This window comes from Alligator mississippiensis, chromosome 16, assembly GCF_030867095.1.
Source record: "Alligator mississippiensis isolate rAllMis1 chromosome 16, rAllMis1, whole genome shotgun sequence".
NCBI classification, from domain to species: Eukaryota; Metazoa; Chordata; order Crocodylia; family Alligatoridae; genus Alligator; species Alligator mississippiensis.
The window spans coordinates 25,629,039-25,757,015 of NC_081839.1; the positions used below are offsets into that span (position 1 = coordinate 25,629,039).

Here is a 127,977-nt window from a genome sequence, read left to right on the forward strand (position 1 = left end):
AGACCTATGGTAGTTCTTGCTGACAAGCTGTCCAGCTCCTTGGCCAGCGGAACAGGGCATGTGCTTTATGTGCACTTACAGAATAGTAAACTGTTATTAGAAGTGGAAAAAAGAACCCCAGCCTGATTTACTTGTGGTTTTGCCTGCTCTGCTGTATTAGCAAAGAACAGCTCCATGCACGGACAGCTTTGTCTGGGAGGACAGAGACTGTGCATGGAAAACTACAGCGCAGCTCTCCGTGGAACGGCTTGACCTCTTAAAGGAACATCCAGACACCGAACAACAACAGACACTCACGGAGGACATGAAAACAAAACCCAGAGATGGGCTCAAGACAAAAGTGTATGATGCTTTCAAACACCCCAAAGTGCAGTGGGCCCTGGTTCACGCCCTTTAAAGGTTATGGGGCATCTGCAAGCTTTTGAGTTGGATTTGGGTAGGGATAAGTTGCCTCTCCAGGCTCTGAGGTGCTCAGATCCAGGGCTTGGCTTTAGGTTCATTCGCATGTGAATCCGAACATGAAGGCAGGGCTCCGTTAGCAGCTAATGTCAGTACCCCGCTGAGCAGGTGAGCCCGGTATCCCATATTGGTAGGCACTGGCAGCACTCAAGAAGCAAGGCCATCAGGCAGGGGAGTAGGCATGTGCCTCCTGTTACTAAACAATCAGAGAAGCATGGACGGGCTTCCAAAGGTTTCCTAGGCTGAAGAAAAGATAGAAGGTGGACCCTGATCCCTCTGGCTTACGTTCACGGGGGAATAGGGCTGTAAAACAGGAAGGACTTCCAAGGCCCCATATAGGATATGGGAGAAATAAATGTACAACGGGTTCCAGGAAACCTGACTCGACGGTTCTCCCTGCCTTGACTGCAGTCAAATGCATCCCTGCCACCACCATCCACGTTACAGCTCATTCATTCTGCTTGATCATTCACGGAGCTCCCCATACACGCAGCAGCTTGGACCTCACGTTCCTGTTACCTGCTGGAGTCAACCCTGAGATGCACCTCACATGTGGGAACAGTTAGTTTTGTATGGCGCTCAGAACATATTACCGTCACGGTTTGTGCCTTGAGGAGCCTGTCAGCCGTCCCATTCTGGGCTGTGTTTTTTTCAAGCTGTACATATGTCATACCAATTCATTCTGGACAGGAACTTGGCATCTGCAATATCAGCCTGCATGCCAATATTTTAGAAAACATCAAAATGATAATCTATTACGGTAGTTCAGCTAATACGGAAAAAAGAACTTTGTTTTCAAGTTGCAGTTCTTGGCAACTAATCCAAAATCCACTTTGCTTTGGAAATCTAGAACTTGATTGGAGTCATCTGAGCCATTCGCTACCCAGAATGCACCTATATTTACCATGTAAGATCCCTGGGGTAGAGGTGGTGCTCCATGGTGTATCTTGGGAAGTCCAGGGCACATTAGGTATAATGAGTGTGGTGGGTCTCAGCCCAAATCCCAATGGACATGTGCCACCTTCACTGAAAAAGCACCACAAATACTGGCACTATTTACACTTTAGAGGGGTGGGGAGCACGTCCTGAAGACCATGCACGTGCAGTTTGCAGTGCCTCAAAGCAGTTTGAGGCACCGCAAACCACATGCGGTGCGTGTGCACCTGTTCACCACGCTGCTAATTTGTAGTACAGTGGGTGTTTTTGACACTGGGAGATCCCAATGTTAAAAAAAAAATGCCGCTAAAAAAGCCGTGCAGAGCACATGGCAGCAGTGTTTGCCACCAGAAACCAGAGCCTGGTGGGCAGAGCCACTTGGCCAGGCTCCGAGTGGCTGGCTCGGTGCTGCTGCTGTCCCGGGAGGCCCCCAGGACCCCAGGCAAGGCTGCTGGGACCACCCGGCTCACTTTGCTGTGTGTGAATATGTGTCACTGCTATTTCTACTGTGCAAAATGTGCATTTATTGGGAGGTGCCCAAGGGGGCCAACCTGTGGCATGGCTGACATAAGCAGCACAGGAAGGTGACAAACTGGGAGGGGGACAAGCAGCACAGTGATAGATGGGACAGGGTGCAGGAAGCAGAGCAGCAGATCAGGGAAGGGAAAGGGATTGGAGTGGCACTCAGGGAGGGTGTGGGGATAATTTATGGCTCACCTGCCAAAAAGGTTGGCCCTCACCGTGGACCTACAAAGACTGGCTTACTCACCGATTCAGCAACGGGGTACTTTTAAGTTGGGTTGTCCGTCAGAGCAGCAGCATGGAGAAACTCGCACTGTAGCTGATGCCTTTGCTGTAACCTGGTCTGTAAAAGAAAATCAGTCCTGAGGGCTGCATCAATCTTTCACCACCAATAAATTCACCAGATATACATATATCTTTAAATCTACATTGGCTATATCTTTAATTGCACATTCACGCCACTGAGCCAACATCACACATTTTATGACTTGTGTATTATAGCCACGGTTGGAGGGAATTTGCTCAGGAAGGGATTATTAAAACCATTAAAAAATCTGCCATAAGCAAGCTGCTGAGTAACCCTCAAGCCTTTTGAAGGAGGAAGCAAAGATGGTCAGCAGCCACCCAGCACCGTCACTTGGCATTGAAGTAACTCCCAACGCAATGGTGCTCAAGCTTTTTCAATTCAAGACACCCCTTGGAAAATGCCAGCTCTTAGTTTCCATTTGTCTTTTGACTACAAAAAAAATAATAGAGCAATTCTTCTGTTGCAAAGAATTGAGAAAGACCCCAGCAGGTCAGAATGCTTTTAACACCAGGGATCTCTATTTGAAATCTCTGGGTTTATCTTGTGAATCATGTTTGCATACTTTGCAGTGGCAACATTGCATTTGATAGCCCCCTTGAAAGGATCTCAGGGCACCCGGCACCATGGGTGAGAATCACTGTGCGAGAGGCTGCAGCTAAAGTTGCTAATTCATGCACACAGCAAGAGGAAGGTGGTAAGTTCTTCAGAACAGGGACTGGGTGGACAGGACAGATGCAAGTGGGCAGGACAACTGAGGCAGAGAAGTGAAGAGACAGGACTGGAACTTGGGAAGCCCAGTTCACTGTCCCACCCACCGAGCCCCATTGCCTCTCAGCAAAAGCATTTCAAGCTTGCCCCAAAAGCGTGCTAGAAGCAGAGATCTTTTAGGGTTTTGCACAAGCAAATGAGTCAGGACCCGCCAAAGGTGGCGGGATGTTTTGTGCTCAGGGTCAGATGTACTCAGACTGCTCATCCATTTTGGCTTTGATGCCCCTCCGGTCCCTGCAGCATCCCACCTTCGAGACAATAGGGGAGAAGAAATACCGCAACCAAAACGTCAATGTGCTTAAGGTAAAATTCAGCCCTGAGCAAGACTCACAACAGCAAGGATGCCCTTTCAGCGTGTGTAGAGCACCCTTCATCCAACGATCTCAAAGTATAGTGCATTTTCTTCCTTTTGCTGATAGAGGAACTGAGCCAGGGACTAAGGATATGATTTGACCTATGTATCATGGCAAATCAGAGTTGGGAGCAGAATTCATTCGGGCTTCTTGATTCCAAGTCTGAGGTTTTTATCATTTAACCAAAAACCAGTATCAGACAAAATGGAACCGAACCAAGCAGCCAAGAAGGGAAGTCTACGATGCAGGGCTCCACAGGGTCAGGTAAAGCAGCAAAGTCCTCCCTAAAAGGCATGGCTGCACACAAGTCAGGAGGCACCAGGGATTACAGGAGGGGAAGGGAAGGAGGTTAATTGCTGTTTATTTCTCAAGCGATTTAGGTTGGCTGAGATGACTCCAGAGTGGAACATCTCACCGGTAATTGAGCTAATGAAACACCTCTGGAGATGCAAGAGCACAAGTTAAATTCAGTCTTGGCTCAGCAGAGGCCTGACAATCATCACTCAGAAGGTTACCCAGAGAGGCAGCCGCTGTGTTTAAGGTGTGTGTGCGGGGGAGAAGGAGAGCTGCAAAGCCAAGGCTTGAACTGGTTTGACTTGAAGGAGCAGGGACCTGGTTTCTTTCCATCATGGCTGTTGGACTGGGGTAATTAGGTAGATTGCTTCGCTATTGACAATCTCCCAGGGCAGGAATTGAATCTCCTGTAACACAGCAATGAAGTTTGCTAAACCTAGCAGAAAATCTCTTCCTTTGCCCTGCTACTAGGCTAATGACTGAGCCATGAAAAACAGAAGTTAATCACCCAAGGCTAGCAGGCAAGCAGACTGTTTCAAGGCTGTGCCAAGGGAAATGCAACTGGTTTGCTTGAAAGGGGGTTATGAATACTTGGTCTGCCGGATGCATTTTTCAGCGCGCTGAATCTCAGCTTTCAAGGAAAAAAGAAAGACAGAAATAAAAAGATTTCTAGCCTTTGTGGTCATGAAGAAAACCTTCCAAATGCGAACAGAAGTCAGCAATGAAGTGTTGCCTTCCTGAGTCTGCTGATAGCTTCCAACTGAGCTGCTCAGAAAACAGGATTTTTTTTTTCCCCTCTGCGAGGAATTTTGACATTTTAGGATCAGTTTCTGTTCCAAATCGGATCAAAAAGTTGAAATTTCAAAAAAATTCCCTGGAATGAAAAGCTGTGGAGAATTTCAATTGGGAAATGACAGAACGAAAAAAAAAAATTGGCATTTCTGACTGAACCAAAAGAATTCAGCATTTCAAGCTGAACATTAAGCCAAAAGAACACGAAAGCTGTTGTTTCATTTTGAAATGTTAGTTTGAAAGAAAATTTTATTTTGGGGGAAAAATCACAATTCTTAATGTTCCTGTGAAAAATGTTAGTTTCCCAAAAAAGCGATATTTTGGGGCAATTTTGCACCTGAACGAGCTGCAGTTAACATCTCTGGACTGCAAACTCTGAAGCCCAACACTGACACTAATGAAAGGCTTTTTGGTGTAACTTAAAAACAAATCAAATCCATTAGGGTGAGGACTGGAAGGTGGTTCAAGGAAGGGAAGGCAGAGGGCAGGACACAGGAAAGACAAAAGCAGGGGAAAAAGGAGAGGAGCAGAAAGAAGCAGTGGGTCTCAAGGGGGGAATGGTTTTCTCACAGTGAGAGACAAAAATGAACTGAATAAATGATTAACATTTTCTATCCCCAATCTCTCTACAACCTCCCACTGACCTTTGTGAGAGAGCCAGCATATGTCTCCAGAGGAAAGGGAGCATTTCCAGCCCTAACATTATGGCACAGACATGGTATATATAATAGAAGTGCTGGCCGAGGCTCCATACTTAAGTCGAATAAAGCAGCAATTCTTTCTCTTTGTTATGGATCAAACAGATGGGGTGTCCTTTCTTCCTCCCTAATGACAATGCTTCTTCCTTGGCCACAGAATGAATTTTCTGAGCACTCTTAAAGAAACCACTTAGTTGGATTAAAAATGGGTCTTTTCAGAAATTAGGGATCTGCCTTTTTCTTTTTTGCCTCCAGGAATGGGGGGAAAAAAAATCTAATGTATCTTCATAGATCTAATAGACATTAGGGCTGGAAGGGACTTTGGGAGATCATAAAGTCCAGCCCCCTGCCCCAGGGGCAGGAAGTCAGCTGGGGTCAAAGGATCCCAGCAAGATAAGCGTCCAAACGCTTCTTAAAGGAGTCCAGAGTAGGTGCTTGCACCACCTCTGGTGGCAGTCTAATCCAGGCCTTGGGGGCTTGGACAGTAAAGAAGTTTTTCCTTATGTTCAGCCTAAATCGGTCTTGGAGGAGTTTGTGACCATTGGTCCTTGTCATCCCTTGGGGCGCTCTGGTGAACAGACGTTCCCCCAGATCCTGATGCACACCCCTTATGTACTTATAGGCTGCCACCAGGTCACCCCTGAGCCTGCGCTTTTCCAGGCTGAAGAGTCCCACGGCTCACAGCCTCTCTTCATAAGGCCTGTCCTATTGCCCTCTGATCATGTGCGTGGCTCTCCTCTCTTCAAAATTCAGTATAATCTGATCTGGAGCTACAAGGCTCATTAGGGATTAATTTGAATCGGGCAGTTATTTCCCAGGCCCCTGCCATAATTTACAATAGCGGTGTGATCGGGATCTGAGGAATTTTATGCCCCATTCCCAAAACCTCCTGTCCTGTGCCAGACATGTATGGCAGGACAAGTGATCCAATTGTATCACTGTGGGGCTGCCTCCAGTCCAAACCTGCAGATCGGGCAGGGGGCAGCTCTGTCCAGAACACCAGGGTTGCCCTGTGCTCAGTCCCAAAGCTCAGATGAGTATTGGGACTGGGCATCTCTAGATCCTGGAGACTGGACTGGGGGCAGGGGCTGAGTGTCTAGGTAGCCCCAAACCAATGCCAACAGTCAGGTGATTGCACTGGCCCAATCATTGTTGACACTAGCCCAGGATACCAGGACTGTCCAGGTCCAATGATGACAATCAACTGGCACAGGTGAGCAGCCCCATTCTGGAATACAAGACATGCCACATATTCCACTTCAGGCACCTTACAAACTGTCCACAAAGATATTCTATATTATATGTGGAACATCATTGTGGCTGGTTTGCCATTTTATGACACCGTAAATTGGCTGAACACGTATACGCTATAATTTATGGCACAATTAACATGTGAATCGTGCCATAAATGCAACACTTGCCAGGGGCCCTACTGTCACCACAAGGCAGAGTTAAGAGTGCATGGATGCCTTAAATATGCACTGCTCTTATTTAACATGTTTTAGATTTCTTTAATGTTAGACCTTGTTGCTGAATTTTCCAAGTTTGTGAAGTAATTGTTATGGGGATAATTACAACACTGCAGTGATATTGTTTCTCTAAATTATTCATAGATACTCTTAATCTGAACTCCACTTTAACTGCTCTCTTGAAAGGTACATTTGACAGCCCTAATTTTAAAGTAGCTCATACATAGTCATAGAAATACAAATCAATATGCATTGCTCCCAATCCTTAAATGCATCAGAACTGTTTTTGGCCGCCCTAATAATGCAAGAGAGCACTACAGTGATTTAAATGGTCAAAGGAGGATCATCCTGTGTTGAGATCTGGCATGGGGCTATGTGGCTTATCTGACTGGTGATCTTGTGGTACCCAAGATACCTGTTAGTTCAGCTCTCCTGGGGACTGAGACAAGGGAGCTGCTGGGGAAGATGGTGGCTCACATAGCTTAGAAGCTGGCTTCAAGCCACACCAGTAGATTTGAGTGTCTCTCAGCACGTCCGAATCAGAGGCACTCTTCAGAAAAAAACAGGAAAAGGATTTCCAAGGATGAGCAAACTCACCTTGAGCACAAGAATTCAGGCCAGGATCCTCCTGGTATCATCAAGCGACACGGTCTTCGTCAGCCAAATTCTGCTCTCGTTGCGCAGGTGGCTGAATTCAGTGAGGTTGAACCACTGTAATTGGACTGGCCAACCGTTCTCCCACTGAGACTTGAGACAATGGAAACCAGTTCCCTCTCCCAGAGCTGAACCAGCCTTGTGGTGCTGACAGTATAACAAGCAGCAGCAAAAAGCTGCTTATTAAAGCCACGGCAGTGAACAGCAAGGACTTTGAATACCAGCAGGACAGATCTGCTCAATTGAGCTAAATGGCTACAATGAGAAGAACCACATTTTAGAGGAAACCTGTATCTGAATACAATCACGTATAATACGAGCCATGTATTATTCAAGCAGCTGGAGCTTTCCACTTTGTATTAATTGTCCCTGCTCCCACTGTATGTGTTTCTACCTAATCCACTGATTCTTTATTTGTCCCTCCCCCACAGAGCAATGCATCACCCTTTAAAGGGTTACATGAAGCTACAGGGAAGGGTTTCTGTTTTGTGTTAACTTGGCTGCACCAGACTTTAATAAAGCACCCGTCACAGCTCCTAGCCATGCTGTAGATCAAACTCCTATCATTCTTTTTAAGTCTCCATAGAGAAAAGTGAAGTAAAACGTAAAACTTGACCTTCCAATACTTTATTTCTCAACCCAAGAAATGCTGGAGTCCAAGTGAACTTGCAGTTTTTCCCATCCCAGTAAGAATTCACTGTGATAGGTTAAAGCGTGTGGGAAAGCGCAGGGTAACAGCAAGGGCTGAACGTTTTCATGTTACTCAGTAGCACCGAAGAGCTGCTGTCTGAGCTGCTCAAGACTGGGGCTGATCTAGAGAAACAACATCAGTGACTACTTGCAACTCTCAGCCTATGGAGAGTCTGTAGCTCAGACAGGTTTCACTCCCCTGCAGCCAGGGTATTGCTGGTGGGTGAACCCACCTTCAACACTTCGCCGTAAGGACTACAGAAAGCAACATATGGGTGGATCCCCTTGCCTGGCCCTGATGTATGTAAAACTGGCCACAGCTCTGGATTCTGCAGTTTTTCTTGGTGCTTTGCATATCCGGCCTGTCTCTGAAGCATAGGGAAGCACTTGCTAGGGAAGGATTCGCTGGTGTGGGATGCAGTCCTAGTTGTCTCTCCCCTGCTGTGAGCAGCTAGAGAGGCACCAGTCAGAAGCAGAAAGAAAACAGACAGAGAACAAGCAACCATGGGCTTTTTTTCTATCCCCCAACTCATCCTAAATGTGAGGAATTCCTCAAGTCTATACAGAATGGGTCTTGGGGAGAAAGGTAGCAGCAGTAGGATTTACTGGATGCAGAAAGATCCATCGTCACAAAGCCATGGTCTGGCATTGCTCTGCTACGTTTGCCTGGTGAGGGTACACCGAACCTCAGTGATACTCACACATGCCTGCACAATGCCCTTAGATATGGCTCCAAAACACGCGAGAAGGATGTTGGGCAGTGGCTGCGTTCGGCCTCAGAGCACAGGAAGTCTGCGGTTACACGCCATGCTGCACAACGTAGCAAGTTCAGTACAGCCAGGACTGGGTTTTTGCCATTATAGCCAACAAAATGAGGAACTCTCTTGTGCTCTCTTTATTTGAATGCATTCTCTATTCAAATAGCGATTTGGGGATAGGAAACATTCCTCTCAGAGATATCGAATGATCACCACGCAGCGTACAACAGCCTTGCTGACTTGATTTCCATTAAAGAAAAAGAATCGAGTTTGCCAGATGGTAAACAAAGGGAAACCCACAGAGACACATCATCAGATGGTGCAGATCAGCATGGCTCCACTGAAGTCATCTACTGAAGATCTGGTCTCTGTATGCTAAATAATTATTAAAAGAGGTTTAACCTTTCTTTTAGTAAAAGAAATCAAAATAAAATTAAACTTAAATTACACAGCTGTTCCTTTTCAGACAGAAACCATTGAATCTCTTGGAACAGGGTTGTCCAACTGGTGGGCACAAGGGGTTAATGGGGTCCCTGGGCTCCTAGCCAGCTGCTGCTCCCTGTTTCTCTGGATGATGCTGCAGCCTGGGTCTCCTGCTCCAGGGGCAGCGCAGCCCAGAGCACCAGGGGAGCACATGGCACAGTGCAGTGGGGAGCTGAAGTGGGGGTTGTATGTGTGTGTGTGTGCACGTGTAGGGGCGAGCAGCACGTGTGCACAGGAGGGGGGTGCTACCTGCTCTGTGCAGCGGGGGCGAGCGGGTCCAGCCCGGGGGACTGTGGCTCACGTAGTGCGGCCCATGGGGCCATGGAGAAGCTGGACAGCCTGCCTTGGAGCACAGTAAACAAGAGCTTGCCTTAACACAAATGAAGTTTTTAAGAGCAGCACACTTTATCCAACTGTTTATCAAATCAGCTTTTTCATCCCAGACTCACGTTAAATTTGGAGAAGGTCAACCTGTGCTTTTTTATTATTATGATTATTATTAATTTGAAACATGACAAGTTCCCCAAATGGCTCCTCTTTTTGTTTGGCTTTTTCTTTGACTGTATTAATTTCCATTCAATCAACTGCAAAGTTACATAACAGTTGTTTATAACTGCTGTCACGTCAGCCCTGAGACCGATCACTATAGCTCTGAAGTTACATAAAGATTGGTTGCTCTTTTTTCAAATTGCAGGAAAGATTAAGTCCAAACTTGGAGGGATGTTTTTGTTTTTTAAACCTCTGCTGTCTATTATATAGTGCCTCAATGCCATTTTTCTGTGGAGTCATATTTTACACAGTACATGGATCTGTTTACACACAAGACCTCACCAATAATATAATTCCATGAACCCCTTTAAAAGCTCAAACTTCAAGGGTACTTGAACACACTGCACTCAAATAAAAGCAAGTCAGGGAAGATACTGGCAACAATAAGCCCCAATTCAGCAAAGCTCTTCAGGATGTATAGTGGGCTCCAGTGAGTGCACAATCCCTTGGCCTCCCAAAAGCACTAAGTTTACCAGAACTCAACGTGAATAATGCTAATTGCCTGCACGCACAACCCACTAAGCCTTTTGCACCTTATTGGTACTCAGCACTTCACTTCTCAAAATCTTGAGCCTCGAACAGCAGCCTAAATTTTCGACAGGACCCAGTCAGCTTGCTTTAGAAACCTTGGACTTGCCAGCCTCAAACCAGTTTCACTGATTAGACAGTTAAAGGGATTACAATTACAACAGTGGGATCAAGATTCCCCGATGCACTTAACTCATACACAGGTGACCAACATTTGTTTGAAGATAAGGTACAGGCAGTAGGTGCCACATTAGGCGGTAAAGTAAGTTACGTGCTTTTCTGATCTGCATTTTCTGGGCCAGGACGAGATACAAGAACAAAGAGAAAGATGTTCCCAATTGCAATCCTCTGCCTTACTTTCCCAGGGAGCCAACCCAATGGCATGAAACCCCCCTGCTTTCTGTGGGGAACATCTTTTCTTAGAACTGTCCCTGCTGAAGGTAGATGTAGGTGTGTGGTCCCTCTCCCCCAGCAGAAAAGCTTGTTATAGAATATAGGCAGAGAGCCTTGCTGGAGACAAATTTGTGCCTCAACTGAACTCACTTTCTCTTGCCAAGCTTAGGAAAAGTTCCTAAAGAGGAGGAGGGGGGAATCAAAGTAATAATAGTAAGGGCAAGGTATTGCATAGATACTTCAGCCTCTGGAAAGCTCTTTATTAACTCTTTTCATGATGACTAGAATCAATGCAACAGCAACACCACCTGTTTCTTTCAAGAACATTTTCTTTGGCAAGGGAAGATTTAGACAATTCCACACAGTTTGTAAATCATTCATATTCCTAATGAATGCACATTTGCAGATTCTCTGGGTGAACCTGTATTGAGGGTGGAGTGTAGCTTGTTGAGAGAAGGAGCTGTTCTGATTTCTTTACTAGGTCTTTGATTTCAAATAATGTAGGCAAGAATGTAGGTCTTCCAAAAGAGAACATATGCACCTGGTTGCATAAAATGGGACAGCCGGCTTAACTGGGCTAGCAAAATTAATTCGCCAATATACTTTCACCACTCATACAGGTAGCATTAGCATTATAGGAAGAACAGTTAAATTCAACTTAGGCAGCTCTACACTTAATAGTACTGGACACTAACCACTGAATCAAGCATAGAAATAGAGTGAATGGCTAAGTGACAGCTTTTGCTGTAAATTCATTAACCTTGCACGTCTAAAGAGAGTTCACATTTTTTGTTAGACCAGAAGCAAACAAGTTGCCATGGAGCCCCATTAATAAGTGAACTATGATGACCTGTAGTTTTTGCTCAAAAGGTAGCCGGGGCTGGTGTTATGCAGGGCAGGGTTGATGTCTTGAGCTGTTTAGTGCAAGGGGGTAACAATAAAGCTGAGAAGAAGGAATTCCCCAGGTTGTAACCCTAGCTGTGATAAAGACACCCACACCCTTGTGCCAGTCACTTGCTTATTGAATACCAGCAGCAAAAGGAAAATGCTTAGTTGTCATGAATTGACACTCACAGCAAATAACGGTATCATTATGGTCAATGCTCAGAAGACATATAGTGCTCACTTCACTCTGCCTGTGTGCACTAGGACTGGCCTAAGCAAGCACCCTTTAGCTAATTCACCTACTTCAGCCTTGTTATCCCACGGAGAAGAGAGGTCCAGCGGTAGTTAGGGAGCTAGCCAGGGACTTGGAATATCTCACTTTGCAACATACTTCCTTTGTGACCTTGGTCTTCATCTCTGACTCAGTTTCTCATTGGTGTAAAGGAGATTATCCTCCCCTATCCCGCTGGGGAATAGAAGGATGCTCAGACCATCGGATGAGGGGTGCATACAAGTACCTACACTCGTGAGTACATTGATAGGAGACTATTACAGAAATTTAGGCATACACTGGGAGTGTGGACAGTAGTGATACATTTGGATTCTGAGAACAGGCAAATTCAGCACGTTAGCTCTGTGACAGGAGTGTTTGTACACGGTATTGTATTGGTTTGGGGCACGTGACACTTTGTTCGGGATCACTGCACTGTCCCCCTGCCACACGAATGACTTCGCAGGCTCTAAAGTTCTCCCTTACTCAGGAAGCAAGACCAGAAACATTTCAAAGTCGCCAACTCAGAAAGTTAGTCTGAGCAAAACCTGTACGAAAAACTTCCCATCTCAATTACTGTTGCAATAAAATACAACAAAGATTTAGGTAAGGTCTTCTAAAAGGAAAGTAAGAGCATGGAATATGTAGAACCCAAACCACTTAATCATCCAATCTGAGGCTCAACATGGCTGCTTACCCTGACTCTGGAATCTCACTGGCTTTTCCATTTACTTTTCTAATTCAATTTTCAGATGCTGAACACATCAAGGATTGGATTGCTAGGTTATTCATATTTGGCAATCACACCAGCCTATAACAGGAATGGCAAATATACAGGTTTATGGGTAGAGTTTTAAACATTTCAGCCAAGCAATTACAAAACTACTGCCTTGTCACTTGTTTCCAGTTCCATACAAACCCTGCCAGGGTCTCAGCTCAGCCAGGGAAAGGTGGATCTGCTGGAGGCAGCCCGATTTAAATGCAAAAGTTGACAGAGATGGTAGAGACATAGTTCATGTCCCCTATCTTTAAGTCTCCCTCATAGATAAACTGAGCTCCAATAAGAGACACTGCACTGTTGTTTTAAACATCTGTTTTGACTAATCTGGATATGCTGGTTTCCACTGGCTTTCCATTAGACCAAGCCAATTCAAAAGGGAGCTCCCACCTCCTTTGGCAGAACACAAGCCAGAAGAAAGCAAGAGCCATTAACTAAGGGAAACGTTACACATATTGGAAAGTCAAAGGGTGTCAGGTACTTTATTCTTAATGCTCTTTACTCATGCAACCTGTAAAATCACCCACTATTACTTTGTTTAAATGTACCGTCTGTCTAGAAAGAACTTGGACACACTGGGCACGTCTACACAAGACATTTACTGTGGAGTTGCCCAAGGCTGGAGTAAATTAATAAACTTCACAGCAGGTTAGTACTTGTAAATACAAATACTATTCTGAAGTGGAGTTTTTTTTTTTTTTTACTATACAGCAACACACGGGTAGATAGTGAAGGGGCTGGCTGGGGTATGAGGGTGCTTCAGTTTGAGGGCTGCCTGCCAGCTAGGTCCGCACTGAAGCACTCTCGTGTCCCAGCCAGCCTCTCCGCAGCATGCTGAGCTGGGTCGGAACAGCCCTGGGCTGGCAGGCTGACCCCCTGGACCCCTTGCCAGCTGGGGCTACTCCGACCCAGCTCAATGCGTTGTGGACAGAGGTGCACATTCAAACGTGGTGCCCAGGAGCAATACACACTGGCACAATACGCACGAGTTTATTGCTTCAAATCAATTGCATCGGTAGACGTGCCCAGAGAGCTCCTACCTTACTTAATTTCTTTGAGCCAAAGCCAGCCCTAACGTCAGAGCCTGCAACTGCACTGCGGGAATTGCACCAGTCCACAACACAGCTGAATCTGGTTGTCTGTCTGTACTGCAAGACATACCGGTAGGGTTAAAAAATGACACAGAGCAAGTATGTACTCCATAAAACATTAATATTTTAATGAAAAATCTTAGCTTCATGTTTCTATCCAAAGACACTCAAAACTAGTTTTTCTCCCCACTTATTTTTGACCTATAATGTGACCAATTTGGAGATTTTTTTGTATTTTAAAACAGTTTTTTTTTTAAAGATTAAACAACCAGGCTAGCAAAAAGGTACCCAATACATACTTTTCTTATATCAAACAAGCTAGTATTTCAGTACAATATAACTATACAGAATATATACATTACACATATGATCACAAAGCAAACACTACAGGCTCAGAACAGATTTGAAAAAACATGATATTCACATTGATTACAATAACTCTAAAAATGATTGTAACGTTGAAACGGCACTTAGTTTACAAAAAAGATCACAAAAATATATATAGCCACCAAGAACTATGGTTCCTGAAAAATACTAATAGCCAGATAGTATTATATAAAATGTGAAGTGTATTTAAACATCGTATACATTAAAAAACAAAACCAAAACCAAAAAACAATTCTGTTAAGTCAATAAACATGCCAAGTAATCTAGCTGTGGCCAGCATCAACAAGAGAAGCTGTACTGTGTATGAGATGACAACTGGATATACGGCTGGTGACTGGAGACTGGCACAGTTAAGGGGGTTGCACTGTTACTAAAATGCACAAAGAAGCCCAACGATAATTTAATTCACATTTTTCCTCCATCTTTTACCCTCTCCCCTTCCAAGAGTTCCACCAAAGGCCAGTGCCCAGAGTCAAGGCACTGCAAAAGGAGGGTAAAGAAGCCACCCAGGACTTTTTTGTAGCCAGGGCTATAGTCAGAATATCAACAGCATGCATCAGTGAAACAAAATGGTCAGTCAAAAATCACTCCTCTGGGGATTTTAGCAACCCTCAGGAAGACTGGTTACAGTGTCCACACAGGCTGGCAGCACCAGAAACTGATTCAATTTTCTCTTTAGTGTAATCAGATCTGCAGGTGAGCCCTGTGGGGTACTGAATTACTATGGTAACACATACTGAGTTAACAAAAACCCAGAGCTTCATTTGAACAACTGTCATTGCATTACAAAAATTCACATTTGTTTTATGGTATAGTCCCTATGGAAATTCTGCACCAACTCTATTTGCTGGTGATGTGTGATGTGGCTGATGCACAGCCTGACTTTGATCATCTTCTCTGTGAATAAGATGCTATGGAGCTGACTATGCCTATAACGAGCTGAGAATCCTCCAAAACTGGGATTTCCTTTGTAAGAAAAATACAAAGTGAACTTATTTGAATGGAGTTTGATATTCTTTATGCTGATGGGGTGAGAGTAGCACTTTCTGCTGCCTGCCACGGACCTAGGACCAGAGGTTGCTCCTAAGCAAATCTACACAGGTTGCACAAAGCCACAGCTCTCCCAATGCATGTAAGATGCTACAGGACATTCAGCATATGTCCTAAAAAGAGGCTGGCAATAGTCTTATGCTCTAATGTCCTGGGGCTGGACTGGAAAACAAGCAACCAAGTAGTGATTGAAGCCCTCATAAAAGAACTTAAAACCACATCTTAAAAACGATAATATTTATCCCGTGAGGAACACAGGGATTATAGTTTTATAAAATATATTTTTACTGCACTGGCAGCTATTACTTTTTATTTTAAAAAGCTGTAATTCACACCTTCTAGACTCAAGATACACATGAACCCAGAACCATATTAAAAGACCTAGTCAAACTAATCTCTCAGTATGAGAGACTCAACCATTTCATCTGCCAGTCAGACAACCCAAGTCAAACCATAGTGAGAAAGCCAAGCCATTGGGAATATGATGCTTTTTAACCAGGTGATAAGGAAAACGATGCATTTGTTGCAGGGAATTGACACTCCATACAATACCTGCAGGAAGTTTAAGCTTCTCAGTGAGAAAGTAGCACCTTGGATATCAATGGAAGCTGTGTGTGCATGTATGCATCCTAACAGACCCGGATGCTCTCCTGGCACAGCTGAAACAGCCACCCCTGGCTCCTTCTCCTCTGTGTGTGAAAGGGACAGTCTGTCTGTCCCTTCCCCAAAATCTCCCATTTGGTAGGGTGCTCAGACAAAATATTTTTCTCCTCCCCTCCCCTAACAGAACTGTCCTACACAATACGAAGAGGATAAAGATCCAGTACAGTTCCCAGAATTTCACAGAAAGGGACCTCACGAGAGACCATCTAGTCCAACCAGGGATTGAACCTAGGACCTTGGTGTCATTAGCACCACACTCAAGCAACCGAGCCAATCCTTCTTGCCCCCAAGCAGCAGAACCGTTTGCTCTGTGGCAGCTGAGACCCTGCATTTGCAAGGTAGCAGCAGAGGAAAAGTTCTCTCTCTAAATGTGCAGAGTACTGCTGGACACAAGAAATAGATGCAAAAGCAAAAGGCGGTCAAACTACTTTGTGAATACATCTAGAGAATATGCACTGTTTTAAAAGCTGCTGCAACGGATTCTACTGCTTTCAGGAAACAAAATTTCCCTCTCTTGGAAAGATATTAAATAACTTACTCGTCAATGAAAATACAAATGCATTCCTAAGAAAAAAATTTATGGGAAAAACAGTACAGGAATCAAATGTTGGCATTCACGTGTTGAATGGAATTTATGTATTAGGCTTAATCCCTTGTGTTGTCTAAGGCACACTTCTTTTAGCTTACTTAGGCATTTAGCTTGTTCAGTCTGGAATCTAAATATCCAGCAGTAAAGCCTGATTTAAAATGCTCTAATATTTTACCTCTCCTGTGAGAGGCATTAGCACTCCAAAGAACTATGCATTTCCAGAATGTCAAAAAACAGAAAAATGAAACAAGATTTACATTTCACTTGTATTCAATTCTTTGGAGAAGTGACACAAACTAACAGGAAACAATTACAAATGCCAAAAACACCAAAAATATTTATTGCTCTGACTAAGCGTGAACTGTACTGTTCCCTCAATTGACTCAGAGATTTAAAATAGTGAAAAAATTAAGCTTTCACACCAACATTAGGGGTTTTGGTATGACAACGTAAAATACACTGCAGTGAACAGTGGGCCAGTGACTCACCTGGCACCGAGGCACTGACAATAACTATACTCCTGTCTTTCTCTGGAAGAACAGGTTAGAGCTATAATAGTCCTTGTAGTAGGTTTTCATGCATTCTCTATAGTATTCAGAAAGTAGTTTATCTTCTGATACAAAATTTATCTAAGGTGCATTTATTTTGCATTTGCACATCTCGCAATCATTAATTATGTGCTGTGACACATTTTTTACTGGGTGGAAACCATCTGTTTGTGGCAGAAGGAATAGGTCCAGTCATGTTTGAGGCGATAAACAATTCATTACACATTATACTCATGGGACATCTGGAAAATCTGAGTGTGCATATCTACCTAACTGTTTTTTGTATTATGACTAAATAAAAATTCCCACGTATGGGGACGAAAGACACCACACACATGAATTCAGTACCACCATACCACTAACAGTCAAGATAAAGTAGGAAATGGGGAGAGAGGAATTTTAGCATGTATTTTTTTTGTGTGTGTTCATGGTTTTTTTTAATACAGAAACTGGAAGCGGAAGAGAGGTGGCCTTTTGATTCGTCCCTTTCAACAGATACTGGGCTATTTCTTAGTACAGTACCTTGAAAAAAATTATTATTTTCCTTCCAACCTCTTTACAAAAGACTTAGAGTTAGATACACAAGATGAACTGCAGCCGAGAAATTCTCTGCAGCACGTTTCCTAAAAAGCCTTCAGATCTGACAGATAAAACTTAGCTTTGTAAGGTGGAAAAAGCAGAATCTCAAATGTATGTGTTTTGCTTAACATAAAAGAGAAAACTTGTTAAAAGTCTGTTAACACTGAAGCCTTTTAAGATCATACCAGAATGCAGTAAGCTAAATCTTGATAAATGTGGAGTTTGACATCACTGTACATTTTACAGAGCTATAGAAACATTAGAGCTGCCTACCTCCCCATGCAAATCAATCTTGTGATCTAACCTTTGCACCTCCTCACTGGTTCTTCAATATCAACCTTTAGGCTTCTTATTCAGTTTGATGTTTGTGTGAGAGGGACTTAATACCAAGAGCATCTGACCCATGCCCTTGGAGTAGCAGGGTCAGGTAATGCTTATTCTGAGCATGCCATGAGTTGTAAGGACAGCTCTTTGTGCATCAAACCAGAATTAATTAAATCAGCAGCCAAAAAAAAAATCTTAAAACAATTCCTAATCTAAATTTCTAAGTTTACTATAGCCCAAACTGCCTGCAACAAAATGATAATCACTGCTTTGAGAATCCCATGGTCTAAATTTATCGTCTTTTCTAAATCAGGAAAAATGAAATTGCAAATCTTTCAATTTATTGCTTGCTTGAGCTGTGCATGTAGCTGGAGTAATGGCCTTTAATAAACCAACTTGGCAAGGGTTTAAAATGTTTTGGAACAGGAACAATTTATCATTGCTATATAGGCTTTTTGTAAACAACCCCCCTGTTGGGTTAGAAAGTTGGCCTCTAAAGTGAATAAATTGCTTGTTTTGTCCAAAATAGGCTAATAAAAGTCCCAGAAAGTATACATGCATATGTATAAACATAAAAGTGTACAATAATACACAGAAGATCTCATTTTTTTCCCTTCTGTAAACTCTCTCTAACCAGCTTTTGGAGATTAGTGAAAAAGAAACATAGTAAATGCAATAAAGGAACGTGACTAAGGCTGCAACAGTCTAGGTAAGGTTTAAGAATTTTAGTTGGGAAAACTTCCATTTTTTCAAACGTGGTTCCCTTTATCAGAAGATACAGTGATGAGATATTTGTCAGGTCTGAATGGATTTATACCTTTCAATCACCTCCAATTCATTATGCATCATTAGATGTTTCCTGACAGAATATTTCTATGCCTTACCCCATATAAGCAAATTTGGGTAGGTTGTTTGAATGAGCAGTTTCTAAAAAAAGTGGAATATCAGAAGTAGGAGTACCTGGCTTGACAGAACTGAATTTGTCAAAACTGATTCATCAGAGATTGTAACAGGGACAATGTATTTTTAATAGGGTGGTACTGGGACTTTCAGAAATGCTTACCATACCCCCAAAAAGGGGGTTACAGTAAGTGCTTTGAAAAACAGCAGGCACAAAGATAGGAAGTGTCAGATTATAAAATGAGGATTAAAATGTCCACTCAAAACTTAGTCAAAAGTGATTAGCAACTGATTTCCAATGCGTCCTTGTGTTTGCCATTTTAAAACAATGTCCTCTGTTTTGTTTTTTTTTCCTTTTTACCAGAGGGTCTGCAGAAGCATGAGAAACGTAATGAGCTGTACTGACTGCGGAAAAAGAAACGATTAAAAGTGATTCAAATTGGTTGGTTCTTCTTTAGAAGTGTATCACAGTTTCTATGAAGTTCAGTCGGGATCTTTTTGTGCATTCAGTCTTAAGTATTTTCACAGAAGTGATCATTCAGTCATGAAAAATAATGTAACATCTGTTGCAGTTTTCTGTTTAAAGTGTAGCTTACAAAGTAAAAAGGGAAAATCTCCCCACTTTCATTTTAAAAAATTAAATTAAAATGTACAGGACCAAACACAGGCACTTTCCAAAGAACAAATATGTAACCAAACCATGAATTATTCAATAGTAATCGATGACAGCTCCGATTTCGGGGGGTCACCTGGGGCTGCCTCAGCACTGGCATTAGTCTTTGGCTGCTCTGGCACGTCTTCCTCCTTCTCTGCCAACCCACCCAGAGACCCCAAGGGGAAAGTGCTTTCACAATTCTGAGTCGACGAGACCTGCGAAATGACAGGCATTTGGACTGAGGAGTTGCTTTCAAAACCATGCTCTCCTAGCTCATACTGCCCAAGGGTCTCTTCTTGTTCCTGGTTTAAGTAGTCCGGTACTAGGAAATCACTAGAGAGGGGCAAAGGACAGAAGAGAATGTTATTTTTTTTTCAAAGAAACACCAGATACAGTTTTGCTCCCCACTGCATTGCACAGGGAAAAAAGTAACTAGTATCACACCGTGCCAACACGTTAATAAGGACATGCTTCAGTAAGTGTTGTTAACTTAGTTCTCATTTACGTTTACAGAGAAGCTATGCTAGGATACCTACAATTTTGCACTGCTTTTACAGCCATACTTCCTGCAAGGCAACTTCATACCTAGGTTTGATCCCCCTGATAAGGATGGGAGTTCACGGATACTGAGGTTCTGCTTTTAGTGCTGGGGAAGGTGAGAGTCTATCCAATCTCTGCAGTGGGAGGTGGGAATACCACTGAGTTCTCAACAGCCTTCCCTTTTAGGGGAGACAGGCTATCAACAAAAGTAAAGAAGGATAAGGAAGGAGCTCTTGGGCTGGGACTAGGGGACAACAGTGGAACAACAGTATGCCAACAGCAAGCAACAAGCAGAGAATAACCCCGAGTGACACCCACTGCGCCAAGTCGAGCTGAATGTCCAACAGCCCTGGAGACTGAAATCAGTGGAACGCAGCACTGACAACAGGTCAAACTTTCCCCATGCTGCCTTAACAGTAATTCGGGAGGACTGTTCTGGGGACACTGAAGCTAGTTCTGCTTCTGTGGTTAACCTGGTAAACTACAACTACAGATGACAGCTGTGAAGGTGTTTTTCATACCACTGACACCTATCCTGTTACTAAACAGAGGACCGAACTTCATTTTCTCCCCAGAGTCATCCATTCATGGTCTGTTTTGGCACAATAGCTCTATAGATAATTGTCAGCAGCAGGGTGCTGAAATGTGCTCGGAAGAAATCTATTGAAAACCCATTACCAACATTTTCAGAGCGCAGGCCGAGAGCATGATGAAAATTTTTTCTGTGGATGTTTGACATCAGATATATTTATGCGTGAAGCCCCTGACTACAGCCAAAGAAGCAGAGGCACGCTTGAGTTTTAACGTGCAGTCCACTGCAAAAGGAGTGGATGCTACATCAATGGTATCTGAGATCCAATACCCTTTTTTACTTCTGCATGAGAGGATGCGCATTCCAAATCTAACAGGCAACAGGATAATAACCTATCCTACCACATCAATTTGCATTTTCAAACTAAAAAGAACAATACATTGCTAAAAGGAACATGTTTTAGTCTATTCAACAACAAAAGAATATACCGAACACCACATCGTCTAGCACAAGTGGCACCCTCCCAGAACTGTACACTCCAGCAGGTATTGAACCTTTGGACTTTTCAGATATGTATATTTTAGGGGAAAAGAGCCAACAAGCAAATATTTCCTGATTGCTGTTTATTTTGAGTTCTTTGGTTCTTCATCACTTGGATAATAACCAAATGTAACAAAGTATTGAAACCTTATGTATGACAAAAAGATAACATCTAGAAAATGCCTCATCTCATCACTGGGGAACTTTAGTTGCTACAATATTATGAATAAATTTACAATGGGTTTCTTTAAAAACCTCAATAAAAAGCCAACTTCATACATACACTATCCCTTGTGAAGGATTTTTTTAAAGTGTAATTTTGTTCCCAAGCTTTATCATTTGATGGTACTGAGGTCTCTCCCTACCCTGAGTTCTCTTCATTCACTTGCATTTTTAACCCTCTATTTAAAAAAAAAAAAAAAAGTCTTTTTAACAAAGATTTATCCTATGTCATTGTGATATGACTGTCAGCTTGAGCCCACAAAATGCACCCAGAGGCCTTTTTAAGTACTTTAAGTTACACGTTTGTCTGGTAAACCAATTTTGTTCTACCTAAACAACAAGAAATGTGCAGTAGGTCTACATGATCAACAGGACAGACATCTTAAAATGTGATTTTTTACTGGTTAATAATCCTAGAAGGAAGAACAGTGAAGATTATATATATGACCACCTAGAGTCACGCAGTCTCACACCAGAATATCCTCCCCTCGATAAAAATTACTAAAATAAAATCAGTGAACGTCTCGCATAATGGACAAGCCAAACTTTTTCATATATTGTCATCAAATTATTTATAAAATCCCACAAACATTAGTACACACTTAGCACCATAAACTTCCTTATGATTACTACAGGAAAAGGAAGGAAGGAGCCTAGTCACCACAAAGAAATCTGTACATAAAACTGGATACTTCAATGCCTTAGAATATAGGTTACACACACACACTAAAAAAGCAGATCAGAGATAACAGATAGTGGTGCAAGAGTGAATGTGACAGCAATTAGCTGGCAACCTGATGAGAGGCGCAGCAGGCTGCCCTGAAAGCAGGAAGAGATGGTTTAGAAAAAGCAAGTTTCCCCTGTTAGATTTTTGTTGTGCACCTCACCTGCTCTGGAAGTAGTTTGCTAGCTCTGATGCTTCATGGTTCAGACTCCGCAGGTGAACGATTAAATTTCCAGAGTTGGTGAACATGGCGCCACATGTTTTGCACTCGTAAATCCGAGGCTTGCGGATAATATGCCGGGAAACCCGCATGTGGTGTTTATATTCCCCGAAGGAAGTGAAAGTGGCACTACATATCTGGCACCGGAAACAGCGTTTACCTTCGTGCTTCAGGCGATGCATCTTTAACGAGTAAGCTCGGGTGAACTTTTTCCCACAACGGTCACACTGAAATGGTTTAATGCCTGCAGGAAGAGAGGGGAAAATATGTGCTTTGAGAACCTGGAGGTCAGACTGGGCAACGTCCTTTACACTCCCTAATGACCAGAAGGACAGCAGCCACAGCCGGGCAGATGAAATTCTGATTTTAGAGAGAACAAACTGGTTAACCATTGAAAGACAGAAGTGATTAGCATAAAGTTGCAATTTCTCTGAATCAGCCCAGAAATCCTTATAATGAATAGGTCCTTCTTAGTTCTTATGCAGTCCTTCTTCCTTATAATTTAAACGAGTTGAAGCTTCTGTAGCTCAGAAACTCAAATAAAAGCCAAAGCGTGTGGTGCAGTAGTAGCCTTAAACCACTTATTGCCCATATTCTTCCAAGCTCAAAAAAATGCATATTTAAGCTACCCTTGGTTAGCGCCTGCCAGTGGCTCCAGTGAGCTGGTCTGGAATTAGGGGATTGCCTGAACATAGAGATGTCCCAATTCAGCACAGAAGGCATCAGAGAAGTAGTATACAGCAGGTCCACACCATCTGAGAAAACCTCTCTATAATACAGTGATCTTGTGAAGGCCAGGAAAGGAAGCCTTGGCATGCTTTGCAGAGCTAAAGGTGCTCAAGAGTTGCCCTGCAAGCTGAGGATCTGGCCCTTAGTGTTCCACCTATGTTCCACATATCCAGTGTTGAAGTCTTGGCTCCTACCTCTCTTGTCATTTACAGAAAATATGCATTTCCAAGTGAAGATATGGTACTGACAGAAACATTTGCTCACTAAGTAATCACATCATAGCCAGGATTACTACAATACAAAAGGTTAAACCACAAGAAGGTCCCAATAAAAGGTCTGAAACACAGAAATTATGGAAATTCAGAATTCAAGCCAATAATCTGGAAGTCAGATCTCAAATTCATACTAGGTTCAAAAGAAAATATAAATATTCAAAGGGCCTGAATTAGGGATGAAGCATCACAGACCAGGCTAACTTTACTCATCTATACCTCTGCTTTCCTTATGTGAAAGTGAAACCCTTGAATTTTGGCTTCCAAAATAGCAAATGCTATAGTTAAGGTTACACTGAGGCTTTTTATAAACCTGCTTTCACATGGTTAACATATGAAAGTGCTGCCCCTTGAGACAGAAACTTTCCATGGTTGCTTTCTGCCTCAAAGCATCTATTTTCTTGGAAAGTATGAGAAATACATCTCTTTAGTCATTTCAGTTAAGTTAAAATACTTTCAGTATTTAAAATGTTTAAGTTGTTTTTCCACACAAACAGCTAGTAAAAACATCTCTCTAATTCTGCATTTGAGACTTACTGTGGGACTGCTGGTTAGTGGACCAACCTAAAATACTTCATACGTGCTTGACTGATACTGGTTAGGACTCCCTACACCTAGCTGGGACAATTTAATAAGCAGTATGCACAAATAGCCTGTTTTATTAAACGTGAAGTACTGAAAAACTAGATTAATGGGTCATTACTTCATATCTAAAATCACAAAATGGCCATTTTGGTTAAGAGCAGTAGCAGCTCTTGGTCCGGTCACTTGCCTTCGAGAAGATAAAATGACAAGGAAAAAACTGGGGATCACAATCGATGTAAAGAGATAGCACTGGCACAAGTCTTGTTGCACTGCACTGCACTGACTGAAATCACTTAGTTTATTAGGAAACAGGTTTCGACTTCCTACTCTGTAAGAGTTAGGAGGCACAGGAGGATATAACTTTATCTAAATCAGGCAAGCATGATTAACACTGTTTCTGGTCAGTATTGTTTTGAATGTGAGTTTTCAGAAACATCAGCAGACAGCTGTGACATCCCAAGGACTCCCCGTCTAGGCAACTGATTTAGTATAATAAAAAAAGCCAAATGTAACAGAACGTCTGAAAACCTTCACATTAAAAGGCATCTTGGGTGTGCCTCAAACCTCTTGTTTTATTCCAATAACTAATTCAATTAAATCAATTATTTTTAAAATCCACACACAGTTCAAGCATTCTGTGACAGACACAGCTGGCATTATCAGATCTCATTGAGCAAAAACAGTATGCAGACAACTAGCTAATCTCAGATTTTGGAGACTTCTTTCCCCCCCAGAAGGGGGATGTAAAAAAGACTCCTTCATGTGTGCACACAGAACATCAATTAAAAACATGAGTTCCACACCTGCTGCACAACCAGCAAGCTCCCTTGGATGTACGTCCTACTTATTCATGGAAACAGTGACGTTTCTTACCTGAGTGGATGAGCATGTGCTGTTTTAAGTTCTGAATGCGGGTGAATCGGACCCCACAGGTCGGACACTGAAAAGGTCTATCTGGGCCATTTGGGCTGGGTCTCTCTGTGCTGCTGGTAGAAGGAGCAATGTAGAGTTGATAGGGATACTGAACGTTCTCCAAACTAAAAGGAAAAAATTCACTCATTTACAAGCAAGCTGGAGAAAAGTGGAGGTGGCTTGTCCAAAACAGCTTGAACTTCAAATCTGTTTGTACAACAAGAAAACATGATTGTCCTGTTTAAAGCAACAAATATTGTTTCCATTTATATTAAGTTGTATAGATGCTGAAAGCATCTTCCTGAAAAACTACTGATCTGCGCCGCCCTGGAAGTTTCATGTTCACTGGCTTGCCACTATAGCTAGAAATGGAAACGGGCCTCTGATTTGTTTTATTAGAAATGGTTTCTGAATATCAGTTGCACAACCTACTTTACTTTTGAGGTACGCATCCTCTTCCAAAGGTATGTAACTAATTGCAACTGGAAAGTATACCCATAAGAATTCTTCTTCTTCTGGCAAGCTAGGGAAGCAAACAGCAATTTATTTTGTAGTTTCAGTGACATTTAAAAAAAGGAAACTGAGGCAGACAGCCATTTTTAGCTCAGGTCAGATGTTATGATCAATGCAATCATTTGCAAATGTTATGTGGTACGTATACACAAGCTCAACCTATTAGTCTGCCAGCAGGCAGTAAGATAATAAACGTCATTATTTCATACTGGCTATTTGGTTGATCCAGTCCTTTGCATGACAGGAGTTGTGTTAGGAATTTAAAAACTGGCAAACTGGTTACTAGGTTGGTAAGTAAAAAGGAAAGGAATATTTTATCTTCAAAGAAATAAGTTACGTGAAATGGACTACATACTTTCATCCATTCAGACTATTAAAACTGGGGAGAGAGAGGAACGGGACTATAATGTTATAATCTGGCCTTCAACTTAATATTTTCTTCCTTGTAGACAGGACTTAGTCATTTAACTATAATAGGAAAATGTATTTGCATTTCCCTGAAAATTTCCTTTTTTCAAGCAAATGAGGCCCGTAAATATGTCAGCCTGCTCACAGTTTGGGACAGAACCTAACCATCACTGGGATGCCCTGTGCTGTGAAATCCTCTCCAACTGAGACAGCTTCCACAGCCAGGATAATTCAATTTTACTTTTCTAAATTGCACTGTATTAAATAAACCCTGAGGAAAAAGCACGGCAAGTTTTCCTATTACAGAACATAAAAAATTCTTCCAAGAAAAAGAAATATAAATTTTTGGATGCCGATTTCAACTCGTGTTCTACATGACTGCTGGTTTACAGGCTGGACTGGACCAGTGGACCGTAAAAGTCATAGAAAGGAAATCTTCATATAAACACAGATATTTTCCTAGTCTTCATGATACAAAGCTCCACAGATTAATGAAATAGAATCAGAACACCAAAATAAGGTACACCCTTTCCATCTTCTCTTGAAAAGATGATTGCCAAACAAACAACACTGGCTAAAGCCTGGGTGACTAATGCACATCATTTTGGTGAATTGATGTAGTGACAGCTTGGTGGCTGACCAGCAGGTCACAACACATGATCTGACTTCTCAGTCATAAGATCATCAGCATTCTGACACATTTGAGTTGAACGTTTAACAAAAGAAAGACTATTTCTTGAATTTACTTTAAGAGATGAATGTTAGGTCTACTGCAAAGAATACTGGTCTGAATTCCAGGGACAACACTGGATCTCATTTGGGAATGGTAACTATCAGGAGGTTTTCTTTAACGTAGTATAGCAAGTATAACACTTTTCCACGAGAGCTCAAACAGGCTTGTGTTTTAAGGAGCACAAGGAGGTTTTGAGGTCATGCTCCATGATCTGAGAGAGAGAACTGGAATAGTGAAGTATTTCATTCTGCAATTTGTACAAAACTCCTTTTAAACATCCTAATGACTTTCTACTAGACAGCTGCCCTTTTTCCTTGGACACACTTCTAAAAGCTCTCCTAGAATTCAAGGCTACATTCAACTTTAATATGGTTGTTAAATTACAGACTTTGTATTAACCAGCAGAACATGCATCACTTCATTGAAGTATCCATTTTGTATTCAGGTTGGCCCTAAATGGATGGATTTCTGCAGTAACAGAATTTATCTGTAGGAGATCGACAATCCAGTGCTAGTCAGACAACCAGGTTCATTGCCACTCTTCTCATCTTTTGTACGGTCCCAGAGAACAGCAGGAAAGATGGCAAGATAACAGAGGTACCGAGTCGCCTTTGGGAGAGGTAATTTGCCACCTTATCTCAGGTCCCGACACAGAAGCCACAGGATATTTCACTGCTGTTTCCACATGTAAAACAGCTTGGGGGGTTTGTTTCTCCCCCACACACAATGAACGAGGCTCTTCCTGGTTGCTGGATCCACTGTTTATTCAAAGTGCTGCCAAGAAAGCTTTGGTACCCATGCCCCCTTGCTAGACAGTGCCCCCAAAAGATAAAGAGATTTTACTGAACCCAAGACAGAAGACCTTAATTTTTCTTTTTGATATCATCCTGTTTTCAAGTTTATTTATGAAAATCCCCTCATGTTGACTTCCACAGCCACAAGAAATTTGTCATCCACATTAGAAGCAAAAGTCATTTTGTTCCAGGTAGTTGATGCTGCGCTCCACTTCTACTGGTAAATACCTATTTCTTGGATTGAACTGAGCACCAGATGAGCCTGCTCTGTTACCCCAGGCTTGAATGAGTCAGGATTGCTCAATCTAATTCACTGATAAGATCCCTTCAAAAAGACCCACCCAAAAAACTGATCCCTTCCCAGCAATTGAGGGAACTGAAAATTTACAGTGGGTTTGTAATCTCTGTAAATGGACATCATAGGGTGAAATGGAGAGGATAAATAGGGATTATTGGATAAATTTCATGAACTCGTTAAGCACTAATGCATGCCTGTTTAAGAGATCAGTATTTCTTACATGCTCCAAGAACTGTATTTTTGCCTCCATGACATCAGTTATCTTTATTTATGACCACCTTAATCTTCTGTTAACATTCTTCTAAGAGGAAAACTTGTACCTGATAGTATTTATCCTCAGCCCAAACTCATTTCTCTGGCTCTCTGGCTTCTTTATATTATTACTCTTATTACTTTATATTATGGCTCCCTGGCTTCTTTGTATTATAACTCTTAGATGCACCAAAGTCTTAACACTATTTTCTCTTTGCACAGAGACCTGAATGCAAATACTATCCAGAAAGAGATAAATGAATCCAGTTCTTTCTTTGCGGTTTCCATGGTTCGTTGTTTTTGTTGGGGGTTTTTTTTTTTTTGTCAGCAATTCTGTTGATGCTGGGGTTTTTTAGTTAATGAGAAACTGCGTTATGATTGTTGTTCAGTACCATGAGATTTACTGTGGGCTATGGTGCTTTATGAACATTATTGTACTTTATATTACAACCAAATATTAATGCTACCCTGATGCTGGAAGAAACCCTGAAGCATTGTAAAAATCAACTGGTATTAAGCAAAGTAGGAAAAAGAAAATGCTGCCATTCATGTGCAAGCTGGCCTGCGATTCAAAGCTGGGGCTCAAAGATTAGTTCCCCAGAAGCTCTCCCTCTCTTTCCACTAAATAAAGCCTATGTGACCCAAATAGGTGCATTTGTCCTGGAAGCCTAACCTAGGATATCAGCAGGGAATCCCTATGAGGCCTGTTACAATAGAGCCATATATTCCATTTCTGGCAGCATCTAAGAGGTATCCAGTGGTCTCTATCAGCAGCACAGTAGCAGAAAAGATGAGAAGGTTGCTCTGAAGTCGGAGGCTCAGTTGCTTGTGCAGACTGTAGGGATTCTGATTCAATCTTTCACCTGCCGTGCTGTCATTTTGGCATTATTCCCTTCATGGTCTTGGCTGGAAGAGGGCAGAATTCAGTCTTCCCCTGGAACCAGCAGGGCTCCCCAATGAAACACTTGAAAAGGAGGGAAAAGCAGACGGCACCACCAGACGAGTGGAAATGTAAGTTTCTCAAGGGACAAGTAGCAGCGGCACATCTTGTGATGCTGCTACTTGTCCTCAGGGAATGACAGTGCTATGCATGCTCTGGCATGTGGCAGGTTACCCCAGGTGGGGTAAAGGGAGGCTGGGGCCAGCCAGCAGCCTTGCCTGGAGTCCTGGGGGCCTCCAGGAGCTGCAGGCACAGTGCTCCTGCAGCAGGGTGCAGGGAATATGGCTTTGGCCAGCCAGGCTCTGGTTTTGAGCAGTGCACACTGCTGCCATATGTGCTGCCCCATTTTTTGGGGGGTGTGGGGTTTTTTTTGACCCCAGAATCTGCCTGCATGTGCAGCATGTGGCACTGCAGATGGGTGTGCAGCGCCACATACTACATATCCATGCTCGTCTGGATGTGGTTCCTCTTTTCTTTTGCCTCTGCTCTTCTTGGCCTAGCTCACTCCCTGAAGCCTGTTGTGGTGCCAGGCTCTGCAAATGCCTTCAAAAGGGAAGAAGAGCTGACAGCACAATCTCCCCAGAAGACATGCCACCTTGGGATATGACTGGAAATACCCTGGTACCTTGACCCATATTATCTGTAAGACAGCTGACCTTAAGTTTAGGATTTTACTCAAACAGTGCTGTAGCTAGATGGGCTGAATGAGCCACCAAATTCCTGCTAATGAGGCAGGTAAGACCGGGAGCAGGAAATTCTCCTGCTGCTGGTGACAGAGAGGTCTTGGTCTGTTCCCAAACTGAAGCACCGATTTGTAACGGATCTATGGACTTGTCCGCAACAAACGCATTCAGTTTAAAAATAATACTTGATCTCACCCTAATTCTTTACTTCTATGCACTTCTTAACCATTTCAAGCTGTGAGAAATGGCTGTACCATCAGATAAAATGGGATAACACTGAAATGCAACAGATAAAAAGTGTCCAAAAATGTTTTGTAACAGTCACATAAAATAAAAGCAGCAATTTAAATAGCCCCCACCCCCAATACATTTGGGAAATGAATAAGAGTATGGGAAATGTTCCAATCGTCTCAGTCAAGAAACAAATTGTATTAATTGTAGCTAAGAGTTTCACAACCTAAGATCTCAAATTCTATCAGCAATTTTTCCTGCTTTTGACAGTCTACAAATGCACGTTCAAGCATGAAAAACTAAATCCCAACAAACGTAAATATCAATATTCTAAGTTTATTTAAAAATGTCCTGTTTGTAAAGCGGAAAACAAACATTTTGAACAAATCAAGACACTTATTATGATTAGACCTTACAAGCCTTAAAATATTTTAGTGTTAGTAATCTACTTCATAACTCCTTCATAACTGGCATAAAGACCAGTAAAGCTAAACCAGTCATACAGTCATATTATATATCCACATTATAGAATTTTATTACAATCCAGTAACAAATCAGCAGAAGAAAAAATACTACAGAAATCAATTCAGTGACAGCAGATGAAATACATAACAATCACATGTGCCCCATTATACTGCAAGTAATAAACCATGTGACCTGCCTGAAACAAGACCCATTTAATCGTGTTAAATAATTATCATGGAAAAAGATATTTTACATGACAACATATTTTACATTGGAAGATAAAACTTTCACTGATTACACAGTTTTATTTTACATTTAGGCGGACAGGTCTTTTTGCTTGTACTTGAAGTAGAAAGGAAGCACACATTCAAGCGTGTCTGGAGAACTGGAGTTTTGAAAACCTGCATTAATAAAGCAACCTCCAATTTACTTTTAAACTAATGATCCACAGAGAAAAAAGCCAATAAGGAAAAATAACTGCACATATATCAATTTGTTAAACAAGTATGCTTGAGAGCGATTCGGTCACAAACTCTACTTGGTGACGAAAGCAGAACACAAAGCCCTCATGCTTCTTTCAGACAGCCAAAAAATCCTTCTGTTCCTGAGAACCTGGAGGAAGTCTGAACTCTGTTTGGAGGTGCAGCACTTTTAGAGTAAGCCCAGGATATTCTAGGTAATGCTTCTCTTGAGAGGAAACATTTAGACTATTTTTTGTTGAAGTGGAGAGTGTCTAAGATAGGGGTTTTACTGTACTCAGAACATGATATCCATTTCATTTCTAGAATACATCTAGATGCCACATTGTGAATTGAAAATAGCCAGCTTACTGTCCTGTGGATAAAATCAGGACCCCTTATAAATACACACACTCAGAAGGAGAGAAAACAGAGTGTGCACCTCAGGAAATTAAAATAGAAGTTATATAGCTCAAGATGATTTTTGTTGACTGCAAATTATTGAACACAGCAGAGCCAGAAGGTAGCAATAGTAGATATACCCAAATATATATCTTGATTGAGAATCAAGTTGGGGCATACATAAAACAACTCTTCCTACTACATCAGGTTAAGGATAAACTACTTGAGACTTAGAAGTTCTACCTTAAACATTTAGCTTATTATTTATAGGGCATGCAAAAGCATATATGCTGTATTTGAACTTATAAAGTATATTATTTACTTTAAAAAGCTTTAGTTTTGGAATGCAGAGTTTTGCTCCTAATAAACCTACACAGCAAACGATATGCAACACAGAAAATCCTATTGCATTTTATGGAGGGGCTTATTAAATTGGACTGAGGAGTTTTCGAGCAAAGGTTCAATACAGGGAATAAACTCATATTTTTCTCTATATGTAAAAGGCTTTCATTGTGAAACTGCATACTGTTAGAGGTCTCATAGCCTTTGAATCTTCCATGCAGTTTTGGCTTAATTTTTTTCCCATATTTTTGAAGAGTGTTTGAGATTAGCTATGGATGATATGTGCCTGTGCCAATTTGAATTTGTCACCTGGTATCTTTTTTCTACAACTGGTGCAGATATACCAGATCTATTTCAGATTTAACAAGTAGTTAAAAAAAAAAATATATATATTTAGGAATTGGGGTTATCTTTAGCTATTACTACTCATAACTATATGTGGTAGTTATTATTTTATAATTAAATTTGCACACTTCAAGGTAGCAAACGGATACAGCCTTCTCTGTCATAGTCTTTTCTCAGCAGCTCTGATTTTCTTTTAGGTGTAATCCTGCAATGAAGGAGGCTCTACATGCATCTGCCAACAGAGAATTTATGTACTAGAAAAACACAGCTGCTGAGTGACAAAACCTTCTCTCTAAAACAGAGATTGTAGCATAGCCATGGTTCACTTCCTTTGCCCAAAGTTCCTCCCTTAAGTAATACGTAAACAACTAGCAAGATGACATAATAAAAGGTTCATTTTGAAACAGAATAGCTAGCTGCATACCATACCTGACACAGCCACAAAAGCAAGGACATAAAACATTAAATTTACCTTTACTCCCCCGAGAGCTACAGACTTCTCTAATAAATATTTCATATACTTCCAGCTATGAAACATAACCTTGACTTAACCCACCTACATATATGCCAGGATTCCTTTACCCCCCTTTAGCAAGCTTCCTATCCCAAACACAAACTACTATATTACAGGGGTGTAGGCTGCCAAACTACTATATTACACATATATAAACTAAAAGTAGTAAGTCCAGGTAGTCAGTGGAGGTTAAAGGCTGCAGGTCCTGTCATGCTCCTTAGGGTAGTTATGGAAATAGTGAAATGTGTGCTTCTACATGCAAAAGCTAAGATGTACATGTTGCTTTGTGGCATTATGTCAGATATAGAACATATGAAGCAACTTTAGCTGTTTCTCAATGACATTTTTCTTGCTTATTAATAAAGAACAGTGATGAAGATAGCACACGACTATGGGTATCTGTCTCTCATCTCCAGTTCAAGTTGAAAACTTCTGAAATACATAGGAAATGAAGAGCAACAGGTAAGTAAATATCAACTTTCATCACCTGCATTGTTCTAAAGCATCTGAGGCTTCAGGCACTGACTGTACTTTGATCAACAGAGAAAGTGTATGTATGAACAGCTAAACATTCAGGGATTACAGTTGGGTAAGTTAATTATAGCAACAGCATACCACTCACTGCAGAACAGTTTGCACACAATGTGGGTACATACCGATCATCATCATCTGCATGAGTATTAGTGCCAGAGGTACTTTGGAGTGTGGGTAATCCTTCAGTGACCCCCTCATCTATTGAACCTGGGCAAGGAAAAAAAGAACAACAACTTGCAATTTAGTGGAAATAAAGTACACAAATGGTGCATAACTGCACAATAAATGACAATGATTTCTTCTGCACTAACACCTGTAAAGCAGAAAATGCTAAAGTAAAACTTACCTGCGTTTCACCATATCTTTACACCATCTAACATCTAAAGACCAATTTAATCTTGCTGCTGTTCTACATCTTGATTTCCCCTGCCTTACACATTTGCCATATGATAGCTTTATTAACAGAATGCCAATCCCAGGCTCTAGGTGCCCTTGACAAATTAAAAAATGCAATCCAAAGGAGATGAAACAGTAGTACACCAGCCACCTGTCACTGAATGAGAGATGCAAGCACACAAAATGGCTCATTATGACTTCCAGCCAATGTCTTGGCAAATTCAGCTAAACTGAGCTTTAGAAATGAAATCTAGTACAAATTCAGCACTAAAACAAATTTTGACACCATCATTCCACTTGTACACTCAACTGCTGCCCAAAAAGGGTCCCTGTTGATGAGAATGGAAATTTCACCAGCGTACAAGAGCTGAGGAAAAGCATAAAGCTTTACCTTTTTGTTACCCTAAGAGAGAAAGCGCAGGGAAGTGGGCAATGCTGTTGTGAAAAGGTTCCAAGTGGTACCAAGTATTATAAATGCCAGGAGAGGTGTATGATCCCGACAGCATTACCTCCTATCTGGTAATGCTGTCGGGGTCATACACCTGCATCAACAGAACAAGTGCACTGCACTCCCCAGGACTCTGCATTCTTCCATTCCTTCCAATAAGCTCTCTGTGGCCATCTTCCCAGAGAGCTTTATTTCAGGGATGACCTTGCGTCTTTTAATCCCTCCTTTCCTTATGGCAGGGACAATGTGTATCCTTTAATTACCCCCCTCTGCACTGCCAATCCTGGCCCAGTGTCAGCTCTCTCTGTATGCCTCAATTCCTTCCATGTCATGGGCTCTGTGCTTGCAATTCTTCCTTCCATTGCAGAGAACTATATTTTCTTCTTCTTCTTTGGCCAAGGTCTTCTGTACCCCATGTCCTCCAGTGCCTGCATTTCCTCCAACAATTTTTTTTTAAATTTCTGACTGGGAAACATATTTCAGGGTGTCTTTTAAATTATGCTGGGGCCATGGACAAAGCCAAGATGCAAGTGGGAGATGTTAAGGTGGAAGGTGTTGATGGTTGACATCAAACATTCCTTTGGACTTAAAGAAAGTTACAGACACAGGGAAAGGCGGCACGTGACACGCGCTAATGAGGTAAAAAGGCACCAACCCCATCAGCTTTCCGATTTTCACCAGAAGCAGAGAGAAGCTGTTTCAAAATTCCTCCGCTGCATCTGGGGAGATGGACAGGGAAACAAAGAAACACCATAGTGCTGAATGGGAGCCCTTGCTCTGTGAGACCAAGTAGCTGTCACTGTTTTGTAGCATCATTCTGCATGCATCCTCCTGCAGGACTCCTCTACTCAAACTTTGTAGTAGTGGACATCTTAAATCCTGTATCCCTTACCAGTTTGGTCTTATGGCTTTAGACATTTTAGGAAGTGCTGCATACCGAACCAGCTTATGGTCTAATTACATATAGCCTGTTACTGAGCTTAGTCCTACTATTTAAAGATGTTTTAAATCATAAGTTCCTTGCAGCACCCTGGCTGAGAATCACTGCTCTAGTAGAAAGATATCTCTGTGATAAGCTATGCAGTTTATGACCTGAGACCAGACCCTGTGTCATATTTCCTCAGTGGCGGCAACTCATTTTTCCACGTCCACCACTCACATACACTGAGTGCTGCTGGCAGTTTGTTCTCCAGAGAGGTTCCTGAACTTTTGAGATCACTGCGTCTCCTTCACCCCACCATGCAGCAGAGACTGACTTTTTTGACCTTTAGAGATTCTGTAAAGCCTGACTACTGGGGCAGGCATTAGGAGATGGCTTGAGAGAAGAGGGCTGTAATGGCAGAGGGTGGAACCTGATGACTAAACTCCATCAGACTTAAATGGGAGTAGGTCCACAGCCACCCACTCTGAAGTATAACACTAGGAAAAACAAGTCCCAAGAAAGCTTACAAAGAGACTGAAAGGAAGAAGGCAGATACCAAAAGAAGGATGCAGCGCCACTCATGGAAAGGAGACAAACCTGATGGGAGACGCACCTCTGACAGCCTCCTGAAGATAAGGCTCTTAACATCAAATTTAAAACCCTGATATGGTACAACTTAAAATAAACTGGAGATATTGTTGGGGGTGCAAAATTAGAGGTTATATAATCTGTAAAAATAGAGAGATTCATAGTGGCTTATTTTTCTCCTTCATGGTAAAGCCAACTCAAAATCTACCACAAGAATAAGCACATTTGCTCTTGGAGTTTTCATTCAATAACCTTCTCTCTGTAATGGAACTGATCTTAAGGAGTTATGAAAATGCCTTCTCAAACACAGCAAGCGTTGCTACCATAATGACTTATTTATAAAGCTCTCCTGCTTGTCTCTCTAGCATTATAAAGTACTCTCATGCACTGAGTGATACCAAATATAATAAACTGCAAATGAATGATTCTTGCAATTGCCTGAACAGTGAATAAGAGCTCTTTACAATATCAGAAAGACAGGCAGGAGAGCTTTTATAAATGCATTATAAAGTACTGAGATAAATATATGTAATTTTACAAGGAAAATGTCTGTATTCAGGGAAGAGGAAGCTGTATTTTAACACACCTCTCTGACCCCATTCACTACTGTGATATTACTGTAAAAGGCAACACCTCTTCAGGAAATAAAAGGGGATTGACACTGGTGTGCCCTGTGCTGCCACTATGTTTATTGTACTTCTGGTAAAGTGGAAATCCTGCTCTAGAGCAAGAAATTTGCCTTTCGTTAGGAGACAGCAAAACGAGCCTATAATCAGGATCTTTAATAGTGCTGAGCAAAGAATGTTAAATGTAAATTCAAAGGCAATTCTGTTTTGCAGTCTTGGATCAATTTTTTTCCACTGTGTCTGCAGCTCTCAAGGTGTAAAACACTGGATCAAAATGTAATTCTATGGACATTTAATTTTAAACATTATGTCTGCTTGACAAAATGGTGGTCAACAAAACACAATTCCTTCTTCTTAGGGGGATAAATATAAGTGGGGCACCTACCCTCAGTGACACAAAACCCAGCCACAGCAGACAGTAAACCTGCCAGCAACTACATAGCTACTTCACTGCAAGCTGACGCTTCCTTGAACCTGGGTGTGCAAAGTTGCTCGTCAGCACATGTCATTTTACAGGTAATGAATCTTGACTAGGGCAGTGGTTATCAATCTTTTTAGACTCAAGGCTTGAGACACCCTCAGAAAAAGGAAGCTCTTAGTTTTCACTCATTATTTGACTAAAGAAAAATAATAAAGCAATTCTTCTGTTGCAAAGAACTCAAAAACACACAACAGTTCTGAATGTTTTCGACACTATGGATTAGGGATGTAAACAGTAATTATATTAATACTGTTCAATAGGGCTGTGTGAAGCTTCGGTCCCCGATTCGATTCGGCAGAGATTCGGCCCGATTCGGTGGCCGAATCTCCGAATCCAAATTGAATCAGAGGACCCTTTAATCTCTCCGAATCAAATCGGAGAGATTTGGAAAGATTCCGTGATTTGGAAATAGACAGGGCTTTAAATGTTTTTTCTACATACCTATAGGTAGCAGGGGCTCGTGAGTGCTGTGATGCTGGGGTGCATGGAGCATCCCACAGAAGTGCAGGGGGCTCCCCAGCATGTTCGGTAGCAGACCCGGAGGTGGATCAGAAGCACTGCACCCCCCCCCCCCCCCCATGACTGGTGCCTCCTGGGTCTGGGGGGGCACCCGGGGTTCCCCTGCGGCCGATCACCAAGTGGGGGAGGTGTGGGAGGGCCCCCTAGCGTGCTCCCTGCTGGACCCGGAAGTGGATCGGAAGTACTTCCGGTTCACTTCTGGCTTCACCAGCAAGCATGCGGAGGGCCCCCTGCGCTCCTGCAGGACGCTCCATGTGCCCCAGCATCACAGAGATCACAAGCCGCGCTGGTACCTCGAGGTATATAGGAAAAACATTTAAAGCTGAATCTATGGCCGAATCGCTGATTCTCCAAATCAGCATCTAATCGTCAGATCTGGATTTGGCTGGATCGAATCAGGGACAGTGATCCAAATCAACTAATCGAATTGCTGTCCCCGATTCGGGCCGAATCTGAAACAAATAGGGCCTGCTTCGCACACCTCTACTGTTTAACGTTTACACCCCGCCTCTTCCCTCCTGCAGGTCACTGCTGCCTGTTGTTAGGGGAGCAGCTTCGGCAGTGGCAGCCCAGAAGGCAGTGTGGATCTGGGCTGTGGCACTGCAAGGCTGCCGTGGCAATGAGGCAACAAGCAGTTGCCTGGGGGAGTGGAGCTGGGCAAAGCTGCACAGAGGAGCCGGCAGGTCTTCAATAGGAGCAGGCGCAGAGGTTGGGCTGCCATCATGTGCTGCAGGGGTGGGCTGCATGGAGCCAGGCACCCCCCTTCCATAGCACCCACACGCACTCCCACCTGCCAGGACAGTTGTGCCATGCCATACCCAGGCAGTGCCTGTAGTCTGCAGGCACCCAGAGCCATGAGCAGTGCCTCCCTTCCACCCCCTGGGCTCTGGCAGGTGCCACTCTGCAAGGACCCACAGTGGTTCTCCCAGCCTGGGGGCATGTGGTGGACAGAGGTGTCATGCAGGATCACACCTGCGGCATTTACCTGTGGGCTGAGTGCCCTCTGCTAGGAGCTGCGACATCAGGTCAAGCCCTCAGTCAAGAAGGAGGAACACAGCACTGGCCCAGCTGCTGGTTTCATCGGGAGAGGAAGGAACTGCACTGCTCCTTCTGCCGCAGGACCGTTTAACCAATATAATTAAAGGAGGTTAAACGGGCAATTTTTAAAACAATGCTTATACCCCTACTATCCATTCCTATTTGACATCTCTAGGTTTACCCTGTGAACCACGTATGCACACCTAGCAGTGCTAACACTTCAGGGCAGCATGCAGCACCCTTGAAAGGATCTCAAAACACCCCAGGATGTCACTTCAGCCTGGTTGAGAATCACTGGACTATAGCAATCTTTGGCAGGGAAGGAATTCAAGTGCACACAGTAAGAATCTGATTGTGGGCCAATGTTCCCATGGATTTTTTTGTTCAATTTCAGTATCCCCTTAAAAAGGAATTGTTATATTACTCCTTGGGAGTCCCTTTCTCTATGATCTAGTCCTGGTTTCACTCTTTGGTTCTCATTCCTGCTACTGGGTTACGATAAAAACAGTTGTCTTCAAGCTGGATGCACATTTTTCTGATACTGCTATTTTTGCTTGTTTTAAAACAGATGGCATCTAATACATCCCTTTCCCATGAAACTGTTCAGAAATAGATTATACTGTTTCCTTTAGATCTTGACTTCATATAGTTTATTATTTCAGAGTACCTGGATATGGTGAACAGAAAACAGTAAAACTCCCTCTTTTTAGCTGCACCTGTAGCCTTTCCCCTTCCCCGATTGCTTCCTGTGACTTGTCCAATTTTGTTTGTTGCAGTTTATATTTTTCTTACTGATACAACGATATGGTTTCCTACTAGCGTTATGTTCATTTAATGACTTGCACCATTGATCACATGTCTTTAGCAATTTCTTTTCTAAGTTAGTGCTGTAATGAGTAAAGGCCTGGGGTCAAATTGCAGCAGTTCAGTGAACAAGTATGTTTTTTTGGCAGCTTCCCAGAAAACAAACGTCTTCTCTCCCTTTAATTTATGAACTACACACAAAATTCTTTTGCAAATTAAGTACAAGAAAATTAACAGTGTTTATTTACACTGATCATACACTCCTCTGTTTGTACATACTGCCCAGAGGACTCACAAAACCAATGCCTGTAAAGTCCAAGGCAGGTAACACAGTTTAGTTTGGACAAAAGTGTTACCATTATAAAATGCCAACACACAAACCATTCAAAATAATACACAAAAATAGCATGACAGAAAAGTACTGAAGCATGTGCTAACATGTACTGAAGTTCCTGTTTCCTTAAAGCAATGGTATAAAGGAAACAGTATGCTTACAGTGGTCACACATCTCACTCTTCCAAGGAGGAAATATCAGTTCCTACTCTCTCCAATGAAGGCATGACACCAGACAAAAACTTTAAAGTAGAGTTAGAGTACAGGGCTACGCTGAGAATCTTATTAACAGCATTTAACATTTATGTTATTTGAATCGTGCAGAGTCAAACAGTTTTCAACTCAAGGTTTTCAGATAAACCAGAATTTACTGAAATAATCCTTTAATAAACAAATGCCATATTCAGCTCAAGTCAATCCACTAATACAGAACTAAATAGATGATCTGTGCAAAACTCTGGCAACCATACTAGGAACATTACAAATTGTCTGTCCTTTGACTTATTGAGAGAGAGAACTGGATTGTTACGGTGACAACCCTCTACATGTGAGCTATTAATAGCTAACAGCCCACTAGAGGCACCCAAAAACGGCTTCAAACTGTTTTTCAAGAAAAAAAGGTTGCTTTCAGCTTTGCGTAGTACAAGGACGGGGATTTGTGATTAAATCGCATAGAACTGGAATGATATGACAGCACTCTTGTTTTTGTCTGGGGTGTTAAAATTACAACTTTCCAACATGTATTTGGCAACTTACTATAAGAACAGTCACCACTGTACATACATTGACACAAGGCCATACCTTATTTTAAAGGCACCATATTACCCCTTAACACCTACTGTTACTATACTAAAAACACCAGTCTATCCATCATGGCATTTGGATGGACTGTAGTCAAAACATTTGGTACTGTTACGAACAGAATATTCATTTGAAAAAATACTTAAATGCACAACCTGTAGCATAAATACCACAAGTGGCATGGGCAGTCTCTGTGTGTAGCATGCAGCAGATTGGGCAGAGAGCCCAGGGCAGGAAACAGAGAGCAGATCGGGCAGAAGAGGACTCGAGTGGTCCTTGGAATGGGCATGAGGCTAATTTGCTCAAGAAAGAGGTTGGCCCCCACTGAACTAGTGCTTATCAAACTCAGAGTGCCAAAATACAGTTTAACCAAACTAGAGTGATCTAACAGAGTCAACTGGACTTCCTCAAATCAAATCACATCTACGTGTGCGTTTGCGTACATAGACTTATATTAAGAAAGTGACTATACCTATAGAAGAAGACTGCGGGCTGATCAGGAGATCTTCCTGAACCTGTTCACTTCCAGGGACTGTCTGTTGATCACTCAGAGAGCTCTGGGATGCACTGACAGGCTGTGATACTTCCTCATGAACCTCCTCATCACTTAACCTTTCCACTTTGACACGCACATCTTCTTCAATCACAAGAGGTGAACTGGCCTTTGTGCTCTCACAAGTCACATAATCAGTAATTCTTCTGGCTGCCTCCGATGGACCAGGCATTTCTAAAGTCCTAGAATTCTCTACTTGCTTCACCTTGTCAGACTGAAGTCTTCGATCAATTCCAAAAGGAAAAGTCCAAGGAAAAGCTAAGGAAGAGTCTACAGGCTGATTTCTGGACTCTGGGTAGGAAGCTGAAGGATTCAGAACTTGCGGGGAATTTGTCTGTGTGTTACACTTAAGTGGACTCTCAGGAGACATGACTATGTAGCTTTTGCGTTTTCTTCGGGACTCTCGGCACACAGGAATGGTTCTTTCCACCACGCTGCATTCAGAAGAAACTGGAGAAAGGCTACCATCTCGAGAGGTAAAATTGCAGTTTGCACCGCTTTCTTGTCCTCCATCAAGCACCTTTTCTTGCTGGCTGTTGGGTGTATTCCATAAAATGCTTGACTTCATGAACTCTGAACATGTGCTGGCAACACTGAACATCTGCATATAGCTGGCCGCAGCCAACACATCGATAATATTTTCTGTGTTAATAGATAGTGTTGCTGTGTATGCATATTCCAGGAGGGGTATAAAGCCAGTTACTGTCACGTGATGCAAGTCTAACACACTCTTGCTGTCATCTTCTGCTTGACCAACAAGCTTGGAGCGAAAGAAGTCGCTGCAGGCTGCCAAAACCACCTTATGTGCCCTGAAGATTTTGTCCTGCACACGAATGGTGATGTCACAGAAATGCCCATCGTTGCGAAGCATGTTTAGCTTGCCAAGCATCTCCTGGCTGTGGGCAGGTGAGTTATGAGTAAATGTTTTTACACCCATTTTTCACCCTTCTGCCAGTACTCTTTCACAATGCAAGAGGTTACCAGTGTCCTAAAAGGAAGACAAAAAAAGAAAAAAGAAAAGAAAATCTTTTGTCACTTACAGGAAGTGAATTTCTACAATGAGAATGGAAAATTAGTGACTTCTTATCTAGAGAGATTTAATATGAAAGAATCTCTCCCCACGGGGGGCAGACTATTCCATGGGCCGGAAGCAATGACAGGATTTCACATTACGTTCTCTCCATAGAGAATATATTCAGTTATTTATATTTTTGTAATAATGCATATGAAATCTGCAAGCTAGGTTATCTGAAGTCAGTCAGTAATGTCAGCAATAAACCCACTTAAAAAATACACAGATGATGACAGTATGATAACAGGAACCGTTAAACCTCCTTGCTAGAGTGGAAATACAGCTTTTTGGAGTGGTACCCATGTCCTAAATCTGTACTTTTGCTTTCTGGGCTTGGAAATCTGTTGCTTACTGCTTTCAGACTTAAAAAGACTTTGAGAACTGATTCTATAAACTGTGGAAAACATTTGTTTTGTCACTGTACAGAAGCAAACAGTCTCCTTAGTGCAAGTATTAAACAACAGAAGAGCTTTATGGCGTCCATAGTGTGACTTTTCAGAACACAGAGTTCAAACAATCAACAGAAAATGTTTGGTAATAGCTAAGCTGTGTTGCTGGTAGTGCAGGTACTAACTGCCTAGAGCTGCTTTTAATAAGTAGCTCTGGACTAGGAAGAAAGGCTATTAAAAATTCCTTCAAACACAATGGGCTATAAACCTCAAAGTAAACTGTGGTACGCCTACCCCTGGGGGTATGCAAGACATCCCTGGAGGGTACACGGGAGAAATTGTGTAATGGCAGACTGAATTTTCATTATAATAATAATTGACATTTAAGGGGTTACAATATAAAATGCATGTTGGTAGCGGTATGCAGGCAGCTGGTTAAATCCAGAAGGGGGTACATGCAATAAGAAAGAAGAGTTTGGGAACCTCTGTTACAGACTAACCAAAGTATATACGAGTACAAACTTGAAAGCACTTCATCAGCTGCTGTGAAAGGACGCATAAAAAGCGGCATATAAGGAAAGTGAAATCTACTCAGCCTTCTACTTGATTTCTGACCAACAGGGTTAACTAAGTCTCTGGGCAGAGAGACAATCTGAACCATTTTAGCAGCCTCAAAACTGCAGCAGTGCCTGAAATCTGCAAGCCTCCGATTTCATGGTGGCATCTGTTGATTGGTGACCCCCGACTGTTCCCTCATTACCAACATGGAAAGACGGCGCACAGAGCAAGGCACGATGTGGCTAGAAGTCCCCTGCAGTGGACCCATGTCATTCCTACTGCCTCCAAAGCCTTAGGTGCTGGCAAATTTTTCTCTGCAAGAGGAAACCTAGTTTTTCAGACTTTTTAAATGTGCATTGCACTCCAAAAGGAAAATGGCTATTAGTTTTACTGTCCCTTAATGCCCCAAGCATGCATTCCTTACATGACCAAAGCTCCCAAACGTGGGCTGCCATTTTACTGCATATTCTATAGGTTTCAGCCTTTTCTGCATGCTGCTTTAATCCCAGATCCCTCCATACTTAAACATGATGGACTGAACTAGTTACCGTCAACATCGTATCTGGTTGGCTAACACTGGGAAATAATCTTTTCCTTTCACGACCATTCTTCTTTCCACCCCCCAAGCGCACACAGTCCCTCCAAGCCACTCCATGCAAGTGAATCCTCAGAAGGAGCTTAATAATGCTCTGCACAGACACATACATGGCTCAGCTTACAAACACTGGAGTCTCAAAATATACTTAAAGGGTGGTTGCCAAAGTCTCCAAGTGAATTTCCTTCATTACTCACTCACTCCATTATTAAATATGAGCCATATTTACACCTCATTTTGTCTCATTCCTGTTATTTCACTCTTCATATTGCAAACTGCTTCAGATAAAGAGAAATAAATGTCTCTCTCCTAGTCTCCTGGAACACAGGATCAGCTTACTAACACTAGATGCAGTCACATGGCTTATCAATTTCAATAACTAGAAGTTATAAGAGGAACATTAACAATTTATGAAGTCTGAGTCAAATTATGAGGGCAGCTTGGATTTAAAGTGAAATTTCACACCACCACAGAAGGAGAAGTTAAGCACAAACAAAACACTTTTTCAAGCAAAAGAAACATATCCCAAGTCTATATTGACCACAAGGGGCATCTGAAGATCCAGACTGTCTCTCTTCTTACATGAATCAAATGAAAACCATATTTAATTGATCTGAGACCAACACATAACAGTAAAATCTCATAACTGCATATTATAAAGTAGCCTGGAGGCACCCTTCTCTCAGATTTGTCAGTAGCTATGGCAATGCCCTGGCACTCCTCCACACTTTGGGACTATTACTGCTCAATGAACCGCTTCACAAATACCGATGTACAAGTAACGGGCTATTCTTCAGGCACAATGTAGAATATTTAGAGACATTTAAAAAACTAGTGTTTCAAACAATTATTAAAAAAATGGGTAAATAATGAAACTGACCCAATATTTTATGTAATATCCCCCAACCACCATTTGACTGACTGCTTCTCCGCCTCCCTCATTCTGCTTTATGGTTACAAGTAATTCTGCTCCTTATAGTCACCAAGTGCTGCACTCCACTCACCTCTGTCCAATTCTGTTCAGAACCAGTTCTTGTATCCCCCCCGCACTCCCCACAGCTTCCTCTCCCCTTCCCCTTTCATCTTTTCCTTGCTTGACCTCAATCTGCTTACTAAGTTTAAGATAAAATAGGTGAATCCATTAACATGCAATAATTGGATTCAAATGTATTACAGAAACAAACAGCCTACTACCAAACCACATGGGATGCTGCTCTACTGACTAACTCTTCTTTGTAAACCACCCGTCCCCGGCCCTCACTGAACCACTGCCATTCAGGCAGGTGGTTCCTAGACTTGGACACACACATGGCACACATCTTTCCAAAAAAACCTTGGAGTGAAGGGAAAGGAGGAGAGGGAGGAAAGAACAAGACTACTTATACAGTTACCAAAAAGCTATAAATTGCAACTAATTTTAACATTTTGTACACAACAGCCTGAAACTACTTTTGGTAAACTATGTATTTTAAAAAATCCATCATAAATTATTCAATAGTTTCATTCTATTTTCTAACCTATGAATGACAAGTGGTCATTTTGTTACTGCAGTAAGTCATGTCAGAGAATACAGTGTTGAGACAGCACTACTTTGGCCTCATGTTCAACACCAGAGATTTGGCAATATTCCAAAGTGACATATATTGCCGTATCGTATTTCTAGTTTTAAGACATGCAGTACCAACAGCTGATAATTCATAAGCAAGAGTATTGCATTATGAAGAGTTTAAGGGAACCATTAAGACAAAACTGAGTTTTTGCATATCATGGCTCACATGTTACCTGACCGGTGAACGGTAAGGTGCTGGAAGAACAAATATCTTCTAGCCACAGGATGAAACAAAACAAAATCTCTGAGCAAGGACTAGGATGGCACTGTGATAAAAACACTAATTTGCTTTCCTTTGCCAACAGCTTGTGACTGAACAGCTGGACTTCTCACCCCTCAGAAATAAAATCCAACTCACTGCTCCTCTCTCCCATACTGTATTACATTACAGCATTTCCAAATTCAACAGGTAAAACCACTTACATTAAAGCTTAAAATACTGCCTCCAAAGGCTTTAAAAAAAAAAAAAAAATTCAATGCAACAGACCAGCGCTACCAACTTTGCCCCGACACATTTTCATTAACAATTTGTGAGCTAAATTTATCCAGAGGGCAGTCCTGGTCAGGTACCAATCTGCAGAGGTACCGGGCTGGACATCAAGGGGAAATTTAGATGAGACTGCTTCACAGCATCAGAACAAGGAGAATCTTCCGACTTGCCAGTTGTTGGAGAGGCTGATAATAGTGGAAATTCTCTCACCTGTTTTTAAAACAGTTCAGTCTAACATGATTGAGTCAGCGCTGGGGCTTAAGTGATTTAAGCAGGCCTGACTATAGAAAAGAAGACCATGCCTAACAAAAAGAAAAAGAAGAGAACAGATCACTGAAAGTCTGAACAAAAAATATTTACCAGTACACATCTTCCAAAGTAGTTCTGCTTAGTTAAGACTATTAAAGAGGTGTATATGAAGCTTTTTCATGCGAAAAACAAACATCTGAGAACATATCCTGCACAATACACAACGTAAAGAAACTGAAGGTCAGACTTCAGCATTTCCTATCTGTCTTTCACATAATACCTTTTGCTTCTTACTCATCTCGTTTTATTTGCGTTTCCTGGCTCAAACTATTCTCTTTATGACACGAGTTAAAAAGCAATCTTGTTTTTCTTTTCCATGCGGGACCATGGGCCAAATACACACTTGGCTTAAAGGAAGGTTCAGTTCTTGACTTCATTGTCCCTCTATACAACAGCAGTGAATTGGGAGCTATTCCTTCACAAAGACCCCAAATCATCCAGGATGGCAGCTGGAACTGACAAAGGTCTCCCACTGAAATGGAACCAAGCATTTGCCAGATTTGTTTTGAAACAGTTTTAACCCAGTTCAATAAACCCAGCTCAAGCCCTATTGTGGACAAGACCAGTTACAGTAAAAGAAAGGCAAACACAGCAAGATTTCTTTGCTTGCAATGCCCTCAGCCTGCAATATTCACTCTAGAGTAATGGAATCTAGGGAATGCCAACCTGTAACCTCTCAGGGCAGTGGGTGAATACATCAAGGCAGTGAGCCATCAAGGTAAGACTGTAACGTTTTAATACTCCTCTCTCTGGCAGGATGGCATAGTTAAGATCACAAGCAACCCAAAGTAACTGCAATTTATTTAGTTACTGCCATAAATATCAATTAGGATAAAACTCCAAATTCAAGTTGAGCAGTAACACTTACGTGAAAAGTTAGGGTTTTTGTTTGAAGACCAAACAAATATTCAATAGGTTTGAACAGAAGTTAGAAAGAAGATACTACACCTTCGGAGATAGCCCTAATATAATGTTTCATAATTAGCTCCTCCAAGGTAGGGCAGTTGATTCACAGATGCCATACAACAATTCTAGTGTTTCAAAACGAAGATTTGAAAATATCAGGACTAAGAACTGACTTGCCCTAGAGCAGTTTCATTCAGATCTTTATAGTTGCATCTATTTACATCCCTTACTTTAAAAAGCCTATTGAACTTTCTACCACTTGCCTTGATTATTGATCTTTCACAAACAACCCTGATGAAAGTTTTCAAATGATAGGACAACATATGTAACTTAGTTTATAAGAGCTGAGCACCAACGTATTTTTGTTTGATATGATTCAACCCTAGAACCAGTGAAAAGGGGTTTGTGTGTGGGGGAGAATAGGAAGAGATAAAATGCACCTTGCAAGGCGGTCTCTTTAAACTGTATCGGAGGCAACATCTCTCCCATGAGTTCCTAAACTTTTTGGCTCATGTACCTGTACCTTAAAAAAACCTGACATCTCTTTTTCTGCACATTTATTTCACTCTTTATTAGGCTTAAATATATTCAGCCTCTATAGAAAAGTAAATGCCTATGGAAATCTAAAGTGTTAAATTACTGCCTCCTATAATTACAATGGGTTTTTGACAGTGCATCAAAAAGGCAATACAGTAAAGCAGCCATCATTGTGATGTTTTGCCTTACTCAATTTACAACAAACAAATGTCACAACTTGAGATATTTTGGTATGACACTACAGCCCTGGGCTACATTTTCTTTTTGTCTAATTAAACAAACAAACAAAAATCACCTTTAGTGAGAAGTTTCTGTTAGGGATATAAATATCATTTAAAACGTGATCTGTTTAACCTCCTCTAATTATACCAGTTAACACCCGCTTGGACACAGCTGCTGCAGGAAGCCGGTCCCTGGGGTCTTTGACAGAGGGGGGAGGAGGCAGCGAGAAGCCCCACCAGGCAACACAGCCCACATGAAGCTGTGGGTGGCAGCAGCAGCAGGGGAGGGGCTTTCTCAGCCCGCTGCAGCCCCCAGCACAGTGGGAGGGAGGGAGCAGACTAGCTATGGGTACCAGTGCCCCTCCACCTTTCCTCCTGCCCTGCCACCCTCCTGTTTCTGCTGGGGCATCTGCGGCACCACACAGCTTCGCTTCCCCTCTTCCCTGCTGGACTGTGCCCTGCCCTGCACTAAACGATAACCAGTAAGCTATAACCAGTTCTCACTAAGCTTATTGGCTAAACAATTAATTATTTAACTATACACATCCCTAGTGTAGACTCTCCATAATGAGATCTGCAAGAAGAGGTTGGACAGACATTGGCCACGGAGGATGTAGGTGCAGTTATGCCTGTTCTATCCACTGACATTTCCTATGCTGCTCGGTTTTGCTGGTTGCCATACGAGACCGGGAGAAATTCTGCCCCCTCAGCCCCCTTATTACTACATCTGCCACGTTTTTGTTTTTAAGCCTTCCTCAGAGGCATTGGGTGAAGCCAAGGATGAGGATTTTGACTGGGGTGTGTGAATGCTCCTGCTGGGGATGCAGAGCCAGAGGTTCCTGGCTAGAGGGTCTTGCCCCTGCACTCAGGGTCAGACCAACCACCACATTTGGGGTCAGGAAGCAATTTCACCCCGTGGTCAGATTGGTACAGACTGTGGGGTTTTTGCCTCGCTCTGTAACGGGGGCACAGCCCTCTACCCGGGATCTCTTGAGCATGTATTAGCAAACTTTGACAGAAGCAGGATGTTGCCTGCTGTGGTACCTCGCTTTACTGGTGGCAGGTTAGGGTGTTACAGCTTGCATTGCATCAGGGTTGATGGTAGGTTTCCTAAGAGGTCAGATTAGGGATTTGTATAGGGTGGTTTGAATAGTGATGATCCTTCCTCAGGCACGGGGTTAGACTAGATGACCTCCGAGGTCCCTTCCAGCACGACCCCTCTATGATTCTAGGAAAAGTGGGTGTTGTGGTTGAGCTTGTGCCCGTAACTGTACTCATGAAGCTAAACCACTAAAAGACGCATTGAAATCCACTTTAATTGCAAGCACTAGTGTGTAGCAGTTTAACTAAATGGCTCTGAAATCACACCATTATTGAAACTTGTGCCATTTTGTGCATACACCAGCCCTGTAGCAGAGCATTAGCCAAATCACCACTCTCCAGTGCTCTCAACCTCGGGTTGCCTCACAGCTGGGACTAATTTTCCACTTTGTGGCCATTTCACCCAGGAAGACAAAGATCAAAAGGGTCTTGGTTGTTCACACCACTGATTCGTTCAAAGGGTCAAGTCGTTCACTGTGCTTAACCTGGACTTGAGTCAACCCCACAGAAGGTGCATTGGCAAGCATTTTGATCTGGTGTTGGCTGAGGCTCCTGGGCTGTTCTGTGGCCAAAAAGAGGACACTGGTTACCAGAGAAGTCAGCTCAAATGTTTTAAATGCTGCATGTCAGTGAAAGCTAAGTGAAGTCCTGGTTCATCAGCATGAAAACCCTCTGGGTTCCTTACGTGTAGGTAAATCCTAGAGGAGGCAGGCAGAGTTTGCCAAGGACTTTTCTTGTTGCTGCTAGGAAAAGATCACATTTGTTACTTCACAGCTCTTATAGGACACGGAAGGATTTCAAGGAATCCAGACTCTCCTTTCTTGCTTTAAAAAAAGCAAATTCTTTGTTGTTGTGAATAATGCAGTCAAATTGTTTGCAACTGGGGGACCAAACAGGATCAGATCCAGGAATCTCTTCTCAAGCAGACCCCTCAATCTTCCCACCACCCCAAAAAAACCCCCCAAAACAAACAAACCACAATCCAGAAACAGGAAAAGGTTCAAAATGCAGGCAGCCAGCTGCTATTCTGCTGAAGAGCCAGGCAAATTCTTATCCTCTATCCACACTTTTATTCACCAGACCACCTCACCTCAACTTCCCTGAGAGAGTAAAGGAGCACCCATGGGTCTCTTGCTTTCCAGCTCTGTGGAGACCAGGCTCCAGGACAAGGAGTTCCTACTCTGCCGTTTCCTTTATGAGAGCCTTTCAGTCTTGGGCCTTCCCACATCTGCAGGTTTTTAGCCACTCTGAAACAGCGCTGCATACATCTGTCTGTCTAGATGGGAGGGGCTCTGGCAGCATGATATGGAATTCTGCAAGTTCCCCTTAGTAGCCTCAACAGATCATCATCCAACAGCAGTTGTGTCAGAGGCCCTATTTGGAGGTAATGTATAAATGCACCAGATTGTTATTCCAGCTCTGAAGAACAAACTAAAGGAGGAATTCTTCAGTGTAGCACCAATGCACCAGGGTGCTGGCCCCAATATCTATCTAGATGCATGCAACAGCCACTCAGGAAACTAGCCCTTCCCCAATCCTATTTGTCACAGATTGGAAACTAAATCTGAAGCAAGTCCAATCTAACACTTGCAAGGACATATGGTGAAACTGCAGGTTCATTTGGTAAAAATGGCTAGTATTCCTCCCTCCTTCTCCCCCCCCCCCAATTTATTATTCCTGGGGAAATTCAGCAGCTGGGATTCTTGATTTGGCTAGAGCCATTCACCTATCCAGGATCCTCCGAAAAAGCACAGAAATATTACACAACAACTCATTACTTTCTGACGACAAAGTCTCTGGTGTACCAGGAACATTCATATACGACTTTCATAGAGGCAACAGTGAAATACATGAAGACATAGTCAAGATCATGCAACCACATATGAAATTTTTCATACTGCTGTTCTAGATGACCCTGCACACTTACTGCTGACCTGGCTTTACAAAACTTCCTCCTGATGTAAGGCTGAGAGAACTACACCATCAATAAATACAAGATGCTAGTGATATATGTTACACCTCTATCAGGCTGAAAACCTAATATATATGCCTCCTTACCTTCAGCCACCAGCTGCTGAAAAACAGGATTTTTGTTTTGGTGGCACAGTGGATCCTTCAGAAACGTTTGTGGAAACAAAGGAGGATCTGGGACCCAAACTGACTGCAGAAGCCTAGCCACTTGCTTCTCTCAAGAAGCCAATCTCTAGACCCATATGGAAACATTACTGCAAAGAACCCAAGAAATGACCTGTGCTCCCATATGCTAAGTGTATGCGAGAGGAAATTAATGAGTGAATTATCAAAGTTTTTATTTTCCACGTTATCATTGTTATGAAAATGTTACTTGGAGAATACAACTGTTTTTCCTTGAGGCTGTAGTACTACAAGAGACACTAACATTTTGTAATCTTAAAATATGCAGGGGAAGGCATGGCGGAAAAATGTATAGCTTCAATTTTTATTTGAGGTATAAAAACACTGAAGCTAAAGAGTGGAAGTATAAGTTATTTATTTAAAAACACACAATTTTACTGCAGCCAGAGATGATAAACCACATGAAATCTTGTAACAGAATAAATCTGAAAGGGTATGATGCAGCCACATTATAAAAACTAGACCAAGAGAGCAATTCTTATAGTAAAAATACAACTTCCAAATGCGAGAACATGCTACCATAATTCACATTTCCTGCTCCCCCCATCCCAACCACCTAGTCAAGTTTGCATAACATGAAGACTTGATGCATACTTTTCCAGCAAGTAGCACCCGAGGCCTAGTCTGTCTGTCAGGCCTGAGTTAGTGAGTATTCATCTCTTTCGGTTCTCTTTTCCTCTGCATTCTCCTAGAGACAAATGCACAGGCTATGGCTGAGACACAATATTGTTGTTAAAGGGCCCATGTCAAATACTGCAACTCTATATATTCCAAAAACATAGCTGCATAGAAGTGAGGAAGCACATGAGGCAAATGGAATAGGGTGAGACTTGAAACATTTTGGTGTAAATATTTAAATCTCTCAAGCTCGTATCTCAGGAACTCCCTGTCTCTTCAGATTTGCCAAGATGAGCAGTCAACCCTGCTCTGGCTTGTCACTCACTCACTCTCTCCCTCTCAGCAGCCTAAAGTCTGAAAACTGCAGCTGAAAGTAGCAGTCATGTTTCTGGCCAGCATCCCTAAGGATATCCACTTAAAAAAAAAAAAAAATTGAAGAAAACAGGCCTGGGCTGAACAGGATTGGAAAAGGCTGTGCGAGAGAGGCCTGTAGTCTTGCTGGGTGCCCATGGCAACATACTGCCAAACCTTTCTAAGCAGGCAAGGGAAAGTTTGGATATTTTACCTACATTTTCTAACTTCAGTATTGGATCTCATCTATGCTTCTACCTAGAGATAGACAGTATATTCCCCCCTTCCCAACAAGTTTCTCAAAGGTTTGCCAGGCACAGTAATTGATATTTAACAATTTCAAATAGTCTTTAAAAAGAGGGGAAAGAACAAAGTCAGCCACACAGGAGGAAAAGAAAAAAAAAAGAACGCTCAGGGCAGCAGACTATTTCTACCTCCATCAGGCTGCGGCAATGGTGGAAAACATCAGTTTCTTACACATTCTGGAACAAGAGTGCCCAGGCTTTCCAGAAATGGGAAGAAAGCCCATGCGTTATGCGGCAGACATTCTGTTAGTGTATAGACAGATTTGCTAGATACATGGAAAGACAGTGTCAAATGTAAGGGAGAGAAGAGGGGAAACAGACCATTCCCGTAATACTAAAAAATAAATAAATGGAATAGTAAAATAAAGGAAGCCTCATCTTTTGCCACAAGAACGCATAGTGATCATGTATGAAACCAGATTAAGGCAGTGTCTGCACCTCAAATAATTCTGCCTATCTTGCACACATACTGTACATGCAGTGCACTCTCTCACCACTTGAGGCATCCTGCACATTACCAAAAATTCACTGAAGGTACCAATTACTTATAAATCAGGATGATAAGAATATATAAAAAAAAGTTATTTTCAACCAAGTTATCAAGTCCATGTGAAGCCATGGAACTATTTGGGTTTCACATTTGGCTTAAAAACACTACCTGCAACTCCCACATTTGAGGCATGTGCTGTAACCAAGTTCAACCACCGGAGGAGTCCACAAAGACTCTCCCTTTTTCTTCACTGCTAGATAGGAGGACAGAACCATTCTTGTAATGCGGATGATTACAGAAAATGCTGACAGACACCAAGTGAAAGCAAGGACCCCGGCCCCCCCACCCCGTTACACACAAATATACCATGCGGTTTGCTTTTAAATTTTCTTCCCCTGGATGCTCCCCACTTGCACAGAGATTTGTAGGTACACTGACCTGTTTACCATCCTAAACTGTGTCCCAGAAGACTTGTAGGAGATAGTAATAGGATAAGAAGGTTGGGCGCGGTATGGTGGAAAGGAGATCCACAATCCAAAAAAGGTTGGAATAGGGATACTATCTAAGACCACCAGAAGATGAAAAAAATTGCATTCTTATAAAGCCTTATCTATTCATAATGGCCACTTACAGAAAACATTGAAGTTCGCCACAGAGATCAAATGAAGAAATATGACAATAAAAAGGAACTTGTTGCCAGGCTGTGCTGTACACTACAGTTTTCTTCTGCAGAGTGTATCAGCCTGAATATGCCTTGAAATTCAGAAAGAGTTCTTCAAACCCCTGAAGAAATCAGACATCACCTGCCCAAACATAATGATTCCAGGTACCAAGGCCATGTTCATTAAGTATACCAGCCTTGTGTTTGGGAAGTCTCATGAGGCAATTCGTTCAAGGAGGAAATGCACATTAGCAGATTTATGGTTATCCTTTGTCTTCTTGTAAGCCACCTTCATTTCCTTGGACTTTTTTTTAACAGTGGTCTCTGGTCTGGACAACTTCAAGCTTTGCACTTAGTTTTGAACCGTTGGTTTTGTTGCAGGGATGCTGCACCAGTTGCATTTCAGACCACAACAATCAAATTGTTAAATGCCTAAAGCTGAGAAACTAGAAGCCTACTGCCTGAAATAACAGTGCCACAGTAGACAGATGAAAAGTACATAAATTAACACTGAAGCAGTCTGTTGATCAGATGCAATCATTTGGCTGCTGTTACAGCTGGAAGATGTGTGGCCATACAGGGCACTGACACATGCAACACTTAGAATAGTTTAAAGTGTGGTTTAAACCTGAAGCAGACAGACATATGTCTGTTAAACTGAAATAAATCCACCCAGAATGGTTCAGAAGCGTACCTGGAAAAAACAAGTACTATTCTGAACTGATTCAGTGTGTGGACAACAAAGCATTTTGTGACACAGGTCTGGCTGGTCCTCTAGGCATCCCACACCATTGCTACTGGCTGGTCTGGTATGCAGTTAGAAGTCTTAGCACAACTCTTAGAGTGGTGCCCCCCAACCCCAGCCCCACTCCCTCTCTCACAGCAGGGGCCTTGCACGCCCCTTCCCTTCCCCCTCACCTTCCACAACAGACTTACCAGCTGCATGCAGCTCTTCAAGTTGCCAGGCTGTGCTCTTCCCCACCTACGTGCTGTGCTGTGGCTGCACACATGCATGGGGCATATCAGCCACTTCAGGCCGACTTCCGATACAGGCAATTTTCGTTATATTGGTGCTGATCCGATATCAGACCGATGTATTGGTGCACCTCTAATAGATTCCTATCTGAAATCTCTCAGCTTAATTTTGTGAATCATATTTACATACCTAACAGTGCCAACGTTGTGTAGCAGCCCATGGAACTTTGTGCCATGGGACCATGGTTGAGAATTGCTGACATAAAGGCTTAAGACCAATCTGTCTGGCATACTCCAGTATGACAGCAAGGGTTAAATATCCAATTCATTTGTGGTAATGGTCAACCTTAGAAGCAAGTCCTAGGATATGTGGAACAAGCTGTAGATAACCTAATCACTTGAGAGATTTGTAATTGGCTATAAGGAATGCTGGAATAATGCCAATACTGATACCACATTAAACAGCCACAACTTCTAGTCTAGACAAAACTGAAAGATTAAGGCAGATCAATTTTTAGGTATGTAAACCATGGCACTGTGCTTTCATTAGAAAAAGTCTGAAGTGCTACAATTTTAATCTGTTTAATCACAGCCAAACTAGGCATTATCTCCATTTTCAAAGAAAAGCTGCTAGTTTAAAGAAGAGAAGGTAGTCAATAACATGCAACGATTGTTGCACAGTCAGTTTATGCTCGATAGCTGCCAGATAGCCTCACAGCACTAGCATGCCTTTAATTTCATCTCTCAAATATTGAATACTCAAGTCACAATTATCTCAATTTAATATAATTTCTAGACCTTTCAAAGATCAGTAACTAGATACAACGTAAATATTATTTCACATGGAATTGCAAAAACTTGGGAAAAACAAAGGAGGAAACCATATGCCCAGCAAAACCACAACACTGCAGATATGTATAGTAATTTGCTACACCAAGATAATCAAAACTCCTATTCAAGAGGCCAGCAAAAAAAATTCCCACTGTGCATTTGTTAGAATACGAATGTATGGTATTTGAGATGTCAATTAACTCAATCACAGCTTTACAGCATTTCTTTGCTGTAATCTTGATAGAGGGTTTCATATTTAAAAACCCAGCAACAACCTCCCCCAATGGAGTTCGATCCAAAATAAAACAAATACCAAAACCTCCCCCCCCCCCCCAACATATAAATCTATCACTTTTAGGGTAATTAGTAACCAGTTAGTAAGTACTTCAGTGCAAAAATTCATATTAATTAAAATATTAGTTACACTCCTAAATTCAGAAGATTCAAAGAGGCTCTACAGAAGCATTAGATTGAGAGGACTATACCCATAATTTCCAATTTAGTCAAATGGATAGATTAGATTAATGGACCTGCTTGCTTCCAACATGCAGGTATATTTAAATGTATATTTTAATGTCCTGTAAGATATTCAACTAGGACAGTTCACCTTGATTGTTAACAGAACACTTTCAAAGCAAAAGCACTTGAAGTTACATATGGCTTTATTTAGATAAACCAACATCAAAATCTTGACCGTAACTTTATGTTTTGATATTATTTTTAAATTTTAACATTACACTAATCTGGTTGGGCGCACACTTTCTTCCATGAAGGGGAAAGAAAATTTGTGCAAGAAAATTCACTTCAACTAAGTCTGACTTTTTGCTGGTATTATAGCATGACAAAACTGAAACTTGAGCAACTGAGGATTTGTCTAGACAAGAGCTTTACTTCAGTTAAACATCCGTTTAACTGGAGGGAACACACATTTGTAAACGTCAGTCTAGACACTCAAAAGCATTTGTTTAGGCATCTACAAACATATTTACCAATTACAGTTGGCTATCAACAAACTTCAATTTTTTCCACCTATTTTGAACCCCAGAGATTAATCAAGAGAAGGATTTTTTCAAAGCTCCCTCTCCTCCCCATTTTGCAATTGCTCAAAAAGTGCAAGCAACCCTACTTGGATTTGTCCAAGGCATTCGACTTAGTAGCACATGACATTTTTTAAATTAAAAACTTGCATGACACAGCGCTAACAGAGCATGCACTGAAAGGATTAAAAAAATTCACTGACCAATCAAGATGGAGCTGTTAATGGGAGGAAAAAAAAAGCAACAGAGAGGGAAGTTTCTAGCAGTGTCTTTCCCCTCCTCCCTGCCTCTCAGACCCATTCTAGGTTCAATGCTAATCCTTTTTTTTCCCCCCCCAATGGTCTCTAAAGACCATATTTCCAAGCTGTAGTCCTCAGACCCTAGCCTTCCAGAAAAACATTGGTAAGTGGACTGAAAGAGGCCATGCACCAAGCTTTTCCAAGTTAAAGGCCTGAATATGTTCCAAAGCTATTAGGAATCACTAATCAAATAACGTATGAACTCTTGACTGTTAAATTGGCAAACAGCCAGTACTGGTAGGCTAGCACATTACAAGGGAGGACAAGTTATTGTTGAACTGCCCTGAACTGCTTGGTCCAATGGTCACAATCAAACAAAAATACCCTTTAAGAGTTAAAAATGCAAGGCAATACATCTGGAAGCAAAGACAGCAGAGTATATGGAAAAAATGGGAGGCTTTGCCTTGAAACAAGCAACTGAGAAGGACTTAGAAGAGGGTATGTATAATTGCCTCACCTTAAGGTTTCAGAGCAATACTGTACCAAAATGAAGTCTTTGGATGTATAAAAAAGGGCAATGCCAAGTAGAAGTAGAGAAGCAACCTTCCCTGTGTGTATAGGGTTGGTAATAGCACAGCTTTTCTATAGGGGTGCACTGATAAAGATTTTTTTGGCCCATACCAATGGATGATTATTAACCAGCCATATCGGCCAATACTGATCCAACAGCCGATATGTGCAGCTGCTTGGAGAGTAAGCCTGTTGGGGGGGGCTCCCCATCACTGTGAGAACCCCTGGGGGAGGCATGGGGGCATATGCCCCCCCAAGTTTGTGTAGGGTGAAGGCAGGCTGCTCACTGCAGGCTCTGGGCTGCGGGGCGGGCCGCAGCTGCATTTGGGGTAGGCAGCAGTGGTGCTGAGGGGGAGGGGTGATACGGGGAATTTTGGGGTGGATGTAGCCCACCTTGTGGCCCCCCCTCCTCCTAGTGCTCCACTGCCTGCCCTGTCCTTGCCCTAAGTACAGACCCAGCCCAGCTCCCCACCAATGAGAAGAGGCCAGCACAGCCCCCAGCTGGGAGTATGCAGCCCACCCTTGGCCTGCACACAAAGCCAGAGCGCCCATGCCTCCCCTGGGGATGCACGCAGCAGAGGGAGCTGCTCCCCTCCCTGCGCACCCCGCACTAGCCACCCACAGCTCCGTCTTCTGCTCCACCCCAGCTGGGCAGCACCTGCCCCATTTCCCCCCTCACCGTGGCAGCCTCGATCTGCCCCTCCCCATGCCCCATCCCCAACCCCACAGACTTTCTGGCCAGAAGGTGCTCTCCAAGCTACCTGGCTGCATTCCTGGCCACGTGCATGGCGACTGCATGCATGCACACTACAGTTATCGGTAATACTGTCACCTACACGGGCCAAAAAAAGCTGACTGCCAATAATGTCAATTTTCTTTTTATTGGTGCAGAGCTGATATGAGCAACATCTTGGTGTACCTCTACTTTTCTACCTTGTCAAGTTTCAATATTTGTGTTCAGAAGGCCGTGGGAAGGTTGAAAAGCATTCAGAGAGCCAAAAACCCCAAACAAATAAAAAACAAACAAAAAACCCAATCCAGGGAATGGTAAGCATCACACTGCAAGGCTTGTTTAAGGAGCTCAACCTATTCAGCTTATCAAAGAGAAGGTCAAGAAGCAATGTCACTTGCTATATGCAAGTACTTACAGAAGAAAGACATCTGAGGATGTCTGGGGGGCAGGCCCTGCTACCCCGCTGACAAAAGCATATAATAGATCCACTGGAAGCAAGTTGAAAGATCTAAACAAAAAGATTAAAAAAAAAAAGGGGGGGGGGGGAATCAATTAAAAAAGCAAAACAAAACAAAACACTTAATTTCTTAGCAGCAAGGATGATTAAACCTTAGAACAGCTTGCCAGCAAAAGTGTGGACTCACCATTGCTCAGAGTCTCAGCTGCCTGGCTGATGTGTCTTGCTCATATGCTCAGGGTCAGCTGAAATTCGGAATTGGAAAGAAGAGATCTTACCCAAGTTATACTTAAGCCTACCTTCCCCCACACCTTCCTCTGCTACATGAAGCATGTATCTCTCTCCTCATTAAAATCTTTGGCATCGCAGGGTCTCAGACAATGCTGGCATCTCCGTCTCTCATATGGACCACAATTGTTTCAGGGACTGAAATGCTTTAATTAAATTAAGTTACTGGGCTCAATATAGAGATAACTCAATGAAATGTAACAGCTTCTGATACACAGGAGATCAGAAGTCATCTTATAACTCCTTTTAGCATTAAGCTATGAAAGCTCTCTTTCCCTCCTACGATTTTAAACTGCTCTTGAGGTCCTAGTACACACCAGTGATACAGCCTTCCCAGCCACTTCCTCCAACAAATAAGCAAAAGTCAGACTCCTCTTCTAGAAGGTCGCTTTTAAGAACATCACTACTGACATGGTACAAATTGGGCTCCAAAGTTCACTTCTCACTGTCATAAAATCAACAGGCGGCAAATTCAAATCCTTGCTGATATAATTTTGCTTGAACAGTAGAGCTGAACCGGTAAATTCAAGTATCCAGGTAACATCTTTTAAGTAGTCCACAAAACCTTAGTGGAATTTCTCACTATTTTCTGAATTTTCTAACCTCTGAAAGTTGTATGGGGATTATCAACCAGTCTAAACTAACTAATTTTATGCAAGGTGTCTGTATTTACAATGATAACTGAACACCCATTGTCTGCCTTGATTATACTGACTATACTAAACTGCTTTGATTTCTCTCTCCAGGTTTGCAAGCTTCCCACTAAAGTTTACTAGCACAGGGTTTTCTTTAACTTTGACCTCACATAGCTTCAAGTGTTACTGTAACTACACTTGAAGAGGATTAGTCACTCACTTGCCAAAGTACAGGTGGACATACACTCCGAACTCAACATGTAAACCAACTGTTACAATCGCTATCCTAGATGAATAAAAGCAGCATATAAATAATGAAGAGATGAACTATACTACATTTAGTGCTCATCTGCACCAAGATACTCAGAAAAAATATTTTTTTAAAAGTAGATAAATGAAACCACATTAAAACCTGTATGGACACGCTCATTTAAAATTAGTCACTTTTTCTGAACAAAAATACCCACAAGGATTTTAATACTGTTTTAACTAGCTGACCTCAAATTTCACATCCTTCATTAATTCAGATTAAACTTTGCTCAGGCATCCCTTGACATGCTAACTCTTACTCTAATTTCATTGGTTGGACAACAAGCATCACTAAAACCCATTTAAATTCTGAGCTTAGATTTTATAAGTTCTTGCTTCTGAAATATCATATTTACCCAAATATAAGACTAATCTTGAATACAAGACAATTCCCCCCCATTAGATTTTATTTATGGAACATTTATACATTTGTTATAATTTTCCAGGTATAGAATCCAACTAATGGAAGTTTGCCTTAAATTTGTTCCCTTCCCACTGCTACAGGAGGTAAAATAAAGTGCGTGTGTGGGGTGGTGGCGGAAGTCAGGTGGCCCCCTTTCCCTCTGCCCTCCAACTTCTCTTTTCCCCCACATTACTGTCAGAGCATGCTCTCCCTGAGCACATGGAACTGAGGGGCTCATTTGAAAACACTGACACTGAAATAAAGATACCTGTAGTAGTCTGCATATAGGCAAATTACTCGAGGTATCCATAGACTTAGTTTATCCAAAAATGATGTGCATTTACTTTTCAATGTTTTAAAACAAGCTGCTGCAAGTTTTAGCCCAGGCACTCAATAACTACATGTTTAAGCAGCACTTTTGGATCTACGTATAAAAGGTACAAACTATGCACAATATTAGTCCAGAGCCAAAAGGCTCATGATTTATCATATAGTTCTTTGGGCTGGGCCCCAAGTAGAATCCACAGGATTTCCAGCCATAGTGATCCCATAGCAATCCCATAGCCCAGTGTTGCTCAGTATGTGCAGGTACTCCAGACACCTCCCCTCTCCCCGCCAGGGGTCTATGGGCTAATTAGTTCCCTACTCACAAATGGAACCAGGTGTTCTTGCCACAAGTCCTGGGATCCTCCAAAATGTACATGCAGATGAGGTGCGGGGTGCCCTCATGGAGAGCGGGAACACACTAATCACTTGTGATAGGCCGAGAGAAGGGGTAACAGAGCCTCTCACCCACGTGGTGAGAGTTGGTGATGTTTGTCAGACATTTAATGCTGGTGAAAAAACAGGAATCACTGAAAATGAGAAAGAAAGGTGTTGCTCAGCTGTGGGAGTGAAGAGGAAGTCAAAATTTATTCAATGCAGTGGTAACACCATGAGCTGAAAAAAAAGAGAGTCAGTGCTGAGCACAATGGGCGCTACACATCTTATTCAGACAGACTGCACTAACCTATCCTTGTGGTAGGTTCCCATCAGTATGTTGGCCCAGTACAGGCCATGCATTTTTACAGGCACGCTTAGTATTGCTGCATTTAATCAACTTCATAATTTGTTTCCATTATTAAGCACATGCTGTGTCTGGCAGCAGTTTCATGACAGGCAATGAATTTAATGAGGCAGGTTTTTCCAACACGTGAATATAAGATGAGGGGCTTTCTCCCCCCTCTCCCCCCCAGATTCTGATCATGGGAAAAAAACCTCACCTTATATTTGAGTAAATACGATAGCCATTTGGTATAAAAATGGCACCATACAGTTCATTCAGATTAGCACATAAAATGAATTTATAGGATGTTCTCTCTCTTACCCACACACACACACTCTGAAGTGTCAACCAACAGGCAACAGGAATCACCATACACTGACAGTGTCAGAAAAAAACCAAAACATTAAGTTATTCTGCCTAGCGTCTCCCCTCTCTTCTTGATTCATATTATGCTTTTATAACAAATACTTCGGACACTTTAAAGACAGTGAACTGGGAACACTCAAGACAGTTCTGAAAGCCAGCCCTGCAAAAAACAAATATGCAATACAGCGGAGGGAGATGTACAAGTCAAAATTCAATTTTGTTTTCTTTTAAAAATGCAGTACAATCATTGCAAACAACATATACAGCTCCCAAATTTTCCACATGGCAGTAACTTTTTACTAAAACAATATAAGAGTTTGAGCTAATTGCAGGAAATGATTTTCTTTGGTTATATATAGGGTTTCAACTAATGTCAAGTTTAGAAGCTCCAAGCACAAACCAATTCAAACTTGTGACAGAAATATTTATACTTACGCACATAGCTTGAGTAAACTCCATCCCAATTTTAAAAAGCTATTCGTGGAGGTGCTGTGTAAAGGAAATCTGAAGCAAAGTGGGATGCTTGGCATGCTTATTTGCATGCCAAAACAATTCATAGCTACACTAGTGTTTAAGCTCCAAGGAGAAACCAAAACACACTGAGGCATGCTTCAGTATGCATGTTCTCCTGCATGCTTTCTTTTTTTAAATTAGACTCCTACTTGCAAAACAAGTCCTGTTGTGTTAACACAAACATCGATATCACCAAATTCAGTAGGATCAGAAATGCTCAGATCTTACCAGCCTTTGGAAGAGTCACACGCATAACCCTGGGCTTTCAGACAGGGTTAGACAAGTTTCAGATCAATTCTCTTATCTATTAGGTGGTTCTACTCTGAAAAATTCTTTAAGAAAAAAGGGGCCAGGCTAGTTGGGTGATTTCCTGGCACTGCCACAGTCAACAGGACTTCACTGCATGAAGAAAACAGCACTTTCCCACCCTACACCCCCATTTAAAATAATCAGGTGTATTCCTTCACCGTAGAGAAACATACTTTTATTCAAAGAACTTCTTCATTAATTTTCATACCATGTAGCCAAGTAAGTGTAGGACCATGATTAATGAAATACAACTATTAGGTTCTTAGTGTGGTATGAAGCAAAATGTAACCCTCCATTTTACACCTACCTCCCTTTGCCCCCATCCCATATCAGTGCCAAAGCTGACGAGAAAGCTGCATGGACAGGAAGCTTGACAGAAAACTTTGTATGTTTGCACTTAGACTGAATGGAGTGATCAAGGCAAAAGTCACACATCATGCAAAATCCTCACACACAGTAGTGAAATAAATTACCAATCCAGACAGCATGGCCTGGGGCCAGCTAGTCAGCATCCAATACACAGAAGTAAATACACAGCCACCTTTGCAAACGGAAGTGGCTTTAAGGAATCCTAAACAAGTTTAAGCAAGGCAGGAATGTGGTTCTGTCATCACTCTTTTAGCATCGAGAGTTGGCTTTATTTCCCTAATGAATCAGTTATGGAGGCAAAACTAAATGCCTAAGAGGAACTCTTCCTGGCCCTGGAACCTGAAGAGTCCCCTGTTTAATCTACATAACAAGCACAGGGTAAGAAACAGCAGTGTATGTGGGAAGGTTACAAAATGTTTTCCCTTATGTGACTGAACCCCTACCCGGAGGAGCCACACCTGTGTTTAAGACAACAGGTCAGTCTCCACATACCTAGTCTTTACTAACATTGCCAAGAAATCTGAATTAAGTGTGGGGCTGAGTGAGACAGGTACTTTTCCACTCCAAACTGGACTCAAGTTCACTTCTGGAAACATGATTTTTAATGTTCATCAAGGTGCCAAGACGAGCTACAAACACTCTGCTAATGTTGTAAAACACACTTTGGAAGACAGTAACAGCTCTTTCCCATTACCGACATGGGCTGGCCTCAAGACTTCAGCTTGGAAGAAGAAAGCTTCTATGAAGTCCATAACAATCTGAAGAGTCCTCCAGTTCCCTAGTGGTATATTACCTGTAAATGCTACCAAAAATATTCCCCAAGAGACTTATTCCTGGCAAAACCCCATTTGATTTACAGGAAAGCTGCTTAAAATATTTTATATATAAAATATGCAGATCTACAATCCACACAATAATATGTCGTCTAGTTCAGAAGAGCCATCTTCAACCAATCTTAGCAGCCTGTAGATATTCAAGAATACTTTCAAACTGCCCAGTAAAACTGCTTATTATAGATGAATGTAGGAGTAACACTTCTTATATGCAAGCTAGTGTATACTACATTTAGTTATACTAACAATGCAGACAGGTACATCAGAAAAAACAAATATCTATTTAATAGAAAGTTTGTGCTTTGAGGAACATGCCTTAACTAATTCTTTTGGAACCAAAGAAAATAGCGTTCTGTGAACAACAGTAATACTTAACAAACCAGTCCCTGGCAGAAACTTTGGTTTCTCTAACTCTTTAAATTGGTTAAAACTTGTGATTTACATTAAAGTATCTAATATTTACTATAAAGAGGCTGCCTGCAAACAATGTATAGCTTAAGTTGCTTCCTCCATAACTTGGTTAGAGATGGAAGCTAGAAGAATTGCTGTCAAAGCTTTAGACCCCTCATTTCCTCCCTCTCCCCAGCTCTATACAGGTAACAGTGAAGCTGTGTTGATTTTTATGCATTTGACTCTGTGGACTGTCAAAAAACAGTTTACACAGCAATGCTTCAGTGCTTGTTTTTGTCCGATGACATCACTAGCAGTATCAATTTTGCTACTAAGCAGGCAAGTTAACACATGGACTACTGAGGAGTTTGAAATAAGGGCACGAGCTATTTAAACAGATCTACACAAGGCCGTCTTTCATTTACAGGTTGGGCAGGGAATCTTCACTTTTTTCCAGTGCTTTCAGTTTTGCCAGATATTCAGCAGATTAGCAATTTAGTACTTGCCATTTCAATAATGTAAGTGCACAAGTAAGACAGCCACCACCTAACTTCTGCACTCTTAGATATAAGTGATTTTTAAAGAGTATTATCTCTGAAAATAATGTTTTGTGAAGTTGCTGCCCATAAATAAGACAACTTTTAAGTCCTGTACTCTCCTCATGTCTATGTTACTTTAAATAAGTCCTTTCAGTCAGAAGTTTTTAAGCACTTAAGGCACTGAAGGATTCAGAATCCCCAAATTGTGGCTGTCTGCAGAGGCTGCAAAACTTGAACAGGGATGATTCTTTAATAACTAGCAAGTTAAGGGTGCATCAATAAAAATTCATGTCTCACACACACAGCAAGTACACGCAGACCATATGGTCACAAGGTGTTGGTTTGTTTAGCTGACTACTGGCTGGTACTTCCCCTTCCTTACTACTGGTAACTTCTTCCATACTTGTCTGTTAAAACAAGGAAGCATAGAGGTGCTGCAGAGAAACTGGCTATTAACAAAAGGAAAATGCTACTGTCTGTCTCACTTTAAACCCCGCTATTGGGGCGATGGGTGCTGCAAACACAATGTCACCACTTAGCACAGTAGGAAACAGAACACGAATCTAACACATGGTGCCAATAATGGATACCATCAACAACTCTTCCATGTGTCCAATATCCAGGTTGTAGCTATATTGGTCTAGAGGAAAAAGCAAATCAGGGCTCACGGACAGAGATGATCTCTTTTATTAGACCAGCAAGATATTTGCAAAAAAAAAAAAAGTCTTTAATTTTTTCCAAATATCTTGCTGGTCTAATAAAAGATATCACTTCTGTCCATGAGCCCTGATCAACAACTCTTCACACCTGACCAGCTCTTGAGAGAGCTTGGGAACTGTAGTGCTTCAAAAGAAAATGAAAGACCTACACAAGATGGCTTGAAAAGAAGATTTGGCAGAGACCGACGCTTGAAACTGCCCCAAAGTAATCATTATTTTAAAATTAACGGATAATCACGGCACCTTTATGAAATCAAACCCGCTCGAGTCCCCCGAGTTTCACATCCCCCGACCTGCGGACCTCGCTTCACGTTGCACACGCGTTCCTGGAAAACGGCGCATAACTCGAACCCGCAAGAAGGGAGCCCATTTCACAGAGAGACAAACAGAGATACCTCCCAAGACCTCGACTGTACCGACCCCCAGGCCCATTTCTACCGCTTCCACAAGACCATTTCAGTACCCACCAACAGCAGACAGCGCGCACAAGCACAGGGCGCTATCGTAACGGGGACGGCAACTACGGAAACGTGTGTTGCAGACAACCGGCGAGGAACACAGACCCGCGCACGAGCCTGCGTTTTGGCGCGCGTCACTAGCTCAACGCACCGCGCAAAGCAGCCGCCTGCGGGCTCCCGCCGCGCCGATCGCAGGAGAGCGAGTTTACCTCATGCATAACACATTTTTGGTATAAAAAGGGCCATCGCATAATAGCGAATTCGCACCTACAAAACCCGCACGAAGCGAGGGAAAATGGGGCTCCCCCCGTCAGAAGGAGCTCCCATTTATCCTCCATTTCTTTTTTTCGCTGCCCCAGACCAGACACTTTGGTTTCACAGTAACGTTTTTGGCGCTGCCCCTTTATTCCTCAGGTCGAGCTGGGTTTGCTGTTTCAGTCCTAAGGCAGCACGCCTTTATCAATGCTTTTGGAGCCAAACAAAAGGGCGCTGCGCGCACCCCGCTTCACGGGCACCGTCTTCACGCCGCTTTTTGATTCACCCACTGTCTCGGCCCACCCCGGCGGCACGCGGCCGCGGCCCGGCCTAGTCGGGCGGGACGGGCGCGGGGCGCGAGGCGCTGAGGCCGGACCGGGGGGGGGGGGGGCAGGGCCGGGGGGGGGCGGGGCACCCGAGGAGCGCTCCGGGCCCGGGGGGACGGGGGGGGACACGACAGCGGCCCCGAGCCTCCCCCGCCCCCTTGAGGTCGCCGTTACCTGCGGTGGGTGGGGCCGAGCCCCTATCTGGCCCCGCGCGGAGGCAGCGGCGGCGGCGGCCGGGCCATGGCGGCGGGGGGTTGGCCGGGGCGGCGAGGCCGAGGCGTCGCGCTGCGCTCTCCGGCCTGGCCGGGCACTTTGTTTGTGTCCCACAATGCAGCGCGGCCGGGCGGGGGGGGGGGGAGGGGCCGCGCCGCCCGCAGGCGCACTGGGAGCTGGCGCCGGGCGGCCCGGGGCAGGCGCATGCGCAGACGCGCGGCCGCGGCCGGACCGTGCCGCGCTGAGTGCCCGGCGCGGGGAGAGCGAGTGGGGCTCGGCGTGGGGGCGGGGCGTCTGACGTCACCGGGGGCGGTGTTGCCCCGGACCCCGGGCGCGAGAGACGCGCGGGTGCCCCCGGCCCGGCCTGGCAGGGCGGGGCTCTGGGGTAGATAGCGGAGCAGAGGGTGGGGCAGGGGCAGATAGCAGAGCAGGAGAATGGGCAGGAGCATATAGCAGAATAAAGGATGGGGCAGGGGGCAGACAGCAGAGCAGCAGACTGAGCGGGAGCAGAAAGCAGAGCACCAGATGGGGTAGGGGGCAGAAAGCAGAGCGGCGGATGGGGCGGGAGCAGATAGCAGAGCAGTGGAGGGGGCAGAGGGCAGGGATTGCAGCAGCACTGGGGGCAGGTGCAGGACTCCTGCCGGAGCAGTTGCCCCCAGCCGCAGGGTTGTACCCGGTGGTGCCGCTGCACCTGCCTAGCGGGGCCGGCGTGTCAGGCTGTGTAAAGTGACAAAGTTGGGTAACGCTGCAGCTGCAGGCCTTCCCCACGTGTCGGGCACGGACGCACAACGTGATTCCTGTGGAGTCCTTTACACTAGGTTTTGCTCCATCACAGTAAATTGATTGTGCAAGAAGGAGCTGGCACAACCAGATCTCCCGAGGTAGCTGCCGTCAGCGAGCGCTGTGATCGGCCCTACGCTCCAGGCGGCCGGAGATGCCGGTTGCACTGAGCAAGGAGCTGCAGAGATGAGTTTGGCTGGGGAGCGAACACACTCCCTACCCTGATGTCTAACTTCGTTGCCAGCCCTCCATCATTGCCCTGGAGTCTGCACGAATTAGATCTAAATCTCCAAGAAACTGCTGAGTGTCACTTGGGAAATAAACGATAGGGCATTCATTAAAATAAATATTAAATGTTGAATCCGATTTATACAGTCGTTCAGTGGGTTTTTAAAATATAACAGCAACGTGCATTTGCCTTCCCGATATAATGTCTACACGCTGTAATCCGTAACTGATGTTTGCAGCTCCGTGGGCATGTTCGTGTCGCGTGTCACAGGCATGTTGGCAGTCCCGAAACCTCCCGGAATAGATTCAAACAGCTGGCAACCCTAGGAGCGCCTTGCACTAGCATAAGGCGTAAATGGCATGTCCACTTCATTTTAGCACATAGTACAGTGGGATTGCTCTGTTGACCGCGAACCCCCTTTGAGCCTGACCTTCCTCTCACCCATAGCTTTGTAAATCAGCGGTGTGGCAGACACAGAGCTGTGTGTACTAATCAAAGACCACTGATCTGTGATGGTTTTATGAATGCACCCAGGTCAGTGAGGCAGTAACCCAGTGGATACGTTGGCTTACTAGGCTTCCCTGTCTGGATGTATTGATCTAGCTTAGAAATGGGCTGTTGGAAGAACAAGCAGGAAGGCAACATAACAGCTCCCAGCTAAACACATCTCGGCTCACACTTGAAAGGCGGCAAGAAAAGCTCCCCTCCCTGCTCCGTGGATCTTGTATGCTGTTGCCAATAAAAATGCAAGCCTGTTTGGGCAGCAGTGGGTGTTAGAGATCAAAGGAAGGGTGAGAGGAGATGGGAGGAGAGCTTGTTCTTTCTGCTGAGAACAGACTGGGATGGAGGTGAGACTGGGTCCACTGGGAGTGTCTGGAAGCAATTGAGCACTTCCAGGGAATGGGAAACCATCAGCAAAGACAGACAAATGTGTAGACTGTTCACTGCCTAAGATCCGTTTCCTTTTAAATGCTTTTGTTTTAAATAAATACCAGTTTGCAATCAGAGGACTGTCTGCCTGGTGACTTGTTATGCTGTCCTAGTTTCTGGAAGGACCAAAGCTGCAGGTCCTAATCCTAAATCAGCCCTGCTGAGATAATCACAGCCAGTACCTGAGGACTGTAGTTGAGATTTCACTGAAAGGGGCAGAATCGCATTGAGACGGGTGATAGCTTGAAGCATGAAACCAGAGAAGGGAGGGTGGCACTCCAGGATGACAGTAGGAAGAGGTCACAAGTTCAGTCAAACCAGGAACTGTGATGGGGGGGTCACTTTACTGATGTCCCTGGACTTATATAAGTATAAAACCAGGGGAAGTGTAAAGGGAATTAGATTTATGCTGCCAAAGACTCAGTCAGCCAGAAGAAGGCAGTTTGGTTGTGGGATGCAACACATTCTTCCTTGTACAAGTGTGTAAAGAACAACCCCTAGCTTGTTTATCGCATGGTTTGGGAGGTCGTGGGTAAAGCCATGCATCACTGGAGGCATGAAGACATGGGAATGGACAGCGATCATGGCCCAGGACCTCAGCTGGCGCAAGCCATCATATTTCCATTGAATGAGGTCTGGCCTAACATCCAGATATATATTTTTTTGCATGTGAATTATGAAAATGCCCAATAGAGAAACCCCATTGGAGTCAAGCGTGGAGGGGCTGGGGCAAGCATTTGCAGAATTAGGAACTCAGCTTTCCATGAGGAGGCACTTCTGCCTTCCACAGCAAATACCACATGGTTTGTTAGCAGGCTGATTTTGTGCGTACATACCCAGCAGCCGGATTAACTCAGCCGACTGCGATGGTTACTCAACTGCCACCGAGTCAATGAGAATGGCCTGTTGACCTGTTGTAGTGCAGCAGGCTCTGCTAGTTGCATGGCCTCCTTCTTCTGGGTTGCTTAAATCCTATTTCCAGCTCTGTTTTCCCAGCCCTGACTGATTCATTTGCTCAGACTTTGACAGCTGTGTAGGACTGAAGCAAAGTGAAGTCATTATCTTAGCATGTGTGCAGATGCCAAGTTACATAGGTTTTAGCAGCATGACGCAGCTGCTTGGTATTTATCACACGGTCATACTGGGACAGGACCATTCCATGCAGTCATTCACATGTCCCTCTTTCAGCGGCAGCCAAGTCTGCCAAATGTCCATCTGGGGCTGGTCAGCAGTTCTGACTTGCCTTCCCTCCTTCTCATGCCACATGCCTCATTCTGCAGTATCTTGCTCACCGCTTGGCCCAACCACTACTGAAGTCAATAGAAAGTCTCCTATAGCCTTAAAGAGCTTTGAATCAGACCCCCAGCAAGAAGGATCTCTTTTGTACCTTATTTAATTTCTTATTCTTAAAAAAAACCCCTGTAATGGTGCCCCTGATCCAGAACACCTGGCTGAACTGTTGGTGTGTCTTGCTGAATTTTTAATCAGCAACAGATCATTTTGGTTTCAGAGAGACAGAGCTGGAATTTGCTAATGAGTTTTGTTTCACTATGCAGAGCTCTCTGGGCACTATACAGCATTGGGAAGGGACACTTGTCGCCTGGCCCATCAATGGCATGTAAATATAGCTGTATTGCATATAGTTGTCACATTTGCATCCTTTAGGTTTATAAGAGATGGCTCTTGACTAACAGGAGAGTCTTCCCACTCTGGCAGAAGAGGACTGCTTTTACTAAAAAGTATTCATCAGGCCTCAACCCCTTCAGAAAAGATTCCAACAGGAGCTCCATAAGCCAAATTGTTAGCAGGATACTTGTAAATCAATGCAGCAGCTGTATCAAATTTATTCCAGCCGATAATTTGGCTTCTTTTTTCTTATGATACAAGGTCATCTTTATTTACTCTGGGCTTTTTCTGTTGAACTGGTCATTTCACAGTGAGAAGCAATGGTACCTCCAGGTTATCCCAAGGGCATTGATATTAATTGTATCAGAGTGCTTCTGTCTGGATGGAATCGACACTAACACCTCCAGACTGACACATCGCGGTTGCCAAATTCCCACACACTGAGCAGGTGGAATGAATAGTCAGACCCTGAGAAACAATGAAACCAATAAGATGATTAATAGGATTTTGTAGACCTCAAAACCTATGTAATTTAATAGAGAATGATCTCCTTTGAAGCACGCTGCAGCAATCTATACCAGAGATATTAATTTTTTATTAAATTCAACAAGGTGGTTTAAAAAACCGCAGTGAGTGCATCGTTTTCTCTGGTGGGCGTTGCCTTGACCTTAGGTTCATTTCATAACATTCTGGGCTTAATTCGTTGGCATTAATGGAGTTGCACTGGCACCAAACGGGAGTGACACAGCAGTGAATCAGGCCCCGTACTTCTCTTGGGACTGAGTTTGATCACTTCATTTGTAAATCAGTAGCAATTGCACTATTGTGGATAGAATTGCACAGGTATAACTGGACGTAGCCAATTCGCTTCGCTTTTCCAAAAGTGCTGAATTCATTTAGAAGCCTCAGCCCTATTGGCTGTCAGTGAGACGGGCTCCTACGCATCCAGTTGCTTTTAAAGATGCATTCGATGCACTTTTAAAGATGTCACCTTTGGACACAAAGTGGCTCTAGGGCTTTCGCCCCCCACATTGCATGTAACTGCCAGAGATGAGGGGCCGAGGTATTGCTGCCTCCCGTCTTGCATAATTCCTTTTTGTTTGCACGCGATTCTTATGTTGGTGTAAGGGAGGGGAGGGTTCTCATCTGATAACAGTTTGCAGGCTGTTGCGCTTCCCTTCCGCAGATAGAAGACCACACCGTCTTCGAGCCTTGCAGATTCAGTAGTCACTTTTTGTAGTGCCAAGGATTCTTTTGCTGGGTTTCCAGAGCCCCTTTTGGCTGGAAGAAGTGCTAATAGCCTTTATCTTCTTGCAGAGCCTTTATCAGGAATTGCTACTCCTACAGCATAAACTGTGAGAATATTTGCCTGAGCTTTCCCTGGAAGTGGTGCCTGCATCAGGGCGGTTATCAGAGCTGTCGTGTATCACTTCTAGCAGCTTGTAGCACTTCACATTGCTTCCTGTGGAATGCTTGAGGCTTTGGTTTGAAGTGTTTGTTCTGCTCCATGAATCTGGGAGGCCCTTTTGCAGTCTTTATTTCAGAGTGATGGGCAAGAGGGTGGGAGAGATCTTGTACGTGGCTGCATTAGCACAATTCATCAGCAGCAACACTTAAAACCCACTCTGGCCATCTACTCAGCCATTCCTATTTCCCATCTATGTAGAAGACTCCCAGATATATCCCCTGGCCCTTGTGATGTCTGTCACACCATAATTGCCTTTCTGATATCAAGGCAGGCTAATTTTCTCAAGATGAATGCTGACAAGCTGGGATTGTGGTTAATTTGCTTCTCTTCAGCAAGAACTCTTTTCTTCTCCCGAGCAGTTTCCTCTCGTAGCAGCTCTCCTTTCTGCCACCAAAGCTTTTAAGGTGGGACATATTTTTGACCTTATGCATTTGCAATTTCTTTGTTAGGCAGGCAGGCAGGCTTAAGTATGGGCTCATTCCACCAGGATGTCACACTTGTCTTTCCCTTGGCTGCTTCTATCTCAGAGAAAATTGCAGCTCCTGCACACTTTTTCCTTTTTCCTTATATTTAGCACTGGAGGAACTCAAAGCATGGGCAAAGTATCTGAGCCTCGTGGCATTTTATGCAGGAGGTGGGGAAACTGCAGCCCTGAGAAGTTAAGTGACTTGCTCAAGGCTGCTCAGCAGGTCAGTGGCAGAGCGCAGGGCAGGAGCCTGCAACTCTGACCCCACACTGTAATTCTCAAGTGTGTGGCCTGTTCCCAGATGGCTCTCCAGTTTCAAGATATCAGAACATGTTATTCCAGTGTCACGCACGTTCCACCTCTTCTCAGTAGCCCGCTGCGGTCAATGGGACACTTTCCATTATCATCAACATCAATGGGACTTGGATCAGATCCTATCTTTAGATTAATTTGGGACCTGCACGTCATCTTCCACCAAGGAACCAAGTCAAGTTACTTCTATATAGCACGTAGCATGGTCTCCCCTCCTGGTGATGCTTACCTCGCTGACCTGGGTAGTTCCAAAGGGGAAATCCTTTCCCTTCTACCCTGTCAGGAAATTGCTGCCTATTCCTCAATTTAGCACTAAAGCTTTGGAAGCTGCATCACACGTCTTCAGTTCATCTCTCCACTTCCTGCCCATATTAGTCCCTTAAGGGCCATTAACTAACTTTAGATCAAGCCGCTGACTTAGTTCTTTGGCGACTGCCAGGTTTGTTTTTTTTTTTCCACTTACATTTTATTTGGGTTTTATCTCCGGACTAGCACAGCAGGATGTTCCCGCAAAGGACACTCTGTAAGTGTGACTGATTGACCAAGGGGAATGTAACTCAATCATCAGGCCACTGCTGAGAAAACTGCTCTGTGGAGTTGGATGCATTTCCCAGGGCCTGAGGGCCTCAGCTGTCAGTGACACACAGGATCAGGTCTGAAACCACACAAAATAAAGAGGAAAGCAAAAATGTGAGAGACTGCAAATGATTCTGAGCCAGGACAACTGTAATGGCAGGGCTGGGTGGAAGGAACAAATCCGATGGTCCTGTCAGATTGGAAAGACTCAGCTGCCATCCTCTCCAGACACGAACACTTTGTTGGGCTCTCGGGCGGTTGTGCAGAGACAAGATTCCCTTGCGAGCAGGCTTTTTGGAAAGTAAAGAGAACTGCTTAACCCGGCGCTGTAGTATTTCCATTGGGTTCTGATCTGCTTCAGGAGAAGCATGTGTGAGATCAGAGAGGGCTTGATGAAAACAGCCTGAAGATGACTATGAACCACCACGGTAAGGCAGCTGTGAAAAGAGGCAAATGCAGCCCTAGGATGTATCAGGCGAGGTCTTTCCACAAGAAAAGGAATGATGAGTCTGATTGCCAGGGTAAAAAGCCCTCGTGAGGTCTCACCTGGAATGGCAGGTACAACGCTGGTCTCCCATGCTCAGGAAGGTGCATTCAGCTTGGGACAGAGCTGACCTGGAGCAGGTGACTAAGGCCAGCTCTGTACCATGCAGTTTTGCTGGCTTTGCTATGTCACTAGGGTGGGAGACATCAACGCTCCAGACTAACATTGTCAGGCCAGCAAAACTGGACTCAATTGTGCCAGCAGAAGAGGAGCTTGTTGGGTTTTTTTTCTGTTGCCATACACTGTATCTGCAGGAGGAGGCACTGCTGTCACAGCAGTAACCCCAGGGACTGGGCACAGTGCAGGCTGGCCTCTGGCAAGCAAATCTTGTTTAGTCTCATAGTGAAGCCTGATAGAGATATGATCTCTGGCTATAAATACATGGTGGTGGGATAGAAACACCAAGAGGGAGAAAGGCTCTTTAAGATATAGGACAATATTGGCACAAGAACATATGAGTGTGAACTGCGCGGGACTGCACTGGCCGGCAAGTAGATGTTTCTAATGCGGTTCTAGAAGAGATTTCCACGACACATTTGAGATGGAGCTTGCTGACTCTGATGGTGACGGGCTTGTTTGCAGTAGAAGGGCTTGGGCTTGATGATCCAGAAGGTCCCTTCCTCTTCTCACAGGATAACTGGGACAGGGGCAGTCAGAGCTACACCCCATACATCACAACCCAGGGGATCAGGAACAGACACGGTTCAGGCTGGAGTTAGGAGTCAGGGGATCAGTAGTAGACAAATCGGGGGGCTGAGGTCTGTAAGGTACCAAGATGTGGGCTGTCACCAAAGTAGAGGCATGAATTAGGGAGGTCAGGAGCCAGAACCAGAGATCCAGAATTGCTAACCAGAGGATCTGGAGGAGACAGCTATAGCTGTAAGGGACCAGGACATTTGCCAAGCTAAAGCTAGGAGTTGGCTGTCAGAAGACAGAAGTCTGGACTAGTCTGGAACAACAGGGCTTGTGCTGCAGTCTGGAAGAGTTTGCAGGCAAGAATCAGGAAATTAGGAACAAGGCGTTAGCAGCTCAGGGCTAGACTGAAATGCAGCCATCCTGCTGAGCAACCCCTGGGTACTCCAAGACTGCTACTTATATTTAGGCAGTCATGGCCATGCAGGCAACTGAGGCCAGCTGAGAGTAGTTAGACCGCAGACAATCAGCTGTGGGCTAATTAACCTGCCTGCAGCTCTGGCTGCTGACACCTCTTCTATGTCCTATGAGAACCCCACCCACTGGTTGTGACCTTAAGTACAGAGTCACAACCTGTGATACGGAGGCCCTGAACCAATTTCCCAGATCACCAATATACTAATCTCCCTGATCAGAACACTTCTGTATTTTGAGGGTGTTGGCAGCCAAACCCAGGTCTGGATCCAAACTGTGTGACTTCCACGGTGGGAGGCTGGAATCTGGCAATTTCCTTTATGGGTCGCAAACTTGCGGACGCTCAAAATGGTCATGGATAGCATGCTTTTAGCCTGATGCTGCACTTAGTCAGGTGCTTAGCACCTGCTTGGACTAAGCAGCACATTTCATTCCAAAAAACAGCAAAGCACAATTTGCACCTGCACCTCCATCTTCACCCACGACTGCAGTGCAGCTATTTCTGGGGTGGAACGTAGCAGCTGTTTGGCAAGACAAAGAGTTTTATGATGAGAAATGAAGGAAATGGCATAAACCAGGAACTATGCAGTGAGGAATGTAGGCTGACAAAATATAATTACCCCAACCTGGAACACACCAGAACGGGGTGGATCACAGCTCTAAACAACTCATGAACAACAGAACAAAGTGAATTCAGGGGTAGGCTGTTCATAATCTTTTCTCCTGCAAGTGCAAATAAAGGAAGGTATTTCCATGCCCACTGTCCCATACTCTGTCCATCCTTCTGTCCCACCCTAAAAGGAAAGCCTGAAAAAACATTTCAAGAACACTCATTTTCTTGTGCTACTTTCTATTTGTTAACCTCTTCTTCATCCTGCCGTGTAGTACTTTGGCATGATTGATGGATGGCTTTTACCTATCCATTAATATTCTGTAGCCATTGGCTTCAGCTGAAATTCAACAGTACTGAGCTGACAAATACTCATTTAATTCTGAGGACAGGAGCAAAAAAATAAATGTCACTTTTGAAAAAAAAAAAATAAAAAAAAGCCAAGGCTGTCTCCTTAATGAGCTGAAAATAGAACCCTTCTCTATTCGGGACAAGAGAAACCATCTAAAATTAATGCTACACATAGTTATAAATAGGGTGTCATGCATTTCTGTGTCCATTAACATAGTGGCATGTGCCACAGTAAAACCCTGCGCACTGAGCAGACTGGTAGGCTAGCCCTTCCCGTTATCCTCACCTGAGACTCAAACTACCCCTTACTTTCGATCAGTTGTGTTTGCTTAATTCCCCCTAGGGAAGGAGGTAGAAATAATTTCCCTGAAACCCCAAAGGCTGTGTAATGTCCTGGCCCCAAAATGGGCAAACAGATCAGCTTCACAAAGATGCAGGAATGCTTCAGCATTCAAGTTCATGGGTAATGCCAAGTACAACAGAAGTGATGAAACTCCATTGCTCAAGCCAGGAGCTGGACTGAGGGGGGTCTGCATAAGAAGTGTAGACGCTGCGTGTGCCAAGAGATGCTGAAGCATTTCCCTTCCCATCCCTGCTCAGCACATGAGGAGGGATTGGCTCCAAGTGTCTAAAGAGCCTTTGGAAAGTGCCCAAGCGCCAAAGCCCAGTCAAGCAAGTGGAAGCTCTGCTTTTTAGTGGGGTCAGGATTTGGCCCTAAGAGATTAGAGTGCATCTAGGGGTCCACTCCACACCATAACTCAGGGCTGAATCCAATCAATGTGAAAACAAACATGGTACCATTGGCATATCCCTTTTCTTCATCTGTGATCAATGCATCACTTTTGCCTTCTCTGGTGCGCTGAGCTGTGACTTCACCCAGCCTATAACACTGTCAGTCCTGATATGATAACAGAGTTGCCTGGCTGAGAGCAGGTCTATGCTGCCCACTCAATGCAGGGTGAAGATACCCCAGCAAGCTTTGAATGAGGCAGTGCAGGCACTGGAAGCCATCTAGCATGGAGATGCGGGATAATTCAACCCACGCAGCTGTGTGCTGCTGCACTGAGGTCTGCAGCAGACGTGTCCTGTGGGGTCTATCACAGGCAACTACTAACGGCATCAATGCCTTCAGCCATTTGGCTTGTTCTGATCCCTGGGTGCATTCCATCTGCTTTGTGTGTACCAGCACCCTGGCTGAGCTCTTCCTGCACCAGCTCCTCCAACCAGCAAGTACTTTGGGCCAGGTTTGGGAGAGAAGAAGCTGAGCCAGTGCCTCCATATGCCAGGGTGCTCCTTTACTGGGACAAGAGCCCTTTGCAGCCAAGGGCATCCAACGAGTAATCTGCACCTGCATTCCTACATGATGCAGCTTCACCCCCAAGGGAGCATCAAGGAGGCTGAAAACAATATTTGGACTGTATGTCTTGAGCTGCACTAACTGCAAGGCTGGGAAACCCTGCTTCTGTGCCCTCCCCACACCTCCTGACAGGTCTTGGAATGGAAACTTCATCAGCAGAGACACTGTTAGTGATAATGATGCAAAGAAGCCACTTTGCCAATGCACAGTGTGCCTTGAGAACAGAATTTGCTATTTAAATTTACTTTGGGATTTCAGTTCCAGGCTTTTTTATGCCCCCTGAGTTACAGTCTTGCAACCCAAAGGTCTTTAGGAAGATGCATGCTTCAATGTATTGTATGTGCTCGTTTTATTTTGCCTACCATGAATGGCATGTCAGCCATCCCCAAGGCTGGGGCTGCATATATAAATAGAATAATAGATAAGCGACTGTGTAATACACAGAAAATAAGCCGTGCCAGGGGCACTCTGTGATATGAGGCTGTGCTTTAATGAGGGCTTCTGGTGACAGCACACGCTGCAGGAGCAATGGTCAAGTGGTCCAAGCACGTAATTAGGAATGTCCAAGTGTACATAGGCTGGATAGCAGGCTGGGTACTGCTCTAACACATGGGAAATCTGTAGTAACCCCATTACATTTTGTTAATTTTTAGTAGTGTTGGGATTTGAATATGTATCAACTACCCTGGGATTAGGGGCACGCATTTCAAGATGATATGTAACAGGCAGGCACATCTGTTATATACTGCCAGCTCTGTGCGAATATAATGCTGTCTGCACTGTAGTCACAGACATCCCCAAACTAGCTGCAGGTTAGCTCTCACAGATACAAGCGGAAGAGTTGCTGTGAGCTCAGCACGGATGAATATACTCTGCTTTTTGGGCAGGTTTTGCAGCCCATGCCAAGCTCCATGCTACTTCACTGCCACTGGTAGCCAAACTAGCTAATTGAAAGCTAGCATGGTTATCTGTATGCTAAAGTGTAACTGTATAGTAGGCATAACCAAAGGCCCTAGTTCAATAGAACAATGAAGCACATGCTTAATGTTGAATGGTCTGAATCAGGGTCTATATAATTTAAGGGCTCCAGGGGGGAGTAGAGGTGGCACATGCTTTGTAAAAGCAAAGAAGTATATAGTAACAGCAGGCTGCTAGTCGATATATTCATGTTACCCATATAACATGGTCACCGAATATAAACTTCAGAGATGCTATATTTGAAAGGTCCTGTATTTCAGAGAGCAATGGTATATTAATAACAGTTGAGCCAACTTCTGCTCTCTGTGACACCAGTATAAAACTGGAGTAACTCATTTAGATGGCATGGTTACATGAACCCAGCAGTCCCTGCACTGTGACCATCCAGCCACACTTCCTTCCAGTAGCTCTGACGAGGCACCGAACTCCACAGAGTCCCAGAGCTGCTCAAGAGAAAGTTGTCTATTGGAAATAACTGCAGGATTTTTGCAGAATATTTCACCCCAGTTATTGCTGGTCCTATAACAATGTATTTTGCTTTGTTTTTTAAAAGCCCATGTGGCCACTTCTTAGGAACTCTAAATAAAATCTGAGAAACGAGGAGCAGAAATAACGCTCAGTGTGCAAACATCTAATATGCACCCAGGGAAGGATTAAGGAAACCAAATACAAACAATGGGGGAAAAAAAGCTGACAAAGCAGTCATAGCCAGGAAGTCCTTTATTAAGAGATAAAGGCTAGCGTTACATTTGGACTATCTGTTTCCAAAGGTTTAAAAAAAAAATAATGATAAAAGGATAAAACAGGAAAGTGAAGTCTTTAAATAACATTAGAAAGATTATTTTGGTGGGGTTGTTCTGATGGTGACGATGGAGAATTGTTTCCTGATTTGCGCACCAATGCACTGAAATGCCAGTCCAAAGCATTAGGAAGATAAGTGAGATTTCCTTCCCTGTTATACCGCAGTGGATGGAGGAGTGAGGCCAGGGAGAAGGGGAGCAGCATGTTAAAACACAGACGGTCACACCTTGTTTCCAAACAGCTACTATACAAAACAAAACAACACTTTATAATAAATACCTTAAACAAGAGGCTCAGTACATTGATACAATCCTTCACTGAAGGGAAACATATACCGTATATACATGTATATATATCCTATATATAAGTTACTTGACTTACATCAGCATAACTGCTACACGTTTCTAGAAGGATAGGTCAGGACTTCCAATACAATTGTCTCCCCAAGACTTGTACATAGGAGACTTGGGCCCCGACACCCTGGATCCAGATGCTTTCTGAAGAAGCCCTGATTCAAGCTTCATGGTTTGGGCCAATCTCTAGTATCTACAGTCACTGGAAGAGTGAGAAGGAGAGATCAAAGTGGTCTTCTTAAAATAGAAGGTGCCCTTTCTGCAGGGATTGATGCTGGTGCAAATGGGGAACTGGCAGGTTTCCTGCCCTTGTCACCTTTCCTTTTCAGAGGTCAGCGCTGGCCCCCATGTGCGGGCGTTAAGCTGCTAACCCTCAGTAGCGGCAGTGCAGCTGCTGGGAAGAATTCCCACTTCAAGCTTAGAGATCCTGGCTGGCACCAAAGACATATAGTACAACAGCACTGGAGCGAGGGCCTGCTGTTATGCTACTGCTGGCTCAGGGGCTAATGTTGCTTGGTAGTGGTACTATACCCGGTGCCAGGGCAGTTCTTTGCTAGGTTTGTAGATGCCGCGGATTCATTTTTCCTCTCAGATGACACAATCCCAGCACAGCACTTCTACACATACTTAGCAATGATGTCAGGGACCTACTCCCATGTTTATGCATGGCACAGGCTTTAGTACCATGCCCACTCAGGGCCAGTTTCCTTGGGTGTGTTGTTAGGAGTAAGAGAGTACAAGAAGACAATTTGAGGACTAACAACAACGTCATCCTGGTTGGGATCTGCCTGTAACAGGGTTTATTTGCGCATGAGATGTTCTAGCTGAAGAGCTGTACCCTGCTTCTTTGACTTCAGTGAAAGCCTTGTTAGTGCGTGCGTTTTCCTTGGCACTGTCTCAGGCAACTCACAGGCCCAACTTTCCGACCTGCCCTAAACGGGCACCACTTACAGCCTTGGAGAGAAGACATCGCTTTGCTTTGGGGTTAAAAACATTCAAACACGTAAGCATAAAAAATAGCAAAACAAGAGAATGACTTTAGCATCCACGTTTTGCTGGAGCATGCCATCTGGTCTGAATTCCTGGAGGCAGGGCAGCATGCAGGGTCTATTCATTACAGATAGGCCTAAACTGAACCCAGACTCTGAGGGAGTTCAACAGTGGGCCCATGCATAACAGCTGGTCTGCAACACTATTAAAAGGCTGCAGCAAAATTCTGGCTCCCTGATCCACTGAGCTTTTGGACAGTTTGGGGCCCTGATTGGGCTCAATAGCACAGGGCCACCTGCTTCAGATGTTGTGTAACATGCTGGCAGAACAACACTGGGGAGAGGACGGTGCTGCAATTATGTTCATGACCTATTTTTCATACCTATTTTCAGATCAGTGAAGGGAAGTGGGGAAATGCACAAGCTGCTACTTCCTGGAAGGAACTAAGAAGGACTTCCAAGGATTTCTAAGGACATTCAGAAGTGAGCAAACCTCAGTTTCAGTGGCCAAAGTCTTCAGAGGCAAAGAATCAATTTGACTCCTAAGTCAAGAGCATTTGAATCTGGGACCTTTGGCTCAGCCCAGCGAGTAAAGTGCTGGCTGAGATATTCAAAGCCAGGAGGTTTAACCACAGCCTTACAGGACAGGTGGATGGATGGATAGAGATTTCTTAAAAGCACGCTCTAATCTCTAGCTGAATACCCAACTGTTTGCTTTAGGGATTCTCCTATTACAGTTAACCCTCAGATTAAATATGGTGCTGCCCTCTTTATTTCTTGGCTTCTTTCTCACTACCCAAACCCTGTAGCGAGGTGCAAGGATTTATCCCTGTTCCTTTTTCCCTTGGGGTGTCAGTTGAAAAGGACCCAGGACAGGCTCTACCCTCCAGAGCTAGTGAAATGTGAATACGCACCTGGGGAGAACAGCTGGAAAGCCTGGGAGCCCCCCGGTAGCTAGCTCATGCAACAGCCTGTGTTGGAAAGGTCACAGACTTCAGGAAATAACGTGACCCTGCTGCAGACCCTTTCTCGGGGCACAACCTTGATGAGGTTGCCAGACCACATTCCACAGTTACGGCCCCAGGAGCACCAGCTAGTCAAAGCTGTGGGAGTCGATTCCTGCGCTAACGATTTTAAAAAGTGCATCTCCCAAGACCCCTGCAGCCGCCCGCCCACACAGCACAGCCCCCTGTCCCGACAGCTGTAGCTAAAACAGCTTCTCCCACTGGTCTCCTCCTACAACAGTGCTGTGCCCTTCTACACTTCAGTATTTCCCATTCCAGGATCTCAAAGCGCATCGTAAGCATTAACTAATGGATTCCAACAGGCCTCTCTTTTAGAGACGGGAAACTTGGGAGCAGAAAACTGAAATGACTTTTCCCACTTACAAAACAGCCTGGTGGGCCTGGCACCTAGCACTCTGTTAACACTCTTCTGGTGGAGAAATGCCGGCACTCCCTTCCCTAAACATGCAGCCCAAACCATTTTCTTTAGGAAACCCTAGGATTACAATAGAGGGGAATAAACTAGCAATAGGTCTGACAACCACCACGACCCCCTCCCCCCCGCCATAGATCACCGTGATGAAAGGACATTATGGTGCAATCAGTGTTTCAGCCCTAACTGGAGAAAGATAGATATGAGACAGGCAGACAGATATCCCTTTAGTTTTCAAGGGCTTACTTCCAGCAGTGATGTGGAAGCTGTGCAGGAGGGAGGCTGCATATGACCATCAGAAAGGAGAAAGATGCGTCCAAAAGGCTCCCAGAAAGGGGTAGGAAGAAGGGAGCCTCTTGATAACACACAGATCCTCTATTTTCAAGACACTGATGACAAGGAAATTTGCAAATCCTCCCTGCCCCAGAGATGCAGGCTGCTGCCAGGCCGGATGAGCTTCAGTGCACATGTAGCAAAAGGGGCAAAGTTCAGTGACTGGCCAGGCGTCTGCAATGACCAGACAGTGTCTGGGTTGCAGGCAGAAAGCTTGGCTGTTCTACTCCGCTCTGGCAGCAATCCTTGCAGGGAAGGAAAGATTCCAGCCTTGGGAGCAGGGGTGTTAGATCTCCTTGTCAGGACTGCTCAGCAGCAGGGAACCACATGGAGGATGATAATTGGCTACAGGGAGGGGAGGATGACTGCAAGCTGGAAAGACCTGTGAATATCCTGAGCCAAAGCCCCAGATCTGGACCCCCTCAAATACTGTACAGGCAGGAATCCAGGCCCAGACCTGACGTTAGCAAACATACTCTGTCTGCACAGTGGGTTGACCCAAAGGCCAGAGCTCTGCATGCCTGAATTCTGGGGGTGTTTGCAACCTGACCCGTGGATCTGTACAAGTGAAGATGATGAAACCGGAAGGGGCCTCTGTGATCATCTAGCCTGACTTCCCGCAGGTACAGTAGAGCGCAGAACAGGCACAGTCCAATCCACTGCATGTCCGGCCAAATGCACGTGGCCAGGTGATGTCACAGGATAAGGGTTAATCAAAACCTGAAACATCTCCATCCTCCACATTGTATCCTCTTCCATGCTGAAGGCAAAACAACTCACTTCAGTCAAGCTACAGTAACATGGTTAACAAAGGACTTTACAATGTAATATCGCTTGGTTATAGTGTATTTTCAGTTGTTTTGGGAGGTTATCAATCCACTGCATGTTTTCATGACCACACAGTGGTTGGACTCAATTAGTGTTCAGCGTTCTACTGTAATTCTGGTTTGACCCCTGAATGGCAAATGACCTGACCCCAAAACACAACTTGTCAAATACTCGATGGATGCAAAGCTAAGGAGGACTTTTCTGGGGAAGGATATGGCAGCCCCTACTCAAGCTTGGTGAGAAGACAGGGTGTAGCACATGTCATGCAAAAAGCATTTCAGCTGTCACCTTCAAAGCTATGTACAAATGTTAGCTCTTCCTCACAGCAAACACCCTGGGAATCAGGTCAGGTATAAGCTCCATATTACAGCTAGGAAAACTGAGGCACAGAGAGAGATAGAGAGAGAGATCAAATGACTTGTCTAAGGCCACAGAAGGGAGGTGTGTCTTTGACTGTATTAGAGCTCAGGAGCAGCTGGATCTCAGTCCCACGCTCAGACCACTTATGTCAGAGTCCACTGGTTTTCTGGGTGAGCTGACAGAGAGAGACAAGCGGGTCAGATTCAGGTACAAATGTACAAAGCTGGATTTGCATGTACAGGCTAACCTTGAATTGGGTTTTCATTGCATTTATGTGAGCAGCTAAGAAGAGAGATGGCCTGGAACACGGCATAGGGGGGATGGAAATCTGACCCTAGCTCCAGCTTTTGGCAAATATGCCCTGTTTTCTAACGTGCTGAACCCAAGTCCCAGACCAAGCACCACTGAAATGTGGCTGGGATGGAATCGAGATCCCAGCTCAGCAGCTTACACCTCTGGGTGGTCTCGAACCCAGCTCAAACTGGTAGGAAGAGTGTGAGTTCATGGCTAAGGCTTCTCATCCCACAGCCATCATGGAGCTATTGAGAAAACTGTCTGATGATCAGACCCTCCATCCAATACGTGGTTTTTAAAAAAAGACTTCCATGGCGTCACCTTCGAGCGTGGAAGCCCCTTCCCCACCCCAGCCCTTGGTGGCCCTGGGTATCAGTCTGATGGTCAGCGTATAGTCCATCATGATGATGAGGTCCCCACTGTCAGACTCACAAGGCCAGGTGGGTGGGACTGAAACTCAGGCCATCCTCTTTGGAAACAGATTAGGACATGAATTTTTACTTCTTGGGGTAAAATTCCCCTGCTGCTGGCCAGAAAAAACACCCAGCGTCTCCTCCCCGCTCCCATGCTGCTCTTGTCCCCCTCTGAGGTAGATGGCTGTCAGGTGGGGAAGGGATTGTTTTGAATGTCTGTTAGTCTTTCAAGCAGGGCTGCCTCGGGGGCCTGCTCAGGTCAATTAGTGCACGTCCGCCTTTAAACCTACATTCCTGCTCCGGCTGCTGAGCCAGGTCTAGTCTGGTTAGTAGTTGCCTATGTTATGTGCCTCTGACACACCGGCCTGGCGCTGGCTCAGCACTCTTGCAGCAGGCAGGCTGCGGTGGGTTCTGCAGGTGGTGGCAAGCTGCATTTCTCAGGGGCCGTGATCTTCCCTGTGTAGTCCAGGCAGGAGGCGCTGCGCGTCCTCGCTCCCTCGCCGCAAGTTCGGGAGCACGCGGACCAGGGACCCAGCCGCCAAATGGGGCACGGGAAGTCGCCGCAGGGCTTGATATCCTCCGGCTTCAGGGCCCTGTCACAGGTGGTCGAGGTCTGGCCCTCCACGTCCCGGCAGTCCACTGTCCGTCTCTGCCAGCCGGAGCCGCAGGTTTTAGAGCATTCAGACCAGTCCCCCATGACCCACTGCGAGGTCAGCATTGGCTGGATGATATTGGGTGACTTCTTCTCCTTGTCCTTCTGCCTGTTGAAGGGGACATCCTTGGGGATGAAGAAGGTGTACTTTACCTTGGGTGGGAAGACCTCGCCGGTGATGGTGAGCAGCTGGACTGTGAGGGATTCTGGGAGTGCCTGGAAGCTCTGGAGCCGTTCCAGGGTAGTCATGGAGCCACTGTACTTCAGGATTGTCCCCTTGATCAGAATGTCCTGCTCCATGGCTGAAATGGCAAACTCTCCATTCAGGAGGTAGTGGCCGTCGAGAGTCCTCAAAGCCAAGTAGTTCCCATCGTGCCTGACTCCTCGATGGCTGCGCTGCTTGATGTCAATGTTCGTAGCTCCGGCAGGGATGGTGACGATGTCATTATAGCCATACCTGCATGGATCATATGGAGATGGTTATTTTCCTGATCTTACCAACAAGGCAGCTGGGGTGGGATGACAAAACTGTCCAGGCTTTGAGTATCCTAGGGCAAACTGACCTACACTCTGGATCCATCCTCTTGGATCTCACAGCACTCGAGTGCCACAGCCTGGAGATTGTGTTGCAGCGGCAGATCAATGCTTAACTGGAAGGTTGTGCTGAATTATTTATGAAAATGAATGATCGATTCAGAACTGTATTTAGGTACAGTCCCTGTGTTAGGTATCTTGATATGAACTTCCACTTATTTTATACTGCCCCCAAATGTTTACACTGGAACAAGCTTGGCATTTTGGTATTGAAAGGTCAGATCTGCATTGGGGTCCTGGAGGTTTTGGCAGCTGGATAAGATACAGATGGGGCTTTTGGCACCCAGGGAGGGATTCCTGACAGCTGGGGAATGACTAGATGTTTCTGCTAAAAAGAAATCGGCAGTGAAATAGTTAACAATATTTGCATTCCTGCTGGCATCGTTAGGTCTCAGACCCAACACCTCACATGATGACGATCCAAATCTCTTAAAGCTATGGTTTCAGGCTGTCTGCAGACTCAGGCAGAAATCTCTGCATCATTTTAAACTTAGTTCGTTTTCTTGGGAGATTTTCATTGCAAGCCTCGACTGGAAATTAACTGTAAATTAAATGCTGGTATATGGAGCACAAGCTGCTTCCCAGCCGGGAGATCCCACTGCAAATTGCACAGCAGCAGCATCCCAGAGTATGCAGTCCCTGGGGGATTACAGCATGAACACATTGGCATTCAAATACTCATAGCTATGGACTGGACGGTCTTTGGCTCAGTGACTCTCCATCTTTGTGCCCTGTACAGCTCAGGGAACATTGTTGGTGCTAAACAAATAATAATCACTATTTGCAGAATGATATGGAAACGCACCAGAAGGCAGCACCTGGCAGAAATCAGCCACAGTGGCCAATGGGAAAATGTATACAAGGCATTTCAAGAGATTGTACTGTGGCTGTTCATTGTGCCAAGAATATTGTGGAACAAAGATGCGAGGTCAAACTCTGCTGTCAGTTGCACTGGCATCCCGAACCCTGATCTTAACAGGATGTCTTGAAAATTAAATCCAGTTGGCTGTAGTTATTCCATTAATCTCTCTTACTACAACCACAGTTCACTGGAAAATGGAAGATCCATTCATCTTGCTCCCTGGGAGAAAACAATTGAGGAAATGTAATTTGGCTGTATCAGTATTCTTGCCACAAGGAATTTGATACATTGGGCCTTGTTACTATATTTTCAGGAAGTGCCTCTGTTGGGTTTTCAGGGCTAGATTTACTTCAGCCTTTAAACCAAGAGGTTTAGAGATTCACATGGTAGAAGTTGCCACAGCTCACTGATATCAAAGCTTTGGCGCACAGGCTGGAATTCACCCAGAGCTGAAAGCCAACACAAAGTTGTCTAGCCATTTACATCCCACTTTATCCCAAGGGAAATGATAATAAGCACAGGCCACAGAACTGGGTGGGCCACCCAGGCCATGGCCCGGCCAACTTTTAGCACGTTCATTTAGCTAGCTATGCAGTTAAAAAAAATAGCTATACAGTTTTAACTGGAAGGACAATTGTGCATTTGTGGGTTATATAAATTAATGTGCTAAAAATTGGTCGGGCCATGGCCTGGGTGGCCCAGCCTGTTCTGTGGCCTATGATAAGCCTTGTGCCAGCATGGGTGACATTCACTCTGACCTCAGGTTTGCACTCCTCAGGACAGGGACTGAGTTTTTATTTACAACTGGTATCATACCAAGAACTCATTGATGTCAGCACCTGATCATACCCGAGGCAGTAAGCACTGCTTGGGTTACACTTCACATAAAGCTCTGTGGAACTGCGGGCAGAGATTACACCTGGCTGGATTCGGAGCTCATTTTCATAGCTGCAAATCCAGGTTAACTTTCTGGCAGACAATGGAGTTATGCCAGTGGTTCTCACCTCTTTAGACTTGAGGCACCCCCCAGGAAATGCCAGCTCTTAGGTTTCATACTTTGTTGACTACAGAAAATGAATAGAGCAATTCTTCTGCTGCAGAGATCTCAGAAAGGCCACATGGTTTTAACACTATGGATTCTTATGTGAAAACTCTAAGTTTATCTTGTGACCCATGTTTATACACCTAGCAGTGCTAAACCTGAGAGGCATCCCATGGCATCCTTGCAAGGGCTGCAAGGACCCCATGGTGCCACAGAACCTGGTTGAGAATCACTGAGTTACTTTACAATTAGGTTGGTACAAATTGGATCCAAGGTTGGTTGTCAAGCAGTTAGGATTCAAAACTAGTTAACATTCAAAACTTGGGTGTGAAAGTAAATTGCTTTTACCGGACCTAGTGTTTCTCTGGCAGTTAGAAAAGACTATGGAAAAGGGATGGGTTTTAAAAAAAAGTTTTCCTGCAGTGTTGGGCCTCATGCAGCAGACTCGTGGAGACTGCATCTGGGAATCAGAGTACGTAATGGACCAGAGACAAAAAAAATGAGCAGCTGGTTTCACTGCCTGAGCTGATTCAAAAATAAAAAAAGTAAAATTAATTACATATACTAGGCATCTCTCTGTCTCATGAGACAATACAATTACGCCGAGTGAGACATCAGCTCACTGAATGTAATCCTTGCTTGAAAATAAAGTGAAGCTGGAGTGACCTCTCCAGGGCACAAAAGCCTGGGCAGTGTATTTGGAGACACTGAACTGCCCACACACCACTGTCCCCCTCTTGGCCTTGCTGGTTTAATCCAAAGGAAAGACAAGTGCCAGTATACTTGGAACCAGCCTGGCTGCAGGAGCTGCCAGAGTAAATGACATGATCCATTTGTCCATCTATCTGGGCTTAGTTTCTAGACTGGCTGCCGACCAGGGTTAAAGAGCCCAGTCTACCCTATCATGGAGTGGACTTCAGTTCTACAACTTTTTGGTGGCATTTCCTCCACCCGAAGGGTGGGGGGGGGGGGGGGGGAAGAGTAGTGCCCCTCTCTAAGGTGCACAAAGCCATTGGCACCCTAGAGGTTGCTAAGTTATTTAACCTCTGCCAGCACTCAGTGTTAACAGTCACAGGTAGCACCGTTTACTGTAAATTATGGTAGCAGGTGAACCTGACCTGTGCCAGGCCAGTGCTCTTAATCCCTGAGAGTGAGGCTTTAGGATGCATTTAACTATCTATGTGTGTTCTTGCTCATGTCCTTATTGCTTCTGAGACATTTGTACAGCAGCAACATGACGTGGTATGTTTACCTTCCTAAGACCTTTGGTACTATATGTAAGGAGAAGAGTAAATGGATCGTTTTGCATTCCTTGAGTTTTACTAATGTAATGAGTTACTCATCATTTGGGCCAGAAAACCTGTGTTAACAACCTATGTGGCTATATTCTCTTCTCAGCTACACTGCAAATGCACTGAAATCAGCACATTTTCATGCATACAACTAAGAGAATTGGTTCCACAAGCCAGATCTTGAGCAGCTCGAAAGCAGGATAGCTCTGGGGAAGGCAGACATCTAGCCTTGGCATAATCCTTTCTTTCATACTCCCAGAGCCCCAGAGATGGATTCAGTCCCCGCCATGGCTTACTTGGATCTGTTGAGTGAACCAGATATTTTCCTGCAAGTTGAGCCATTGCCACCACACACCCCACACTTGTCCAGCTTCTTGGAGGACCCAATCACATGGTCACAGCCAGCCTTGATGCACTGACCATGGACACAGATGGAGAGAGTCTCTGGCCCACACAATGTCCCATCAATCACCTGGACAATAAGAAGTAGAAAAGGAGTGACAATTATGAGATGATGCCATGGGGCACTTTAGGGAAGGAGAATAGTAAGAATTAAAGGCAGGCATCTTACTTTGGCCTCAAATACTTTGAATTCACTCCCCCCTCTGGCTCGGCAAAAGAGCTTGCAGCGATCTCTGGGAGAGACACCCGTGTATTTCGGGACCCATTCCAGCAGATTCCCGTCCAGATCCGTGAAATTGTAGCTGTTGTACTTCTCGCACTGCTGCTCTCGGAAGCTCTTCCCTGAAAGGAAGGAAAAGCAGGACCTCATAGTCCTCAGCGGGGCTGGGCTGGGGGAAAAGGCAGCTTGGGGGGAATTGCGGTCTCTCTCGCTGACGGGTCAGAGGTGCCAGAGTGACCAGAGCACTCATGAATGGCATCCTCTCAGTCCTTTCACGGCACCTGGTGGAGTGAGCCTGAGCTCACAAAAGCTTATGCTATAAATGATTTAATTAGTCTGTAAGGTGCACATCTGCCCTGCCTTCATCTTCTCAGTGAACATGCCTGCTGCTCACCCTGGTGCTGACCTGGCCCATGACAGCTCATCAAAACCCCATATGTGGCCCTTGAGCCCAACTAATTGCCCATCCCTGCCCTTGAAGAGCTGGTGGCTTTGCAGACTGAGCCTGCAGGTAGATTTGGGATGGGAGGAAACAGACTGTATAGTCCCTCCAAAACCTTGCTGAGGGGCGTCTCTTGGTAGGTGCCTCAGTATCAGACTGAGTCCTCTTGCTCTCCCTATCGCTTGACTTCTCCAGTGCCTGGTGGCAGTCAGACAGACAGGCTGCTGCCATCCATAATGCCTCATAATTATATCTATATCATTACAATGGCTTCTTTCATGTCAGGCTCAGCTTCACCAAGCCAGTTCCTGGAGCTGCTCCGGACATAAGCAGGGGCATCAAGGGGAGGGAAGGGAAGGCAAGCATTACTGGGAACCTGTGGATTACCATCAGCTGGGCACTCCTCCGTGTGGCATGACTGGTACTTGGTTCTCTGGCCCTCGCAGTATTTCCCACCGTTCCGCGGTTCGGGATTGTTGCAGTTGCGGTGTGAAAACTGCACCCCGCCTCCGCATGTCCTGGAACAGCTGCCCCACGGGCTCCAGGGCCCCCAGTCGCCATCCACCACAGGCTGCAAGACATCACAAATCACTTCATTACAGCCACCCCTCTTTGTTTTAATGGACTGCACAGACCTAGCCAGGAGGAGCAGATCATTTGTGGGACATCCCAAAGGGTCTGAGGCTCAAACACAGTTGTGGCCATTTCAGGCTGTGGATGTGGGTGGGGGATTTTGCAAGGCACAAACAGCAATTAGGGTCCTAATTCTCTTTGACTTCTGAAAGGAGTTAGACACATCACTGCCTTTTGTGTCTTTGAAAATCTCCTCTTCAGACATCTAGTTCCCATGAAAACAAATAAGACCTGGGCATATCAACTCCTGAGCAGCTTTGAAACCTTATTCTCAAGGTGTAAGATGCTTTTCATCTGAGAGCTGAGCTGTGCAGGGTTCACCAGGATGGCGCCTAGCTGGTAAGGCTCTCCCAGGGGAAGGTCCTCACCTCTGGAGCCCCTGCCCTTCAGCAACTGTCTAGAGCCGAGGTTCAAGAAGCTGTGAGCTCACAAAAACGTCCCTCAAATGGCCGCAACAAGAAATACCTACCGGTGCTATATGACAAGAGACCAAGACTGATTACGGAGCAAGACAGAGAGCAGGTCTCAAGACCTGAGTGGGAAGCCTGGAGTGGGCCAAATTGCTGAGCTGACTGGTCCTGCCCTCCAGACAGCTGCCTCTGTACCTTCCAGCTTTCTACTACCGAAGAGGTGATGAGCACCATCAGCCTGTGTTCAGCTCTGCGGTTGAAATCCTGGCTTCGCTACCGTCAATGGAAATACAGAAGTGCTGCCAAGATTTTGCTTTATATGAGCTGCATGTGCTCAGCCCCTCCTAGGTTCAGGTCCTTCGAATACTTGCTAGACAGGGAGAGAGGCTTAGTATCCAACTTGGCCTGGCTTTGTGCTGATCTTGCCATAGAGACTGGGTCACTCTTTGTAGTGGTTTGTTAACAGGTATAAGGCACGTGCTCAGTGCATTGTTCCGCACATGGCAGAACTGAAAAACAACATGCAGGGCTAGGGGGATGGAGCAGGGGTTGCATTCATGTCAAAATACAGGAATGGAACCAGCAAAGGTTTTACCAAGCCAGAATGTGAAAAGAAAAGCAGCTGCCCCATCTGTTTTCTAGGAGCTGAAAGCATGACTTTGTGGTGCTCACAAACACCAGCACAGGGATGCAGGACAGCCTGACTGCAAACACATCTCCAGCACCCTAGAGGAGCTGATTTGTCTGCCCTCATCCTGCGGCCTGGGTGGAGCGTAGAGCACTCTGTGGTCAACACAAGAGCCAACCTGCACAACCCAATTCACAACCCTGAGCTTGGTCACAACGCCCTGAAAGCCAATGGCACTGCACAAGGCTGTTGTCGGTGGGAAGAGACTTGGGCTCCTGACTTTGTCTCTGGCCATATACACTGCCCAGGCTTTTGTGCCCTGAAGAGATCACTCCAGTTTCATTTTATCTTCAAGTGAGGGTTACATTCAGCAAGTTGATGTCTTGGCACAATTTCATTCTCTCACAAGACAGATAGATGCCTACTATCGGTCCTGTACTATAAATGTGGAAGGCAAATGAAGGCTGCAGGCACCAGTAACATGCACATATCCCCTCCGCTCCTGACAATACTAAGTACGGCCCTGATGCAGCTAGCACTTATGCAGGGATTTAAGTACCATTGGCACGGATGAGCCTATTTGCTGAAGCTGCTGTAAGCATTTTGCTGGGCTAGGGGCTGCTTTAGAAGTAGTTTGTCTCCGTGTATATTCCCAGAGGGGAAAGAAAATGACTTAATGACAGTCTTCCTGGAGTTGACAGTTCAGGCCAGCACAAGTCATCAGGAAATTCACTGCAGAGTGACTCCGTGAGTTGGCCTGGTGCAGCACAGGCCACAGTAGAGATGATCTCAGTGGCAAGTGCTGCCTGAGAGGAGATTCAAAAACAAACCAGGCAAATCAGAAGACAATAGCCTTTCCTGGATACAGATTGGAGTGGAATGGGGAACCAAAGGTAGTAACATGAGCTGCTTCATTTGCAAATTGCACAATCAAGGAGCCCCATCCTAACTAGCACAAGCTTTGATCCTGCAATGGGATGTGCTAGTGGAGACCCCTGCCCCTGCCCACACCACAGGGATCTACACTGGCAGGCTGGATTGCAAGATCAGGGCCCAGGTTTCCTCACATCCAGACTTTGCACTGTCTATATGGAGAAAAGGAGAGGACTTGTCTGGGGTCACTATCCTCAGACACAGACCAGGAGGCCCTGTGGTGCAGCGGGCAGAGAATAAGGCTGGGAGCTAGGATTTCTGAGAATTACAGAAGGAAGATGGAGCTGGACTGTTCTCAGCGATGGCAGATGACAGAACAGGGAGCAATGATCTCCAGTTGCAGCAAGGGAAGTTTAGGTTGGATATTAGGAAGAATTTTCTCACTAGGAGGGTAGTAAAACACTGGAGCAGAGAGGTGGTGGAAGCTCCATCCTTGAAGGTTTTCAAAACCTGGCTAGACAAAGCTCTGGGATGATCTAGTTGGGGACGATCCTGCTTCGAGCAGGGGGTTGGACTAGATGTGACCTCCTGAGGTCCCTTCCAACCCGAACTTTCTATGATTCTGTGATTAAGCCCATCCCCGCTAACGACTCACCGTGCTGCCCTGAGCAAGTCAATTCAGCTCTCTGCCTCCCTGTCCCCATCCAGGATCATGATGCTTTCCTGGCCCCTTGGGGAGAACTGTGGCAATGTCTTAGTGCATGGAAGTGTGAGTTTTATTGCTGTGGCCCTCACAGCTGGGAATGCCAGCCCCTCAGCGCCAATGGGAGAGAATGATGGGGAACAGGCCCCTTCCCTGCAGGAAAGAAACTTCCCCTGCAGACACAGATCATTTCCATCCCACCAGCCAGTTACCTGGGGCTTTGCCAAGTTCCCTAGCACACAGATGCCTTCCCAGCACAGCCTGCCTGCCCCGCAGGGTGTGCCATCCGCCCAGGGCAAGCTGCCATTTTTGGTGTGACAGAGAGGCTCTCCTGTCTCCATCCGGCACCACAGCTGAGCGCAGACATCCTCCTCGGTGGTGTTTGGGCAGTGCCGAAATTCCTTGCCAAAGATCTGCTGGCATTGACGGTCCAGGCTGTAGATGGACACTTGGCCTGGCAGGTCCGTGGGGAGGGTGATGAGCTTGGCTGGAGCGTCGAGGAGGCAATCTCCTGATTGGGAAATGGATGCAAATGCAAGGTGAGCTGGACACAAAGAAGCCGGCAGGCCCCTGCAGTGCCCAACTCCATGCAAACGGGAAGCCGATTGTTTTCTACGGACTACGGTAACCTCCAGCACTAGGGACTTTTCAGCTTCAACAAACTTTTGGTTTCCTGATTTATATCTTCCTTGACCCTTTTCTGCACATGCGTCTTCACTCCTAATTCCCCCATTCATTCTGCTCCCCTGTCAGCACACGTTTTTACTACATTTAACCAGGTTTTTCTAGTTCCATGCCTGCGCATCTCCCCCAGCTCTGCTGTAGTAAATGCTCTCCTGCAGGTTCCTATGCACAGCCTGCTCTCCTGATGCAAAGCTGTCAGGACATTTGCAGTTGGTAGAAACCTGCCAGCTGCTGCCAAGCTCTTAGATCACAGCCAGTGCTGTTAGACCTGACAACGCCTTTGCTCCCCAAACTCCCCACTAGATCCTCCAAGGTGTTTCTCACTTGCTGTTTACCACAGCTGATTATAGCATCTCTACACCAAGTCTATTCAGCAGGCATCAAGGCTGTCCCTCCCATCTCCCCAAGCAAAGTGATTCGTAGCAATTGCAATTGCTTTTTTATTCCAGTTATTTTGGCAAGGGAAGTTAATGGAAGATGTGCAGCATGGAAGACCCTCTGGTAATGCTCAAGTCCATAGTGGCTGTGATGAATCATTTTTGAGAAAAACAGTACCCCATTCTGCATGATCAGTTTGCCATGGAAATATAGCCTAATAGCATATTAAGCCTGTCTACACAGCTGAATGGGAGCAGGGTGGCAATGGTGCATGACAGCCCACCACACTGTAACATTATGAGGACAGGGAATGAAAGCCTGATGACCATACATGAAAACCCGGAGCCAGGTTTACATGACCGGAGGTGAAAGGACTGCTTAGTGGGATTTTCATGAGTGCCTGAGCCTGCTGGGTGCTGGGAAGTCTGGCCCAGAATGACCATTTCCAGCTTGTGTGGCAGTGGTCTGAAACAACCCCAGGCATCCCGCGAGTACGGAGGTGATTCTTACCATGTCCTCCATCTAGAAACTCTGTGATGTACATAGCGCTACAGGGGGACCAGGGCAGAGTCTTGTTCAAGTGGACAAAGAGAGGAGCCATCATGTGATGTTTGCCCAGAGGCCCAAAAAGTCGCTCGCAGGTCTTGGAGTCATCATGGGGCATGCTGAATACGTGCCCTGGAATATGAGAGGCAGACTGAACATTAGCAGCTCATTCTCTTCCCTGCCCCCTCCACTTTCAAGCTCATTCTCAGACCTCATCAAGACAGTCTTGCATTTCAGTTCATCTAACTCCATCCCAACTATACAGTTGGCCCAATAAAAGCTCGGGGCTTCGGGAGCCTCGTGCAGAGCCCCCGCCATGTGGCGCAGGGCAGCGGGGGGGCAGGAACTGGTGAGTGTGGGTTTTTTTGGTTTTTGTTTTTCTTAAAGAGCGGGGGTGGGCAGAGCAGCCATGGGGGGAATGGGGCTCATGCAGAGCCTCCTACGCGACCTGGGCCAGTGGGGGGCAGTGGGGATGGCCCCCCACCCGGCAGCACCTGGTGAGTCTGGGGTTTTTTTCCAAAGTGCTGGGAGCTGGGGTGGGCAGGGAGAGTGGGTGGGGGATGGGGTGTGTGCAGTTTGGAGATTTGGCAGCAGCCGAATCTCCGAATCAGATTCGGCCAAATCGATTTGGGACAGTGATTTGAATCACCAAATTGAATCACTGTCCCCCGAATTGGCCGAATCCAAAGCAAATAGTAGGCACTTTGTGCAGGCCTATTGACTATCCCTCGCACACAAGTGATGAAGGAGTTACCTAGTTCATGAGCCAGGGTGTAGGCAGCTTGGAGGCCCTCATCTTCGATCACAGAGCAGCTTTTTTTGGGGTCACACATGGTGCCGATGTCAGCTACACCCAGAGTGTCACAGCTTTGGTGCCCACAGAAATCCTGTGTTTGAAGAGAACATCAGAGGACATAAGATAAGAGAGAGTAGGGAGCCAATGTGATTCCCTTCCCTGTGACATGGGCTCATAGCACTACTGGGATGTCCCTGTCATTCAGTTTGCATACTTTTCAGTGGGAAGGTTGGAAACCCAGTGCCTGATCCCACTCCTAGCTTTTCCTTGTAGGACAACTTGTGCTGTGCTGCATAATATGCCAAAAGCAGCCTCCTTCTGCACCTTCCTGCCAAGGGATAGCACTGCCAAGTTCCCAGCCCACCCTGCCAAGCTCCTTTGTGCTTGAGCCGCAGACAAACCAAATCCCAGAGCTTTGCCCTCTCTCGTTTTCCAGAATTTGTGATATGATAACAAATGAGCCAAGCAGTGACCTATTCATTGATTTTAGTGATTAATGATTAATAGAACAAGTGGTCTCCTCTCTTGTTAGCCTTCTGAAACTTGATGCTTTGGAATAATTCAGATCCAAGCCGTTTTCATCTCCTCCCTTTCTCCAGAGACACCTTTGCTGGATGCCTCATGATGGGTCAGCCAGAAGACATTTCATGAAGAAAAAGAGTGGCTTAGTGGGCAATGCACTGGTGGGAACCAGGAAATACTTCTGACATTCCCATCTGTGCTCCAGGCTCCCTGTTTCCTTGGGCAAATCACTGCGCTTCTCCATTCTCATTGTTGACATTGGGATAACAGTCGTTCCCTAATCCTAACCCCTAATAAATGACAAGCTGTCTGGACACGAACCATTTTTTATTATTTGGATGCTCAGCACCTAGTTCAATGGATGTCCTCCCCCAAGGGCCTGCTATAACACAAATAAGGATGATGGACTTGATGAACACAATTCTGCTTGATCTCTGCTCCAGCCCCCCTCAGGCTAGGCCCTGCATTGATTTAGGTGGCTCAGCTGCAAACCTGTCTCGTCAGCAGGATGGCCGTGTCAAAATGCTCTGGGTGACGGTCACTGGGAGGGTTGAAGCTCTGCTGCCAGTTGCAGAAGTTGCGGAGCGTGAGCCCTCCATTATCCGACACTTCTGGCCCGAGCTTCTCATCTTCGATAATCAGCACCTTCACCACCACGAGGTTGATGGAGTTTTTCAGGCTGGGGTGCTTGTAGATCCAAGCAGCCATAGCCATCAGGGTCAGGATGTGATTCTGCAAGGACAAAAGTGCACAGGCAAACAAAGGGTTATGTCTTTTGGACAGGAAACTTCAGGGTCCCAAATGCATGTCATGAAGGCTTCCACTCTCTGTTCCCTTGAGGAGGCCACTATTGGGCTTCCATTATAACCTGCCCATTAGGAAAGGGACCAATTTCTGTGGCATCCAACAGTGCTCTCAGCACCTCAAATATGGGCAGCATAAGCCCAGTCCTTCATTGGCCTTCATCTTGGATAGGTGCTGACACTAGCTCAATATGGGTATGAACACTTCCCTTCCGATTTAAGAAGAAGCAAGGGATTTGGGAAAAATACAAAATCACAACCCATATCTGTAGCGTTATCCCATTATCATCTCTGGATCTCTTGTACTGAAAGGGTCTCTGCCCCTGCCAAGGACACACTGAGGCCTGCAACCCCTCAACAGAATATAAAGGACCTTTTCTGTGTTCTGGTAAAATGTGAACCACCCACTCATTTTTCAGGTGTAACCTTCAGAAGATGGGAAACAGTCTGAATGAATCCAGTTTGGCTCCCATCTCTGTGTTGTACACCTACTGCTCCTGCCCTTTTTTGGTCAGCACCGTTTGAACCCAGAGCCTTCAGCTCCAAAGTACAGAACTCTATTACTTGATCCATAGCAGCAGTCTCTTATCTGGCACTAGCTGCAGGTTGTTTAATCCTTTCTGTGAATCAGCTTTAAGAGCATGACACACACTGTACAAGCATGTTAAAGATACATTAGGTTATGCAGATGGTGTATGTTAGGGCCCAGATTCCTGGCTGGGGTAAACCAAAGTAGCATTGTTAAGGTCAGCAGGGTGACACCTGTTTTCACCAGCAGATAATCAGGGCCTTGCTCCTGCCTTGCTCTTAAGCATAGGGTTTCTCAGACTGTGTCTCCAGGTGTGTATACAAGCTTCTCCAGGGCACATAAGAGGGAGGAAGGAAGTAAGCAAGCAAGAAAGGAAGGAAGGAAGGAAGAAGTCAGCAGACAAAGGGAAAAGGGGAAATATATGTGGAGGAAAAAAAAAAGTGAAGGACAACCTGGCACTCTCTTTTAGGGAGCTGGAGGGGTTATTGTGATGCAGTGACATAAAGCCTTCCTTTTTCTGTTAGCACAGACACAGAGGGGTTTTTGGCAATGCACCAAAGTTGAAAAGGGGTAATGAACCCAAAACAGGTGGGAGTCAGTGCGTGGTAAAGCACTGGCTGGCCTTTACATTCAGCTTCCAGCATGTGCTCTTTAAACACATTCTTCCCTCCCATGGGGCGGTCAGCCCTCCCAGTGCAGATTCCTAGGAGATACACTCACTGCAGGAAATAGCTGAGTTCTTCCCAGGACACTCCAAGAGGTGCATACATTTGTCCAAGCCCCGTGTGTGGGAGTTACACATCAGTGTTATTATTTGTGAATGAGATTCATTCCCGTACCACTTGTGCAAGCTGCCAAGCATTCACCCAGCACTGTCTTTTGCTTGGGTGAACAGGAGAACTCGAGGTTACTTAATATGTCAAATGCTCCAGCAATGTTTAGGCTGATGTAAACATCTTATCAGTGCAACAAAACTCCTTCTCTCTTTGGCACCAGTTCATGGAATCATATTCATGAGAAAAAAATGCAATCATTACACAACGGTTAAATATTGGGAAAGAGAAAGTGACTTCTCGTAGCCCAGACAAATTACAATCTGTAGTCTTGCCTTGGTGACTTCAGCATTATTATTTAATTAGACTGGAAGCTATAAAGATGAAATATTAACCTCTCTTATACCTGTACAAATCCAGTGCAGCTCAGCCAAAGTCAGCTGGGCTGCTACAGATTTACACCAATGACTGACAGCAGAATTTGGCTCTGTGCATTGAATAACCTCATCTCTCCCTGGAATGGAGAGTATCCATTGTGGGCTTAACTGCTCAACAGTTCAGTGGGTGGAAAACTGGCTGCATGGCAGGACCCAGAGAGTTCTCGTGAACGGATCTGTCTTGTCCGGAAGAGAAGTAGCCAGTGGTGGCACTCCGGGGTCTGTGCTTGGACCGGTGCTTTTCAGCATCTTTATCAATGATTTAGATGTGGGGGTGAAAAGCTTGTTGGCCAAGTTTGCAGATGACACCAAGTTATGGGGGAGCGTGGCCATGCCAGAAGATAGGTTGCAGATACAGGCAGACCTGGCCAGGCTGAAGAGTTGGGCAGACCAGAACCAGAAGAAGTTCAGCACTCAGAAGTGTAAGATGCTCCATCTGGGGGCAAACAATCTCCAACATACCTACAGGCTCGGTGGCGACAACTTGATTTGTATTACGGCTGAAAGGGATCTAGGGGGAGTGATTGACCATCACATGAACGTAAGCTGGCAGTTTGATGTTGTGGTCAGCAGTGCAAACACGCTGGCATGCATTAACCATTGCATCTCATGCAAAACTAAGGAAGTGATACTTCCACTGTAGTCCGCACTGGTGAGACCACAGCTGGAGTACTGCGTCCCGTTCTGGGCGCCGCACTTCAATAAGGACGTGGAAAAACTTAAGAGGGTCCACCCATATGATCTTAAGATTATGATCATGAAATTTAAGAGGAGCCACCCGTATGATCAGGCACTTGCAAGACAAGCTGTACAAGGAGAGGCTGAGGGACTTGGGCCTCTTCAGCCTACAAACAAGAAGGGTGAGAGGGGACTTGATAGCGGCTTATCGTTATATCAGGGAAGTACATCAAGAACTCGGTGAACAGCTGTTCACCAGGGCACCCCTGGGGAAGACCAGGAGCAATGGATACAAACTCCTGGAAGGCCACTTTAGGCTCAATTTCAAGAAAAACTTCTTTACAGTCAGGGTGTCCAGACTGTGGAATAAACTCCCTCCAGTGGTGGTACAGTCACCTACCCTGGAAATCTTCAAAAGGACACTGGACAGTTGTCACTTGACCCCAGTTGTCCTTTCCTGCCTAGTGCAGGGGGACAGGACCCGATGATCTACAAGGTCCCTTCCAGCCCCTACACAAATCATGTAGTATGGAACACAGCAAGCTCATTGCCTCGGTGGAGAATAAACGGCTCGATCCTCAGTGCATTTCCGGGGACAGGGATTTGCACAGAGGAAGCTGGAATGCCATTTGCTTAGAAATGGAGTGAGTCTGAGTGGATCATGTATATAAATCGGTGCCCACAGGGAAGTCTCACTTGCATTCCAAGTCTCAGATCTTCAGATGGACCTACAGGCACTTCCATAGGCCTGCCGTGCGGAGGGCATCCATTGCTGATAACGTTCTAGGTGGAACGAGGGTGATACTGAGTGATCCACAGTCATGGATGCAAAGTCAAGGGTGCGAAGTAAAGAATGCTATGAACTGATGCTGCAGGAAGGGTCTAGCGTTAGGTGGTAGAACATCATTTACTAAAAGGAGGTTTGGTTGGGATACTGGAGTCTTTGTTCCTCTACTGTTCTGACAGCTCCCACTTCTAATAGCCCAAATATGACAAGCAGCTGGGATTTAAGCTGCATCTGAAGAACTAGCTGGTACATCAGAGCCAGCACAAACTAGACATGGCACTCCTAGATAGTTTAAATTTTTCTTCAACATTTTACCCTGCTACAGACATCACCATGTAAACAGATGACTATTTTTAGCAAGACGCATATTAGTCAGCTTCAGTTCATTATATTATAGGAGGTTCCAGAAAGAGTGATGGCAGTACTAACGAGAAGGCTTTATTTAGACTAGCCAGATCTCCGTGATGTGACATAAAGATCCAAAGAATACAGCAGATATAGCAAAGAATGCATTGTCGGGGCAAGACACATAGACGAGACTGCACAATGTCCTCCTGTTACTGTTCCAGTGGAAATTTGGGCATTCTTTCTGCCTGCATCATGGAAAAGTCAAGTTGGGCGCCTTTATGAAAATGTCACCAAGCTACATATTAAATGTCTGAAGATTTAGGATTGCAAGGCTGGGACTGAACTCAGCCTTGCGAACTCCCATTTCATCTTGCAGAATTCCCAAGGCACTTAAACTAGGGGTGCACCAATAAAGATTTTCCTGCCGATACTGATAGCTGATGATGAACCAACCACATTGGTCGATGTCAATCCGATAACTGATATTTAGTAATAGTGCAAGGTATTTTAAACTAGTGACATAACCCTGCTCTGGCCCTCGATGAGGAAGGTGGTGACTGCCATATTCCCATGCACATTGCTCCCTCGCTCACAGCTCCTACCCGCAGTTCCACTCCCCGCGCAGCCCGTGCTGCCGTCCTGGGCAGGCAGGGCAGACCTTCATACAGACAGCGGTACCAGGCATGTTTGGAGCCCCAGTGCTGGTGGGCCCCACTCAGCTGAGTTTTCACGGCCGCTGGGGAGAAGTCGCTTTTGCAAAGACGCCTGGCGGAGCAGAATGAACTGCGCGCGGTGCTTTACCTTGCCCACACACAGTCCAACATCTCTGTGGCAGCCCAGCACTCGCACACAGTGTTTCTATGGCAGTGACAGCAGCAGGAGCCGGTAATAAGTGCAGCATCCTGTGACCACTCCGTGGTGCTCCAGCCACGTGGCTATAATTATTGGCTACAATGACCAAAAAAGCCAAAAGCCAATAATGTAATTTCTCCTTTTATCGGTGCTGATTCGATAGCCAACTGATATATTGGTGCACTCCTAATTTAAACTCATCTGCAAAGTCTTCAGGGTTTATGTCATCCACCAGTGAAGAGCAATAATCATCTCTGGGGTGAAATAGAAGCTATTTAGAGGTATATTGCACTGTATACCAATGAAGCACGACTGAAATCCTTAGGGGGATGTAAATGATTCTCTCTATTGGCCAGGACATCAGGGTAACATCTTAATTCTTGCAAAGAGTTACAAGGTCTTGAGTGATCACAAGTAGCTTGGGTACTAGTGTTGTCTCTCATTGAGTAGCACAGCTCCTTTTGTTGGGATACTCCTGATCCAGAAGTAAGAGATCTGCCCATTGAGAACATCACTAGCTAAATATTTCTTGAAGGTTTCTCTGCTAAACCCTAAACCAGGCCAGTGGGTCTTCTTTTGGTGAGAACCGAGGTGCTGCTCACAGCACAAAGGAGCATGGATCCTGACCCTCATCCGACACCCATTCTGCTAATCAGGCGATGTGGAGTGTCTCAGCTACACGAGCATGCTTTGAGGGGGAAGGCTGGCTTGGCAGAAGGAACAGAGAGACTAGGATTAAATTCTTATTCCCTTCCTGTATTGCAAACACAGAAAAGAACTGGAAAGCGAAGATGGAAAGTGAACCGAACAAACAGCTCTTTAGTGAAGATTAAAAGGTCAAATTCACTTGTTCCACCATCTGGTGTCTGTTTACTGTATACCAGCGCTTGGACTGCAGAAGACCCTTCTACTTCAGTGTGTGAACGAGAGGTTCAGCTGGTCTGCGATGGTGCCAGGCTCCTCTTGGGAGAGAAAGAAGCCACCTGCATCAAGTCCATTTGGCCACTGGAGTCATTTGAGAAACACATGTTGGCATTTCGGGGGGGGGGGGCAGAGGTTGTTGTGTGTTCTCAGCCAAAGGCTCCATTTGAATTTGCTTGATCCAGCTTGTTCACCTCCCTCCGCTCAGACAGCTTCTGGGTTAACAAAGGCAGGGAGGAGGCTTGGCTTTTCTCTGTTTTTGAATCTTCATGGACTTCCCCTTCATGATGTTTCCTGCCCCTTGCTGCTGAGGAGGCAGTGCTAAGTGTGAGCACAGAGTTGGGGTTCAGAGGAGATGGGGTGAAAACCTTGTGTGCTGATCTCTGCCCTTTTGAACGGGCAGATGCACTGTGGGATCTGGAACATCCTTGTGAGATTTCTGTCATCTTGGCTCATAAATCTCTTCTTGACTTCAGGCGAACATGGCAAACTATGTGTATCTGCTCAGAAACCTCTTCTCAGGGTTTTGGTCAAGTCTCTGACTCAAGCTAGAGAATTGATCCCTTCCAGTTTGGGATCTGAGAAAGAGCTTGCTCAGAAGGACAAGGTGCACTGGGCGGTGAAAAAGGGAAGGCGAAGGGAGTCATTCCCTCTGCCCCGAGTACACCAGCACAGTTGTCCAAGCTGGGTGTGGGTGTTTTGATTTGGCCCATGCCTCGCAGAGATCAATAATACAGAGTGGTACATTTCCACTGCTTAAAGGCACCTACTGTCACTTCCCACATCCCCAGTGGCAGCTGTTGAGTTGCTATTCTTGGCTTATCACAATTGGGAGAAAATGAGCTTCCATCTGGCTGTTCCCAAAGGGGAAACAAGCTGAGGAAACAGTCAGAAAAGTCCATGCAACAAGCCTCACTTGTGGCTGCCACAAGCTAGGGGCAGAGGTTGCTTCTGTTTCCATGTGTGTGAAAACGGAATAATCCTAATTCTGAGGTTAACCCAAACTGAGCTCTGTCAGCCTTTTCCTAGGACCCCCTCCCAGGTCTAAGACCACCAGTTATCACCTCTCCCAGGCAGGCATGTGCACCCTCTCCCCTTTTCCTCAGAAATGTAAGCAATGACATTTAATCTGACCAAAGGCTGGGGCTCTGCTCCCCTTGAGAGAGATCATCACCAAGGTCATCTTGGCAAGTTTTACTTTCTACCCACACTTGCAGTTCTGCCCTTGGTGGGATGCTGCTGCTGTTAGCCAGGGACCAGTCATTTTGCACCATGTAGTCCTGTTTAGTTGAGGACAAAGGAATTACAAAGGAAGCTTATCATAAAGCATAATGCAATAAGATTTATGAAGCAGGCATGTAAGCTCCCCGCCAAGTACCCAGTGTCTGCCCTTGCAATTCTAGCACTCAATATTGCTCCATTCTTTCTGCCAGGGTGAGCCTTCCACCCCTTAAACCAGGAAGCGCTTTTTATACCATTTCCAATCCTTTGTTCCTAGCCTTCTCCAACCAATTCAAACTAGGATATGCAATTTTCCCAGCAGGGAAGCCCCTTCAGAACTGTTTATTTGCCTGGGGATTTGCATTAATTACCTCCCAAGTGATTTTAGTTTCTGCAGGAAACCCCCCATTGAGAAGAACACAAAAGCTATACAATCAGCCTTCAATAAAAGATGGGTAAGCTCTTGTGGATTAGTTTCCACTTGCTATAGGATAACTGCAGAGGGCAGCTATGGCACATCAGCTGATGTGCAGTAAAGCTCCACACCTTTTTATCCCATGGTAAATTTGTTTGTGTGTCCAGATCAAAACATTTAATAGCTTTTGCTCTGCTAAAGCTATTTCTGTGGCACTTGTCTCTCCTTAACATGACCTTCCTGGAAACCTCCATGCTTCCAAAACACCACCTCTGTTCCAGGAACGATTCATAACACCCCTAACAAACCGCCTGGAGAGCTTTAGCTGGAATGGCACTTTGGAAGCATTATTATTACCAGTATTATCATTACTGATACTACTGTGCCCAGGCAGCATTAGCAACTCATGCTCAGATGAATTACAAAGCAGGTAGAGGGAAACCCACAAGATCTACAGGTCACGAGGCTGATGCCTGCAGCTGACCAATGGGAAAAGCAAAAGTGATTACAGAACATGGGACGGCTGTAAGTGTATAGCCCAACACAATGCCAGGAGTTTTGCAGTAGAAAAATGAAAGTGATGCATATGTAAGCAATGATATTTAATTTGATTCCACCTGAGGAAACCAGGGCTCCTTGCAGAATCCCTGCTAACACATGACATGAGCCACCTGGAAGTTGAAAAGCGCAAAGTACTCAAAACTGTGTTTTTGCTGGTGATGCATGTTGCAGGAAAAGCACAGCTGTGCCCACCCCCACACAGATCTGTTATTGTAGGGTCTTTTGCAGGACATATTTATGCACTTCCTCATTTAGGGCTGTTCTTATAGAACATGTGCTAATCTGCTGTTGTAAAGTTATTTCTGTAGTTTACGTGCATTGATATGATATCGTGGGGCTGTTTTTTGGGCTATGTCCAGGCACACACACACACACACACACACACACACACACACACACACACACACACACACACATTACTATGAGCGATTTTTCTTCTTAGAACACAGCGCTCAATGTGGGAACATAAGCGCACAGACTTCTGTATCCAAACAGACATATGAAAGCAAACACAAGGGCAGGGTTGGGCCAAACCACTTTGAACCCAACCTCTAAAAGCAGAGCGAAGCCCCCATGCCACCAAGAAGCAAAGATCTTCTATGAGAACTGTTTTGCCCTTCTCCAGTAGCTGGATGGGGTCCCTGCTGGTGTGTGCAGCAGGCAGCTGGGAGTTGTATGGACGATGGCGCCGGCTCAGCTCCTGCTCTGTGATGAGAAATGCTAAAAGGATCCAGGAGGACATTCCAGAGAGTTACAGCCCATCCGCGATCCCTGGCAGGTGGGCAGGGAGAGCCCAAGCAGTGTTTACCAAGGTCCGTCTGTGAGCTCTGTGGGCTCCTGCCAGGTCTTGGCTCCTGCCTCTCTTGTGCCACCTCTTTCTGCGGTTTGAACTCTCAGCCAGGAATTTCCTTTCACAAATCCAGGTGGCAGCCAGAGTAAACAGTGGGCAGCACTGGGGCAGGAGGCAAGGTGAAGCCCTGGGCAGCCCTATTGTTCAAAGCCCCTGCCCTACTCTGTTCCTCTCCTGTTCCTCTGTTCTTTCCTGTCCAGCTCCTTTCCTCCCTCTTTGCTTTGTCCTTCCCACACTTTTCTTCTCTTCCTTCCCCCTGCCCCATCTGCTTCTTTCCTTCCTTTCTTTCTGTTCATTTTCTCTCTCCCCTTCCCCTCATTTCCTTCTCTCCCCCATCTCCTCTTCCCCTTGCTCTGTTGTGTCCCTTCCACCTCCCCAGGATGAATAGTTTGCTCTCTGCTCTGGAAACAGTCCTTTCACTGCACCCACCCAGGACCTGAGCCAGTGCTGAGAGGCCTGTGGCTAAGAGGCCTGGTGCTTGGGCCCACGACCCACTCGCTTTTTTTCTGCTTTGAGATGACAGCATTTCAGTGACCACGATCCTTCTCTGTAGTACAATATTATCACTATCCCCATTTGTAAATGTGGGAAAATATGGCCCAGAAAGGTAAAGTGACTTGGCCAGTCACCAACCATGCTATGAGACACACTGGGAAAAGAATCCAGGAGTCCTGAAGCAAAGGTTTCTTCACTGCTTAATTCTCAGCCAGGGTGCTAAGGCATTTTCCAAGGAGGCCCTTTAGTCTTATAAGGGAGACTATGGGTCTAAAAAGGTTGAGAGCCACTAACCTAGGAGATCTCATCATTTGCTCCAGATACAGGATCTAGGGATCAGCCCGCAGGCACAATGAAGGGTGGGCAGGAGGCAAAGCCTCCTGTTTGATGCAGCACTGGATGGGAGCGGAGCCGCGCCGTGCCGGCTTTGCTTTTTGACATCCATAATCACTCAGGCAGGTTACATTCCTGGTGGGTGGGAGTTCCACCCAGGCCCCAGGGCAGCAGGTGCAGCATAATAACAACAGCCTCTGACACTGTGTCTTTCATACCAAAGCATTTCATAAGCAGCCGTCCCTCTGCCAGCAGCTGGGTTGCAATGTGCAGCTGTTTAACATTATGGAGCAGCTCAGGAAGTGTAGAAGAACTACACATCCAACAGCAAAGTACTGAGAGGCAGGGTGTCATTGCTGCATGGGGAATGTGCAGCTTGATCTCCAAGTTTAGCCTAGTCTGGGCCACTCTGGCCTGCCATGCCAGCTGGGCACAGACTAGAGGTCATGTTGTCCAAGGCATGTTGTCCAAGGAGTCTTCTCTTTTACAGGACAGACTCCAAGCAGGTGTCTCAAAACTAGAGGCCCAAACATGGATGTGCTCAGACTCCTCCTTTGCCAGCTCTTTGCTTCCCCCCAAGGGCTGTAACTAAGAGAAGCTAGATCCAGCCTGACCTAATTGAACCTTCAGATGTGGTCTCCCTGGCAAGCAGAATGCCTCCCTTTATCTGGCCACTGCTTGACCCTGCAATCTGATAAGAACGGCTGGTTCCTTTTGTCCAGGGATTAAGTGAACTCTATTGTGCAAGCTGTAAAAAATCCTAGCATAAGCCTGAGAGCGAGAGCTGGCACAAGCCATCTCAGCTCCGACCTTAGCTCCATCTTAATCAATCTGGAGCTACCTGCTTTAATAGCTAGAGCAACCATGATGCAGTGAACCAGACACCGGTCCCTTTCCCAGCCACAAGCCAGAGGGTGGCATTTGTAGTGACTGGGAGACTTAGATGCCCTATTCCCACTGAAGTCCAGGACAGATGTGCATTTCAGTCCTCTAGGAGGTTTCGAAACTTTCACCAGTCCTTAAGCGACACACAACATAGATCTGCAGAGGAATCCTAGCTCTGTAGAAGGGCACTGCTAGAGTCAGTACTAGCACCAGGGCCTGGTTGGTTTAACTTTACCGGCATGGTTACTTGGAGGCCTGTCTGCATGTGTGATGGGCTGTGTCCTGCCTGTCTGAAACGGATGAGACTTTAACTGGGCCTGATGCAGATACAATGCAGCTGACTCCTTTTGTCTGGTTACGGTTGTTCTAAAAGCAACCAGTTTTTAACAGGCCTCACTGGAGTCTCCTGAAGATCTCAGCTGTATGGATGAGCTTCTGCAATCAAAGGGAGATGACCCGACTACTCTGGCTTACTAATGCTACTGTGGGCCTTGTGATGCTTCTCTGCTTCCCATCCAGTTCCTGGGGTCATGTGATTATAAAAGGCTCCCAGTTGTCACTTATAAGAAAAAGTAAGATTCTTGCCCTTGTGCTTGCAGAGAAGGCAGTCTTCCAGAGACTCAGTGCTCAGAAGGCACAGAAAACACATCCAGCAGTTAGGACGATGACTGTAGAGCCCAGTCTCAGGACAGATCCGGGTTACATAACTAGAGGCACCTTGGCCGTGCTTCCTAAAGGTCACAATGGAGTCAGATGGATTTGTGAGGGCTAAGCAACCCTGAATATCTTTTTATGCCTGTTTCCTTATCTGTCACAAGCAAGTTAGTAGTGCTAATGATGCTCATCTTCCCTTTTAAAGTCTTTTGGCACCTATGGCAGGAAAGTGAAAAGACTTACAATGGCGTGCTGATGTATTTTCACCCATCACTGCAAAGCAGTGATTCTCAATCAGGGTGCCACAGCACTCTGGGGTGCCATGAGATCCTTTTAAAGGTGCTGCTGGGAGCTGTGCAATATTAGCACTGTTATGCGTGCCAACCTCTGCACGTGACTCAGGCCAAACCCAGCGGTTAGGAATGGGACTCCAGAGTGTCAAAACCATCTGGCCCTGTTCTGGTCGGAGTTCTTTGCAACAGAAGAGCTGGTCTATTATTTTTCTGTAGGCACAAAACAGCAAAAGCCCAGAATTGGTATTGTCCGATGGGGATATTAAGGCTAAGAAGGTTGGGAAGACTCTAGGTACTTCTCATCACTGCTGAAACGGCCCTGCAAAGTCTTGGCCTGCTCCCAGAGGAAGCTGAATGCTCAGGTGCTGTTGAACTGAAAGCACACAACACTGCTCAAGAGGTGCTCAGCACTCTACCAGAAGAGGCTGAGTGGCTGCAAACACAAATGTTTAGTGGACTAATCTGCTCCAGAAGCATGATCAGAAATCCAGTGATTTTAAAGCCTAATTCTGATCTCACTTCCCCGACTGACTTCAGTATAGTTATTTCTGATTTACACCAAAATACGTGAAAGCAGAACCCAGCCCTCACCGTCTAGATTAGCTGAGAGCTGAGCTCAAAAAGGAGAGCTGGAGCAGTGGCCTGATTGAAAATAAATCACCTATAAAAATCTCTCTGCTAACAATGTGAAATAGATTTTAGCTGACAAACACTCAAACTCTCCCGTATCTTCTTATTGTGGATATCTGATGCCCAATCTATTACAGCTTATGTAAGAAGATAACTTGTACTATAAACAATGCTTTTGACCTTTAATAAATATTTGGTAATTAAAGAGTGGTTCTGAGAAGAAAACTAACTATGTAAATATGGCCCCTTCTGACTCAACATTTCTGTTCTTGGTGTGCCTCCCACTGATCTCCCTGACGCACACAAGTCTTCACTTCCATTGACCCAGTATAGCCAGTATAGCTATGGCGGGGCCAGCTGGGTTTTACTTTTCCATTAGGGCCCATCAAGAGCTGAGATCCATCTGCAGAAATTCTTGCTGGGGATGATAGAAGGAGCAGAGCAGAGCTCTGGTGTTTTTACCACTCTGGACTTTTGGAAGAGATTTTGCCCTCCAAATATTAGAGGCGCACTGATATATCAGTCACCCGTTGGAGCGGCACTGATAAAAAGGGAAATTTACATTACTGGCTATTGGCTTTTTTGGCTGTTGTAGCCAATAATGTTCTCTGATAATTATGCCTTTTGGCCGCAGCCACCAGATGCCTGGGTTCCCTCTAGCCCATGGGGTCACGGCCCCCGGATGCCTGGGTTTCCTCCTGCAAGCTGGGGTAGCCCCAGATACACCCCCAGCTGCTGCAGTGTCTCAGGCACTTGAGTGGTGCGGGCTGTGGGCCGGGGCCGTGGCGAACGCTGTAAAAGGCGCTGAATACTGCAGATGTGACTGAAGCAGGTAGGGGATGAGCTGCCCGGCCCAGCGTGACTTCACCTGCAGCATGACTCAACCCGCAGTTAATATCAGTTATCGATCCGTATTGGCTGATGTGGCTGGTTAACAATCAGCTATCGGTATTGGCCAAGAAAATCTTTATTGGTGTACCCCTACCAAATATTGATTCCATTAATGAAATATTTAATCCATTTTTTCCCCTTTCTCTAAAACAAACTGCCTTGAAAAATATTGGGGAAAAAAAATCTCTCTCTGAATAAGCAGAGAAGCTGGCAAGAAGGGACTGGGGCTGTGGTCGGCTAGGTAAGTTTCTGAAAGTGGATGGGATAGGTCTTACCCCAGGTCTTCCTCTTAAGTCACTCCACTAAACCTAATAGGCCCAGCTGTGTTTGGATAGAAGAGGACAGGTCAGTCTCTAACTTTAGTGTAAACTGAGAGAGTAACTCCATGTTTACACAGCAGAGCTGAGAAGCCCAGTTGCATGCATTTCCACTCCCCTTCATGAAACAATTTGGTATTACCCAACAGTTGATTGGAATTAAAATCCCTTCACTCCTTAATGTCTTTGGATCCCTTAGTGGGGCAAGCACACAGTTTACTTGGCTCTGTGTGGCCCCTGGCCTCTGGACTGGTCCTATAGATATTCCTTGTTAAAATATTGGCATCCAGCTCATTGGCTTTGTCTATGTGCAGCTCAGTGGTGATGTGGCTTCCAGAGTAGCTGTGCCATGAGGAACTACCACCCTATTACCCACTGGATCAGGCACTTGCTAGGAGCTCTGTTGATTATTACACTCAGGCATCTCTAGGCAGCTATAAAGGACTTTGTTCACAAGCTGGGGATAGATCCAGAAAACTTGAGACTGTTTTAAACCAGCTCCCGTCTGACAACTTTAATCAGGACAAGATGGATGGAAAAATATATTATTACTATGCTGGGCCATGAGCATCCCGTCTGTTACAAAAGGCCATCATCTAGAACTTGTGCATGCTAAACTCTAATTGACTTCAAGGATTGAATCAAAGAAGAATTAGGACCTTGAGATTCAGCTCAAGGTGATGTTTAACCTCCAGGTCTATTAGAGTGTAAACTCTCTGGGGTAGGGACTTTTTCTTCATATGGAAGTCAGGAGGAGGTTGTGTGTTTAATACCTGTCAGGATTAGGTCCTAATGCAATGGAGGCAGAAGGAGAACATGCAGCAGTAGGGAGAGCTTTGGGAAGGGGATGTTAGGGAAGAAGAAGACAGACTGTGGCTTTACTCTAACACACACCCCAGTGCCATCCTACTTGCTTGATTCAGTCAGACAAGACCTTACCCAGCCCCGTAACCCATCGGCATCCAAATAACCCCTGACATCAGCAAGACTTCAGGGTGTGGAACAGCAGCAGAATCAAGTCCTGCCAGTCTCCTGCACATCCTTTGCTCAGTTACATGCACCCACTCCCACCTGGATATGGCCCATTAGTAGGATGACTATAATTATTTTAGGGAAATCTGGGATGGGGGGTGGGAAGTGCCAAGAGGTGTCTGCGTACGTGCATGAGCACACACACGTGCCAGGCCAGTGCATGGCAGCAGGCAGGGCTGGAGCAGCTGCCCGAAGTGTGGTGCCTTTGTCACTGGAGCCAGGGTTATGGTCTGCGGGCTCTGTCTGACTGACAGCTCTGGTCTCATTCTGGCACCTGCAATTGCATCCTGGTCCGGGCAGGCGCAGCCAGCCCCAGTCTCACACCCCACTACAGTTAGGGCAGGCGCAGCCAGGCTGGGCTGAGCTTTCTGCATGGGGACTGCAGCGCGGCTGGCCTGGCCTGGCAGTGCACAGCCAGGATGTGGCTGCAGGTGCCAGGATGGGGCCAGAGCCATGAGTCAACATAGGGCAGACAGAGCCCATGCAGCTTCCCAGCTGGCCGGTGCCTAACCCTGGCCCCGGTTCTGGTGAGAAAGGCACCGTCCTCCCCAGCACGTCCTGACAGCTGCCTGCCGCACACATACATGTACACTCCACCGCGTGGCTCCCAGGAGCAGGCAGGCAGGACCGCGCGGTGCATACACACAGACACAGCCCCAACCCTGTGGCTCCCAGGTTTCCGCCGATCTGGGACTTTTGCTTAAATTTTTTCCAGTGGCCGGGATGCTGAGACAGCCTAGAAAATCCAGGACATATGGTCACCCTACCCATTCGTATGATACCCCTTTCCCTTGGAAAAAGCTGTGAAACAGAAAGATGAAAATTGCTACTTATGTGCTAGGGGTTATTTGTATTATGATCACTCTAAGAGGAGTTATACATGGATTTATGGGGGCACATTGCAACCTTCATGGGGCCATACGATCCCTCACAAAGAGGGGCTGGACCCGATGATCTGACGAGGTCCCTTGCAGCCCTGAACTTCTGTGAATCTGTAAAAAGCAGGTTAATTGACCTTTACAGGGGTACCTCTGGGGAGGATGAGGAAGGGCAGCAAGTGGCTGGAAGGTTAAAGGGTTAGGTTTGGGCCATGGGTGGATCTAGGATTTTGGAAAGGGGGTGGTGCAGATGATGTGATACATTGTCCCATATAACACAACACATCCTTTTATCGAGTTAAAAAGAAAGCTAGATGCTTTACTAATAAGCTAGTGGCCTAGGACTATATTATTCAGCTGAAGATCACACAAAAAGCAATGATAAATTTCTGATATCTTACATGATGTATAAAAAAACCCCACAATGAACTAGGCAACACACAATCAACCTATGTCCTGTAGCTGTCAGAATTAAACGGACCTCTCTTTCAGATTCACGAAACAAAATCTAGCCCCCTCGAGCATCTTGACAGCACATGCAATGCTTCACTGAAAGTTATTTCCACGCTTGAGCTAATGTTTTTTAGCTAGAGTAAAAAAAACCCAACAGTCTGTGGGGCTGTGAAATAGGAGCTGCCTTCGGACGGGAGAATTGAATGGGGGGCTGGACCCGACCATATACAAGGTCCCTTCCAGCCCTGAGCAATCTCTCAATCTGTGATGAGCGGGACAGCAAGACCGCTTCAAAAGCAGAGAGCGGGTCCTGCACCCGGGTGGGATGAAGGGTTAGTTTTAGCCATGGTCTCAGGTGACTCTAAGGTCCCTTAGCAATCTCTGAATCTATGATGAGCGGGGCAGCAAGACCGCTTCATAAGCAGAGCGGGTCCTGCACCCGGGTAGGACGAAGGGTTAGTTTTATCCGTGGTCTCAGGTGAGCCCTGGGAAGAAGGTGAAGTCAAGCGACCCCCTCGCTGCTGCCGGTCGGGGTGGCTTGCTAGCCACAAGCTAGCAGAAAGCAGATTTAGATTGGACATTAGGAAGAACTTCTTCACAGTTCGAGTGGCCAAGGTCTGGAACGGGCTCCCGAGGGAGGTGGTGCTCTCCCCTACCCTGGGGGTCTTCAAGAGGAGGTTAGATGAGCATCGAGCTGGGGTCATCTAGACCCAGCACTCTTTCCTGCCTATGCAGGGGGTCGGACTCGATGATCTATTGAGGTCCCTTCCGACCCTAACATCTATGAATCTATGAGGCGCAGGTGCGCGCCGCGCCGCGCCGCGCCGGGCCAGAGGCTCTCGGGGCTACGTGACAGCCGCGCTGTTCCTGCGCCCCTCCAGCCTCCCGGGCAGCAGCAGCAGGAGGAGGAGGAGGAGGAGGAGGAGGTGGAGGTGGTGGAGGAGGAGGAGGAGGTGGAGGCGGCGCCGCTTACCTCGAGCTCGGGCCCGTAGAAGCGCGCCATGGAGGCGTCGGCAGCCAGCAGGGTCTCCACGTAGCGCGGCCGGGACACGAAGCGGCGCGCGCGGCGCTGGCCGCCCGGCTCGGGCTGGGGCTCGCGGGGCCCGCGGCGCCGGCGCTGCAGGCGGTGCAGCCCCCAGGGGGGCCCGGCGCTGCGGGCCGCCCGCGGCTGGACCAGGTAGTGGTGGCCGTCCAGCAGGAAGGAGCCGCGGACGCCCCGGCAGAGGCTGAGCGCCGCCCGCGAGCCCGGCCGCCGGTTCACCGAGCCCGAGTAGAAGCAGCCGCGCGGCGCCGGCTCCGGCTGCCGCCCGGGCCCCGGCCCCAGGCGCTGCACCGCCAGCCCCGGCGCCAGGAAGCCGGCGTCGGGCCGCAGCCGCAGCACCAGGTCGCTGCCGAAAGCCGGGAGGCGGAGGGACACGGGGCCGCCCGCCCCCGGCGCGCCCGCCAGCCGCACGGGCACCACCTCCCGCCACTCCGCCCGCAGCACCGGCGGCGCCAGCGCCAGCGCCAGCGCCAGCCACAGCCACGTGCCGCCGCGCCGGGGCATGGGGCAGCGCAGCGCCGAGCCCGGGGACCGCGGCTGCTGCCGCCCGCGCGCCGCCCTGCCGCCTCCCCGCGCTGGCCCTGGCACTGCCCGCGCCGCCCTGCGCATGCAGCGGCTCCTCCGCAGTCCTCGGTATTTATACTTTCTTCTTTCCCCGGCTTTGACATAAGAGGTTTATTTTTGATCTCTCGCTATCCCGCACTCCCCTCCCCTGCCAGCCGGAGTGAAAAAGGGAAAAAAAAAAAAAAAAAGTTTTGGATGGGACTTGAGGCCAATCAGGAGCCGCAGGACCCGCCTCTGCTCTTTAAGTGTCAACTCCAGCAGTTTACTCTCCCAGGATTAACTCCTTCGGCCCTCGGGCCCGGCTCGGTGGGCTGCGGGGGCCTCCTTCTGCTCTGCCTCCCGGCCCCGGAGCTTGGGGTGCGTTTCCCTCCCCGGGTGACACCGAGGGGATCAGAAGCAGACCCTAGGAGCCTGCTTCTTTTCTCTCCGCTGACTCCAGTGGAGGTGCCTCTGGGATCCGCGTCTGCATAGCCGGGGTAGGCAGCCCCCCGGCACAGGTGCGGAGTGAGGCACTCAAAAGCACTTTGCTTGGCGTGCACGTCTTGGGGCGGAGGCTGCAAAGGACTGCCACAATAAGGATTGGGTCCCTCCTGGCTCCCCCACCACCTGTCCCTGGCACACCGACGTCTTACAAGTCGAGGTCCCAGGTGTTTTTGGCACTCTGACTCCTGTTTTAAGTACTTAAGAAGAACCTGCAGCAGGACGTTTTTCTTCCCGGTCCCCCAAGCCTCTTTATAAGCCAGAGACAAAAAGCTTCGGGCCCCAAGGCAAATGCCTATACAAGGGACACAGGCAGACAAGGTTCCTTGGGTGAATTTGATATCTTTTATTAGACCAAGATACAAGGGACAGGTATCCAGGTTGCAGCCGTATTGGTCTAGAGGAAAAGGCAATCAGGACTCATAGTAGATAATACCTTCTGTTAGACCAACAAGATTTTTTGCGAAAAAAGGGTTTTTCTTGCAAAAATTTTGTTGGTCTAATAAAAGATATCATTCTCTTCTATGAGTCCCGATTGCCTTTGTACAAGGGACAAGCTCTCTTCTCAGCCAGAAGCTTGGGCTTTGGCTGAGGAGGTCTCTTGAAGCTAGAATAAAGCGCAAGACTGTCTGTAGAGACAGGTTCCTGTTGCCTGCCTAGGACAATAAAGGGATCCAAACAGTATTTTTTTTTTTTTCACAAGTTGTGATTTCAAAGCTAAATTGATCATTGAGTAAAGGAATTTCCTAGCGAGAGATAAAGATCTTGACCTGCAGGACGGGGTGAGTGAGACACTGTCATGTTCTCAGCTGGGAGAATGGAAAAGGGAGCGAGAGGTGCAGAAAAGGGACATCCTTGGCTGGGAAGGCTCTTAGAAGCAGCTGTGATGAGAATTGGAAATCACCCGTTAGGGATATGAGCGTTTCATTCCCCCTCTTACCCCGTTAGCTGAAGACGTTCCTGGCTTTTTAATTTCTCTTGAGGCAATACTCAAAATCCCACAGAACATTAGCACGGGTGAGCCCCCTGCAGCCACCCGTAGGAGCAATGGGGCCCTTGCTGAGCACCCTTCATTTACTGCAGTTAGTCAGAACCGGGCCCCAAAGCTCAGCAGTCGGAGATTGAGCTTGTGCTTTTTAAGCCTAATCCTTAAAACACTCGGAAGTGCAAAGCAGCATTTTGAGTCTCCAGGTACCTGCTTCCCTGGAAGCTGGGAAATCAGCTTTGTGGGCAGCAGGATTGAGGTTAAAGGCTATTTCCCCCACTCAGATGCATGCGTGCGAGGAAGTATTTACATCTGCCCCTCACTATTCTTATCGCCATTTAAAAACCACAAGCCTACCTACATAGTAAACACACAGCAGTGTCTCTAAATAGCAGAGAGCTATCCTGGGGCCAAGTTTCTAAATACTGCCTGTCTTTTTAAAGTGTGGTTTTGTGATGGTAGGGAACTGGCCTCCTGGGGCTCCATCTGTGACATCTCTCAAGGGCTCAGCATTAAATCTGCTTGGTTTACACGTAGAGACATTGGGCTTATCTTCCAGCCAGCCAGCACTGCCAGCTGCCTGTGAGATCCAGCTGGGTCCTTCCTCACCCACCTGCTACCATCACCAATAAAGGTCCTGCGGCTGGCCCTTTAGCTGGAAATTCTATGGGTGATAATGTGGTGTAGGCTCTGGCTCCTGCTCTTATATAAAGTAGAGGAGGAAGAGGGTGACGTCCTGCATATTTATGGTGTCAATTGAACACTCAGGTGGGTCCGCGGCATAAGAAGGGTCCATCCATGTTTACAAAGATGCTTATCACCTTGGTCACTTCAAAGGATCCCTTCAAACTATTTTTGTTACATGAAGAAGAGTGGACAGTACCTGTGCTGTCCGTTTCTAGCTCCTTTCACTAGACACACCAAATACATCCGTAAACTAGCCTCACAGCTCCCCATTCTGCTGTTTTATAGCCAAGGAAACTGAGGCACAGAGAAAGGGCACGTGACTTTCCCTGGGTCACCAGCAAGTCAATGAATGGACCAGGAGCAGACCTCGAGAGTCCTGGCTCCAACTCCTTTCTTAAACCCAAATGCCACCTTTCCTCTTCATCTTCCACGGTACCTCCCAGATTCATTAGACAATGTCTCTAGACACAAATTTGACAAGCTTTCGGTAGCTGGCAATTTAGTTATAACACCACAGAAATGAGACCCTTGCAAGCTTCATTATGTTAGTGAGGGCTGTGCGAAGCATCGGAGACATACCTTTCCAACAGGATGCAATTAATTCTTTTTCCTTTGCTTCCCTAGCCCTGTCTTTGACCTACGAGGAGATGCCTGTGTCTTACTTGTAGGCAGCCCTGGTTTTCATTAGCAGTCCTGTCTGCAAACAGTAGCCTGGAATTTCTTGTAGCTGATACAAGTCTCCCAGGGCTTGTTAAAGTGAGTTGTAAGGAGTGCCCTGGGACCACATAACCAAACCTGGTTCCCACCTCCAGTTTCAGGAACCGTCTCCTTGCGGATCTGAGAAGCAGATGAAAAAACAACCCAGGGCTCTGCAGCAGTGTTTTTTTTCTCCTCATAACCCTTTCAGAACTACTTTGTTAACCACTAGCATGTGCTGAAGACAAAGGCTTAGGGCTCAATACTCGCCATTTCCATTAGATGATCTGTGCACATAAAACATAGAACACATAAATAATCAACGTGACTTTAAAGCCCCTTGGATCAAGCTGTTTGCAAGCTCATTTCCCTTCACCTCTCCAAACACATGAATCCATCACCTCCCTGAGCCAGGAGGGCAATAAACAGCAACTTCAGGGAACCGCCATTATTCACAGCACAGAACCGGCATGACTGGGCCAAATCCTGACCTCTGTGGGAGTTTTGCTTCTGGATACACTTCACTGGGCACACCTACACGAGATGCTAACTGTGCAGTAGCCTAATAACACTGCCCAGTAGCGTGCCAGGCAAAAACCATGCTAATGCGCTATTGCACAGTAGTATTAGGTTACTGCGCAGTAAGCATCACTAAAAACCCATGTGCTGGTGCTGCTACACAGTAGCACAAGTTACCGTGCATTGATTTAGTGCTTGGTTAACCAAGTATTAAACATAATGCACCGTAACTACAGCACATTAATGAACATGTAGACGTGTCCATTGAATACTCCCTTGCACGTCTACAGCAACAGAAGGAATGACAAGTGTCAAGGCGCTGCAGAATACTTTGATCTGTCCTTAATGATACATTGTCAGGAGATCGCTTTCTTCCTATTTGCAGTACGGGCATTTGGTGACTTAATCCCATTACCTGCCTGTTCAAATGAGGTTCAGCCTCTGCTTTCCCTGCACTGCTTATTGATAACACCCTAGGAAAATAAAATCCCCTAGCATACAACCACTTGAGAAATGACCGCTAGATGTCAGCCCTGGTTCATTCTCTCTAGGTAGTGTAGATAACAAGCTTCCAGCCAGGGGGATAGCCAGGGTCTTTGAGTGGATTCTCATATAACAGGATTATTCTGGTAGTGTTTTTCAACTGAGTTCAGTTTCTATCTATTTGTGTGTCTGTCTGTCAGATTATTAGATCAGATTATTGCAATCCAGGGTAATTTACCTCTGCCATGTGACTAAAAGTGAAAAGTGTTCTCAAATGAATTCTCAGCTGGCATATTTGCAATTATATTCTAGTCACCCAAATGCCATCCCTGCAACTTATCCATTTCCATGAAAGAACTAGCAATGATTAGTTCCATGAAACACCTTTTGTGTGTGCAAGGGAACAATATGAACAGGACTTGTACTGTAAACACTGGACCTGCATGTCTTTCCATATTTTGAATCATCAACATTTAGATGTGTTCGAATGTGACTACATCTAAAAGTCACATTTAGAAATGAAAGCAGACAAAACATTGCTTTGTGCAGAAAAAGGGTGATGTTGAATGTGACTTGCGCTGGTGTAAACTGAGAGGAACACACCTGCAATGGACAGTTATTTCTGAGTGAATGCAGAACAACTAAAAGCTGTATTATGCCCACTGCATCTCTGTGTGGTTGAACCAACATATTTGCTCATTTTCCTGTGAAGCTAAATCCCGTAAATGGGACCAGGTAACTTTAGGAAAAGCATTTGTGTTTGAAATCAGTGGACTGGATGTGTTTCCTGACAGTTTATCTTCTCTAGAGCATTCAGTGAAAAACTTAAGTCATAAAAACTTTAAATTCAGATACGTGCTTATAGCATCTCATTCTTGTTACTTTAATGTGAAAAAGAATGAGGGGCTTGATGCTGCGAGATACTTAGGGCCCATATTGCTTAAGATCAGATATTAAAAACGGATGGATACATCCAATATCACCCTATATCACTGTATATCATTGTATTAAACCATGAATATATCATCACTGTTTCAAGCACTCAGTCATATGAATTTGGCCACCAGAGGTCTCCCTTGACTTATAAGTGCTGATTATTTAGCTTATAACACTTAAACCCTGCAATAGTTTGTGAAGAAGCATCCCCATCATGGTGTCATTACTTTAGTCTCCTGATATACAGATTGCTTGCCTGGGCACTTCATTTTCTTGGGTAGGATAGCTGGTGCGTTCCAGTGATGCTAAGAGCAATGGCAGCAGGGGTTTTAACCCCCTACTAGTGGTACCCACGTTGGGCAGATCGGAGGGTGGAGATGAGAGGATAGGCAGACCACTCATGTCCAGGTTTTGGTGAGCAATAGGTCAAAGGAAAAGTCATGCTCCCGTTCCAGCTAACAGAATGAGAGGCAGGGATGGTGGAGACTGCTTTGTACCTTACGTGATGGTTGCTGTTAAGGGAAGCATTCAGAATAAAAAATATAAGTGACGTTAGGACCCCAGATTTTTTTTTTGTTTCAATTAATTGTTTCATTTCAATTGTTTCAACAATTAAAAGTTGTTTCTTTTTCCTTTCCTATTTTTTAAAAATGAATTTACATTGGTTTTTGGAAGTGAGCGTCTCCTTGTTTTGCCACCAGAGGGCTGTCTTGGTTTAGTGTGGTTTCAAATTCTTTCCACATCGATGGAGTGTGCTTTAAGCCAGGTAAGCAGGCTTACGGCTTTCCAAAAATCCTGGCTAAGCAGCATCCCCATCATTACAGCTCAGTCCCAGAAGTGAAGATACTGTAAGCAAATGCATGACAGAAGATCTTGTGTACAAGACACTAGCATGGGACTCGGGACACCTGGATTCCAGTCCTACATATTCCTGTATGACATTTGGCAGCTGATTTCCCTGCTTAAAATTGAGATTGTGCTGCCTTTCTGTCACCATTCATTGCCTTGGCCATTTTAGATTGTAACCTCCTGATAGAACAATCCCTTTTCATGATCTATCATTCCCATTATGGCAGTGCCCAGGGACTCCAGCTGTGATCAGGCTCCCATTGCACTAGGCACTGTATGAACACTATATAAGAGGTCATCCCTAGCTGAGGAGCTCACATTCAGCTTCAAGTCTACTGCAATGAGGCTCCCATCTTGGATGGGAACCTACTGCTCCATATATATCCAAAGCTTCATAGGTCTTCCTCTCCACGGCAGTCCAGGCAGCATGGGGAGTGCTATTATCTCCATTTTTCTTAGATGGACCAGAGAGACTTGTGCAGGGGACACAGAATATCTCTGGGACTTGGATCTTATGTTCCTGGCTAGCTCCGTGAGCACTGGTCAATCACATACCTGTGTACGTACACACACTTGCTTCCCCGTTGCAGTTTGCACTCTTTCTATTGCTTTTTTCCTCTTGTGTACTATTAGGGAAAGAAGACTTTTTTTCTTCTCTAATTTCACCCTTTCCATATATCTTTTTTCAGTGAATTTTGACCTGGACAAACAACTAGGCAGATAACAGAGTGATTGGCCAGGTGATGAGGGAATGAGGATGCTAACTCTCTATGGGTCTTCTGGTGGGCTTGCTATCTCTGTGGAGATTGACCAAAGAGGTTTTGGTGATGTGGAATAAGACTCAACAGCTCATTGTATATGTGGCCTCACAGGACAGAGGCTTGTGATCACTACCAGCCTTTTCTTGGTCTGATTAGCTCTCTAAATGTGAAAGCCCCTAACAGTGTCCCAGACAACCCAGCCCTTCTGCTTGGGTCTTCTGTTGGATCCCAGAAGATGCACTAACTTGGCCTTGCCTCCCACATATTCAACATCATCCACAACACTGGTACTGCCAACCAGTGCCAGGCAGCAGGTGTGCAAGTCTCCTCCCTCACATGGTTGACTCTCAGCAGAGCATCTGAGACAGGGCGTGAAGCATGGGACACCAGTAGCTGTCAGCTGCCTGGCATTGCAGGGTCAGGGTGAACTGTCAGCTTCCTAGGGAGTGACGATTCCTGCCCAGGGAGGATGCATTGCTTGAGTGCTAAGAGGAGCTGAGCGTTATAAAACCTGAGACCTCCACCCTCCCCAGCTAGAGGGCCAGCAGCTGAACTTAAGCTTGTACTTTCCCAGGAAACTCAATGGGACAGACCTACCTTTCTGGGGCTTACACAGAACAGTGAGGACAAGAAGGATGCTTTTCATTTTGCTGCTGTCAGGGAAGTAGGTCTTAAAGGGCTCAGGCGGGGCGTGAAGGGGTGAAATCCTGCACAGCTGGATGATGGAAGGGCATGAGTGGCGCCTGTACCTGCTCTCTCCTCATCTGCTCAAGGCAGGACAAAACAGCTGGAAGAGCACACCCAAGCAGTACTGCTCCAGCACACTCACTGGAAACATCTGGCCTCATGCTGGGCCTCCCAAGAGCCTGGCTGGGACCGGAGAATATAAGCAAGGAGCACCCGTGAGCCAACAGAGGAGAGAGGGTTCAGCATGGTTTCCTTCCCTCTTCCCACTCTGTTGCTGTCTTCCCTTCCCTTTCCCCCTCTTTCTTCCTCTTCCATTCTTTAGCTTCTCTACCTTTTGCTTATTTTCCTTGTCGGCTGTCCTGTCTTTGGGAACCAGGCACCCCAGCCTCTCCCATTTCAGCCCCCCTTCTCTTTCTTATCTTCCCTACATTTCTCTCCCCACTCTCTTTTTTGTCCCACTTTCTGCTCTTCTGGTTTATCTCAGCAATTGCAAACAGGAAGGCTGGCGATACCCTCCCTGCCCCACCTGGGAGATGGGGAAGCTGTAATAAGCCCTGGTTGCCCCAGCTAGGCAGAGGGTTGGGGAAACCCTTTCAGCTCCTTACTCCCTTCAGCCAGATCAGCCTGTGGGAGGGAAACCAGGATAATGAAGAGACAGCAGTATCCTGCTGCCGTGGTGTGACAGACTGCTGTCAGCAGCAGGGTCCGGGACAGTCACTGAGGTCTACTGTAGGGGTAGGGGGTGGTGGCCTGGACTGAGACTCCTACAGCAGGTCTGCATTCAGCTGGCACTGCTGTCAGCAAGGCAAAGTGCCCTTGGCTCCCACCTGAAATCGGGCCAAGGCTCCAGCCAACACAGCTGTGCCTGGAGACTATATTCATTTCCCTCTTCAAGTGCTGCATTAGGCCACCAGGGAAGATTTGGGAGCTGATAGGACCCATGAGGAGTTCAGAGCAGTGTTGAGGACATCCTGGCATGAGAGTCTAGACCACCCCTGAGGGAAAGGGGTGTGGAGAAGAGAAGAGCTGGCCTTGTGGTAAAGGGTCTGCATTAGATCTGGGCTCAGTGCTTGGCTCTGCCATGGACTCTCAGTGTAGCTGTGAGCAAGTCGCTTATTAGAACCAACATATATCCGTGTCCCAGGCATTACATGGGGGCAGTCAGATGCCTAATCTCCCACACAGTGACAGAGACTCGACAAGGGCTAAAATGAAAGAGCCCAAGTCTTGGCTGAGTCTTGTGGGACTTCCGTAAAATAAAACAGCAATTAAAGTGTTCTCCACACTTTGATAAAGGCTGAGAATCCCTGGCCTAGCCAGTACCAGTTTATAGGCTGAGAAGAAAACAAATGAAGTGTATAATAGCTTGCTTGGTCTGCGTGCATCCTTGGTATTTGGACTGTGAATCCCTATATCGCCAGGTTTATTCCAGATGTGTAAACTCTGTACAACCTTTCAGGCTCACCCAGGCCTGGAGTTCTGCAATCCTGTAAAGCCCAGCAGTATTTTTTAAATGTGAGTGCCAATCTGCCTGCATATTTCCAGCTGGGGCACTCTGCATGGGGCTTATTAATCTGGAATGAACCTGCAAACCTTGTATAAGGCAGGTGTGTACAATATAATGCACTGTAATTGTGGCTGTAAATCTTAGGAATGTGTTTTAGGGACCTAGTTTGCAGTTCCCCCATGAGGTCAAGAGATACATGAGTGAGGTTTTGCTGCAGTTTTATTGGGAGCCAGCTGTGAGTGGCTCAGTGGGGCTCTCATGGGAACGGTGCATCAGGCTGGGAGTGCTGTCTGCAGAGGTTGGTATCAAAAGCAATACAGTCCCTTCATACCTCTGCAGGCGCCAGAGGCAGAAGTCTTAAGAGCAGTCAAGGCAGGACACTTTAAAGCAGCTTCACTGCAGCGTTTCTGGGTTGGGGAGGGAAAGAGTGGGCAGGGCGTGCTTGGGGCATTCTTCCCAGAGACATTTCATAATCATTAATGCACTAGTTCCCAACACACACTCAGAGGCAGGTAGTGTTGTTATCCCCCTTTTACAGAGAGAGATCTGAGGCAAGGAGAGGCTAGGTGTTTTGGCCAAGGCCATACTAAAACCTGGGGCAGAGTAAGGACTTAAGTCCAGGTTTTCTAAGTTTCATCCTCACTATTGGATCATCCCATGTCTTCTGGAAGTGCCCCATACTGTTTTCTAGCAGTCCCTTGGGCCAGCCTAGGAGCAGCAGCAACAGCTCTGGAAACTTATTGAATGCTCCTTTCATGGCCAAGGGAATGTGTCTACTGGCCATTAGTTGGGGGACAAGCCTTAAAATGGCTTTGGGTTCCAGTTTAGGGGAGCAATGAGGATGTACATCTGAAGTGTAGTTGAAATAGCAGCAGCGCTTCATCCTGCAAAGCAGGAATGGAAATCTGGTCAGAGTCAGTGGTTTTGGTATTTCCGGATCCAGTCCAGCCAGAAGCAGAAATGGCAGAAACGCACCAGTACATTTTTAGGGCCCTGCAGAGCTGTCTCTCTGCTCACAGAGCATGCCAGGGCCTGGAGTGGTGGGGGGCAGGGGATTTTTCCCTGATTGCTTTGTTCATCCCTAAGAGTCACATTAAACAACCCAGATGGGCATAAAGTAGGGGAGCAACAGAAGAAGCCCCTACTTCTTTCCTTAACTGACTGGTTAGTGAGAGTTCCCAGTTGAGGGCGACTGGCTTGTTCAGGATTGGTTCACACTTGGGAGCTTTGGCATCTTCGAATAGAGGTGAGTTGTATAACTCAGATCCTCAAAGGTCTTTAGGTGCCAAGACTCTGTGACATCATGGGCGCTATGGATTGTAAATTGCAGTGATTATTTTTTTTGATCAAAACTGAAACAAACTCATTAAGGGCCATGGCTTCTGATGCATCAGATTTTTAATTAGAGAATGGCCCATGAAACAGTATTTGGCCCCAGATTCAAATTGCCCCCAAGTTTCCCGGAGCTGCAATTTGGGCCCAGCTGGAATTAAAAAGACTTCATTGCACTGTAATGTTTTGCTGAAGTAGGAAGCCAAGTGATGTGCAAACTACACACTTCTACACACTCACTGTCCAAGCAGCAAGTAAACTCGTTAACGTGATGTATGCACAGTTGTGCTGCATGCATGAATTGTGGGTTTGTGGTGATCTGTGGGGTGGGGTGGTGTCCAGCATCCTCTTGTGCTACACCCTGGTTGTCAGGGTCTGTCCCCAAAGAGCTTCAGGTCTAAGTACAGGATTGGACATGAGAGGTGGACAGAATAAATAGGGAAGGGGAGGATAAGTTGTGACTGCTATGGTGATGTGTCTGTGGTCCACCAACTCTCTGGGTACTGGGAAGACTTTGTAGACCTCTCAGAAACGGTGAGTTTCGAAGCAGGGTAATAATGGCTTCCAAAAAAGTTGTGTCTGTCAGAGGAAGCCAGCCAGCGGGCCTGATCCTGATCTTATTTTTCGTGCTTTTAAACAAATTCATTTCTTCAGCACAGTTAGTGAATTGATGGTGATGTAACAGGGAGCGGGATCAGGCCCGACTCATTTACAATCTCCCCTCAAACCAGTTTGCACTGATTTATCCGACAAACGTGCCAGCTTGAAATCCCAGCTCAGCATGGGACTGCACTTTGCAAAAACACAGAAGCCCATCTATCTGACCGAGGTACTTGCGTGGTCTGTAGGACCACAGCATCTTTAGTGCATTTATCCTTACAGTGCCCCTGGGCTGCTGCGGTGCTGTTGACTGCATTTTACAGATGGGAAACTGAGGCCCAGATGTGCCAAGTGAAGAAATCTGTGCCAGAGCAAGAAATTGATGCTAGGTATCTTGAGCCCTGGTCTAGTGAACAAACCCAACATCCATTAAGGCCCAGTCAGACTTCTTGTGTCAGTCTTTCCAGCTAGATTTGACTCATCCTCAGGCCTGGGAGAGAATCTCCCGTCCTCATCAGGTGGGAGGCCTGAGAGCTTGGCTGGGGACAGCAGAACTTGAATGTTTGGGCTGGAGTCCATTTCCCGCTGCTGCCAGCCTTTCAAGGCAAGGCAAGTGGAGTGCACGCTTAGCCAGCTTTTCCTCGGCTAGATCCTTTCCATTCTTTCTTTGGCTTTGAGCTGTTGGAAGGGCTATTTTAAATGTGTTCGTTTCTGAACTGGAACATACATCCTTGGGTTTCTGCCTCTCCTTGTTCTTTATTTTTGATCTGGCAACCTGGCTACAGGATGTGAACAAAAATACTTCTCTTGCCTTTGAGAAACACAGGGGGTAGGAACAGAGGGAAAGCTGGGACAAGAGCTGAGGAGGCAGCTTGGGGAGCCATACTGAGATTCAGGTTAGAGGGTCCAGATTAGGATGAGATCTGGTGTTGGGTTTGAGTGAGATTAAATCTGGATGTGAAGGGGATCTGCATGGGGTTTGTTGTGAGCTCAGGACTAGGATTCATGTCTGGAATCAACAGTACCAAGATCTCAAGAGCTGTCCTCAAAACCTTGTCTGAACCTGATTTGGCAAATATCTATTTTATGTGCTGGTGCTCTTGGGGAATCCCATCCCTTTGAAGCCAATTGTGTTATAAGGCCGAGAAGCAGCAAAACACAGCCCAAAATATCTGGAATGAGACATTCAATGGAATCAAGTCAGTGCATCCTTCCCCTGTCTCAGCTGATTCCCAGACCTGCATCCAAACAAGCTGGATAATGCAAATTTTTTAATGTGAGATATCATCTAATTTCCTAGGCAGAGTCTGTTTAATGTAGCAGTCTCTCTGCCTGCTGCCAGCTTAGGGGCACCAGGGCCATTCTATATCAATGCACAGCTGCCTCTCTCTTGTGGCCTGCCCCTATCTTGCATCTTTGCTCTTCTTTCACTTGTTTTCTTTAACAATAAAGGTCCTGAAGACTGAAAAAATGTAAGGTACTTTCTAGTAATACAAGATGTAACAGGGATCTTTCCCCTCTTGCTCTCCTGCACCGTTGCCTTTCACATGGAAATAAATTGAAAGAAAGAAAAAAGGCCAGGGGAACCCGCAGGCAGGGCACTGGACTGTCAATCGGGAGATCTGGGCAAATTGTCATGTTTTGTACAGTGCCTCATTTTCCCCATATACCAAATAAGGATAAGAAATCACTTTGGGATCTATTATCACACGTGTGCCCCTGGCACACAGATGCCTCAGTTAGGATCAAAGCCTTATGATTTGGTAAGGTAGTACGGAGAACCTAGGTATTAGTTCCAGGAGGCCTGAGTTCTGCCTCCAGAAATGATTGATGTGGGAGGCATCAAAGGAGGGGGAAACCCACACGAATGCGCTTGGCCATTCAAGCAGAGCTTCACACTGTGTGTGTGTGTGTGTGTGTGATTTCTTCCCACTAGTTCTCCTAGCAGTAGATTAAGATACCACAAAAGGACAGAAAAATGTGGCAGGGACTTCTGTTTAGCAATGAAGATATTCAAGGAGGGCCACAATTAGCCAAAGATACATGAGCTCTGAACTGAGCTGCCTGGATTTAATATGCTGTCTGGGTGTCACGCAAGAGGGGTGGTTTGTCTAAAGAAACCTGCACCTTCCTGTATGTCTTATGAGGGCACCCAAGCAGAAATGAGACTTCTCAGAGATCCTTGCAAGCTCTTCCCAGTGTCAGGCGGAGGGCTGCTGTACTGTGCAGCACCCAGTCAAGTGTGCAAGTGATGTATTGATGGAAGGGGCTGGAGTGGACTTTAATCCTCAGGCTTTTTTCTTTGCCTCTCCACTGCCCCTTCTCTGTCCTCTCAGTGCAGAGCAGTCGGCTCACCTTGTTTTTCAGCAATGTGAACTGGTGCAGCAGCCGACCATGCAGGTGCCTTGAGGGCTACATCCAGAAACCAGACTGGGCACTGGCTCAGTCCATCCTGAGCTGCCCACACACAGAAGAACTGTTCGGTTAATCTCTAGGCCAGTTGCAAGTAACAGGTTTTTTTTTCCTTAACATGTGGCCGCAAAGAACAAATGGAGCGGGAGGAGAGATTAGATACAAAAACACTGTTGTATTAAATGTGCCCTTGGCCCCTCTTGGGATCTCTGAGTCATGGATTCAGGCAGGGGTTGAATCCATGGCAGGGTTTCTGGGCTGTGGGGACCAGTAGCAGCCCAGGGGGATGGGAAAGGGGGTTGTGAGGTGGCTCTCAGCCCCCCAGAGTAAGGGATCAGGCAGTAGGAAGGTGTCCAACTTGGCAAAGGGGTGAGGGAAATGAAATGAAAAGCTTATTTTTCAAGTGCTTCAGCTTCCAGTTCTCTGCTTCTAGAATAGACTCAACTCAATGTCTCTTGAATTCACAGAAATACAGAACAAACTAGAGCTCAGGTGGGGTGTCACTGCATCCAGGCCCACTATGGGCCTCTATATTGGGAGACGTTCCCCTCAAGGGAACCTGCACAGATATGCAACATGAGGCTAACTGTCCTTCCAGCATGCTGAGGCCCGCAGTGGTACAGAGTGTGCCTCCCTTGTCCTGATACCGGTGTCAGACAGGGAGATCTGACCTGAATGTGAGGTGCCAAGTCAGCACAGCAAAGATGATGGTTGTATTTATCATTTGCTTTGTGGTGGCACTGGAGACCTCCACCAGGCCGCGGTCCTGTTGTGCTGGGAGCTGTACTGCACTGAGATGCCAAATGCAGATCTGGATGTTAGCTCTTCCCCACACACACACACACACACATATATATATATATATATATATATATGTATATATATATATATATAGTGCTCAGACTGCAGAGGGTTGGGTCAATTTGCCATAGAGAGAGGGCTCAGAGCTGAATCTGGAGTCCAACCACCTCTGGACTTTAAGGGTGCCAAACCTGGGGTAGTGATTTGGGATCACCTCTAACAGCACCAGTTCTCCAGAAGTTAGATCCTTAGGGGATTGTTTGAGTTACTTCAACTTAAACCGGGCCTCTTCCTTATTTATTATTTTTTGGCAGCCATTGATCCTTTGGATTATAGCGTACAAGAAGTATAGTCAGGTGCTTAATGAATCTGCTTGTACAGAATCCTGCAACCATCACATGAAAACCTTTGATTCATGCACCCAGTCAAGTGTGTGGAGGAGCAGAAGCTGCCCAAGACCTACAATCCCTGCTTTAGACCATTAAGACAGAATGCAAAGGGCAGACCGAGTCCAGATGTTCAGTGCCTCAATAGCTGTAGCTTCTGCCAGAGGGAAACAGATAAAAACTGCTGCTGACTGCCTAACATCTCAGCAAGGGTGATGTCCCTTAGCCATTCTCCAACCCAGGGCTGGAGTAATCATTTAGCAGGCGCTGGGCAAAGGTGGGCAGGGCAGGAACCAGATGCCCACTCCAAGATTTGGGCTTAGGTAGGGAAAGGATCCTCATACCCTCTTGGTGCTGGCATTATGGAGGTATGCGACCCGGTTCTCACTCTCTCACTGGTACCGTATGATGAACAATGTGTATTAAGTGAGGGGAGGACTAATTGGCACGTTTTATTTGCATAGTCCAGAAATATGCAAAATAGGCATGCAAATGAGTATCCTTGCTTGTTTTGTATTGCTCATGATGGCTGGCAAGTGAGTGAATGAGATTGAGAACTGGGTCAAAACTGAAAAGTAATTATATTTACCTAGCAGCTCCTTTCCCCCAGGCATCCAGGAGAGGGTGAGGCGAGGCCATGGGGCCATTTGCACCGCTGCAGAGGGAAGTACCAGGTCTCGCCTGAAGCTCATGTGCCTGGTTTGCCTATGTATTAATCCGGCCCTGCTCCAACCAAGGAGTGCCCACAGAGCAGTTGGGGCCAAGGTTTTGAGGCACCCTATTCTTGCTTTACTTTGAAGATTGCAACATTGTGGTACTTTATAGGAGCTTCCCCTGCCATGAGTAGCCCCACCATGTTGCCACCAGGTCTTCCAGTTGGATGAAGTTTAGTCACACCCAGAACTTTCTTTATATGTATATCCCTTCCTTATACTTATTCATGAACTGGGATAGTGGGTCCACTCTAAAACAGCTTCCACATCAATGCCCAGCCACATGCCCATGGAGATGATACCAGGTGCACAGAAGGAAATTCTTCAAGAGATTCTCTGCTGTACTTGTTGCTTTCTCACTGTGACGTGTGAGGGAGAAACCCAGGTAAGAGCCCTGGGCTGCTACCCATAGCTCTCCCTATCGGCCTGATGGAAGGGCTCTCCTCAGCGGGGATTAAACTGAAGCTCTTTGCAGCAGTTTGGAAGGTGTGACATGAAACCTGAAGCCCGAATATGCAGCTGCACTGAAGTCACCCTTGCATTTTTGGCCAGCACGCAGACAGGGTTTGATTCATTAATGTCACAATAGTCATTAGCCGAAATCCCTGATTCACCAAGTCTGATTCAGTGAAATCATGTTTGGGTCACCAGGTCAGCTGGAAAAGAGTTTATTGGGTGACCCAATGGCAAATCCGCTCAGCGGTGAAATTCTGGCACAGGGACAGGCCGGGCTGCAGGCAGGGAGCTCACAGACTCCCCGAGGCAGCACTGTTGGTTTATATTTCAGAAATGCATAAAATTCTTCTGCTTCGATTGCATCCCTGCCAAATCCTTTAAATCACATCAGAACCGTTGTGTCTACAAGAGGGGCTTAATTTCCCATTAAACCAACTCAGTAAAGTAAAAACAAGCATTTCCTTTGAATACGTGACCTATGCGTGGGCAGGTAACTGTAGAGCTTTATTTGAAATGCAGGTGCCTTTTTTCCAACACAAACTCATCTTGCACTGAGCCAGAGAAGCTACAGATGGAAAGAGCCTAATTAGTCAGTCACCTCCCAGCCTGTGCGGATTGCTCTACTCGGCGCACTCTCCAGCGCTCTGCCAGCAAAGCCACTAAACAGACAGGGCTTGATAATTGATATGTGCCAGCCCCACATGCATGTACAGCCCTACTGGCAGCTGGTGTGTCCCAGTGACTTCTGGGACACACCAGCTAGGCTGACTTGCGTGACTGGAGGATTTGGCTCAGATACCATACACATGGTCATATGGGAATGTGGAGGAAGTATCGAGTGGGGTTCCCCTAGGGGTCTGTCCCAGGAGCAGTGTTGTTTGATATCTTCATTAACAATTTGGACGATGGGATCGAGCACACGCTTAGCAAATTTGTGGATGACACCAAATTGGGTGGTGTTGAAGTTGAAGACACT

The 127,977-nt window shown here is 45.5% G+C and overlaps 2 protein-coding genes across 5 annotated transcripts; both read right to left on the minus strand.

Moving 5' to 3' along the window:
• Positions 1 to 13,782: 13,782 nt before the first annotated feature.
• Positions 13,783 to 65,436, minus strand: ZBTB44 (zinc finger and BTB domain containing 44). Of its 4 annotated transcripts, none has more exons than XM_059719792.1 (7): positions 65,210 to 65,287; positions 57,466 to 57,523; positions 39,990 to 41,058; positions 32,684 to 32,768; positions 24,611 to 24,774; positions 22,095 to 22,395; positions 13,783 to 19,706 (listed from the first exon to the last, which is right to left on the minus strand). In XM_059719792.1, the coding sequence occupies exons 3-7, from the start codon at positions 41,005 to 41,007 to the stop codon at positions 19,424 to 19,426; spliced, it is 1,851 nt and encodes a 616-aa protein (XP_059575775.1). In that variant the 5' UTR covers positions 41,008 to 41,058; positions 57,466 to 57,523; positions 65,210 to 65,287; the 3' UTR covers positions 13,783 to 19,423. The 4 variants fall into 4 exon arrangements, with proteins under 4 accessions (XP_059575775.1, XP_059575776.1, XP_059575778.1 ...); XM_059719794.1 differs by having other exon boundaries at positions 19,613 to 19,706; positions 22,312 to 22,395; XM_059719793.1 differs by lacking the exon at positions 57,466 to 57,523 and having other exon boundaries at positions 65,210 to 65,298.
• Positions 65,437 to 77,284: 11,848 nt separating this feature from the next.
• Positions 77,285 to 111,891, minus strand: ADAMTS8 (ADAM metallopeptidase with thrombospondin type 1 motif 8). The gene is made up of 9 exons (XM_059720015.1): positions 111,079 to 111,891; positions 94,562 to 94,801; positions 93,506 to 93,638; positions 92,716 to 92,883; positions 91,356 to 91,654; positions 88,284 to 88,467; positions 87,404 to 87,576; positions 87,129 to 87,304; positions 77,285 to 83,499 (listed from the first exon to the last, which is right to left on the minus strand). Exons 1-9 carry the CDS (start codon positions 111,754 to 111,756, stop codon positions 82,767 to 82,769), a joined length of 2,784 nt encoding a protein of 927 aa, XP_059575998.1. The 5' UTR covers positions 111,757 to 111,891; the 3' UTR covers positions 77,285 to 82,766.
• Between the last annotated feature and the right edge of the window lie 16,086 nt (positions 111,892 to 127,977).

What these genes read in the sequence shown, in the direction of transcription:
- ZBTB44 (XM_059719793.1), bottom strand. Translation starts at nt 41,007, where the DNA reads ATGGGTGTAAAAACATTTACTCATAACTCACCTGCCCACAGCCAGGAG. An exon ending in CCCGCAGTCTTCTTCTATAG is followed by an intron (nt 32,769 to 39,989) that starts GTATAGTCACTT and finishes TTCCTTGCCCAG; the next exon opens with GTTCAATAGATGAGGGGGTC. An exon ending in GCACATGCTCATCCACTCAG is followed by an intron (nt 22,396 to 24,610) that starts GTAAGAAACGTC and finishes CTCTTCCTGCAG; the next exon opens with GCATTAAACCATTTCAGTGT.
- ADAMTS8 (XM_059720015.1), bottom strand. Translation starts at nt 111,756, where the DNA reads ATGCGCAGGGCGGCGCGGGCAGTGCCAGGGCCAGCGCGGGGAGGCGGC. An exon ending in GTTTCTAGATGGAGGACATG is followed by an intron (nt 91,655 to 92,715) that starts GTAAGAATCACC and finishes TTTCCCAATCAG; the next exon opens with GAGATTGCCTCCTCGACGCT. An exon ending in GGTTCACTCAACAGATCCAA is followed by an intron (nt 83,500 to 87,128) that starts GTAAGCCATGGC and finishes TGATCCATGCAG; the next exon opens with GTATGGCTATAATGACATCG.